Here is a 111,950-nt window from a genome sequence, read left to right as displayed (position 1 = left end):
GGCTCCCAGAATACCAGCCGCCAGGCTGCTACTCCTGGGAGCAGGGAGAGGATTCCTCGGGCAGGAGGAAACAGAACCGCCGAGAGAAAGAATACGCCCAGAAGTACTGCCAGTTGGGTGGCTGGACGGTGAGAAAGCTGGGTCTCCACTCAGTCACCAGCAGCGCAGCCGACCAGCCAACAATCCCTGCACGTGCGGCTCCCAGTAGCTAATGAAAACTAACTAGCATTCTTTATTGCCTTTTTCTGATTTTGAGAGTTATACATACTTGTTTTTAAAAATGAAATAACTTGGAAATGTACAAAGCAGAAGATAAGTTCCCACAACTGCAAAGGCAACTACTGTTAACTTTACGTCGATGCGCTAATAAAAATTTTCTCCATAAGTATCATAGGCCCCAGTTCAATTCCTGAAACGAAGGCCAAAATAATGAAGTTGAAACAAGGTCGATGCCTCTCTCTCTTTCATGCAATGGTGTAGAAACAGCTCAGAGCTAACGCGGTGGTGCCACAGCACAGGGAAGGCAGGCAGCCCCTCTGGTGCCGCTGCTCTGCCATTCTCCACAAACAGTGCCCATCTAATGGTCTCCCAGGCTTGTGCCCGAGGGAGTCACCACACCCACATTCAGCCAGGGAGAAAGGGAGAGGAGGGAAGACAAGCCATTTTCCTTTCCATTTAAGGCCATAACCCCAAAGCCGCCAGCATCACTTCTGCTCACCTCTGGTGGTGGGCACGGCAGGTGCCATGCTGGTTTGAGGGCAGGTGGGCAGTGTGGCCTTTAGCTGGACAAGGATGTGCCCAGGTAAATGTCCTTTTAATAAGGGAACTAGGGGAGAACGAATACTGGGAGGTGACTAGCACTCTCTTCTACAAGATGTATACAAATATATATTTTAAAAACCTTTTTCCCCAGAAACAGGGAATCTATCTAAATTTAGTGTTTGTCCTAAGTACCAATAGAGAAAAGGATCACAGGAGGTTTGAGGAAAGCCTTCAGGTAGAGACCAAAACAAACAAACAGAAAAAAATGAACTCAGACAAAACAGAGACAAGTAAGGAATAGAAGAAAATGTAAACAACCTATTAATTAATGCCCTTGGAGAGAGAAGAGACAATTACATCCATGAAATGAGTAGAGATGTTACTAAAAAACAAAAACAAAAACATCAAGAGAACAGGAAAGGGCTCTTGGAAATGAAAAATATAATGGCAAAAATAAAAGTTCAACCTAAGGGCTGGAAGACAGAGATGAAAAAACTTATCAGGAGATAGAACAACAAAAAGAGAAAGTTGCAGAAAATAGGAAAGACAAAGCAGGAAAATCAGAGCGTAACCTAGGAGACCCATTAAGTGACTAACAGACATTCCTGAAACAGAGCAAAGAAAATGAAGAGGAAAAATGATCATAAAGAGAAAAGCCAATTTCCCACAACTGAAGGGCACAAGTGTCCATCGCCCAGCGCAACCAAGGAAAGCAGCCGCGGCAGGCCACCATAAAGCACTGGACACTCGGCCTGCAGGGCTGGGGAGACAAGCAAACAGCAGCCCCGGCGCCAGCAGCTCGCCCGCGGACGGGTAGACTGTGGGAAGGTGCGCCCCTGCGCAGCACCGGGAGTGGAGAAACCCCGCGGCGAAGCCTGCAAAATTTTAAGTGAAAAGGGTTTCCCACAAAGATGACACTTAGCCAATGCCGGCAACAGAAAACGTCTTCGCACCCCGTCTCAAAGCTTTTACCTCTCTGTGCCCCTTTCCTCAGGAAACTTCCCCGGAACGAAGGGGTCCAGGAGGGCAGCCGCTGGGGCAGCAGGAGGCAGGGGTCAGAGCCAGGGTGCAGGGGTCAGAACCAGGGCGCAGGGGTCAGAACCAGGGTGCAGGGGTCAGAACCAGGATGCAGGGGTCAGAACCAGGGTGCAGGGGTCAGAGCCAGGGCGCAGGGGTCAGAGCCAGGGGCAGGGGTCAGAGCCAGGGGCAGGGGTCAGAACCAGGGCGCAGGGGTCAGAGCCAGGATGCAGGGGTCAGAACCAGGATGCAGGGGTCAGAGCCAGGGCTCAGGGGTCAGAGCCAGGATGTAGGGGTCAGAACCAGGATGCAGGGGTCAGAGCCAGGACTCAGGGGTCAGAGCCAGGATGCAGGGGTCAGAGCCAGGGGCAGGGGTCAGAACCAGGGCGCAGGGGCCAGAGCCAGGGGAAAGGGTCAGAGCCAGGGTGCAGGGGTCAGAACCAGGGCGCAGGGGTCAGAGCCAGGGGCAGGGGTCAGAACCAGGGCGCAGGGGTCAGAGCCAGGGGCAGGGGTCAGAGCCAGGGGCAGGCGTCAGAACCAGGGCGCAGGGGTCAGAGCCAGGATGCAGGGGTCAGAACCAGGATGCAGGGGGCAGAGCCAGGGCGCAGGGGTCAGAGCCAGGATGCAGGGGTCAGAACCAGGATGCAGGGGGCAGAGCCAGGGGCAGGGGTCAGAGCCAGGGGCAGGGGTCAGAACCAGGGCGCAGGGGTCAGAACCAGGGCGCAGGGGCCAGAGCCAGGGGCAAGGGTCAGAGCCAGGGGCAGGGGTCAGAACCAGGGCGCAGGGGTCAGAACCAGGGCGCAGGGGTCAGAACCAGGATGCAGGGGTCAGAACCAGGGCGCAGGGGTCAGAGCCAGGGGCAGGGGTCAGAACCAGGATGCAGGGGTCAGAGCCAGGGCGCAGGGGGCAGAGCCAGGGGACAGGGTGGGTGGGGTTGCGGAGCCCCAGCCGCGGGCAGCAACGGCGCAAAAGGCTCGGGGAAAGACCTTCCCCCGGAGGAGAGGTCAGCGCCGGCAGACGCCGGACGGCTTTGCGGACGCCACGGGAAGGAACGTGCGAGGGGCGCGGGGAGAGCTAAGGCATCCAAAAGGAGGCCCGCACCAGGCCATTTCTAACTCCGAGAAAAAGAAAAGTTGGTACAAAAAGCGAACGACAGTATCTGTGAACACTAAACCTGACGCAACCAGAAGTTATCACAGACTGGGCTGAGGCGCCGAGGGGCGCGGCAGGCCCGGGGTCCGGGGTCCCGGGTGCGCTGGAGGCGGCGGCGCCCGCGGAACAGGCGCGGCTTCTAGAAAGGACGCTCCAGACTTGGCTACTTTTTCCCGGGTGGGCCCAGAAGACCGTCCGGGAACCGCGGCGGGGGCGGGGGTGGGCGCGGGGGTCCAGGCCGCCCCCCACGAGGAAGCCGCGCTTGAGAGGACCGCTCCAGGTTGAGTCGCCCGAGTTCCACGCTATGGTGTAAATGTCGTGATTTGGGGGAGAACTGGGCAAAACTCTGTCCCAAAAGTGAATCCAAAGGCCTGGGGCCCGTCGGTGGGGGCCTTTCTGAGAAACGCGCCCCATCTTCGCCCGCGCGTCGGCGCCTTCCGCTCTGCTCACGGGCCTCTCCGGGGCTCCCCGGTCGGCGGCGGGTCCTCGGGCGGGCTCGAGCGGGCCGGGGCAGCCCTCAGTCCGCGAGCGCGCAGCCGGCGGGGCGGCGGGAGGCCGGGTCGCGGGAGGCCGGGGCGGGCCGCGCCGAGGGCGGGGCCGGGCGCGCGGGGGCGGGGGGGGCGGGACTCGGCGCGCTCCCGGCCGCTCGCTGGCTCTGGGGCCGCGGCGGCTCCTCTGCCCGCGGCGCGGGGGGACGGGCTTCGGGTGGCGGCCTCGGTGGGCTGCGGGCGGACGCGCGGGCCGAGACGCAGGCCCCGCGCGGGCCTCCTGCGCCGTCGCGCTAGCGCGGGCCCCGCCATGGCCGCCTCGCCGGGCTCGGGCAGCGCCAACCCGCGGAAGTTCAGCGAGAAGATCGCGCTGCACACGCAGCGGCAGGCCGAGGAGACGCGGGCCTTCGAGCAGCTCATGACCGACCTCACCCTGTCGCGGGTGAGGGCTGGCGCCGGCGCGGGCGGGGGAGAGGGCGCGGGGCCGGGGTCGGCGGGCGCCCCAGGGAGAGCGGCCTAGGGAGGAGAACCGGGGCCCCGAGAGGAAACCCTAGGCAGCTCGGAGCCAGCGGCGCTGCGCTCAGGGCTCGACCTGCGGGCTGGTCAGCGTGGAGGGCCGCGGGGCCCGGGGCGTCCCCGCCGCGTCGGGGGCCCGCGCACGTGGAAGTCCGGGGCCGCCCGGGTGGCGGCAGGTCCTGGGACCGTGGGGCGGTGACGTTTCGGGGACCTGCGCTCTTGCCTTCCCTCTCGGCGGGGCTTGGTCAGGTCCAGCCTATTCCGTCCACCTCGGGATACTTACGGGGGCCAGCAGGGCGCGCGCGGGGCCGGGAGGGGCGAGCGCCGGCGGGGCCGACCGGCGCGCGGGGCGGTGGAGGCCCCCGCGGAGAGGGGCGTCAGTCGGGGGGGGGGCAGCCTTGAGGCCCCCGGGGGCTGACCTTGAAGGGCAGAGGGGGGTGGGGAGGCTGTGCGGGTCGGGGGTGCGGCGGGGCGCAGCCTCGGGCAGAGCCGGAGCCGAGCGGCAACCCCCTGGGCCTCGGCCGCTGAGCGCAGACGCGGCGGGTTTGGAGACTTTCTCAGTCTGTCCTACCTGTTTTGAGTTGAGAGGTTCCCACGTAAAATCTAGGCTCGGGTACGAAAAGGGGGAGGCCTGGTGGCACCAGGACTGCGTTCCTCTCCGAGCCATCAGCTGTCCCCATCAAACGGAGCACGGACTGTCCAGTTTGCCATCTTGGCGCCCCTACCTGTCCCCGTCCCCACGCCGAGGCTTGGGTGCCAGTGACCACTCAACATGCTCACCATGGCCTTTTATCTTAGTTAAGGGAAGCATGAACTATTTCTTAACTGGCATTACTATCAAAACTGAGAAACAAGTATATAGGTAAAGTTGGGGGTTTCAGGAATTTCTTTTCTCTGCCCTGACCGGCTTTCCTTATTTTTTACCTGCCTGGCATCCATAGGCATTTACATATGTGACCTTGGTTTGAGTCAGGGTCAGCATGACACCCTCAGAGCACACTGAAGAAAATGCGGAGAGTTGGGGCCTGTGTTGTTATGTGCTGTTTAGATACATGCCCTCTCTGAACATGTGCGTGCTCTCCATGTCTGTGTCCCTGGAGTTGACCCCGGCCTCACCCAGTTCAGCAAGCCCCTTTCAAACCCCCTGACAGCTGCGGCCATGCGTAAAGACGGAAATCTCACACAGACTCTCAGTGTTCACTTACTTTGATTATATTACCCAGATATGTTCAGGCATAAAATGTGTATATAAAGTCCTTCGCTTATAGCTGTGATACAACCATAAACCAAAACATAGGTGTGAAATAAATGCAAGCAAAGGTATGAACACAATAAATTAAAATTAACATTAATTTAATGTGACAGATGCTACTTTGTTGACTTCAGTTGGGGCAGTCAATGCAAATATGCTACTAAGCACTATAGCTCAGGTTCTCTTGAGGGTAGCCAGCCTGATCCACTGTGGCCCCTGTGATAACTCCATGCAGACACCACTTTTCTCTGTTCTAATTACTACAAAACTATCATGTCCCTTTGTCCCTCACCTGGAGCAGGCCTTCATTTACATGTGAAATCTGTCTGCATTCTTTTTTCTCCTTGGCCAGTAGCAAGTTAAATAATAGTACTTGGCTCCACTGTGTTCATAAACACAGATGCAAATAAGAATACTGAATTTGCCTAGTAGTATTTGCTTATTTAAAAAATTTGAAGGGTTATTTTCATGACGAAACCACAAAACTGAAACGCTTTTCATAGAGAACTCTTAGACCGCCAAGCACATGTCTGTGAACCTCCAAGGGCCCAAAGAGCCCAGCTGGAGGAGAATCCAAGCACTTCATTATTGGTAGCTGCATCTCCCATTACCAGCCTGGGGCAGACGCTGCTAACTGGTGGGGCAGACTTTCCCCTCTGAGCCTGTGTTGGGCTTCAGGTCCTACATAATCACAGCCGGTCCTTCATATTTGTATTTAAATCCTATTTACTAGGTAAATAGGGATCGACTAAGATAGGGAGAGTTTTTCATTATAGCCTCCAGGTTATGCTTTATCAGGAAGCAGTGGGAAATTTCTGAGAAGGAAATACTATGAGGATTAGACCAGTGGTGATGCCTGGGATGGAAAGAAGATGGAAGAGAGGAGGCAGGTCTGCTGGGGAAGAAATGGTTCTTTAGTTTTTTCTTTAATGTATTCACCTGGTAGTGCTTGAGTGCCCACTCTCTAGTTAATGGGGTGTGGCATGGTACCTCTCTTCAAGTTTATTTATCTTATTTATTTATTAGTTTATTTAACAAATATTTATTGAGTCCCCAGTGTGTGCCAGGGATTCGGATGGACACTGGGGATAGAGTAGTAAGCAAGACACAACTCTTCTTCTCATAGATTTTAGGATTCAGTGAGAAGGACATTCCTTAAAACAGTAAGGACACATTTTGGTTAATGTTATAAGATGGGGAATAGTAGGTCGAGCTGTGGGAGTGTGAGGTAGGGAGACCACCTCTTCTAGTGGTCTACAGGACGATGGAGAGTGGGGAAAGGCGTTTGAGGGCGTATATTTTATGTGGAGGAAGGAAGAGTGTTTTGGGCACAGAGCACAGACTTCAGCGAGGGACCCGGTAGATGGTTTGAGATGAGGCTGGAGAGGCTCACCAAACTCAGGTGGTAGGGACAGGATTTGGGACGTGATCTTAAGGACAATGGAAAATCATTGAAGGGGTTCTGTCCGGGGAGATGTGCATTTTCAGCGGTGCATAGAATAGAGAAGGAGGAGGCGGAAGAACGGTTTCAGGCTGTAACAGTGTGGGATTTGTGATAGTCACACAAACTAGGGGCAGCCCCAGGAGGCAGGGAAGTGACCAGGCTGGAGGCAGAGAGAATGGAGGCGGAGAACCGATGGGGGCCCGAGAGGAAGGGGGAAGACTCAGGGGTGATCTCCAGCTCCCAAGCTTGAACCATCCCGGAGTATCTTCCTTCAAGAAAGGGACACTGGCCAAGGAGCAAGCAGGTTTGCCCTCAGGAGCTGCTGAGCCTGAGATCCAGCAGGCGGTTGTTTATAGCGAGCACAGGAGGGAGGCTGGGCTGATGATATAACTTTGGGAGTCTCTGGCGTGGAGCCGTGGGAGGGGAGTCAGCTGCCTAGGAGTTTCTAAAACAGATACTGCAGGCTGGTGGCTCACATTCTGGATTTGGTTCTCTGATGTTTTTGTTTTTCTTTTGGCCTAAAATGTGTCTGAAAAGAAAATCAGGGCCAACAATAAATATTGGGGTTGTACATTAAAATCTGGACTTCAGCTTCTTTTGAAAAAAATGAGGTCATCTGGTGACACTGGCCCTATATTTCTGCATGGCAGAGATTGCTGGAGCCCCCGTTAGATAGGGCAGGTACGAGCTCTTTGGGGTTCCTCACGGCGAGTCCAGCCTGCTCCACTCCCTTATCTTTCCTGCTTGTTCTCTGGAGGCCCTTGAGTTTGTGTTCCCTGCTACAGGGTGGACACGAAGGGGCTGGGAGGAGCTGAGCAACTCCACCATTTAAAAGGGAGGCGATGAGCAGGAGCCAGCAGAGAGGGCTGAAGAGCCACCAGAAAGGAAGGAGAAAAGTGAGGAGGGTTCCCATGGAGAGGAGAGAGCCCCTGCTGTTGACGGTCGGGGTCTAGAGGGACAGGAACCGGGCCCTGTGACCAAATCAGGCAGAGATCACAGGCAGCCTTGGCGAGAGTCGCTGCATTCGTGGAGCTCTGGAGGGAACGTTGGCTGTGCGGCATAAAGAAGTGAATGGGAGGGAATGGAGACGGTTGGAAACTTGTTCCAGAAGTTTGGCTGTGAGGGGCAGCTTATGGGGTTGAGAAACAAAAGGCTAAATGCAGTACATCAGCCTGGACTGTTAATTTGTCTTGAATATTTGGGAGTGAACCATTGTTTTCATAGTAAGGAGAACAAGCAGTAGATGTGCTGTGGGGTAGTGGACCTCAGAGAGGAATAGAGGGAGCAGTCTGGAAAGATTAGGTTTGGGCTGCATATTGCCAGGCACTGTGTAAAGCCCTTTATCTCGTGTAGTCCTTATAGTGACCCTTTGGGGTATGTGTCTAGTGTTTTCCTCATTTTGGAGAAATGACTGGCAAGTGGCAGGGCTGGAGCTTGAATTCTGGCCGTCACACTGAATGTCTGTATACTCAGCCACTTCGCTTTTTCCTAGGAGGACACCCAGTCATACCGACAACATTTGATGAAAGGAGTTTCCTTTCCCTGTTGAATTCCTGCAGTACCTTTGTCACAAATCAATTAACCAATATATGTTTGGTTCTCTTTTTGGGTACTCTTCTGTTTCATTGATCTTTATATCTTTTTTTTTTAAACAATACCACTCATTTTGATGGCTATAGTAAGTCTTGAAATCATGTAACATATACCCTACAGCTTGCTCTTCTTTTTAAAAATTGCTTTGGATATTGCTTAAGTTGTTTGCACATTCATAGGAATTTTAGAATTATCTTGTCAATTTTAATTAAGAAATCCTGCTGGGATTTTGATTGGGAATGTGTTGAATCTTGAGACACCTTTAAAAAGAAGGAATTAGTGAGGCCAGGATCTTACTGCTTATGGGCACTGAAGAATCTCCTAAGTATGAGCCAGAAAAACCAGAGAGACTGTCCAGTATGAGCCAGAAAAAAGTATGGCTTTAGGACAGAGATTGCTAACTCAAATTACAGGGTCAGGCAGGTAAGGAAAGTGAGTGGAAAATCCAGGAATGAAATGGTCAATGGCAGCTGACCTTGGGCCGTGGAGTTCAGTAAGAACCTGGGCAAAATGGGGCCCTCAGCCTTCCGTAAAGGGGCAGCCACTTCCCAGACCCATCCACAACAGGGGGTTCAGTGTGAATTTGATCTTTCAGTCAAGATAGTTTGGAAATTTATATTTTTGTGCAGTCTCCCAATTTTAAAATTAGAAGTTTCAGCATCGAGGGGGTCATTATCATGTGGCTCCAGCAGAGCAAGCCAGGTTCAATGGGCTCCTGGACTCTCAGTCCACGACCTCAGCTTTAGTCTCATTATTCTTTGCTCATCATTTCCATCATCTGTAAATGTGAAAGTTTTGAAGACAGTCTCTCTGGTTTTTCTGGCTCAATCATTTTATATTTCAAAAGAGAAAAACATTAAAATGCTCAAGGTTTTAAACGGTAACTGAGACTGTCAACGATACTGTACGACTATCTTGAGAAATTTCCCGAGCTTTACGTCTTACACGCCACTGTTCTTTTATTCCTTACATCATCTTTGTGAAATAGAGTTAGAATAATTTGTCCACCCACATGGGAGTCCCAGGTTACACAGCCAGGTGTCCCTTTCCAAATCCAGGCCCTTCGGTGCTACAGTACCCAAGTCTCTGAAGGCTCCGAAAATAAGACTTTGGGAGGGAGAGCAGATGTGAGCGCGGGCTCAGTTGAAGGCAGAGCTCTACTCGATTTAGAACTTAGCTTACTGAAGTGTCAAGGCTTATGGGTGAGAGTTGAAGACTTTGTGGGAACTCCCTGAAGGCAGGAACTTTGGCACATATTCATTTCAACTTGCCAGGGCCTGGCACAGTACCTTACACACAGTTCAAGTTTTTTGTAAAAGTGAATAAATGGATGGTCTGATGGAAGAAGAAGTAAAAGGCTTCGAATCAAGGTGGCGAGGAATTTCGTTGAGAGAATTTCAAGGGTAGAGAGTTCAGTGCTTCAGTCGAGTGCTTTTGGAACGTGAAGATTGAAAACTGAGAGACTGTGTTCATTTCACTCAGTCATCGATAGAAGAAACTTACCATGTCTTCCTCTTGTTTGGCTCTTAGATCTGGCTTTTGATAATGGGTTGTATCTATCTCCCAGTGCAGTTACGTGTGAGAAATCATATACTGTGGGTTTACGGAAGTTAAGTTCTGTATGCTTTTAAAACTTCTAGATATCAATCCTTATCTTTTGGACATGCGTTATGTCTGGGATTTTTTTTTTCTCCAGCACGGAGTAGTAGAGGAGGGTATGGCTAAAACGAGATTGGGCATAAACTGGTAATTGTTGAAATTGGGTGATAGGTAGGAGGTATTTCATTATACTAATTTCTATATTTTGTATATATTTAAACTTTTTCATAATGAAAAGTAAAAACAAAACAAAATCAGAAGCCTCTTAGGCTCAGCAGTGGGCCAACTAAACTTCACTTTTCTCTGAGCTAGTACATGATATGAGAATAAAGGGAGAAACAGAACAAAGGAAAAGAGCATGGCCAAAAGGAGTGGGCTTTGAGTTAGCTGTATTTTGGCCTCCTGCTAGCTGCATGATCTTGGGCAAGTTTCTGAATCTGGATCTCCGGATTAGGAGAGAGAAAACAGTTTCCCTTGCATGGTGGATGAATGCGTGCTAGGGATGAAGCCTGCAAGGCGTTCTAGAACAGCACCTGGCCGAGCTTACGGGCTCAGGTCCGTAGTTTTTATTTTATTAGACAAGAAAGTGAAGCAGACAGTAATGAAAGAATAAAAGTCTGCCTCAGGACACCCATTTAAAACCTCTTTCTTTTTTCTATATGAATTATGAGTGCCAAGGATTATATAACTACAAAGCTAATTTATTATTTTAGAAAGAGAACTCTTAAAGACCAGATGGAACCATTTTGGGGTTTACAAGAACTATAATCAGTTTACTGCCTTTTGAAAAATGAAGTAAGGAATAACTTGCAGAAAAAAACATATTAAAACAGTGGGATACCATTTCATACCTGTTAAACTGGCTTCCTTCCTTACTCCAATTAACATTATTGAGTTTTTGGTGAAACTGTTTTCTTATATTAAAATGGTAAACCCTTTAGGAAAGCGTTTTGGCAGTATGTATCGAGAGCTATCAAAAGGCCCATACTCAGGGACTTAATAATCACTCTTTGGAACATGTTCTAAGGAAATAATTTAGAAGAAGAAATTTTATGTAGTCATTAGAAATGATTATGTAATAACAGAAAAGGCTTATTATGATGTAAGCATGCAGGATTGTATCTGTGTTATGATCATAACCATCAGTTAGTACACTGGAGAAGAGTACTGAGAAAGAAAAACAGTCGATGCATTAAGGTTGTAGATGGTAGCTTAGCTTTTCTTTAAGATGCTTGTTTGTCACTATTAAAGATTGTGCCTGCATGCCCGCACACACACTCAAAGAGGGCACCCCATTATCGCAGCACATGGGACATTTGAACCCTGGGTAAAAAACAGAGTAATCCAAAACCAGAAAACACTGGAAACCTGAAGGTTGTGATTCAGAAATTGAAACCAAGACTTTTCCTCTAGAACCATCGTCACTACGAAGTACCGTACTTTGAGGCTTCTTTCCGAGCTGTGCTGTCATCTCTCAACCTTGTTGAAATGGCTTTGTTTCCAGGTTCAATTTCAGAAGCTTCAACAGCTGCGCCTCACCCAGTACCATGGAGGGTCCTTGCCCAACGTGAGCCAGCTGCGGAGCAGTGCCTCGGAGTTCCAGGTATGTCCACCTCTGCACTCTCTCCAAGCCGAACGGAGCGGGACAAGAGAGGCAGGCACATCAGAAGAAGGCGGGCTTCTCTGGGTTAGATCTTAAGTCCAGTATTCTTCTGAGCAGTCCATCAGCATTCCCTTCCGTAGTTTCTACCGCTTGAGAGAAGGTTATTGCACAAGTGGCCGAAGGCAGCACTGTCCAGTAGAAGTGCAGTGTGAGCCACAGGTGTAATTTAGATTTTTCTAGTAGCCACACTCAAGTAAAAAGAAACAGGTGGATTAATTTTAATGATGTATTTTAATTTAACCCAATATATCCAAAATATTACCATTTCAATAAGTAATCAGTGTGAAAATATCAATGAGATACTTCACATTTTTTTTTTGTACTAATTATTTTTAATCTGGCTTGTGTGTTATACTTCAAGCACATCTCAGTTCGGACTAGACACATTAAAGTGCTCGCAGCCCCATGTGGCTGGTGGCTGCCTTTTGGAAAGTGCACTCTGAGACCTGGGCCGCGGCCTGTCGTGGGTTTGGCTTAGCGCAGTGCCGGAGGTGTTTTGAGAATTCATGTCAGTGACGAGACGCTCAAAGCAGTGTGGAGTTGATGTTTCAGACGATGGTCCGAATTGCACCTACTTAAGATATCCTAGTCTGAAAAATTAGGATCCTGTCATTTTAATCGCGTAATTACGATTTGTGGTTTAAGACTAAATATAAACTTTAAGATAAAGCATAACTGGATTCGTTTGGATGCCTAGCCTTTTTTTAAAAAATTATTTTATCTTTTTTAAATACCAAAAAACACCAAGCTAGCCATTTTTAAGGTATTGTCTGTCTTTGTTCCGCAACTGGGTTTACTTGTTTGATGATGTTGAACAAAGCAAAAGTATTATTTAATTTGGGGACCTCCATTTGAGATGCTAGTAACAGCAATTTGTAAATATAATGGTAGTTAGAAAAAGTTCAGTATGAACATATTTATGTTCTGTTTACAGTGGAGTCTTGTCTTTAATGTAACGATGACTTGGAATCACACCATAACACGGCTCATGTTAGAGTCCGCCTGCACAGCCCAAACTGTGCGCCTTGACCTGTTGGGTCACTCGGTACCCAGGTCCAGCAATGAAGCAGGAACACATTCTTCAGGAAACAGAGCAAGGTCAAGGTTTGCTCTCTTTGAGATGCCAATTTTGTGGTACTTTTCCTCATCTTCAGAGGTGTGGAGATTTTACTGTGATGCCCCTCTCCTGCTCCCTGTTCCCAGACTGCGGTCATTCGGTTGTTGTGGCTCATGAATGTGACAGCTTCTCGACTGTAGTCTGTTCTTGGGGGACGGGGTGAAGTGACTATCCTTGGCCTTTCCAGAATTAAAAAAAAAATGGAAACAATTGCAAATTTATAGAAAAGTTAGAAGAATAGTACAAATAACATTTTTTTTCCTTGAGAAGAGATTGCCCACCTGATACCTTGATACCCCCAAATACTTCACTGTATTTCCTGCAAGCAAAGACGTTGCCCTGCGTAACTAAAATGTAGCCATCAAAATCGGGAAATTAACAGAAATTATTGCCAGACCCCATCAGATGTCATGAACTGTCCTATAATGTACTCTGTAGCAAAGGGATCCGGTTCAGAATCACATGTATTATTTATTTATCTTTTTATTAATTAAAATTTTTTTTAAATACCAAAAAACAGCAAACAAATGCAAACATTCATAACTTTTGATCATTCTGTTCTACATATATAATCAGTAATTCACAATATCATCACATAGTTGCATATTCATCATCATGATCATTTCTTGTAACATTTGCAGCTCTTCAGAAAAAGAAATAAAAAGAAAACAAAAAAATTCAGACATACCATACTCCCCACCCCTCCCTCTTATCAATCACCAGCATTTCAATCTAAATTTATTTTAACATTTGTTCCCCCTATTATTTTTATTCCGTATGTTTTACTCGTCTCTTGACGAGGTGGATAAAAGGAGCATCAGACACAAGGTTTTCACAATCACACAGTCACATTGTGAAAGCTATATCATTATACAATCATCTTCAAGAAACATGGCTACTGGAACACAGCTCTACATCTTCAGGCAGTTCCCTCTAGCCTCTTCATTACTTCTTGAATAACAAGGTGATATCTATTTAATGCGTAAGAATAATCTCCAGGACAACCTCTCGACTCTGTTTGGAATCTCTCAGCCATTGACACTTTATTTTGTCTCATTTCTCTCTTCCCCCTTTTGGTCGAGAAGGTTTTCTCAATCCCTTGATGCTGAGTCTCAGCTCATTCTAGGATCTCTGGCCCATGTTGCCAGGAAGGTCCACACCCCTGGGAGTCATGCCCCACGTAGAGAGGGGGAGGGTGGTGAGTTTGCTTGTTGTGTTGGCTAGAGAGAGAGGCCGCATTTGTGCAACAAAAGAGGTTCTGTTGGGGGTGACTCTTAGGCTTAATTTTAAGTAGCTTGACCTATCCTTTGTGGGGTTAAGTTTCAAAAACAAGCCCCAAGAGTAGGGGCTCAGGGCGGGCCGTGGTGGCTCAGCAGGCAAGAATGCGTGCTGACCATGCCAGAGGACCTGGGTTCGATTCCCGGTACCTGCCCATGTTAAAAAAAAGAAAAAAATGATTGGAAGCTCAGCCTATAGCTTTTGAGAATATCAAGAATTCAATTTGGGGAAGCTGAATTTTCCCCCTTTCTCAACCATTCCCTGAAGGGGACTTGGCAAATAGTTTTTTAGAATCGCATGTATTCAGTTGTCATTCTCTTCAGTGTCCTTCAGTCTGGCACAGTTTTTCAGCCTGTTTATATTTCTTTTGACATTAAAATATCATTTTTGACTTTCATGACCTTGCCCCTTTGGAAGATTACAGGCTAGTTGTTCTGTAAAATGTCCCTCGGTTGGGGTGAGTCTGATGTTTCATTGTGATGATTCAGGTCGTGCATCACTGGGAGGGTAGCCCCTGGGGTGTCCTCTCCGATGGTGCTCACTTGGATAATTAAGGTGGCGTCGGCCAAGCTTCTCCACTCTAAAGTTACTCTTTCCTTTTGTAAAGAATAAATATTTTTTGAGGAGGTACTTTATCCTGTTTCTCATCAAACTTACAATTTCTGCATTCATTTATTTATTTCTGTGTGCATGGTTTTATGGTTTCCTCTTATATTCCGTGAACTGTCATCTGAAACTATCATTGCTATTTTGATCTCACGTTGTCCCTAACTAGACCATAGGAGCCCTCTTCCCAGAATTCTTGAGAAACTGAGAATAAAAGACAATCCCAGAAGCAAAACTTTTTTTTAAGACTAAACTTTGTTGGGATTTAATTTATGTAACAGTAAATGCACCTTTGTTTAGGTGTGCAGTTAATCAAAATGTAGCATAGTTCCATCACCCCCAAGGTTCCCTGTGTCCCTTGGGTATCAACCTCGACCCCCACCTCTGGCCTCTGGAAACCACTCATCTGTAGTTTTGTCTTTTTCAGAGTATCCCATAAATGGAATCATATAGTATGTCATCATCGTCTGTTGAGTTCTTCCACTTAGCATAATGCATTTGAGAGTCGCTCGTGTTGTTGCATTTACCAGTAGTTGGGTCCCTTTTATTGCTGATTAGTATTCCCTTGTGTGGAGATACTGTGGCTTGCTTATCTGTTTGTCAGTTGATGGACATTTGGATTGTTTTCATTTTTGTCAGTTATGAATAAAGCTGTCATAAGCATTCACTTGCAGTTTTGTGTAAATACCCAGGGATGGAATTGCTGGGTCATATACTAGGTATATATTTAACTTTATAAGAAACTGCCAAACTGTTTTCCAAAGTGGCAGTACTCTTTTGCATTCCTGCTAGCAATGTATGGGAGTCCCAGTGGCTCTGCATTCTTGTCAGCGCTTGGTATTTCAGTTTAAGGAATTTTAATGATTCTGGTATGTGAGTGGAAGTATTTCATTGTGGCTTTAATTTGCATTTTCCTGATGACTAATGATATTGAGCATCTTTCTGTATATTTACCATCTTTGTATCTTTAGTGAAGTGTTTCTGAAAATTTTTTACCCAGTTTTGAAATAGTTTTTTTTAGTTTTTTTATTATTGATTTGTGAGTGTTCTTTATATATTTTGGATACCATTCCTTTTTCAGTTATGCAGTTTACAAATATTTTCTCCCTGTCTGTGGCTTGTCTTTTCATTTTCTTAGCAATGTGTTTTGAAGACCAGAAGTTTTTACTTTTGATAAAGTCCAGTTTCAATTTTGTTCTTTTACGATTCATAGTTTTTTCTAAGAATTCTTTGCCTAACACAAGGTCACAAAGATTTCCCTCCTATTTGTTCTTCTAGAAGTTTTATAGTCTTAGGTTTTACACTTAGATAGCGTTGAGTTAAATTTTTATATAGTGCTAAATATGGGTTGAGTTTCTTTTCTTTTTTTTGCATTTGGATGTCTAATTGCTCCAGCACTATTTTTTGAAAATACTTTCCTTTTCCTATTGAATTGCCTTGGCAGCTTTGTTGAAAATCAGTCGACCGTATATTTGTGGATCTGTTTCTGAGCTCTCTCTTCCCTTGATCTGTTTATTTATCATTTTATCAACACCACACTGCTTTGATTACTGCACCTTTATCTGAGGGCTTGAAATCTGGGAGTGAGAGTCCTTCAACTTTGAACTTCTTTTTTAAAGTTGTTTTGACTATTCTAGTTCCTTTGCTTATCCATACAATTTTAGACTCAGTGTGTTGATTTTTACAAAAGTGCATACTGGAATTCTGGTTGAAATGGCATGGAATTGATAGATTAGGTTGGGGAGAATTGACATTTTAATAATACTGTCTTCCAACCCGTGAACATGGTATGAAGCACAAATTCAAGTTAATTTGCGTGTAATCACTTTTGTACAATCCTCCTCCTTTGAGTTTATCAAATGCTTTCATGTTATTTTGCTTGATCTCCACATTGGTAAGCACAGTACTATTTGAATATGGTTAAAGACTAAATTTCTGTTCTAGTGGAGGATGTATAGACAGTGGGCTCATAATACAGAGAACACAGACCTTTCAGAAGGGTAAACAACGGCAGGCCTCAGGCTGCCATCTGATAATCCTCAGGGAGGGGAGGAGGGGCTGGTTGCATTTGTCCAGGGGTGGTTCAGGGCCAGCCCTTCTGTCTCTAGGCGGGGCCTGGCCCTTACACACTGAGGATAGAGGAGGAAGTGGCATCATCTTTTCTGAGGGCTGTGGCTGTCCCTTGTGGTTCGGGGAAGGGTAGCTGTTCCGCTCCAGGGCTCCCAGCATAACAGCCAGCACCTGCTGGTGGTGTGGTCTGATGGCCAGGCGGCCACGGAAAGAGGGACTGGCTCCTCCCTGCGTGGACCTGTCTGAGCTTAGGTGTGGCCTTCACGGCATCCCTGTAACCCACCTGGTCCTGTCAAATTATGTCACTAAAACCTCATTACACTTTTTACGTTTCTGGCCACTGCAGTTTACCAGAATTGCATCATCTTATTTATAACTGAGGGTTTGCAAGTGCTAGCTAATTCAGAGGACAGTCTGGCAGCAGAAGGGAGACAGCCCTGTTGGGGGGGATTTCCTTGAGGCCCAGAGTTTGCATGGTAAGTATGTAGGAGAACCAGAACTTAAAAATCAAGTCTTTAACTCCTGGTCCAATTTTGATGCATTCCTTTGCTGACTTTTCTTTCAGATTTTTATAAGGTTCTTTAAATAACAAAGACTGACAAAAGATATATCAGTTAAGTTCAAACAGATGGAAAATGTAAGTGGCAATATTAACCTCAAAATACTACTACTACTAGCCAGCATTTATTGAGCACTTGCTGTGTCCCAGACACTGAGTCAGGCTTTCTACTAAGTTATTAAGTCTTTACAACAACTCTGGTGTTGGTATAGGTATTTGATAATTGCCAGCATTATTTAAATATTATGGACAATTTCCCATACATTTAAGTGGCGTTCAGAAGCATTACTTCTGGTGTCTACATGCTATTCTGTCACCTGGACATACCACAGTTTATTTAACTCCTCCTTTGTTGTTGGATGTTTGGTTTCACATTCTTTGTTCACAGAATGTGATGTCTGTGTGTGCGTGTGTGTGTATTGAGTATATACTAGGCCAAAGAAATTCTCAATAAATTTAAAAAGTAGAAATTGAATCTTGACAGAATGTGATAAATTGTTGTCAATAATCAAACTTAGATTTTAAAATCTAACCACTTGAAAAAAATTTAAATCCTTAAAAAAAAAAACCAATTAAGTATACTATCAGTGGCCAGTTAGAATGCATAGAGAGAAAAGATTACATTAATACTAGTTTAAAAATCTGTGTACCCACACATATAAAATCTTTGTTTACTCAAGAGATTTGCAAGGACTGTATTAAAAAATATGAAATATGAAAGACAGTAAAGAAACAGAAGCTTGCTGTCACTTTGAAAATCTAATGAAAGCTATGAACCCTTCCTGAGAAAAATGTATACACATGTACATAAACTCTCATTTACTTAAAAAACATTTATTAGAGAAAATTTCGAATATATTCATTTTTGTATATATTTGATCCCACATTAAGAACTCTTGGTCTAGGATGATTTAAGTTTGTAAATTTGTATTAAATAATAAAAAATCATTTCCCTCTTCCTCCCATACCTGCTTTTCTAAATCTGTAAAGTGTATCCCAAGAAAATTGTGGAAAATGTTTCAGTTGCCTGGTACAAGTTAGGTACCAGGCAGGAAAGGAGTTACTTGAAATGCCGCGCCTTTGCTATCTTCCCTTCGTCCTTCAGCGGCCTTTGAAATCTCTTCAGTCCTCATTCTGGAAATCAGTCATGTATGCATGTTTGCATGTCGGACCTTGAGAGCTGCTCCTTAGACTCTCAAATCAATATCATGAGTAGCATTTTAGGTACCACCGTGTACTATCTAAAGCATCTTTACTTTGCACCGTCAGAGCTCGGGCCTCAGAGCTCCCCCGGGCTCCCTCTGCTTCAGGTTTGGGAGGGCCTGGGAGAGGGGAATGAGGAGCAGAGGGTTTGGATGGAGGGAAGAGATCTGTCCATCTCACAGTGCAGTGCATTCCCAGCATCAAGGAGCCGAAGTCCACGTGGGTGAGAAGCTTATCTCGTGTTTGGGATTGAATCACGTCCCCTGGCCCTGTGGATGTGAACAGGACTTGGAAGATGTTAAGTGTTCCTCAATTGAATGAGGATGGGCCTTAATCCAATACGCCTGAGTCCTTATAAGCAAAGGAAGGTGGACACAGAAAGGAAAGCCATGGGGAGTAGCCAGGAAGTCAGCAGAGCCCAGAAGAGAAAGGAGAAGCCCTTGCCGTGTGCATTGCCATGAGACGGACAAGCCAAGGACCAGGGATCGCCGGCCGCCAGCCCAGCCTGCCGCACACTTTGGGGAGAAAACATAGCCTTGATGTTGCCTTGACTTTGGAGTCCTCCCAGACTCAAAATCACTGGTCAATCAAGTCCCATCGTTGAAGCTGACCCATTGTATGGTCTTTGTTTTGGCAGCTGGGAAACTGAAACTTGTAGTGAAGCAGGAGACACTGGTTTTCACTGAGCCTCCTTGCAGACTGGGTAAGCAGAGCTGTGGGATGAGCTAGGAGCTCTCTGCCTTGTACTGCCTTTTCCCGAAAGGCTCCTTGATGCCGTCATTGGAGAGAAAGGACCCAAGGAGCTGCAGCCAATCTCCACTGAATCTCCTTGGACAAATCAGAGAATCCTCTGAATCTTCTTTATAAATACAGTAATGATAATTGCACGAGAGGGTTTTTATCAGGATCTAATGAGTGCAGAAAAAATGCAGAGCTTTGGAAGCTATGAAGTACTAAGCAAACATCATTTATTAACATAAATAATGCTCAGAAACAGCTTTGATGTGGAAAGTTTGTGTTTATCACGTATCTCCTTTTCTTTTGTTATGTATCTCCTTTAGTCTCTTTTCTCTCCACACACGCACCACCCTGACTGATCTGTGTTGTTCAAAATGGAAATCGACAGCTGCATGTATTTAATTTAAATTTAAATAAATTAAGGTTAAATAAAAGTAAAATGCCAGTTCCTCAGTCACCTAAACCACAGTGCCTGTGCCTAGTGTCACCTGTGGCTGGTGGCTCGCTCACTGGCCAGCACCCTTAGCGGTCCTCCATCTCGTGTCATGTTAAGTCCTTACCTTCCCCCTAAAAGCCGCTTTAAGATGGTCTTTCCCTCCCTCTCTTTCATCAGCCAGTCTGATTTCTTATGTCAGCAAAGAGCTCATCTGAATTAATAGAAAAGTAAGCTCATTAATAGGTTGCAATGTCCTATGTTAACTTCCACTTGACTGAAGTATGTACATTTTAAAAGAGGGTGCCTGCTAATCAAACCTCCAGATAACACAATTTCAGACTGTAAGCGGTGGCATTTACTCTGAAAGGTGTACGCATCAGGCCTCCCCCTTAAATTACAGCACCTGCAGAAATTAGGTGGCCCTCTACGCCGCACATTGGCCCTGTGAGGCTTTGCTTCTCCGGTTCCCTTCCTCCCCTGAGAGGAACCGACTGCTGTCCTTCACTTCTCATTAACTGATTGATTAATGATCAATCAGTAAATTCAGCATTTACTCTTAAGCACCTGTTAGGCAGGAGACATAAAAGTGACTGTCGGCCCCTACGCGAAAGATTGTAGCCCATTTAGCCCTTGTTTAACACTGTCAGGTTTGTGTCCAGCATCAGAGTCCTGGGCAGCCACATGTGACCGCTGGCCCTCAGTGAGAAGAGCTGCACTGCCTTAAGCTGTGAATGACTTTGGAATCTTGGAGACTGTCCCAGGATGGTTATGTCTTGAGTCATAGCTCAGGGAGTCTCCATGGAGACCTCAAAGCTTCCTGTGCCATCAAAGGGTCTTCAGAAATTCTTTCTACATCTCTGCCCTCAGTTCCCAGTTCCCTCATCTTTCCTGACCCATTCCTCATCTAGTTCTTTTGTCTCCTGTGGTTTTGGCAGTGACTTGCCCGGTAAACTTGGCCCTAAATCTTTGCTTCCTCCGGATACTGCCCAAGACGAGGCTGTGGTGTGGTGAAAAGAATATGCTCTTGGGAGCCAGAGAGACCTGGGTTTGAGTCCTGTCCTGGCCCCTCCTTTTGATCTGTGACCTTGGGCATTTCCTCAACCTCTCTCAGCCTTTTGTTTCATGTGTAAGACAAGTATCATAATAATTACCCAGAGGATGAGCTGAGATAATGGGAGGCATGGAGGCATTGACCAAGGGGTTTGGGGGGCTGGAGTGAGTTGACAGAATCAGGGTGTAAGATAACTGATTCCTTCCAGGCCTTTAGCTGCATTCCGTTTGTGTATACTCATTTGTCATCGTTTGTGGCTTTTGTGGCATAGCCATCTGCTCTTAACTTAAAAGTGAGAGGGAATTTTGTTCCCCAGGTCATAAACCTTAGCCAGTTCTGCTCTTGGGCATAGTATGCTGTCTGCCAGCCCTGAAACAATACCCTTTTATCCAAATACATTAGATGTAATGAGATAGGGCAGTGATCTTGGGTTTCTGCATGAGATTTAGGAGACCACATTTACAAATTATTTTGGTGTGTTATTTCCAGGAAAAATTTTCACTGATTGCTAATGTCATTTCTTTTATGTGTGTCTCCATTTCTTTTTCAGAGAATGACATTTCTGTCTCTAAGTTCTATTTCGGAGGCCATACCTCCCAAACTACATGCACTTTGCAACTGTAGTTTTTTACTCTCTGTGTTTGATTCGCTTACTGGTTTGCCTTTGATTTTTACTTCCAGCAGCATGTTCTTCTTTTCTGCCTAAGGAATTGTGAGAAGCACAGAAAGCTAGGGGGTTACTTAATAGCTCTGGAATGTGTATCTGACCCAAAATAGGATGTAGTTGTCATACTTTAAATGCAGATTTAAGTAGCACTTTTCCCCTTCCATTTATCCTCCTATCTGTGTTGACAAGAAGACTTCCAGAATGAGAGGAAAGATGAGAACTCGTGACTCTCTAGAAGTTGGTGTAAATGTCTTTTAAATTATAGAAGAGGCAAGGAGACATCGGCCCCACTCACTGGATTTGGAGCATCTGTTTCCATGAGAACTTGAACAAGAGAGCTGGAATAGTGCCACTTTCACTCTTCTTTCCACGATCCATGCATGGAGGGGGAGGAACAGCAGATACGTGAGGTCTCTCAGATAGAACCGCAAAGTGCTTTCAAAGACTGAACTGGATTCCATTAAGGTAAAACTCTTTTGCCAGAAAAGTTGGAAGCAATGGAAACTTCTCACGAGATGTCCATCTACTGGATAACACCAGTGGGCTACTTGAAAAGAAATACCAAGCGGGCCAAGGTGATAGCATGCGGTTTACCCTAAAATAGGGCGCTACAGAGGCATCACACGGAGCACGAGGGCTCAGAGCTCAGCCCGAATCCTAAAGCGGGTCCTGCCTCTCTCTCACCACGTGGTCTTGGCAAATGCGTTAGCATCTCTGCCTCTGTCTCCTCACCTGTAACATGAAGGTGGCAGCAGTGCCTGCGTCAGAGCTGTGCTGTGATGATTGAGTGAGCTGTTATATGAAGTGCCCCCTGGCAGCGCCTGGGACAAGATGAGCTCTTATGATGTCTGCTGCTGTTGTTTCTGTCACCACTCGTACCCTCAGTCCCACCCGGAGGGCCTCTGCCACTTCCGGGGCTGCTCCCGGGCCCAGGCTTTGGGAAGTAGGGGTGTTGGCAGTGCCCATGCCGTGGGATGCGAGGGGAAGGGCAGTGGCATTCATGGAGCAGCCAGCACAGAAGGGGTGGCCTCAATATTCATTTAATTCAAACTATTTAAAAAAATACGTAGAGGTAAACCGAGGTCATTTCCCACCCAGCCCCACCCCCAGCGTCCATTCTTGCTGTTCCCTTCTGGCCCGAGACGCGGGGGGGCAGCTGGAGGAGATGGCCCAGGGGTCGCACCGCTGAATACGACGCCCGCCCGTGAGGCTGAGGGCTTGGGGGAGGGCCCTAACCTTGGGTGCGGTCCTTCCTGCCGTGGAGGGTGCTGTCCCCGTGTGCAGGCCTGCTCCTGCCCAGGCCAGTCCAGCTCCCCAAGCCCAAAGCCCAGTTGTTCTCATCCTGTTCAAACCTATGTGAATAGGTTTACCAGGAAAATATTTTGTTTTGACTTTTAAAACCTCTTTTCTGTTTCATTAAATAGCTCCTGTAAATTGCCAGTGTTCTCATTAAATTAATATGTATCGAGTGCCTGGTATGAGTAAGATGTTATTGAGTTTATGGAGATAATTAGGAGAGGGCCCATTAAACAAGCTTATAATCAAGGGTGATAGATAGGGTGTGTATAAAATAACCGTAGTGGGAAAACATTAGCTCTAGTGTCCTTTATCTTTTTTAGCTTTCATTTTTAAACTTCTACATATAGGAAAGTTAATACTTTGCATTTGTTTGTACCTTGATCCTTAGTTCTTTTTTTCCATTATAAAGAAATACATTCTCATCATATAAAAATTGGAAAGTATATAAAAATTAAAAAGGAGAACGATTGATCATATTTAATTACCATTTTCATGTTTCATTTTAGTAATTTTTCATGCACCTTCTGTACAGGTGATATTGCTTTCCATGCTTCTATCCTGTTTTTTTTTTTTTCATTTCAGCCACTATATAATGATTATTTCTCTATGTTGTTAAAATACTTATAAAATTTCAACATTATGTTTTATAATATACAGTCACCCCAAAATACTGTTGTACATTTTAATTGCTTCTGACTTTTCTTTATTATAAATAACATACTAATAAATACTTTCATATAGTAGTCATCTATGTATTTGATTGTAGATTTCCAAAAGTAGAATTGTTCAGTCAAAGGGTAGAAATACTTACAAGGTTATTAATACATATGACTTCATTGCCTTTTTTCAACTATTTATTTTGAAATACTTTCAAACTTACAGGAGAGTTACAAAAATAATACAAAACTCATACAGAACCCCAACGTACACTCCACCCAGAAACCCAGATCCACACACTTTTTTATTAGAGAATCTGTGGGTTTCAGAGCAATCTGCATAAAATACAGGGTTCCTGTATAACACCCTTTTATTAACACCTTGCATTGATGTGGAACATTTTTTACAATTAATGAAAGCACATTTTAAAATTGTGCTATTAACTATAGTCCAAGGTTTAACTTAAGGTTAAATGTAACATTTTTTGTATCGTGCAGTTCCGTGGATTTTTTCAAAAATTTTTATTCTAGTACTGCATAAGCCTAAAATCTCCCCTTTTAACCACATTCAAATATATACTGCAGTCCTGTTAATTATGTTCACAGTGCTGTGCTACCATCACCTCCATCCATCACCAGAGCATTTCCATCACCCCAAAAGGAAACTCTGTACATGTCAAGCCTTAACTCCTCTTCCCTACCTCCATTCCGCCTCTGGTGACCTGTGTTCTAGATTCTGACTGTCGTATTACATATTCTGATGATTTCTTATCAGTGAGATCACACAAAATGTGTCCTTTTGTGTCTGGCCAATTTCACCCAACATGATATCTTCATGGTTCAGACATGTTGTCTCCTGTATTAAGACTTCATTCCTTTCTATAGCCGAATAATATTCTATTGGGTATAAATACCACCTTTTGTTTACGCATTCATTGGTTGCTGGGCACTTGGGTTGCTTCCATCTTTTGGCAATTGTGAATAATGCTGCTATGAACATTGGTGTGCAAATATCTCATTTGAGTCCTTGCTTTTGGTTGTTTTGGGTATATACCTAGGAGTGGGATTGCTGAGTCATATGGTACTTCTGTACTTAACTTTCTGTGGAACTGCCAAGCTGTCTTACACAGCGGCTGTACCATTTTACATACCCAGCAGCAATGAATGAGTGTTCCTATTTCTCCACATTCTCTTCAACACTTGTTACTTTCCACTTTTTTTTAATAGCAGCCATTCTAATGGGTGTGAAATGGTACCTCATTGTGGTTTTGATTTGCATTTCCCTGATGGCTAGTGATATCGAGCATCTTTTCATGTGTTTATTGGCAATTTGTATATCTGCTTTGGAAAAATGTCTATTTAAGTCTTTCGCCCATTTTTAAATTGGGTTATTTGTCTTTTTGTTGTTGACCTGAAGGATTTTTTTTATCTATTCTGAATATTAAACCCATATTGGATATATGGTATCTAAATTTTTTCTCCCATTATGTAAGCTGACATTTTACTTTCATGATAACGTCCTTTGAGGCACTGTTCTAGTTTGCTAGCTGCTGGAACACAATATACCAGAAACAGAATGGCTTTTAAAAAGGGGAATTTAATGAGTTGCTAGTTTACAGTTCTAAGGCCGAGAAAATGTCCCAATTAAAACAAGTCTAAAGAAATGTCCAATGAAAGGCATCTAAGGAAAGATGCTTTGGTTCAAGAAGGCCAATGAAGTTCAGGGTTTCTCTCTCAAGTGAGAAGGCACATGGCGAACACAGTCAGGGCTTCTCTCTCAGCTGGAAGGGCACATGGCAAACACGGCGTCATCTGCTAGCTTTCTCTCCTGGCTTCCTAGTTCATGAAGCTCCCCGGGAGGCATCTTCCTTCTTCATCTCCAAAGGTCACTGGCTGGTGGACTCTCTGCTTTGTAGTGTTGCTCTCTCTGAATCTCTCATTCTCCAAAATGTTTCCTCTTTTATAGGACTCCAATAAACCAATCAAGACCCACCCAAATGGGTGGAGACATGTTGTCCCTTAATGCAGTTTCACAACCACTCTTGACTAAATCACATCAACCAGGGAGATGATCTCATTACAGTTTCAAATATACAGTATTGAATAGGGATTATTCTACCTTTATGAAATGGGATTTATATTAAAACATGACTTTTCTTAGGGGGCATACTTCCTTTCAAACCAGCACAGGCACAAAAGCTTTTCATTTCAGTGAGGTCCCATTTATCTATTTTTTACTTTGTGGCTTGTGCTTTGCGTGTGAAGTCTAAGAAACCATTGCCTCATACAAGGTCCTGAAGTTGCTTCCCTATGTTTTCTTCTAGTTTTATACCTCTGGCTCTTATATTTAGGTCGTTGATCCATTTTTGCATATGATGTGAGGTAAGTGTCCACTTTCATTCTTCTGCAAATGAAAATCCAGTTTTCGAGCACCATTTGTTGGCGAGACTATCCTTTCCCAGTAGAGTGGTCTTTGCCGTCTTGTCAAAAATCAATTAGCCATATGTAGAACGGAATGATTTCTAAATGTTGTGTTAATTTCTTTTTTTTCTTTAATTAATAAAAAATAAAATAAAAAAATCAATTAGCCAGGGATCAACAATTCCATCCTGACTGAAAGGGGGAAAAGAAGTGTAACTAATAAAGTATCAATGGCAGAGAGAGTTCAGATAGAGTCAGGAGGCTACTCTGGAGGTTGCTCTTAAACAAGCTTCAGGTAGACCTTGCTACCTATCATAACATGCCAACCCCCAACCAGAACCATTCCAGCCAATCCTAAAGAACACCTAGGGCAATATGTAATATTCCAGAAGGGTTCCATGTACTAGAGTAACTTTCCAGAAACCTACAGCCTCCAGATAGGTCCCTGGTCCAGATAAGTTCTGAAACCTAGCCCAGCCTTTCCAGAACATCAGATAGTCCCATCTCCCTACCCCATATTAGTGACAGACTCTTCCAGTATGAAAAATCTAGGATTGCCATAGCACAAACACCCCTAAAGAGAGGAATGGAAAGATCAAAGGTGATGGTGAAGTTATACAGAGAAGATAGGATTTAACAAATGAATATGAATGCTGAATCACTAAATTGATATCTTTTTTAGTCTCCAATATTTCAGAGCAGCTAGAAGCAAAAATCTAAAGTTGTGGAACTGTAACCCATGTCAAACTCTGAAATGTGTTCTATAACTACTTGTGGTGCTGTACTTTGAAATTTATAGCTTTTTTGTATATATGTTATTTTTCACAAAAAAAGGAAAAAAAGTCGATTGTGATGATAAAAAAATATTTATGCCTTCTAGCCTCCTATATTCTGGAGCAACTCGAAGGAAAAATCTGAGAGGATGGTCTGTGTGATGGTCCCACAAACTCTGTGATCTGTCCTGTATCTGTTTGTTGAAGAGTGCTTTGAAAAATGATTGCTTTTTATTTCTTTGCTTTTTATATGTTATACTATATAATGAAAAAAGTTTTAAAAAAAATCAGTTAGCTGGACCATGTACCATCCCCCCAAAAATCAGTTGGCCATAAATGTGAGGGTTGATTTTTGGGCTCCCAGTTCAATTCCATTGGTCCGTGTGTACCTATGCCAGTACCATGCGATTTTGATTACTGTGACTTTGCAATAACTTTTAAGGTAGAGAATGTGAGTCTTTCAACTTTCTTCCTCTTTTTCAAGATGACTTTGGCTACTAGGGGCCCCTCATACTTCCATATAAATTTCATGATTGGCTTTTCCATTTCTATGAAGAAGGTTTTTGGAATTTTAATTGAGATTACCTTGAATATATACATGGCTTTGGGTAGAATTGACATATTAGTATGTAGTCGCTTAATCCGTGAACACAGAATGTCCTTCCATTTGTTTAGGTCTTCTTTGATTTCTTTTAGGAATGTTCTGTTGTTTTCTGTGTAGAAGTCCGTTGTTTTCCTTTGTTAGGTTTATTCCTAGATATTTAATTCTTTTAGTTACTATTGTTAATGAAGTTTTTTCCTTGATTTCTTTTTCTGATTGTTTGTTTGGGTGTAGATCATGTACCCTGCCACTTTGTTGACTTTATTTATTAGCTCTTTGAACTTCATTGTGGATTTTCCGAGATTTTCTTTGCAAATAGGGAAAGTTTTACTCCTTTCTTTCCAATTTGGGTGCTGTGCTGGTTTGAATCTATGGTGTACCCCTAGAAAAGCCATGTCCTTTAATCCTGATCCATCTTGTGGAAGCAGCCATTTATTTTAATCCCTATTCAGTACTGTAGGTTGGAAACTTGGTTAGATTATCTCCACAGAGATGTGATTTGTCCAATTGTGGGTATTAACCTTTGATTAGATGGAGATGTGACTCCACCCGTTCCAGGTGGGTTTTGATTACTGGAATCCTTTAAAAGAGGAACCATTCTGGAAAGAGCCACGAGAGAGCTGACAGAGCCACAAGAACCACAAGAGCCCTCATGACCAGAGACCTTTGGAGATGAAGAAGGAAACATCCCCAAGGGAGCTTCATGAACAAGAAACCTGGAGAGAAAGCTAGCAGACATCACAAGGTGACAGTGGACATGCTTGTTTTGTTTCTAATCCTAGAGGGAAAACTTCAGTCTTTCATCGTTAAGTATGATGTTAGTTGTGGGTTTTTCATATATGCCCTTTATCATGTTGAGGAAGTTTCCTTCTATTCCTGGGTTTGTAAGTGATTTTTTTATTAAGAGGGGGTGATGAATTTTTATCAGATGCTATTTCTGCATCAACTGAGATGATCATTTGTGTTTTTCTCCCTTTGTTCTGTTAATGTGGTGTATTACATTAATTGATTTCCTTACATTGAACCACTCTTGCATTCCAGGGATAAAACCTCCTTGAGCATGGTGTGCAGTTCTTTTAATGTGCTGTTGGATTCAGTTTGCTAGTAGTTTGTTGAGGATTTTTGCATCGTATTCATAGGAAATACTGGTCTGTAGTTTTCTTTTCTTGTGGTATCTTTATCTGGTTTTTGTATGAGGGTGATGTTGTTCTCATAGAACGAATTAGGGACTGTTCCCTCCTCTTCCATTTTTTATAAGAGTTTGAACAGGATTGGTATTAATTCTTCTTGGGATCTTTGGTAAAATTCCCCTGTGAAGCCATCTGAGCCTGTGCGTTTCTTTGTTGGGAGGGTTCCTGTTACTGATTCAATCTCAGTAATTGGTTTGCTGAGATCTTTCATTTCTTCTTGAGTCAGTGTAAGTAGTTTATGTGTTTCTAGGCATTCGTCCAGTTCATCCAGGTTATCTAATTTGTTGGCATGCATTTGTTCATAGTATCATCTTATAGTCCTTTTATTTCTATGGGGTCAGTAGCAATGCCCCCCTTTTCATTTCTGATTTTAGTTATTCATATCCTCTTTCTTTTTTCCTTCATCAGTCTAGCTAAAAGTTTGTCAATTTTATTGACATTTTTGAAGAATCAACCTTTTTTTCCCTAGTTATTCTTTCTTTCATTTATCTCCACACTAATCTTTGTTTTCTTCCTTCAGTCCCTTTAGATTTAGTTTGTTCTTCTTTTTCTCGTTCTTCGGTTTTGAGGTTAGGTCTCTGATTTGAAATTTTTCTTCTTTTTTAATGTAAACATTTAAAGCTATAAGTTTCCCTTTCAGCACTGCCTTTGCTGCATCTCATAACTTTTGGAACATTATATTTTCATTTTTATTAGTCTCAAGATATTTCCTAATTTCCCTTGTGATTTCCTTTTTAATGCGTTTGTTGTTTAATTTCCACATATTTTCCGTATCTCCCTTTTGATTTCTGTTTTGATTTCTAGCTCATTCCATTGTGTTCAGAGAGGAAGCATTATATGATTTCAATATTTTTTAATGATTGAGTCTTGTTTTGTGTCCTAACATATGACCCCTCCTGGAGAACGACCCATGTTCACTTGGAAAGAGTGTGTGTTCTGTTGTTGTTGAGTGAAGCGCTGTGTGTCTGGTAGGTCTTGTTGGTTTAGAGTATCATTCGAGCCGTGTGTTTCCTCGATGAACTTCTGGGTAGGTGTTCTATCCATTATTGAAAGTAGCGTATTAAAGTCTCCTACTATTAAGGTAGAATCGTCAGTGTCTCTCTTCGTATCTGTCAGAATTTGCTTCATATATTTTGGGGCTCTGCTATTAGGTACAAATATATTTATAATTTTTACATCTTTTTGTTGAATTGAGCCCTTTATCAGTATATGATGATCGCCCTTGTCCCTCGTAACTGTTTTTTACTTAGTCTATGGTTATCTATACTATTTTATTAATGTAGCTACCCCAGCTCTCTTTGTTACTAATAACATGATATATATTTTTCTACCCTTTCGGTTTCAACCTACTTATGTTTTTAGATTTAAGCTGAGTCTCTTGCAGGCAGTATGTATTTGGTCATGCTGTTTTATTAATTCTGCCAATCTCTGTCTGTTTACTGGGGAGTTCAATCCATTTACATTTAAAGTCATTACCAATAATGCAAGAGTTACTTCTGCCATTTTGGTATTTCACCTTTGCAAGTCTTATAACTTTCTTGTCCCTCAAGCCTTACGTTAATGCCTACTTCCATATCTATTTGATTTTTTATGTGTGAGTTCCTTCTCATTTCTATCTGGATATATTTTTAAATATTTTCCTTGTGGTTACCGTGGGGTTAAAATTTAACGTCGTAACTATGTGACAGTCATACTTGATTTGCTACCAGCTCGACTTCACTAGCGTACACATATACTGCTGCTTTACCTCCGTCCCCCTACCTTTTTTTGAACTTGTTATAAATTATATCTTTAAACATCGTATGTCCAAAATCATAGCTTTATCACTACTTTTAGTGCATTTGCATTTCAGCACTCTAAGAAGTAAGAAGTGGAGTTACATACCAAAGAATACAGCCCATTAGGAATGGCATGTGCAGTTCCCCAAATGGTCACCTTTGCCTGAGGGCTGGCTTTAGGCCGCTTGGCCTCCCGACTGCTGTCCTTTCCTGTCAGTCTGAACACTCCCTTTAGCCCTGCTTGGGGTGATGAGCTCGCCTCGCTTCTGTTTGCCTGGGAATGTCCTAATCTTACCCTCTTTTGAGGGAACGTCTTGCTGGATGTAAGATTCTTGGTTGGCAGTCGCCTCCTTTCAGCACTTCAAGTGTTTTAACCCATTGCCTTCTTGCTTCTGTGATTTCTGATAAGAAATTGGCGCTTAACCTAGTTGGACTCCCTCATACATAACACATTGCTTTTCTCTTGTAACTTTCAGAACTTTCTCCTTGTTCTTGGCATTGGGCTGTTCGATCAATATGTAATGGGACATGTTCTTCTTGAAGTTTATCCTGTTTGGTATTCACTGGGCTTCTTGGATGTGCATATTCACTTCTTTTGCTAAATTTGGGAATTTCTGAGACATTATTTCTTTGGCTATTCCTTTTACCCCTTTTTCTCTTTCGTTTCCTGGGATTCCCGTAAGCATATTGATATGCCTGATGGTGTTCCTGCCGTCTCAAGCTTTTTTCGCTTTTTAAAATTCTGTTACTTTCTGCCCCTCAGCCTGATTGATTTTCGATTGTCTTGTCTTGAAGTTCACTGAATCTTTCTCCTGCCAGCTGCAATCTGCTGTTAAAGCCCTCCCGACAGTTTTTCATTTCACTTGTTGTGGTCTTCAACCTCAGTTGTTCTTTTCGGTTTCTTTATAAAGGTATCTCTTTATTGAGATTCTCTTATTCATTCATTGTTGTCCTGCTATCCTTTAGTTCTTTTACTGTGTTTTCCTTCATCTCCTTTTGCATATTGAAGATAATTTTGTAAAAGTCTTTGTCCATTATGACCACAGTCTCATCTTCTTTCTTTGGATGAGGCATCATTGTTTCTTTGTTTGTCTTGTAATCTTTTGTTGCACACTATATACATTTTAGTATCTTAGTATGTTAAGTCTGGCATTTATTCCCTGAATGTCAGTTTCTTGAGCTTGTAATCAGCTGGTGGTAGAGATTTTTTTGCGCATCAGCCTCCTAACAGGAGGGTCCGCACAAGGTGAATGCAAAGTGCAGTGTTCTCTGTGCCTTTACTGGGCTCGTATCTTGTCTTGGGCCTCTGCTTACTAGTAACTGAGGGTTCCATTTGTACAGGAGTTTGAGTGCCGGTTCACTTGTGTTGCTAGTGGCTGAGGGGTTCCCTGAGTGTAGGAGTTTGAGGGCTCTGGGCTCTGTGCCTTAGTGGTTTCCTATATGCTTTTATCCTCTTGAGTTGCTTTTGCCTGGAGGACAAATTCTGGGAAGATGCTTTCCCTGGAAGAGTTTCTCAAGTCAGCCTTTCCCAGCCAGAACAAAGCCAGGGACCCACAAAGGATGCCAGCCACCTCTAAACTGTCCTGGAGAAAGGGGCCTGGGAGGGTGCCAGGAGCTTTTCCACACTCCCAAAGCTGTCTTTCTTGACCTGCCCAGCAAAGGCAGCCCTCCAGCCCTCTTCCAGAGCTTTGGGGAAGTCTGCTGTCTTCTGCCCTTTATCCAGGTGGCTTGGAACGACGGCGGCCCTCAGAGCCAGGCTTCCAGAGACCCCAAGTTGCAGTCAAAGCTGTGATGGGCAGTCGGCCCCTAGGCCCCACCAGTCCTGGATCTTGGGCGGTGGATTTTTATATCCCTTTTTGGTATCAGCAGTCAACCCAGGAGCAAGAGCCCGTGGTCTGCCGCCAGCGTGGGGCTGCGGGCCGGTGCTGCCACAGCGAGCGAGCAGTCTACAGTACTCACTGCTGTTTTCTAGCATCTTCCTCCCTTGCTCCCCTGGACATGTACTACTGGACTCTGGGGTTTGAGTCGTTGGTTTGGATGGTTCCTGCCTGTTCAGGAGTAGTTCTGCTGAGGGACCGATTCCAGAGCTTCCTACCCTGCTGTCTTCCCACAGTCCCCCAGATTCGCCAGTTCTGAGCGTTGCCACATTTGCCCTGTCATTCTGTCTGTCTGTTTGTCCATCTGTCCATCTGTCTGTTCATCTGTTTTCTAAATATTTGACAGTAGGTTGTATGCATCTTGCTCCTTCAGCATGTAATACTGCCATGTGTATTTCCAGAGTACAAGGATATTCACGTATGTAGCCACCTTAAGTGCAGTTTCAAGTTCAAGAGATTTTACATTGATATAAAGCTTACAGTCTGTCTTCCATTTTTTTCATATGTCCTGGTGACATTTCTCCTTCATTATTAGATCCAGTCCAGGATCATGTATCGCATTTAATTTTCATTATCTTTTCTCTCTCCTTTTTTTAAATTGTGGAAACACAGACAACACAGCCTTTCCCGTCTCACCCTCTCCCAAGCCTGCCATCCATTCACCATGTTGATTCCCTCGCCACCCCCCCACCACCAAGACTCCCCATCACCCCGACAGAAGCCCTGCATTCGTTGTGCATTAACTCCTGTTCCCCTCCCCTGCTGCTAGTAACTGGTACTCTACTTTCTGACTGTATGAATCTCTAATTCTAGTTGTTTTGTGTAAGTGGAATCATGCAAGTGGAAGCATGCAGTAGCTGTTCCTTTATGTCTGACTTATTCCACACAATGTGATGTCCTCAAGGTTCAGCCATGTAGCAGCTTGCATCAGAATTTCACTCCTCTTCAAGTAATGTTCCATGGTCCATGTAGACCTCAGCTAAACAGTCCGTTCGTCTGCTCATTCGTCTTTGATTTGGGGCAGAGATTTAAGCTAACAACATTTCTGACACTGATTTATTTGGGTACTAATGGCCTTACTATAGGACATCCTCAGCCTTTGCAGAGTTAACATTCTAAGTGTGAACTATTCAAAAATGTTTCCAAAGTTTATGATGTAAATTTGTTTACGTGTTTACTGAAGCACAAAATGTAATTACGTGGGCTTACAGGCTGGTGGAGATGGGATCCCTTGGCTGGTGAGTGACCATAACAGATGTCTGCCTGGGGCTGTGCAATCCCTTGAGTATATCACTGGGAATTGAACCTGGGTCTCTGGCATGGCAGGCGAGAATTCTGCCACTGAGCCACCATTGCACCACCCAAGTATATTGGTTTTTAAAACTATTTCTTTGAATATAGAGAACTTTTGTGAAAGAAGAACTTTGGTTCTTGGAGAAATATGGCTCAAAAAAAAAAAACTGGTTTCTATAAATATGTCCATATTAACAAAATTGAAGATTTGTGAAGGTCTGCTACTTTCTAAGTACATGATAGAATGTATTACCCTATCATTTGTAGAAAATAAATTCAATTTCTTTTTTTAGTATGAACTGAAAGAACTATTCTTTATAATAAATCATGAAATAATTATATATCTTTATAATACAGTACAAAAAAATACATTAGTGAAATCATCAGGCAATGAGCCGTTATAGATGTTTTCTTCCTTCCTTATTTTAACTTTTAAAGGAAGTACTTTGTACTTTAATGGTCTTATACTTTAGCAAGAAAAGAAAGCGTGTGGAAAACAGTTTAATCAGTGCCTGGGAGTCAAAGAACACAATTGGCAAAACAGACATTGCTTATCCCAGTCACGAGTTGGTTTAATGTCTCTGCTTAACTCTGCACTTGTCAGTGGAACGACCCACCCCACCAGCCCCCAGCGTCACAGCCTAGGAACAGCCCCACCCCACCCCCACCCCGTTGGACTGTTCTCCCTTTGGTGACAGGGAGGTGGTGTTCGCTACGGCTGCTCCCCCCGCCCCCGGCCCCCATAAGTTCTGTTGCTTTCATTTCAGAGACCTCTGGCAAGCTGGCATCTCAGCCCTTCCTTTCCTGGGGCCTGCAGTTTCCCCAAATCTCAGACCATACCAGATGGTGACTCCTACTTCCTGCACACCTGGGCCTCCCCGTTTGGTGGTCCAGCCCCCTGACCCTTCCCAGTCCTTTGCGAAGGGCACAGCCTACAGCATGCCGGCTGCTGCCCGAGGCACAGCTGTGTGCAGGGGAACCACGTCTGTCCGGTCTCCCAGGGCCACTCGACTCCTGAATGGCTGGCCTCTCGCCACCCTCTCGGGCCCAGCAGGACAGAGGCAGAGGACCAGGCCGCCTCAGCTCTGTGATGTGGCCTCTCATTACCACGTGGGCCTCGGGTCTCAGTGCTGACACTGGACGCACGTCTTCTTCACGGGGCCGGGATCCAGGGGTGACCTGCCTCTTGTCCCAGAGCCTCTGGGCCTTGTTTCTGTCACCTTTCTCCCAGGGACTGAAGTCCTGCCCTGAGACACGGTGGCCAAGGCCCTTCTCAGGGTCAGCCCTCGCTGGCCTTTCGGACTGTGTTGCAGAGTGCCCCTGACTTCTCGTTGTCGTGCAGCCCTGCGGGTTGGGAGACCGCGCCCTGGGGACTCATCTCAGTGAGCGAAACTCCATTCTTCTCTGGCCCAAAACGTGGGGTCATTCTTAACCCCTCCCATTCGCTCACATCCCACGGCTGATCCGTAAGCAAACTCTGTGGCTCTACCTTAGAAATGTCCAGAACCGACTGCCTGGGTCTGAGCCGCTGCCCGCCTCCCCGCTGACCCTTGCGGCGGCCTCCTGTCTCCTCCCTGTTCTCGCCCCTTCTGTGTGTTCTCAGTCCTGCTGTGAGATGACCTTTTAAAGATGTTAGAGTCTGTCACTCCTCCTCTTCGAAGCCCACAGTGGCTTCCCCTCTCACTCCGTGTAAAGCCGGGCCCCCACGCCGCCCCGGCCGCTTCCTGCCTGCCGTCCTCCCCACCGTCCTCCCCGTACCCGCGCCGCCCGCTCCCCACCCACCTCACTCCGTGCCCGAATCCTCCCTCAGAGCCATCTGAAGGAGTGATTTTCTCTCAGAAAGCTGAATACCCAACTCCCTCACTCCCCTTAGCTCTTTATTCACATGTCAGCCACTAGCCAGGCCTTCCCTCTCCAAAATTGTAACCTCCTCTACCCTTCCACTTCTCTGCTTTATTTTTCTCCTTATTGCTTGTCACTATCCAACATACAATACATTTTTATTTACTCATCTTATTTATATTCCATTTAAGCTCCATGAGGGCAAGGAGCGTTGGTTCTCTGCTGTGCTTCCAGAACCTGGAACCGTGCCTGGCCAGGGTGAATTCAATAAATATTTGCTGAGTGTGTGACTCAGACAGCGGGATGCTTGTCTGGTGTCAGCAGTCTTCTGAGCATTTTGTGTGCATCGTTTCATCTCATTCTCACAGCGACCTCATGTGATGATACTTCTGTGATCTCCATCCTGCAGATGAGAAGACTGAATTGATCAGAGAGGCTGAGTGGTTTGTTCAGGATGGCCTGGCCCACCCCACACAGCTCTGGCTGCGAATATTAAGACACGGTGGTACGTTGGGAAGGATCCAGAGGGCTACTAGGCAGAGCTGCATTCAGGCTCCAGCTCTTACAATTACTGGTTGATTTAAAACTTCTCCAGGCTTTGATTTTCTCAGTTATAAAACTGAAACAATGATTCTACCTCTCAGGCTGTTGAAAGGGATGCATGATATAGCATGGGTATGTTATGTTTACATGCATTTTCCTGATTATTGGCGAGATTGAAAGTTTTTCACATACTTACTGGCCATACAGATTTTCTCTTCTGGGAATTTCCTGTTTGTATCCTTTACCCAGCTTTCCTTTTCTTTTTGGTCTCTTTCTTATCAAATTGTAGGAATTTCTTTGAATCTTAGAAATAAGATAATGATATGTTATGAATAGTTTCCCCAATCATTTATCCTCTGATAATGTTCTTGGAAACTTCTTTTATTTATATAGTTAGAGGTCCAGTGTTAGTGATTGAGCAGGTGAATGAGAATACGAGTTCATTCATTCAACAAGTGTTTACTGAGTGCTCTAACTTTATTAGCAGTTTTGTCTGTCCTTCATGCGTTAGGACAGATCTGAATTCTGACTTCCAGTTTTATGTCCCTGGTGGGTGGCTCTCAGCTTTGGTTTTAGCAGATTCTTGAAAGAGAATGTGTTTTCTTAGAGTCAAGTAGAACCAAACTTTCCCAGACTTGAAATTTCAGGAGAGTTCTGGAATGTGTAAGCTTATCTCCGAGTGATCAGGCATACGTTGTCTTCTCTGTGGGCAGAGTGGCTTTCAGCTTTCTCCACTCTCCCTGCAACTGTGAGGCGTAAGCAGGGCAGCTGAAGGAAACTTCAGATACCCCTGTGGGGTGAGCTCCAGAAGCCGCCCTGGAAACCAGATGCACACTTCTTATGGTCAAAATCTGGGCGGCTCTTTTGAAGTCACGGGACTTCCTATCAGTCACCAGCTTTGCACAGCCTCACACATCTTTGTGCTACCAGCTGCTGCCTGTCTGAGCTACAGGTCCAGTCTGTCCAAATAATCCACCCCTTGAATGAGTCCCAGTGTCTGCTTTTCCCTCCCATTTCAGCCGCAGTTGTGGAGATGTCTTACATGAGAACTCTCTTGTAAGGCACTTGGGGATTCAACAAAATGGGCTTCTTGGATATCTTTAATACCAAAAAGGTCCTTGTTCTGGGAAAACAGCGTCAGTAAATCTCTTCCATAAATCTCTATAATCTGCCATCCAAAGCATCAAAATAAAACTTTCTCTCTTTTTGAGCAAAACCACTACTGCCCAGTGAAATATATTTTTAAATGGTTCTCGCCAATGATTCTATTCCATTTTGTGTTGGTAGTTTTTGGGTTTTTTTTTTAGAAATTACAACATACTTAAAAATTTTTTTACAAACAAATGCTCCCCTACTCACCCCACCCCCTGCTTTCTGTCTCTGTGAACTTGCTGTTTCTGGTCACCGCTTTTAAGTGATCTCTTACAGGGTTTGACCTCATGTGTCCTGCTTGTTTCACTGGGTATAATGTGTTCAAGGTTCTTCATGTTGCAGCAAGTCTCAGAACTTCAATTTTCTTAGAGCTGAATAATATTCTACGAAGTGTCTGTACTACATTTTCTTTATCCACTCATTGGTTGATGGGCATTTGGGTTGTTTTCAGCTTTTGGCTATTATGAATAATGCTGCTATAAACACTGGTGTACAGGTATCTATGACCATTCCTGTTTTCACTTGCTTTGGGTATATACCTGGAAGGGGGATTACCACGTGTTTTAGTTTGTAAGCTGCTGGAATGCAATGTACCAGAAATGGCTTTTAAAAAGTGAAATTTATTAAGTTGCAAGTTTATAATTCTAAGGCTGTGAAAATGTCCAAACTGAGGCATCCAGGGAAAGATAATCTTGGTTCAAGAAAGGCTGGTGGGTCTGGAACACCTGTTTCAGTTGGGAAGGCACATGGTGACATCTGCTAGCTTTCTCTCCTGGCTTCTCATTTCATAAGGATTCCCCAGGGATGTTCTCCTTCTGCATCCCGAAACATCTCTGTCTGGGTGGGCTCTCTCAGCTCTCTAGTTTTTTCCAAAATGGTTCCCTCTTAAAGGGCTCCAATAAGCAACCCCACCTTGAATGAAGCAACCCCACCTTGAATGGGTGGGTCACATCTCCATGGAAACAATAAAAAATATCCCACCCAGCAATATTGAATGCGGATTAAATTACTTGTTTTTTCTAGGGTACACAACAGATTCAAACTGGCACACCAGGTCATATGGTAATTCTGTGTTTAACTTTTTGAGGAACTGCCATATTGCTTTCCACAGTGGCTGTACAATTTTACATTCCCACTAACAATGCATTGTTGGTGGTAATGTAAAATTCTCCACATCCTCTCCAACACTTGTTCTTTTCAGCTTTTTCAATAGCCGTCTGTCTAGTTTGCTAGCTGCCAGAATGCAATATACCAGAAATGGAATGGCTTTTAAAAAGGAGGAATATTCATTATCACCACTATTATTCAACATCGTGTTGGAGGTTCTAGCCAGAGCAATTAGACAAGAAAAAGAAATACAAGGCATCAAAATTGGAAAGGAAGAAGTAAAACTATCACTGTTTGCAGACGATATGATACTATACATCGAAAACCCTGAAAAATCCACAACAAAACTACTAGAGCTAATAAATGAGTACAGCAAAGTAGCAGGTTACAAGATCAACATTCAAAAATCTGTAGTGTTTCTATACACTAGCAATGAACAAGCTGAGGGGGAAATCAAGAAACAAATTCCATTTACAATTGCAATTAAAAGAATAAAATACTTAGGAATAAATTTAACTAAAGAGACAAAAGACCTATACAAAGAAAACTACAAAAAACTGTTAAAAGAAATCACAGAAGACCTAAATAGATGGAAGGGCATACCGTGTTCATGGATTGGAAGACTAAATATAGTTAAGATGTCAATTCTACCTAAACTGATTTACAGATTCAACGCAATACCAATCAAAATCCCAACAACTTATTTTTCAGAAATAGAAAAACCAATAAGCAAATTTATCTGGAAGGGCAGGGTGCCCCGAATTGCTAAAAACATCTTGAGGAAAAAAAACCAAGCTGGAGGTCTCACGCTGCCGGACTTCAAGCCATATTATGAAGCCACAGTGGTCAAAACAGCATGGTACTGGCCTAAAGATAGATATATCGACCAATGGAATCGAATAGAGTGCTCAGATATAGACCCTCTCATCTATGGACATTTGATCTTTGATAAGGCAGTCAAGCCAACTCACCTGGGACAGAACAGTCTCTTCAGTAAATGGTGCCTAGAGAACTGGATATCCATATGCAAAAGAATGAAAGAGGACCCGTATCTCACACCCTATACAAAAGTTAACTCAAAATGGATCAAAGATCTAAACGTTAGGTCTAAGACCATAAAACAGTTAGAGGAAAATGTCGGGAGATATCTTATGAAACTTACAATTGGAGGCGGTTTTATGGACCTTAAACCTAAAGCAAGAGCACTGAAGAAGAAAATAAATAAATGGGAGCTCCTCAAAATTAAACACTTTTGTGCATCAAAGAACTTCATCAAGGAAGTAGAAAGACAGCCTACACAATGGGAGACAATATGTGGAAACGACATATCAGATAAAGGTCTAGTATCCAGAATTTATAAAGAGATTGTTCAACTCAACAACAAAAAGACAGCCAACCCAATTACAAAATGGGAAAAAGACTTGAACAGACACCTCTCAGAAGAGGAAATACAAATGGCCAAAAGGCACATGAAGAGATGCTCAATGTCCCTGGCCATCAGAGAAATGCAAATCAAAACCACAATGAGATATCATTTCACACCTACCAGAATGGCCATTATCAACAAAACAAAAAATGACAAGTGCTGGAGAGGATGTGGAGAAAGAGGCACACTTATCCACTGTTGGTGGGAATGTTAAATGGTGCAACCACTGTGGAAGGCAGTTTGGCGGTTCCTCAAAAAGCTGAATATAGAATTGCCATACAACCCAGCAATACCATTGCTAGGTATTTACTCAGAGGACTTAAGGGCAAAGACACAAACGGACATTTGCACACCAATGTTTATAGCAGCATTATTTACAATTGCAAGGAGATGGAAACAGCCAAAATGTCCATCAACAGACGAGTGGCTAAACAAACTGTGGTATATACATACGATGGAATATTATGCAGCTTTAAGACAGAATAAACTTATGAAGCATGTAATAACATGGATGGACCTAGAGAACATTATGCTGAGTGAGACTAGCCAAAAACTAAAGGACAAATACTGTATGGTCCCACTGATGTGAACCGACATTCGAGAATAAACTTGGAATATGTCATTGGTAACAGAGACATCAGGAGTTAGAAATAGGGTAAGATAATGGGTAATTGGAGCTGAAGGGATACAGACTGTGCATCAGGACTGAATACAAAAACTCAAAAATGGACAGCACAATACTACCTAATTGTAATGTAATTATGTGAAAACACTGAATGAAGCTACATCTGAGCTATAATTTTTTTTGTATGTTTTTTTGTTTTTTTATATATTTTTTGTATTTTGTATTTTTATTTTTTCTCTATATTATCATTTTATTTCTTTTTCTGTTGTCTTGCTATTTCTTTTTCCAAATTGATGAAAATGTACTAAGAAATGATGATCATACATCTATGTGATGATATTAAGAATCACTGATTGCATATGTAGAATGGAATGATTTCTAAATGTTGTGTTAGTTAATTTTTTTTAATAAATAAAAAAAAGTAAAAAAAAATTACATGTTAAGGATTTCCAATTTTACTCTTTCTAGAGTAGAACTAAGAGTTCTAAACTGCAGACGGAGACGGAAGGACATGTGAGAGAAAGGCCATACCTTTTGCTTCAGTGTCAGCTTTGTGAGAATAGGTGGTGAGTTGGAGCGAGGACTTTCGGCTCTTCCTCCTCCTCTCTGCTCTCACTGAAGCCCCTGAGAGCGCTATCGCCATCACTATAGCGACGAAGTCCAGAAGTCCATCATTTCCTTCAGGTCATCTGCACTTCAGAGCCTCAGGGCTTTTCTTTAGCTGTCCTCGCCATAGCTCAGCCCCTTCACTTAGTCGTCTTTTGGGAATGTCTGGCTTCCCATCCTGGTTTGGCTGCTACTGAGAGGCTCCTGGTTGCTCCTCACTTTCAGTGTATCGTTCTTGGGAGGTTTCCAGTTTTTCCTCGCATTCTCCATATTGTTCTGAGGAGCTGATGATGTTTCTTCCAAAAGCAGTTTAGAATCTTTATCACCATAACGGTCCTGGGTTTTTCTGTTCTTCCTCACCCAGCGGCCGTTCCGAGATGGCTGACTATTTGCAGGAAGATTATCACGGGGAAGGGCTTGCTTGTTCAAACGTGCACAAGTGGCTGGAGCTATCACTTCTGGTTTCTTTTCACTTTCTATTGAAGAATAGGAATCTTGTTCTTTGTTCTCCCGAGACACAGACTTACCAATCTGATTTTAGAAAATAAAACAATGTTGGTTAACTCTTCAAAAAAAAAAAAAAAAGAGGAATATATTAAATTGCATGTTTACAGTTCTAAGGCCATGAAAATGTCCCAGTTAAAGCAAGTCTATAAAAATGTCCAAATTAAGGCACCAACAAAAGGTTACCTTCACTCCGGAAAGGCTGATGAAGTTCAGGTTTTTCCTAAGCTGGAAAGAAACATGGCAAACATGGAAACATCTGCTAGCTTTCTCTCCAGGCTTCTTGTTTCATGAAGCTCCCCTGGGGACATATTCCTTCTTCATCTCTACAAGTCTCTGGCTGCGTGGGCTCTCGTGGTTCTCCTGGCTCTCTCTTGGCTCTAAAAGGGACTCTCTCCAAAATACTTCCTCTTTTACAGGATTCCAGTAAACTAATCAAGCCCCGCTGGAATGGTGGAGCCACATCTCTGTGGAGATAATCTAATCAAGTTTCCAAGCTATAGTGCTGAATAGGGATTAAAAAAAACAGCTGCCTCTGCAAAATAGATTAGGATTAAAACATGGCTTTTCTGGAGGTCCATAAACGATTCAAATCAGCACACCATTCTTTTGAGTGTGAAGTCATATCTCATTGTGGTTTTGATTTGCATTTTCCTAATAAAAGATGTTAAACATCTTTTCATGTGTTTATTGGCCATTTTTATACCTTCTTTGGGAAAGTGTCTATTCAAGTCTTTTGCCCATTTTAAAATTGGGTTGTTTGTCTTTTTCTTGTTGCATTGTAAAAGTTCTTCATATATTCTGGATGTTAAGCCCTTGTCTGAAACATAATTTGGAATGATTTTCTGCAGTTCTGTAGGTTGTCTTTTTACTTTCTTAATAATTTCTTTCAGTGCACCCAAGTTTTTAATTTTATGAATGCATTTATTTCTTTTGTTGCACATGCTTTTAGTGTCATATCTCAGAGCTTTTAGTATCGTATCTCAGAATCCATTGCTGATTTGCAACTCATGAAGATTTGCCTGTATGATATGTCCTAAGTGTTTTATAGTTTTAGCTCTTATATTTAGGTCCTTGACCCATTTTGAGTTGACTTTTAAACAAAACTTTGCTGCTCTGCTTTGTTGTCTTTGCATGATGGATAAGAGAGGAGTCCTAGCAGTCAGGCAGTGGAGGTCTGATTATCAGCTTCATCACTGACTAGCAGTGGGGCCTTGACCACTCTGTACTTCAGTTCACCCATCTGTAAGATATGACTACTAATAGTTCCTAACTTAACATTGTGAGGATTAAATTAGTTAATACATGTAAATTGCTTAGAACAATGCCCAACACAGAGTTATTGCTCAGTAAATGTTGCGAAGGTCCTAGTATAAAGTCTCCTGTTGAATGATGCTCCCACTGGAAACTGGGCATTCCAGTCTCTAAACTGACCGGAATAAATTGTTGGTACCTTTTTTTTTCCATCCATCCTTGCAGGTACCTTATCTAGCATAGAGAACTGAACTTTTGCTCTTTATATAAAGCTTCGATTTGTTTTTCAGCTTAAACTTAGGGAATTTATTTGTTCATGGTTTCAGGGCAGGGGAAACGTCCAAACCAAGGCATCATCAGGCCGATGCTTTTGAAGCCTGGCCTTCTGGGGCTGGCTGCCAGTGACCCTTCTTCCTCTGCCGCATGGCAAGGCACACGGCCGGGTCTCTTGGTCTCTTCTCGCTCTGTTTCAGCCTCTTGCTTCCTGTGGCTTTCTCTCTGTGTGAATTTCATTCCTTATAAAGGACTCCTGTAAAAGGATTAAGACCATCCTGACCGAGGTGGGACACATCCCAACTGTTTATAAAGCTTCTTAAATTCCGTGCCGGCTGGTTACGTCCTACTGGTTCCCAGCTGACGGGGTGAAAACGTGGTCTGCTGAATGTCCTCCTGGGCCTCCTCCGAGGTCAGCCAGGCTGCATGCAATGCCCTGGGCAGGGCAGCACTCAGAGAGGGGCCACGGCTGTACGCAGCCAGGACCGGAACGGTTTCAGGGCTCTGGGCTTCCTCGCATTTTGATCCCGGCTTACATTTGGATAACACATTATGAAGCAGTCATTTTACCTCTCTCCTCGAATCCATCCCGTGACTCCCAAGTCACAAAAGAGTGGGAGAAGAGGCGCTGCATTTAAAGCAGCTGTTATCTCTACTGAAGGTTTCAGTCCCCCACATTATTTGGCAGTAGAACCATCCAAAGTTCAGTTCCATTTCTCTATAAAGTTTCACAATAGTCAGGAGGCAGACTTGGTCCCCATGTTATGAAACATCCAGTTTTTATACTTTAAATTTTAAAATGAAGCTTTTGTTGTTTGGCCAGATATTAATACTTTGCAAGTTTTCCAAGAGTCACAGTAACATCTGTGGAAGGTTCTACCCAGACCGCGATGCCAGGCACTGCAGTGGCCCCATGTCAAAGGCTTTAAGGGACTCCCTGGTTTAGAAATGGACTGCCTCAGCAACAGCTGGCTAACATCTTAGCTCTTTACCGCCTTTATCCCGGTGTCTTGGGCATGTGACTTCAGAAAGCCTTCCCAGGCAGTCGTCATCGCCACCTTTTGTGCTGGTTTTCTTCCCTGCGAGTGTTCAGTGGAACGTCAGCGCTGGTGGAGAGAAGGAGGGAGGGCAGCTGTGGAGCACTTGGGCTTTGTTTTGTGAGCCCTGAATGAACCCTCACCGTAGCCTCTGAGGTAGGGGCTGTTCCCCACCTTCGCTGCTGCTTAGCAGTGACGTGCCCAAGGGGGAAATGGCAAAGACAGGATTCAAACCCAGGTTTATCTCGCCCAGGCCTTTGCTCTTATTTTGCAAATTAAATAAGAACAGACACACAAAATCAATTCATTTTTAGTTAGAAAAGCGGGTTTATTCTTTCTTTTTCTGCCTGTTTTTTCCTTTCCTCTTTCTGGTTCTCTAGGGTCCTCAGATACCCAGTTCAGTATAACTTTGGCCTGGCTCCTTCGCTTAGATTGTATTCTGTAAATTCACTCCCCCAGCCGCCTGGGAAGTCTTTTTGCCAGTTTTCATGCAACTCTGGGTCCAAAGCAAACTTTCCTTCCCTTGAGTATCTAAGAAATCTGTCCTTGGGTTAGTCATAATTCTGCTCAGAACTGAATTCTTCACCCTGAACTTGGTCAACACAGGCCGGAACTGCAGCCAGGGCCAAAGAAGGGGGCTCAGCTTGCAAAGGAAGGGCCAGGCAAGACCAGGAAGGCGAGCAGCGTCTGAAAGAACAGAAAGCTGCACCAGCAGGCCTGGCCCGCAACTTGGGACGCCTTCCCCTCACTGTAGCTGCCAAGTGCCGACAGCTGAGCCCCACGGCGCGAACGTGCTGGGGCTCAGCTGTCGGCCGTTGAATTAGAGGCTGTGCTTATCTCTTCCAGTATCTCCCGCTCACCATCTCATCCTTCATAGAATTGCTCAAGAGACGTCTCCCGCTAGCCTGTGCCTGTTATTCCTCTCAGTAATTTGGAGGGCTCATTTAGCATTCACACACTCTCATTAAAAAGTTTTGCAGCAGCTTGTAAGTTTAGTGTAAGTCCAAATGAAACATACTAGAAGGAATAGTAGTTAACAGGAAAACATTTATGGGATACAAAGCATAGCCTCAACTAGGCTTCTCCCAGTAATAGATGACTGAATCGGCAGGCACCTCTCCATTGACCTCGCGGACGTATCAGCGTTCCTCAGACCAGAATGGACCCAGCAGCTATTTCGATGTAACACATTTTACAGATCAGGAAACTGAGAGCAAGAGGACTTAGCTTAATGTCACAATGGCTAAACCCTTCCTTTCTTTACCCAAGACTACTACCTTTAGTGTTAATGCAGCTGCTTCTCCATGCCCATCACCAGCTAAAAGGCCCTGGGTTTTCACCAGGTGCTGACACTGTGGCCAAGGTCCTTGCACCCTGTGAGCCCCACGAGGCAGGTGCTGCTACTTTGCCTGTTTACAACTGGGACAATGGAGGCTAAGAAGAATTAAGCAGCTTCCCTAGGTGACACAGCAGTGCCAGATATGAATTTAGGGTTCTTTGATTCTGGAGTTTATTGCTTGTAGCTACTAGCCATACTTATGGCCATGTTTTGTTCTTTTTTGTTGGATTACTAAAACAGAACTATTTCTCTGAATGCAGAAGTTGAAACCCGTTGAGGAAATTTAACCCAAGTATTGTTTTTTGAAGAAGAAGAAGAAGGAAAAAACCATTTCCTGATTTCTTCATTTGTTAACCATATGGCATCTACAGGGTTGGTGCTCGCTGCTCTCCCCTGCACACACAGCTAAAGGTTAACCAAGGAGTGAAGATGATTCTCTCAGAACTAAGGTTGTTCAGGTGACCCTCTTCTTTTATTTTCTCTGCCCCACATCTGGCCCTGTAAGCCCACGGGACTCGCATCCCAGCCACTGGACAAAGGCATGCTGCAAAGGCACGGAGCCTGGGCCCTGCAGTGACTGCACAAGTTGTTTTCTTGATTCTGATCTACCTTTGCTACACAGGCTGTCTTGGCCCTTGTTGAACCCTCAGCTCTGAAACCCCAAATTTCAAGCTACCTCTGACCCTTTGGACTTGTTCATATTTGTCATAGATAGACAAATCAAGAAATAGAAACTCAACTAGGAAAGAAGCATTTGGGAGAATGTGTGTTCCTATAAACAGCGATATGTGGGTTTAAACCATAACGAGGTGCCGCTGGCAGGAGTGGCTGGAGTACTGGTCAGGAGTTAGGCAGTTGGGGGCACGTCCTGTCTCCACCCTGTCTGAGCTTTGCGTCTAAGAACTTAAGCTTTCTAAGTAAGTCTCAGGTTCTTTATCTATAAAATGGAGATAATAACAGTACTCGCCTCCTAGGGTAGTTGTAAGGATTAAATAAGATGATGTACGTGAAGTGTCTAGCACTGCTGGAACATTGCAAGTAAAGGTCACTTATGTCACAGTAATAATTTAGCCTTCTTTACCCATTTTATGAGGAAGATATTTTTCATATAATTCTAAAGGTTGGTGAAGGAGTAATAAAATTTGATCTTACGTATATTATTACAGGCATTGTAAATGGTATACATCCTTTTGAAAGCAGTTTAGAAATATGTATGACGAGTGTTAAGAATAGTCATCATCTTTGAATTCTACTCTTGGGATGATCCTAAGAAAATAATCCAAGTTACGAGGGGAAAAACACTTTAGGCCTGATAATGTTGTTGTAGTATTATTTATCATAATGAATAATTAATTTAAGTAATATATGCTATATCTGCTGAGTGCAGTTTAAAATTATGATTTTAAAGACCCTGCGGCTACATGGAAAAATAGTTGTGCTTTAAGCAAAAAATTTAAAAGGTAGAACAAAATTGTACGCCTTGATTACTATAGGAGTATATGAAATTCTCACACAGCAGCTAGGAAATAGCTGTTTTTTCTCCCAGGATCTTTTGACATTGTCACTCCGACTCTACCTTTTTGTTTAATGTGCCCCCAAATATTATCAAGTAATGAGCAAAACAGGGAGACCAATCCCATGGCTGAGCTGTAGCCCCGTTGCCCACCGCTGGTCTCAGGAAGAGTTGGAGGGGTCGTGAACGGCAGGGTAGGGTCAGAGAGGCGCGGAGAGCCCCTCGTCACTGGGGTCTGTGGTGGGCTCCATCTCCAGTTCCTGGACTCCTCCTTAGAGACCTTAGTGGAAAGTGGGGAGAAGCGTGTGGGCCTTGGTTTGATTTGTCACTCTTGACTTCACCACTGTTCGAGGTGTCCTCAGTTAAATTCCTGACAGTTTTCCAGCAGTACCTCATTATAGTAACATTCCAAAGCTCCTTATATTCACAGCGGTTGTTTGGGGAAGGAATAGTAGTTCTTTAGACATTAACCAGCAAGCTGTAAACAGAATCGTTGCCGTTTTTGTCATTACTTTAGTAATACATTGTCATAAAAGTTCAGGCAATCCAGTAAAAATGAAGTATGAAGTAAAAATTCTGAGAAATAAGAGATGGGCTAGTGATGAGAAGGGACCTGGGATGTTTGTAGTCAGTTGAACACGTTACTAGGTAGTAAAAGCAGTGATTTTGTACTTTGCCTTATAAAAACCTAAGGTTTTGATGGGGTGCAACAAAATGTTCCTTTTCCAAAATGACTGTGTCAGAGAGGTCTTGTTAAAATATGCAGCTTGGGAATATAGCTATGAGAAACACGCACAGGGACAAAACAAAACAAAACAAAACTGAGCGGAAACAGTGGTTGTAGCTGGATAGTAAGACTATAATTCCACACATATGCACACACACACCTAAATTATCTATAATGTGCTTAAATTTCTTTTGGAATGAAAGTTCAGATTAACAAGATTTATCAAACACTGTCTGTGCACAAGATACAAGAGTGACCCAGACAGCCACGGCCCTGTTGGCAGAACTTGAGTCTGGTGGCGGATGGATGAGTTTCCACGTCTCTTTGAGCCTTGTGGTAAATCCACGATAGAGGAGGTCCTAGCGGGGGGCCGGGGACAGCTGCCTGGGGGACCGATGGCTAAGCCAGGTCTGGGGGATGCATAACCAAGCAAAGCTTCGAGGAGAGAGAAAGCGTGCCCGGCTTGAGGAACTGAAAGTTTGGTGGGACAGGAGCCAGGATGGAGTAAGACCCGGGGCTGGTAAGAAATGAGGCTGGAGGGGGCTCAGGAGCCAGACTCCGAAGGACCTTATTTGCTTATTAAGAAATCTGGGTTTTGTCCTTTGGGCAATGGGAAGCTATTGGAAGAATGTCTGTTTATTTATTTGCCGGCTTGCTTACGTACTCATTCTTCAGATTAATTTGTGTATATGCCATAAAATTCAAATGATATAGAAGCATTAAAAATGAAAAGTAAAAGTCTCCCCTTCTCTGCTTCATCCTTTCAGAAGTTTTCTATATATGTTCAAGAATACACACACACACACACACACACACACACACTCTTTTTTTACCCAGATAATTTCATACCATACTAAATAACTTCTGCCTTAGAAATAGAACGATGCATCCTGGCATATCATTGCATTAAGATGTATATTCTTTTTAATAGCTACATCTTACCCCTTTATATAGCTGTCCCATTATTTACTTGTTGAGGGACTTTTAGACTATATCTAGTGTTTTCCTGTTATAAAGCGTAACTGCAGAAGACATCCCTGTTATATATACCTTGGGCTATTTCTGTAAATGCACTTGAGGGTGCCCCCCTAAAAGCAGAGTAGCTGGGTCAGTGGATTTGTGAATTTAAAATTAAAGGTGGATGTGACCACACTCTCCCCTTCGGAGGCTGTCACAGTTTCCTGCGCTGCTATCACAGGTCCCAGCCATGGGCTGGATGAAACTAGGGAATTCCAGACATCTGCAGCTTTGGAGGTTGGAGGGCCTGCTTCCCTGGGGCGGTGGCTCGTGGGGCTCCTGGGACCCCCAGCCCCGCTGCCGGCCTCTCCTCCCCAACCTGGGCCCCCCACTCCCTGCTTGCCCCCGGCCGTCCGGCGTCTTCTCTTCATGAAGCTTCCAGGAATCCAGATTAAGACGTAACCGCCTTCAGTTGGGCTACATCTTAAAGTAACATCTTCAAGAGCTCCCGCCCACAGGAATGCGGGCTAAGGTTCAGTCCACGTCCACAGCGGGTCGCCTCGGAGGCAGGGCCCGGCGCCTGCCGGCCTCCCCGGGCCTCCGCGGGCTTTCTCCGGCCTCCTCGGGCCTCCGCGGGCCTCCGCCGGCCTTGTCGGGCCTTCTCGGGCCTTCTCGGGCCTCCGCGGGCCTCCCCGGACCTCCCCGGGCCTCCGCAGGCTTTCTCCGGCCTCCTCGGGCCTCCTCGGGCCTCCGCGGGCCTTCTCGGGCCTCCGCCGGCCTTCTCGGGCCTCCTCGGGCCTCCTCGGGCCTCCGCGGGCCTCCTCGGGCCTCCTCGCGCCTCCGCCGGCCTCCTCGGGCCTCCGCGGGCCTCCTCGGGCCTCCTCGGGCCTCCTCGGGCCTCCGCCGGCCTTCTCGGGCCTCCTCGGGCCTTCTCGGGCCTCCTCGGGCCTCCTCGGGCCTCCGCCGGCCTCCTCGGGCCTCCTCGGGCCTCCGCGGGCCTTCTCGGGCCTCCTCGGGCCTCCGCGGGCCTCCGCGGGCCTTCTCGGGCCTCCTCGGGCCTCCTCGGGCCTCCGCCGGCCTTCTCGGGCCTCCTTGGGCCTCCGCGGGCCTCCTCGGGCCTCCGCGGGCTTTCTCTGCGCGGCCTCCCTGCCGGCAGCTCTTTTTGGTCTTCGCCAGTCTATGGGGTGAAATCCGGCGCTGCATTGAGTCGCCATCTCTTCAGTTATGACTGAAATTCATTTATTTATCCAACAAATCAATATCGGGTGGCCCCTGTGTGTCTGGCAGTGTTCTGACTGCCAGGGACGCAGCCCAGCAGGTGGGACGTCTCTGTTTCTTCGGCCGTCGGGATTTCCTGGTCTGTAGACTGTGAATCTATGGGGCTTTGCCCATTTTCCTTTGGATAATTTCTCTTCATTGATTTCTGATAACTGAATCATGAGGAAATTGGCTTTTTGTGTGTTAGTGTAACGCCGTAAAACAACTTAGCACGCGCTTAGTGGCGTCAGACAAGGCACACTTTCGTGCTTCGCAGTTCCCGTGGGCCCCGGCCGGGCCGGCTACCCGGGAGCGGCACCCCAGGTCTCCCCAGGCCGAGACCCCCGTGGTCCGGAGCCGCCTCGGGGCGCTGGCAGAGCCCTGTCCCCGCCTCGGCAGGGGTTCCTGCGGGAGGGCCCCGAGGCCCCACGGCTCCTTGCCCCGAGCCTCTCCGCGCAGCCACGCTCGGGGCAGCCTGCTTGCGAGTCTCGCCAGCGCCTCTGCGGGCGGGCCGGAGCCGTGTAGGGACCGTCCCGTCGCCACCTCCCGTGGGCCGGAAGCGAGTCACGTCCCCGCCCACCCTCGGGGAGAGGGTTTCCCAGGACGCGGGGAGGCCAGCGGCAGCCATCACGGGGGGCGCCTGGGCTCTCCCCACAAACGGCCACCTACCCCCAGAATAGTTCCTCCATCAGTAGTGCTTTCTTTTTCTTTTTTTCAGTTTGGGGGACTTTTCTCTAATTTTTATGACATAAATTTATTGGTATTTTAGTGTCTTTGTATCTTCTGTGTTACGATTTGTGGTGTATTTAGAATGGCCATCACTCCAAAATTCCCTAAACATTCATCCATTTTTAATCCATATGTTATTATAGTACTGTTATTACTACTCTGTGTTCTAGTTTGCTCCCTGCCGGAATGCAACACACCAGAGACAGGTTGGCTTTTAATAAAAGGGGATTTATTTCATTAGTTCTTCAGAGGAAAGGCACCTAACTTTCCACTGAGGTTCTTTCTTATGTGGAAGGCACAGGATGGTCTCTGCTGGTCTTCTCTCCAGGCCTCTGGGTTCCAACAACTTTCCCCGGGGTGATTCCTTTCTGCATCTCCCATGGCCTGGGCTGAGCTGCGAGTGCTGAGATGAGCTGTGCTGAGCTGCTTGGGCTGTGCTACATTGAGTCTCACATTTAAGCACCAGCCAGTTAAGTCAAACCTCATTCATTGCAGCAGACACGCCTCCTAGCCCACTGCAGATGTAATCAGCAAGGGATGAGGTTCACGTACCATCGGCTCATGTCCACAGCAACAGAACTAGGCACCGTCTCCTGGCCATGTTGACACACGAATCTAACTACCGCACTATGTTAGCATTTATTTTGTATTTTCTGTTTTGTTCCATTGATTTGGCTGCTGTTCGTCTGTCCATTTCAGCATCAGTTTCGTTACTGTGGCTATACAGTGTGTTCTTTGATTTTAATTTTAGTTATTTGTGTGTGTGTGTGTATATGTATACATTTTATGGTTAAAACTTGAAGATATACAAAGGGTATGCAATGAAAAGCATCCCTCCCATCTTTGTGTCCCAGCCCCCCAGTTCCCTCCCAACAGGCAACCAATTTTGTCAGGTTTGCTTCGTCTTTCAGGGATATTTTACCCACATATGAACGCATGTGAATCGTTGTCTACCTGCCCCAGCCCTTTCATAAGAAGGCAGCAGACCATAGCATTTCTGCACCTTGCTTTTTCCACTTAACAAAGAGCATACTTATTTTTTATTTATTTATTTTTTTGCATGGGCAGGCACTGGGAATCTTACCCGAGTCTCCGGCATGGGGGGCAAAAATTCTGCCACTGAGCCACTGTCATACTGCACCTTATTTTTTTAATGAGTGCACAATATTATGGATTTACCATAATTTATTTAGCTAGTTCTGTATTTATGAACATTTAAATTATTTATAGACGTTTTAATCAAACAATGCTGTAATGAACAAGCTCATACTCATGTACTTTCATACATACGCAGTATTTCTGCCAGCTCAATTTCTAGAAGTAGAATTTCTAGGGCTAAGAATATATGCATTTGTAGTTTTGATAGATATTGCCAGTTTGCCCTCCATAGAAACCATCCCTCCCTGTTGTGTATGAAGTGCTTGTTTGCCCACATCCTCTCCAACCCACTGCTTATCAAACTTTCTCATCTTTGTCAATCTTACAGATAATCATATCTCTGTAAAGTTTTTTTTTTAAACTTCTTACTTTGAAATACTTACGAACTTGCATCATAGTTAAAAAAAATAATACAACCCCCTTTCAGAGAACTCCAGTGTTCTCTGGATACCCAGATCCATCAATTTTTTTTATATCAGTGAATTTATTGCTTTACATAATAAGAGTCTAAAAATGTCAGTGGTTAGCAGCAGAGAGGGAGAAGGACTCGTAGCACTTCAGCAAAGACAAGTCACATGTGTTGAGGCCTGTGATGAGGGGACGTGTGACATATTCAGACTTAATCCAAATGCACCACCTATAACCAGACAGTACAGACGTTCAGCCAGTTGTGGTGGGCGATTGTATGTGTCTTGCAGAAGTTTCCCATGGCCTTTAAAAACATTTTTATTGGATGCCAACTATGGAGAGGCTTATGGCCACTCATCTAATGCAAGTTTTTGTCCTTGTACAAATAGGTCAACATCTATTAAAAATGAGTTTTAAGATAATTTTCATATTTTTCTCTACTGCTTTCACAGCCATCAATACTTTATTGGCTATTAAATCCATTTTCTGTCATTTAAAAACAGGATAAAAAACTAAAACACAATCAACAATTCCATCTGACCAAAAGGGGAAGTGTAATTATTAAGTATCAGTGGCAGAGAGAGTTCAAATAGAGTCGACAGGCTACTCTGGAGGTTGCTCTTATGCAAGCTTCAGGTAGACCTTGCTACCTATCATAACCTGCCAACCCCCAACCAGGACCGTTCTAGTCAATCCTAAAGAACACCCAGGGCAATATTTAAGATTCTGCAAGAGTTCCATCCACTAGAGTAACTTTCCAGAAACCTAAATCTCCAGATGGGTCCCTGGTACAGATAAGTCCTAAAATCTAGCCCAGCCTCTCCAGAACATCAGCTAGTTCCATCTTGACCCTTCCAATATGAAAAATTTGGAATTGCCATAGCCCAGACAACCCCAAAGAGAGGGATGGAAAGATCAAAGGTGATGATAGAATTATACATAGAAGATTGGACTTAACAAATGAGTATGAATGCTGAATCATTAAATTGATATCTCTTTTAGTCTCCAGTATTTTAGAGCAGCTACACTAAACACCTTAAATTGTGAAATTGTAATCCATGTTTAAGTGGAGATATGTTCTACAACTAAATGTGATGGTGTACTTTGAAATTTATAGTTTTTTTGTATATATGTTATTGTTCACAAAAAAAGGAGAAAAAAGGTCGATTGTGATGATAAGAAGGTATTTAAGTCCCCTAACCTGCTATATTCTGGAGCAGCTAGAAGGAGAAATCTGAGAGGATCATATGGTGGCTCACGACAGACTCTGGGATCTGTCCTGTAACCATTTGTTGAACAGTGCTTTGAAAACTATTGCTTTTTTGTTTCTTTGTTTTGTATATATGTTATACTATACAATAAAAAAAGTTTAAAAAAAAAACCCAAAAACTAAAAAACGAAATAGTCGAGTATGCTTGGGAGTGGTTTAGATGGGAAAGTCTAAGTTGTATATATATTTCCACAATGAAAAAAAAACGAAAGTAACTAAGGAGAAGACAATGGAATGCAATACCTGACCCTAGATAGGATCTAATGATGAAGGCTAAAAGGCTCAAAGGACATTATGAAAATTGGGACATGTGAAAAAAATCGGAATATAGACTATAAGCTTTTTATGTCTGTTAAATTTCTGAACATGGTAACTGCTGAAGATTACGTACTTGAATGTCCTTGTTCTTAGGAAATATATGTGGGAGATTTATGTATTCAAGGAGCCTAATGTATACAGTCTACGCTCAAACGTTCAAAAATTGATTCGTAGATAAGACGGATAGATAAATAGAATGATATCGTAAATGTGACAAAATATTAAATTTGGTGGATCTCGGTGGGGTGGGATTTTGAAGAACTCTCTGTGAGTTTTATTATTTTTGCAATTTTCCTGTAACTTTGAAATTACTTCAAAATAAAAATTGAAAGAAAAAAATGAGGAAGTTCTAAAAATGCTGTGGGCCATTTCCAGGATAAATTGTTATATGAGTAACACAAAGTACAAAAGATTTTCTTTTGTATGCTACGATTTGTGTCAGGAAAAAGGAGAATGAAGAAAATAAACATCAGAACCATTGATTTTAACATTTTGCCACATTTGCTGCATCATTCTTTCTATCCCTCGATTTACCTATCCACATATCTGTCTATTTATCAATCTATTTCCTGAACACATGAGTGTAGGTTGTATATATTGGGTTCCTTGAACAACTTATTACTGCCATGTACATTTCCTGAGAGCTAGGATCTTCGTATGTGTCTACCTTAAATGCAGTTATCATATTTAAGAAATTAAACATAAAGCTTACAGTCCATATTCCAATTTTTTAATATGTCTCAATGTCCTTTTGAGCCTTCTCTTCTCCCTTGTTGGATCTTGTTCAGGATCATGCATTACCTTTCATTGTTATTATCTCTTTCATTTGCTGTAGTTTTTTTTGTATGTTTTTAAATTGTAGGAACATAAATGTTCCATTTCAGTCACTCCCAAGCGTACCATTGAGTGGGATTAATCACATTCACTGTGTTGTGGTCCCCTGATCCCCTTCACCCACTAAAACTGCCCAGTCTCCCCACACAGAAGCCCCACAGCCAGCATCGTTTTGCATTAACTTCCCCTTCTCCTGCCCCCCACCCAGGCAACCTGTACTCTCATTTGTGTCTGTTTGAGCTTGCATGTTCTCTGATATTTTCTCTGTAGTTACCATTGGGACTTAAATTTAACATCTTAAATCTGTAACAATCTCGTTTGCTTTGATACCAATTTAACTTCAACAGGACACATAAACCATGTTCCTGTATCCCTCTGCTCCCCCACTTTTGTGTAGTTCTTGTCACAAATTACATGTTTGTGCATTATGAGTCCAAACCCACTAATTTCTCATCACATTTTATGTATTGCCTTTTAGATCCTGTAAGAAGTAAAAAGTAGAGGTACAAACCAAAAGTACAACAGTACTGGCGTTTGTATTTAGCCATCATTTCCCCTACTGAAGCTCTTTTTTCTTCATGTGGCTTTAATCTACTGTCCTTTCCTTTCAACCTGTAGGACTCTCTGTAGCATCTCTGGGAAGGCAGGTCTAGTGCTGGCCCACACCTTCAACTTGTATTTATCTGGGAATGTCTCATATTCTCCCTCACTTTTACTTTTTGTTTGTTCTCATGGGCAGGCCCTGGGAATCGAACCTGAGTCTCCGGCATGGCAGGTGAGAAGTCTGCCTGCTGAGCCACTGTGGCCCACCCTCTCCCTCACTTTTGAAAGATAGTTTTGCTAGCTATAGAATTCTTGGATGGCAATTTTTTTTTTCTTTCAGCATTTAAGATATGTCGTCCTTCTACCTTCTGGCCTCTCATGATTTCCAATGAGAAACTGGCACTTAATCTTATTGAGGATTCCTTGTACGTGACATGTTGCTCCTCTGACATGTTGCCTCTCTCTTATGGCTTTCAGAATCCTCGGTCTTTGGCGTTTGACAGTATGCCATGGCAAAGTTCTATTTGGGTCTATCCTGTTTGAAGTTTGTTGAACATCTTGAGTGTGTATATTCATATCTTTTGCTAAATTGGGCAAGGTTTTGGCCATTATTTCTTTGAATATTCTCTTTCCCCTTTTATCTCTTTCTTCTCCTAGGATCCCCGTGGTGTATTATTGGCACCCTTGATGGTGTCCAACAAGCCCCTCAAGCTCTGTTCACTCTTCTTCATTCTTTATTTTTTCTGCTCCTCAAACTAGATGATTTCAGTTGTCTTATCTTCAAGCTTACTGATTCTTCTGCCAGCTCTAATCTGCTATTGAACCCCTCTAGGGAATTTAAAATTTCTTCTACTGTGGTCTTCAGCTGTGTTTGGTTCCTTTTCGTAAACCCCATCTCTCTGCTGATATTCTCTTTGTGTTTATTGTTTTCCTGATTTCCTTTAGTCTTTTGTCCATGTTTTCCTTTAGCTTTTTGAGCATATTTAGGGTCATTTTTTAAAAAGCCTTTGTCTGGTGTACCCCAGGTCTGATATTCCTCACTGAGGGTCTCTAACGTCTTAATTTTCCCCTTTGCCTGGACCATCACTTCCTGTTTCTCTATATGTTTTGTATTCTTTTTGGACATTTTGATATTTTAGTGTGTTATCACTGGAATTTAGACTCGGAGACATCTGTTCCTTGAGCTTGTATTCAACTGGTATTACGACAAAGAGATTTCCTTGAATGGCAGAAGGTAAAAACTGTTGAAAAGGGAAAAATAAAACACCTTTCCCAGTCTTTGCGGATGAACTTGTGTGAGTGCTTTCCTTCAGGGCTTCTCTGTCCAATGAGGCCAGAGCTGGAGGCTGCCTTACTCCTTTCTGCCCACGTCCTGCCTTGGGAATTCCCTTGTTTTCATGGTTACAAGTGTCCGCTCTTCCCTAGGACGCAATTTCCTCACAGTCCCGGGCCCTGCACTGTGTGTTCTGGGCACTGCACGGGACGTCCCTTGCCCCAGACAGCCACTGGACTCCTCTCCGTAGCGCTCTGTGGGAGGACTTGGCGAGCTGCCTTCTACAGGCAGGGCCAGTTCTGGGACAGTGAGTCCCGCAGCCCACCCCCAGACAGACGATCAAGTTTCCAGACGTGTGTGAGGCTTACTCTGCTCCCTCGAGTGCTAGGACCAGGGACCTGCCCTGGGAGTGTCGGCGGAGCCTGTGGCTGTAGGTTCGGCTGCCGTCAGTGGCCTTTCTCTTGATTTGGCACTGGCCCTGCCACTGCCATTCTCAGGGCTTGGAGAAGGACATGCCTGCCAGCTCCCGCGGTGGGACAGAGCCCTGGGGCACCTCCCTCGCCATCTTAATCGCGGCCTCTCAGTCTAATTTAATTTGCATTTCTCCTGTTATGAGCGAGTGTAAATTCTCCTATGTTTATGAGTCATTTGTATTATCTTTACTGTGAACAAGTTGTTAATATCCTTTGCCCATATTTCTTTTAGGTGGTTGATCTTTTTCTTGATTTTTCTATATAAATTAGAAAAAATAGCCATTCTCTGTGATCCTGATTACAGATATTTTCCCCTAGCTTACTACCATTTGTCTTTCGGCTCTCCTGTGAGGGGATATTATTTTTTCCATGCAGACATTAACAAATTTTGCATATCAAAATTTAATCAGTTGTTTTAATGGCTTCTAGGTTTTATGCTGTACTTAGAAAGGCCTCTTCTCTTTTTAAGTACTTTATGACTTCATTTTTAAATTAAAAAATCAATGTTCCATTAGGAATTGGTGCTGATGTAAGATATGCAGTGTGGGTCTGACTTAATTTTTTTTTCAGTTAGCTAGCCGGTTGCCCCAACACTCCTTAATAATCATCCTTTCTCCACCAATTTAAAATGCCACTTTTTACCATAAACCAAATTCCTACATGTATTTGATTATATTTTGAGGATTCCTGTTGTCTTTTATTGTGCCATGTATCTATTTGAGCACCAGTATCACACTGTTTTAATTAATTATTATAGCTTTGTAATGCATTTAAAACCTAATAGGGTTAATTCATTCTCAGTATGCTTCTTTTCAGTGATTTTCCAGGTTATTTTTGCATGTTTATTTTTCCAGATGAGTTTCAAAATCAACTTCATAGGGTCTTTTTAAAAAACTCTGGCATTAATGAGTTTTATGCAGCTGGTGATTGGTCAGATTTGTTTTCGGAAGATTACTCTGACTGCAGCATGGAAATAGATGGGAGGAAACAAGACTGCACGCAACTGAAAGGCTGTTTCAGCAGTCCCGGAGAGAGTGGATGCATGGGGGGTTGCGAGTGGCAGTGGCTTTGGGAGGTGTGGAGGGTAAAATGACGGGATTTGGCCGTGAGTGGGCCGTGGGTGTGGGGCAGCCGGGAGGAAGCGCTCGAGGGTGATGCTGCCTTTCCTGAGATGGCTGGGTGGGGAGGAAGGTGACAGATTCACTCCTCAGCGAGTGGAGTTTGAAATGCCTGCGGGCGTTCTGGAAGGTTCCCAGGAGGCGGCTGAGCACCAAGTCTGCAGTTTTCGGGGAGGCCTGGGCGGGAGCTGAGGAGCGGGGTGCAGGGCTCCAAGGCAGCCCGCAGTTAAAGCCTGGGAGTGTGCGCGGGAGGCAGCTTGTGGAGGAGGGAGGAAGAGGAGGCGGCACATGGAGGGAGGAAGAGGAGGCAGCCTGCGGTGGCTGCCTGGACCACAAGAGGACAGCTGCGTACAGGAGGGTGGGTGAAGCCATAGTACAGCTTTTCCTCCCACCCGCCCTCTCCCTCTCCCCTCCCTCCCTCTCCCCCTCCCGCTGGGCCTGTCCCCCTCCCTCCTTCCCTCCCTCCCCTTCTCTCCCTCCCCCTCCCTCTCCCCCTCCCTGCCCGCCCTCCTTCTCCTGTGATAAAACAGTACCACAGTTTTAATTAATTATTATAGGGCCCTCCCTTTCCCCCTCCCCTCCCTCCCTCTCCCCCTCCCACCCTCCCTCTCCCCTTCCCTCGACCCCCTTCCTTTCCTCGGGTCACCCAGAGGGGCTGAGTTTAAACACCGACAGGAGGGAGCCCCTGGAGAGGCCAAGACCTGTGAGCCTGCTCCAAGGGAGCTGGGTGGCCCCAGGAAGGGTGGGCCAAGGTGCTGAGATGCTGAGAAGGGCTGGTAGAAGCTGCCCAGTGGGGACGTCTCAGGAGAGTAGCCCTCTTACAGTGACAGTTTTGACTTTTGTGGTGTTTTCTTATATTTTCTTTTGGTGATTTTTATGTTTTGAAAATTTAGAGAAAGGACCTTTAAGAAATTGGAGCCAGCTTTAGTAATTTAATTGGAGATTAAGTTTAAAAATGAAGGTAAAGAACAGTGGTTCATATGCTACCGTTTGTGTAAAAAGTGAGCAAAAGTAATATATGTTTATGTTTGCTGTACATGCATTATCATTATTTGCAAGGGTCACAAGAAATTAATAATCAGGTCAGTCGTTGGGAGTGGAAACTGGCGGTGCAGATTTTTGCCCTTAGTCCCCCCTTCCCCGCTGGGGACAGCACCCGGGGAGTGGGCAGGCCTGGGCTTGGGCAGGGGTGAAGCCTTGGCCTAAAGCGGCCTGGCCCTGTTGGCTGCAGTCTGTGCTGGCCCCCCAGCTGGTCTTCGGGGGAAGGGAGGCAGAATGGGAATGAAGGGTCATTGTCCTGCCGTTGTCCAGAGCTCTTCCTCCAGGGGTGCAGCCCAGTGACCACTAACCCTGCTACTTCCACCCTTCCATGTGGGGGAGGGCAGCAAGCTCACCTGCCACGTCTGTGCTCAGAGGCCACATCCGAGCAACAGAATACGTCCTCTGGGGGTGACTCTTTGGCCTAATTTTAAGTAGCTTAGCCTACCCGTTGCAGGGATAAGTTTCATAGGGATGAACCCCAAGATCGAGGACTCGGCCTATGGATTTGGTTGTCCCCACTGCTTGTGAGAATATCAGGAAGTCTCCAAATGAGGAAGTTGAATATTTCCTCCTTTCTCCCCAGTCCCCCAGGTGGACTTTGCAAATACTTTTTTATTTACTGTCCAAATTACTCGGGGATATATCAGGGCATCACACTAACACCCTATTCAGGATTCCATGTACTTATGGTGTTCAGCTAAACTGACCATACAAGTTAAATTAGGAAACGCACTACCCAAAATATACATTTCACCCCAAGTAAACATCTCTCCCTTTGGTCTCACACAGAAGTTGAAGTTTTAAAATATGCACCATGTCGTCCTTTACCCTGTGTTCTCTTATTTACGTGCATTTGGAGGTTATTGATTCAAAGCTGAAAACAGCACCTTTAATTTAGAAGTCATAATTTTAACAAAATATTTCAAACTTTATTTGGAAAATATTAAATATGCAAAAGTAAAGGATAGAATAATGAACCCCATATACTCATCACCATTTCAATAATTTTCAACATTTTTCCAGTCTTGTTTCGTCTATCTCCACCTTACCTTTTTTTTAAACTACAAATTCTGTATTTCCCTAAGCTCAGTGAAGTGTCTTGCCAGGTTGAATCACAGTGAGATCCAGAATGTAGTGGGTCTGGAAGGAACAAGGGGAGGGAGGCCAGTCCCGGCAGGTGAGTCTTATGCTGTTCCAAAACTCGGAAAGAGGGGAGTGGGTGCCTGGACTCCTTCCCTGTCAGACAAGGGGCCCGCCTGGCCCTCTGGCCTCCACGTGTTCCTCTGGCTTCATGTGCGGCCAGTAGTCTTCCTGTCACCCAGCCCCCGGCTGCAGTCTGTGTACGTCAGAGCCAGTTCTCCCCTTCCATGGCTCCTTTCCATGGTGCCATCTTCACAGAAAAAAGAGCAAATCAGCTTCTTTGGGGGAGATAAGCAGGCAGACCCAGCTAACTCCAAGCCGCTTTTTCTAGTCACTATATTAACGTCACGGTTAAAAGGGCAACTGCCTCAACAGTTACCTGGCAGGGAGGGGGCTGTGCAAGGGCAATTTAAAAGTCTGCACCTGCCCCTCCTGAGGCTCTGAAGTCAAAATTCTTCATAGAATTTTGAAAATTTTAGATATACACCAAAAAAGAAATAGGCTAATAAATTTCCCTGTTCCCATCCCCATTTTCAGTAATTGTCAACATTTTGCCATTTAAACTTTTGATTGTGCATCCTAAGTAGTAAAAAAGAGTTGTGTCTTCCTAATCTGGCAATTCTATTCTACTGCTATGGTTTTACACAAAAAAGGTAGAAAACTAAATGCAAATAGAAAGTTCTGATGTTTTTCTCACGTCCCATGTACATCTCCTGGAGTATATGCGCTCACTTTGGAGCCTGATTATTTAGAAACATTATAATAACTCACCAGGCATTTCTTAGAACCCAGTATGTCACTGGCACCATGGCTGCCAAGAGGGTCTCCCCTGGGGACAGGATCAGAAGTCTCTGTGCAGCCTGCTCCATCCGCAGAAAGTCCTACAGCCTCTCCAGGTGAGAGGCCGGCGGGCATTAACTTTCTCACCTGCCTCTTCCTGTACAAGCGTTCCCAAGTCTGTGTTGGAATTTGGAATAACTGAGGAATTCCTTACGAGAAGCATGGCTTGGTCAGTCAACGGCCTTGAGGTTTCAGTTGACCATTTGTTAGTGCTCGAGGCCCCTGCTGCCAGACCTCCCTGTCAGGCTGTGGAAGCATCTCTGTGTTACCTCGGGGGCCCCTTCCTCTTTGCTTGCCCATGTCCAGGGCCCAAAAGAGATTATTGCACCTCCCATCCTTATATGCATTTTGTAATAATAACAGCCATCTTAAAAAAAAAAAAAAGTAGAGAAATCCAGTTAAATTCTGATTTTCCCCAAGGTAAGTGCTTTGAATTTTACTGGAAAGTCTTTCAAATCGTTTTCCTGACCTGTGTTGCCCCTGCCTGGCCAGGGCCCTAAGCCGAGCGTGGTCTCCGTGTGGGCCGTCCAGCACAGGCGGACCCCTTCCTCACTTAGCACCTGGGTCCCCTGTTCTGAAACAGGAGCAGTGCCGCGCAGAGCCTGAGCCCGAGGCCCTCCTCAAAATATGTGTGTCCAGTTTGCGAGCTCTTTACTTTACTCGTCCTTTGCTTCTCTTAAAAAAAATGGAACTCTTTATCCCAATGTAGTCTTTCTCTGCTCTTCTATCAGTCAGCTTTGCTGCTATTTGGTCCAATCCAAAAACCCTGGGACTTCCAACAAACCATCATTTTTCTCTTATTTTCCTTGTGAGGGGCTACAGGGCGCCTGCTCTGGCTCTCCTATATATCTTCTGCAACCTAGGCTGAAGGAGTATCCTGTGTTTGGGATATGACATTCTCCTGATAGAAGAAAGGCAGTGAAGCTTTCTGTTTGGATGTCTGTCACACCTGCTCGCAAGCCATTGGCCAAAGCAAATCAGGTGGTCCAGCCCTCATTGCTCAGCCATTCTCCCAGGCTGCAGGTCTCAGAGGCAACATTTGTGGGCAGCGCTTGGCGCCTAACAGGTGGAGGTCCCTTGTGAGGACTTTGAGAGGCTCAGCGTGCGAGCAGGCCCATAACGGATGCCCCGCCTGGCTACTGGACGGCAGGTGCCTCGCCCCTGCCACCTGGCCACCACCTGGAGCCCCACCCCCTGTGGTGCTGAGCCGTCCTGTGTGAAATCTAATTACATTTTCTCAACAAACCCGTGAAGAGGTTAGCGTCGTCATTTCCATTTTCCAGATAAGGAAACAGTCCAGAAAGGTGAGATAACTTGTAATGCGTGGATCCTGGACCCGAACTGTTTCTCTGACTCCAAATCATAGGTGCTTTGAGCTGCAACCTAGCATGTTGGCCTCAGGAACCTTAGAAATGAAATGCTGTGAACTTACTGAATTGATAACTGCAACGAACGTGTAAAATATGGAAGATTGTTTACAAAATAGTGTTAAGTGCAAAACTGAAGACACAAAACCTAGGATAAATCTGTATATGGATAGAACCTGAAAAGGACCAGTAAAAAATGAAATACTTGGCCTTCAGGGTGGCAGCGTTTTATTTCTTTTTATGTTTTAAAATTGTCTTAGCAAATACCTTTTTAAATAACTGAATTTTAACTGTCAGCAAGCAATAGATTGGAAATTGGTGGGAATGAATAAATCATGTGTCCATTTACTACTAGCTTTTTTTGGGGACACAGATTTAGGTCAAATACTTAAAACCATATAATGTTTGACAGGTTCCTTTGCTCTTAAACCCACTTCAGCCCCCAGCCCTGATTGAACAACTGTTCCAATTCATTTGACAAGCAGGCAGGTCCCTACGAAGGGAGGAAACGAAAGCCAAATGTAGTTTGGATTAAGATCTGATACTACAGGGGCAGAGAGATGAGGTTGGGCCAGGGTGAGGTAAAGGTGAAAATATTACGTTTAAGCAGAGATTAGCCCCTCAAACAGTTCAGTGGTCATTTGGGCCGGCAGGTGTTGACGCAGAAGAGTAAATGTAAATAGAAAACATGTGTTTAGGACATTACAGGAGCGTCCTGCGTTTGGCACCCCCTAGAAACCTCCAGCGCCTGCTCTGTGGGCCACCTCGGAAGGCCTGTCCTAGGGCTCCCACAGGAAAATTTTAGGTTTTCAAGTACATTTAACATCACTGTAGTGAATACAGAATTACAGTGGCAGAATTTTCCCTTTTCTTTTATCTTGGAAGGAAGCCATCTGTCTCTTAAAATTATTTCTATCCTGGATAATCAAGTTTCTGTTAATCAAGTGTGCTGCAGGCATGCATCCTCTTGACTGACAAGGCATTTTAGTTCCTGCTCTCCCTAGAACAGTAGGCTGGATTGTCTGAGAGCAGCACAGCACCCCTTACCTGTCACAACGTATATCTGTCCTCCAAGCCCGAAAGTAGTTCTTCACTGAGATCTTGTTATTTTAGGAGAGTAGATTTAGGATCTGAATTATTAAAATAGATTGAAATTGTTAGACTAAATTAGCCCAGCCATTTTTTATCAGCCCCTCGGGAGAAATATCTCTAAATTCCATATGGGAACATCTGGGTCTAACAAAGAAAACCTAGGGGTCAATTCTTAGCTAAAGGAATCTCACCTATAAAAATTCCCGGTCGTAAGATTCCTTTCATAATAAGCTAGCTATTATATATATATGATTCAGTTTACCTTAAAACAAACTGTCTTTGAGGGGTTGGAAGGACCGCTGTGTTGAGGAAGAGGCGAGGTACGGCAGTTTGAGAATTGCTTTGTTGTGTAACTAGTATAATAAAATTATACTGTAAAATTTGTGTTAGACTCTGTGTATGTATATGTACTATATGTATGCACTATATGTATGTTTTATCAAATTTGCATTATGCTGTGGATTTATACAAATGATAACTCAAAAAAATCTGTTTTTATATATTTCATAAATATGTCCACTGTAAATTGTTTTATATGCATTTCCCCATTATGTGAGATTTAGTGGTCCAGCCTAGAATTGGTCTTTGATGACTGGAAAGGTTATTACCCTTTATGACATCAATCTCAAAAATGTTTAGAATTTCCCCCAAACATTCCCACTTGGAGAAGAATCCCACTGATACTTTTCCTCTTTAACAGACTCCAGAGTCTAACACGATGTGTCGGTGAGGACCTAGGTGTAAGGGCTGAAACAGGAGCGCAGGCTCCCATCTGGAGGGCACGGCCACTCTCGCTGCGGTCCGTGCTCCCCAGGTGGGGATATGGGACCAGTGTGGCCAAGAATGGTCTCATTTCTCACTAGAAGCCTCTGGTCTGAGTTTTCCAAGTTGTCCGTTCAATCACATGTTTTCAAAGGACATGTGCAGGACAGATAGTTGACAGTCTGTTGGTCTCCATGGCTTGCCAGTTTATTTCCTCCTTAAATATACCCCTTTTACATTCTAATGTACTCCTAGCGTCTGGAATTTGGAATATGAATCCATAGTGCCTTGATTCTCCACCTCCTAATTTTGACAATTTTTCATTATGCCATTCTTGCATCTTGCAGCTTTACACTAAAGACTGTTTTTAGTTGTCTCATGATTACATAGAAATTGCTCTACGTCTACTATTGTTTTATTTATCCGGACACAAGGCACAGAAATAAACAGCCGTAAAAGTATAAAAATCAGTGTCTTCCTGATTTGGACAGTGAATAAAGAAGTATTTGCAAAATCCCCTTGGGGAAATGGGGAAAAGGGGAAAATTCAACTTCCCCATTTGGAAAATTCCTGACATTCTTGCAAGCAGTGGGGACAACCAAATCAATAGGCCCAGCTCTCAATCTTGGGGTTTGTTCCCATGAAGTTTATCCCTGCAAAGGATAGACTAAGCCTACTTAAATTTAGGCCTGAAGGTCACCCCCAGAGAACCTCTTTTGTTGCTCAGATGTGGGCTCTCTCTTGCAGCCAACACGACAAGCGAACTCACCACCCTCCCCCTCTCTACGTAGGACGACTCCCAGGGGTGTGGACCTTCCTGGCAGTGTGGGACAGAAATCCTAAAATGAACTGAGACTCAGTATCAAGGGATGGAGGAAACCTTCTCAACCAAAAGGGAAAGAGAGAAATGTGACAAAATAAAGTGTCAATGGCTGAGAGAGTCCAAACAGAGTCGAGAGGTTATTCTTGTGCATTATATAGAAATATTTCCTTTTAGTTTTTGTTATATAGTGAGTGGCTACAGTGAAACTAGTAGCCTTGTTTCCTTGTTTCTTGAAGATGAATATATAATGATACAGCTTTCACAATGTGACTGTGACTGTGATTGTGAAACATTGTGTCTGATGCTCCTTTTATCTATGGTGTGGGCAGATGAGTAGGGAAAAATTGACAATAGGGGGAACAAAAGTTAAAATAAATTGAACAGACTGAAAAAAATTCAGAAGGTATATTTTAATACTTAAAGGTTTATGGTCACAGGTATTAAAAATTTGTTAAAATCCCAATATACCCGTACTTTTTAAGGCAGAGATGTGTGACGGGGTAAGGAAAAATACTCCAGTCGTCAAATCGCATCACACGAGGAGAAACTTCCATGGGAGGAGTGAAATAGAAATAATAGTTCAAAGAAACAGAAGAAAAAAAAGTGAATGTTGTACATTTTCTAACTAGGAAAGAAAGCTGTCTCAGGAGTCAGTGTCCTCCCCCGTTTGTCAGTGGTCGCCCTGCGGGCGCGGTGGGCACTGCCCGGTGCCTGTCACAGCGGCCCTTCTCTCCTGTCTCCGCAGCCGTCCTTTCCTCCGGCCGACACCGCGCGGGGGACCCGGCACCACGGGCTAGTGGAGAGGCCGGCCCGCAGCCGCTTCCACCCGCTGCACCGGCGCTCTGCAGACAAGCCCGGGCGCCAGATATCCTTTTCCACCGTCGCGGGGAGGAGGGGCTCGGAAGTGCCTTCAGGCTCTGCGCGGGGCTTCAGCGTCTTCACTTTGCCTGAGGACCGAGGCGGTGAAAGGGAAGGAGTTGGAGGCTGGGCGCGTGTCTGCAGCCCACGCTCGGAAAGCTCCTGGTGGGTGTTCCCTCTGTGCAAGCGTCCGTCACGCTCAGGGCAGTGACAACGTGACAAAGATCATTAATTCAGCCCCGCCGCAAGGCCTTCGTGGCATTTTCTTCAGAAGCTTAGCATCTCCTTCTGAAATCTCCAAAGTCAGAGTTAAACCTGGCTTGGGTCACGTTGAAGAGAGGGTAGGCTATCTTGCCAAAGCAGAAATACAAGTACTGGATTTATTTGGATTTCTGTCCGCCTGCTGACATGCAATTAGAACTGACGGGAAAAAAATTCCGTTTTTCTTTTTATAAATGATTTTTGATTTGTGGCATTTCAAACTTAGTAAATGACAACTGAAATAGAAACTGAAATTTAGGAAATTCTTGGACAGGGATGAGCACTCACCCGGAACCCGCGTTGTGAAGCAGAGGTAAAGGAAAGGGCCCGCACGCTGGTCTCGCGGTTTCAGGTCGCCAGCGCTCCTGAGGGCTGGTCTGTGCAGCCACCGCGTGCCCAGGCCTGGGGGGAGCTGAGCCAGCTTCCCTGAGCGACGGCAGGGAAGTGGCCGCGGAGGCTGGTGTGCTCGCCTCCCTGGGGCTGGGGACCCCTGCAGCAGGCTCAGAGTGGGCTTCAGGGGCCTGGAGACTGGGAAGCCGGGAGGGCTCCGGTGCTTGCTGAGCGCCCGCCCCTGCCAGGCACAGTGCCTGGAGCTTATCACCACTGTGCTATCAGGTCACCCCGCGGCCGGGTTCACCCACATTTCCAAGGAGATTGAGCCCAGCCCAAGCTGGCCCCCAAGCCTGTGCTCCCCGCCCGCCCCCTCCAGGTCTGCTCTTGTGTGCCAGAGCCCCTGGGGGGGAGGGGGTGCACAAAGGAAGCCACTGCTCTTCTTGGCCTCCGGCTGCTTGCAGTTTTTACTCTTTACTTGGAGGGAGGGATGAAATGACCTCAGGGATGTTTATTTCTGCCCTTCGCCTCAGGGACATAGCACACGTGGTCCTGACTTCCGGTTTTGTGTACTATGTGGCTATTCTCAGGGAGAGTGAAGATGATAAATGACTTGAGAATGCTTTTCTGGAATGTGTGGTAACTTTTACATAGACGGCAAAAGGAAAAGGGAAATGATGGCAATTCTTCAGTGACTTGTGTTTGCATGGGGGTTGAGGTCCTGTGTCAGTCGTTGATTAAATTGCTTGAAGTTTCCAAGGAAGTGACTTTCAATGTTTCTTTGCTTGATTCAAAAATGTCTTTTTTTACTTTCTCAATTTCCTCTTTCTTTTGCAGATGCTCCCTCTTGTATATTATATATAACATACATATTTAAGTATATATATATATATATATATATATATAAAATCTAAAGTCCTTTGAAATAAGTGTAGTGTAAATACATACAAATATACACAGCTTTATTAACCAAAGAAATGCATTTTAGATAGGGGAGGGAACTGAATAAAAGAGAAAAGGACAAGAATATTCTTTCACTTAAAAGAGATTTGTTAAGTTTCTTGTAGTGTCAGGCACCATTTTAAACCATGTGCAAGAAAACATGGTGCCTGCTTCGTGGCGTCTCGCAGGAGAGGCCACTACGCACGCAAGTGGCCGCAGCCCAGCGGGCCGAGCTCCTGCTGAGGCGGTGCAGGGGCCATGCGAGCGCTAGGAGGCACCCTGGCCAGGCCCTGCGGCACAGGGAAGGAAGGGCTGAGGCTTGTAGGAGAAGGACGCAGCAAGGGACCATCTGTTCACCTTTCCCTGCCGGGCACTGTTCTAGGCAAGGAGACTAGGTGAGAAATAAGGCAGCCCCTGGTTTGGGGGCGTGCACAGACTAGTGGGAGGGGACAGACGACAGGTAAAAGGTAATTCAGGCAGGTACCTTCAGGTGGTAGTGTTGCGTAGCAGCTGAGGAGGGAGTGTTCCAGGCAGAGGGAACAGCATGTGCAGGAGCCCCAGAAGGGGAGACTGTATTAGATATTCAGAGTGCCCTGACTTCTCAGAATCTGACCCTATTTCTGGATCAACTTGTGAGCACCACAGCAGAGAAGATCAGCTCCTAACGGGGGGAAAGCAACGGCAGATTAATGTGCAGATGAATTAAAGCTGCTCGTGAGGAAATTGAGTGTGACGCCGTGGCCCTGAGATGCTTCTTGGTGGCCTCCTCTGAAGCCCTCCTCGGGGCCCAGGACTGGACACCTGCTGATGCAGGGCACATTTTTAGGTCTCGGCCTGTCCCCGAAGAAGGAGGCAGTTTGTTAGCTAAAGTTCCTTCTGAGGAATCAAGGGGTCGTACTCCACTTGTTAGATATGAGAGTGCGATAACTTTCCATCAAACTTATTAATATACTCAGGAGAACTTGGAGCAGGAGGGTTGTGATTCCATCCCTCCTTCTGTGGCCTGCATTCGGTGGGTTGTTAAATACTAGGCTTAAAATTGTTGACTTTTATGCTTATCTTTTAGCTTCTTAATAAAGTTTTATCATTTGAAAGTATTAAAACTAGTTTGAACCTTCGTTAGAACAAAAAGAATGTATTTGGAATTCTTTTATAACAGCTATGTCTTGGCTTGGATGTTATTTTAGGATGGGAAAACTGTCTTAGATGAGGATTCACCCTATGATACGTGACCTCAAATAAAATGAACCTTGTTTATTAGCACATGTCCAGCTTCCTCCCAGAGTGGGCAGCCCCCACAAGCTCTGGCACAAGGAGATTTCCCTCCACAGGGGGCGGCTGTCACTGCCGAGAAGGCCCGGGCAGCGGGCTGTGCTGTTGGCGTGGTGGCCAGGCCAGGGCTTCAGGGCACCTTAGCCTGGGTCCCCGCTCGGGCAGACGGCAGGTGCTGCCAGGCCTTGGTCCTGGCAGGGAAGGCAGCTCTTCTGGGAAGAGACAGCACTTTGTGCAGCTGCCTTTGTCTTCAGCATTCCTCCTTACTCCTCAAGAGCAGCGAACACGTATCCCAAACACCGCCTTGTTGAATTTCTGAACTGTTAACGTCAATGTACAGCAAAGGCAGTATTTCCTCAGACCTGTGGGTAATACCTTGCAAAGAAGGGGACACGCTAGAGAGTCACAGAACATGCTTTCCTCTAAAAGAAATGTGTGTTTTGAAAGAGAGGAAAAGAAACGTTCAGAGACTTTCTGATTTGTATTTCCGACAAGGTGTGAGGGTCGCTGCAGCCAGGAGAGTGGAGTGAGCAGCCAGGAAGAGCGCCCTTAAAGGACGGCACAGTTAAGAATGACTCTCCTCTCTGGAACAGGCTTCGCTTTGATTCTTTGAATCACAAGTGGAAAATTTTAGGACATTGGTTTATAGAATTTCCTTGAAATGCTTTGCTGGAAAGGATTCCATGGCCCATAAATTTGAGAAACGCTGCACTTTCTGCCCTCTCTGGGAGTTCCCAGTATATATCTGAGCTCTGAAGAGCCCTGCAGTTAAGAAACTTTTTATTTTTAACCCAGATTTTCCAAAACTTACTTAGTTCACAAAACCCAGTTTTTACCTAACTCATCTTGAAGGACTAGAAAATGGTAGTTTTAAGGTAAAAATATTCCTGGCTTCAAAATTTCCCCTCAACAATTAAGAATTACTGATTGTATATGTAGAATGGAATGATATCTAAATGTTTTTGTTTGTTAATTTTTTTTTAATTAATAAAAAAAGTTAAAAAAAATTTCCCCTCAACATATCTGCCACTCATGTGGAGGGCAAGGGGAAGATGTTCTCCTATGTAGGACCTGAGAAAGGCCGTGCTGGTGCTCTGCCTTTAAAAGCTGACTTTAATACGTTTCCTTGCAGGACATAGTTAAAGATGGCGGTAAAGGGAGAACAGGAAACGGAGTGATGAAGATGTGGCAGAGAAATTAGAAAGGAACCAAACTATGATTGTTCTCCATGTTAAATGGGTTCTGTTACTTACCCCACCAGCTACATGGAAGGCCACAGGCTGCCTTCCGGGGTCTGTCCCTGACAAGATGCACAGTTCCAGAGGATAGGATTAAAAATGGCCAATCACCAGGCCCTTGACCTTAAAGCTTGCTCTTGTGAAGTTTATTTCTGTAGCGGCGAAGCTAAGCCTACCTATAATTATGCCAAAGAGTGGCTTCCAGAAAGCCTCTTTTGTTGCTTAGATGTGGCCTCACTCTCTCTAAGTCCATTAACTCCCCCCTACATGGGGCATGACACCTGGGGGTGAAAGTCTCCCTGGCAACATGAGACATGACTCCTAAGGATGAGTCTGGCCCTGGCACCGTGAGATTGACAATGTCTTCGTGACCAAAAGAGGGGAAAGAAATATAACAAAATAAGGTATCAGTGGCTAAGAGAGTTCAAACAGAGTTGAGGGACTGTTGTCTGTCATCTCTCACTCTCAAATAGGCAACTCTTAAATGCAAGCTTCAGCTAGATTTTGCTAATTATCACAGAATGGTTACAACCAAAACCATTCCTGTTAACTGTAAAGGTTCTAAGAACCCTAGGGCTCTATCAGAGATTCTACAAAAGTTTCACATACTGAGATTACTTTCCAGAAATCTACAACCTCTAGATGGGTCCCTGGACCAGATAAGTCCTGAAACCCAGAGGGCCCAGCCTTTCCAGAACATCAGCTGTTCCATCCTCCTTTGCCATAGTATTGACAGCCCCTTCTAACATGAAAAAGTTAGTATGGGCATAGCCCAAATACCCCTAAAGAGTGGGAGAAGGATCAATGGAGAAAGAGGAGTTACAACAGAGAAAATAAGATTTAGCCAATGAGTCTGACTGCTGAATCATAATACTGATATTTCTTTTAGTCTTCAGTGTCTTGGAGCAGCTAGAAGGAAAAACCTAACATTGCAGTACCATAGCCCATGCCCAACTCTGAAATCTGTTCTATAACTACTTGTTACAATGTACTTTGAAATTTTTGCTTTTTTGTATGTATGTTATATTTCACAACAAAAAGTGTTTTTGTTTTTGTTTTTGTTTTTAAAAACCTTCCAGAAGGCAGTTCCTGGGTCCTGCCTGAGGTGGTGCTTACCCCAAGGGGACAGACAACCGCAGAAGAAAGGGGGCTCTGCTCTCCCAGCCATGGTCAGGCAGCTCCAGAAAGAGACAGGGTGAAACTTGTGTTTGGCTTCTGTGGCTCAGCGACCCACCCGCTGGCAGGCACCAACTGATGTGTTCTTTTATCAGCAGGAGAGCTGCTCCCCTTCCTTTGGGGAAGAGTCAGTAAGCGCTGTTCCTCTACCACCCCACCCCCCACCCCGAGTTAAGAAAGAGTAGGAGGCCTCTGGTCACTGAGTTGAGGCAGGAACAGAGGAGCCGAAGGATTTCCGTCCGCAGAACTGCAGGGACTTGGGGAGACAGGGAAGGGGCTGGGTGAGCACTGGGTGGTGGCATGCCCATTAAGTAAGAGGGACCACAGCAAGAGGAGCAGGGAGGGGCCAGGTTATCAGTCAGATTGTAGACAGAGTCTGAGGTGTCTGGGGTACATTTCGGTGGGGAGCCGAGTAGGCAGTTGGAAATGTGGGCTTGGAGAACTACTGGGAGCTGGAGATGTGGACTTCTAAACAGCTGACCTTTGGGGGATCGTTGGAGCCTCAGACCTGGTGGGTCGGCCAGGAGAGCATGTGGGGTGCCCAGCGTGCACCGGGGAGCTCTCCCTGCACTGTCCATTGTCACAGTCCCTACCCTCCCGCCCTGTGCAGCAGCCCCGGTCCCCGGTGGCTCTGAGTGTGCCTCTTCCCCAGCAGGTCCCTTTGAGAATTTCTTCTGTGCAGTGAGCACACCGCAGGCTGGGGGCCTGAGGCCATCGGTTCCCAGGAACATCGGGGGGAAGGCAGAGGAGCCTCAGCTGGAGTGCAGGGGTTACCCACGGGTCGGGCCTATTAAACTTTAGTTCCTGTGTCTACCTGTCCTGGTAACCTCTTCCTTTTCTATCCTTTTCATTATATCTTCTTTTCTGGTATGACAATGTTCCTTGAGCCAAAATCTAGGCTTAACTAACTAAAAAACCAGTGCTGCTTTCGTGCTTTGCTGCCAGCTAGCAGGCTTGCTTATGGTGTTTGCTGGGTTACATTGGTAAATCCAAATTTACGAATAAGTGTTTTCCTTCTTTAGGATACATTGGTGTTGAGTAACGACCACCCAAATGAAGTTTTCTGAAATCTTCAAAAGAACAAGAAAACCTTTTGTAGGTTTTCCCTCTGTTGAGTTACGGGTAACCGCATAGCAGTTGTGGTTCTCTTGATAACAAGAGCCCTTGGGTTTTAAATAGCCGTTAAATTAGATGAGAATGAGAATTCAAGAGAGCTTAGAGGTCACACATCTTTTGACTTTTTATGCTTTGGCAGATTTTACTAAAATTTTCAGGAATTTTACTACATTTTCTTGTTATCTATCAGAAAGGCTAAGATGCTCATTTATATGTCAACATTAAAGTAATCAATATTTGCTCATTACATTCATATCATACCATGGCATTCTAATTTGTATCTTAGTTGGACTTAACGGCCTTTTCTCAGAGCTTGGCAGTGTACTGAGAGGAGGAGTTGGCGTCTGGGTCACGCCCTGACGCTGTCCTGGGTGGGCCTTGATGGGCCTCTGCAGGAGAAGGGCAGAGGGCCAGCGCCTCCCCCTATGGCTGTGCCCCCTAAAACGCTGACGGGCCTCTGCCAGAGGGCCTTCTCTCCTCAGCACCTCTCCTCTTCTGTCTCCTGCTGTGGTGCATTCTAATCTGAACTTCTCAGACACAAAGTCTAACAGCTTAAGAAATGTCTCTTGCATGATTTTTCTGTAAACCTATAGCTTTTCTAATAAAAATAATAGATGAAAGAAACATCTCTTTTTTTAAAATTTTCTCTATTCCATTGTATTGACTCAGATTCAGATTAAGAAATAAGACACGACAAAGAAACTAATCTACAGAAAATAAAACTTGTAATTGTTTTGCTTCTCCTAGCCAAGGATACATTTCAGGCTAATTCATTAAGAGCCCCTTAGTGCCCATTTGTACTAATTCCCGATTCTTTAGTCGCCTGAGCTGCCCAGCTCAGGCCTATGGCTTCCTTCATAGCTGCCGTCCTTCTTCCCAGCACATTCCCAGAGGTAGATTCTATATTTTCTAGTGCCGTGTGTTAGCTCACGCTTCCGAGAGGCAGCACAGTTCATTGCAGAGCTTTAGAGGCAAGTGAGCTGTGGGTTTGACTCCTGATTTGCTTTCTGATCTTGGGTTTCTCAGTTCTTCTAGAATTAAGACCCGTTTATTCAGTGTATGAATGGAGATAATCCCATCTACCTCCCAGGATTGTCTGGAATAAATGTGAGTGTAAACTCGTTCAGCACAGGCCTGACCCAGAGAGGTGCTCTGACATCCATTTTTCAAATATCTGATGTCTTAATGTATATCTTATATCTGCTTTATTATTTCTACCATAAGAAATACAGGTTTTGGGTGAAAAGTATCGGTACTGGCCAAATGTGTATTTCAGCTAATCAATCACTGATCTAGGTGGCAAAATAACGGCGTTGGCTATGGTGAGGGTGATAAGGCAGCAAGCCAGGCTTCGAAGGAGCCTGCCTCCAGGTCAGCAGAGATGGGAACAAACCCTCCAAGGAAGGGCAGCAGCCCTGCAAGGCAGAGAGGCAGGAAAATAGAGTATGTTTTTGTGGAACCCAGACAGCTGGAGTGGAGACAAAGCAGGTAGGTGTGCTGTGACCAAATTGTAGAGCACCTGAAAGGCTGGACAAAAAAAGTGTGACTTTGCTTTTTGGGCCCAAGAGAATTGCAGAAGATATTTGAACCAGAGAATAGTGTGGCAAAAAAATGTTTTAAGAAAACTGTTCTATGGGTACAATTAACTAAATGAACTAAAACAGCTCTACTGCCCTCAGCATCACCTCTGTATCTCCATGCCTCTCTAATACGTTTAAGGCATGCTGGAGCTGCTGCAGGATGCAGGGTTGAGGAAACAGAGCCTCTGCCCACACCTGAAAACTTACAGCTGTCCACAAATCTCCTGCAGCTCTCTTTCGATCGCAGGTGACAGAAACCCTCCTTAACGTGGAAAAAGGACATTTACTGGCTTATGTCACTGGAAGCCCACGGGCTGGATGCAGGGTTTCATACAGTATCACTGAGAGTGTGTCTCTGTGGTCTCTCTTCTGGGCTGGTTTCATGCTTAAACAAGCTTTTTCTTAGGAGAAAAACCCAGGTTCACTGGTCCTCAGGCTCACCATCTCACTTGGGGACACCCCTTTATTTTCCCCTCAGAAAGACTCCTTAGAGCTGCTTCTTTCTGTCATGAGCCCATCCCTGAACCCATCACTTCCCCGGGGAAGGTGTCCTGGAGCAGGAAGCCTGCATGTGACGGCACTCTTAGCAGGTTCCAGGTGAGGGCGGGAGCAGGTCTTAAAAACAGAAGATGCTGGGCAGGCTAAAAAGCAGGGAACGCCCAAGCGAATCCTGCAGAGAAGATGCTGGTGGGAAGGTAGGGAGGGCACTGTCCTAGAGGAAGCTGATAAGAAAAAGCATGGAGGAAGCCCCATGGGGTATAGAGATGAAGAGGAGATCCCCAGACTCAGGCGTTCAGCTCCACAATTCCAGCTGTTTAATTCTGCTTCAACTTTCAATTGATTTTATTTTTCCTTTATTAAAAATTCTACATTGATGGTAATACTTTTGGAACCAATTATTCCTCACCGCCTCTGGATGAGAGTTGGCCAAGGTAAGCAAGCCATATTTTAAAGGATATGATGGGCATATAGTATTGTTGGAAGACTCTACTTTATCCACCTTGAATATTGTCTTAGAAATGTCTAATATGAACTGTAAAGTCTTGCATGAAAGTCTCAGTTGAGAAGCTACTTAAATAAGTCTGCATTTAAAACCAAGTAGAAATGTATTTGAAATATCTACGGAGAGAATACTCTGTATCCTTATGTTTGAGACATGGGAAGATGAAATGCTCTTTCTCTGGGTGTCTTAATAAGCTTTTGAAAGGAACAAAAGACTCCTAAAATGACAGCAGAGATAACTTATAGTCTGAGTACCCAGGTGAGACGGCAGAACACAATTCTGTTCAGATCACCAGGTCACATTAAAGGGGCATTGGAAATGTGTGGACCTGAAAAACTAACTGTGTTAAGGTCCCCCCCTTCCATTCTCTGGGGAACTCTTGACTGGTCCTGTGGATATTTGAGTCCACACTGGGCAATGATAGAAAGATGTATGGCATCTGGGCTCTATCACAAGGTTTTCAACTCCCCTCAAGAACTAACGTGGGATTTAAGATTGCAGGATAAATAAATATTTTAAATCGGAAAAGGACACTTGCAAACTGAGATTCTTCTTATTTATGTCCGAGAAAAATACCTTATCCTCTCCAGAGCACTAGAATTGTTCAGATTAATAGTTTCATAGCCAGGTAGCTGTAGCACCCGTGTTCTCCATGGCTGTCCAGGTGGGAATGCAGAGCTTTTGTGTCCAGGGCTGCCTGGGCATCTGCACTCACACTCGGGGTGTGTGGGAAGGGTTTATACACACCTGGAGTAAGACCCTCAGCCCCTGGAGAGGAGTCATCGTAGATTTCACTCTTTTAGTGGTATTTAAACATACTTGTTTGCTTTTGTTAAAACAAATGAAAAGTCGGCTATGTGCTCAGCTAGCTCATCCTAGACGCATGAACTTGCAGTAGCTTTTACCATGGAGATGGGGAATTATAGGAACCAGAGAGAGGCTTCAGTCTAACCTTGTTTGAACAATGGCAAGCAGGGAGAGACACAGGGCATGCTCGAGTGACTTTCTTCAGTCTGCACAGCTGAGTGAGAAGACCCAGTTCTCAAACCCAGCTCTCATGCCCTTCTTTGCACCCTGTGTTTTGAACTTCTTTTCCTTTTGTGTTGTCCTGGTTCCTAAAGGCAGCAGCCTCTTTGGAAAGAAGAAAAGCATCCTGGATTCAGGCTAACATCTGCACTTAGCAGGTATGTGGGTTTGTTTCCTAGTAGAAATAAATTTTAAAAACAGAGGCCAATTGATTTGATTGTCCTGATGTTCTTTATATATCATCTGTTTACCAGAGACTATTTGTCAGTTGCGTTTGTATGAAATAGTGAAAAACAAAAACAGAATCCCTCCCATTTATCAGACGTGCACAGGGGACAGTATAGCATGACATGAGAACATGAGACCCGGAGCGGACCACCAGGCTTTGCCTTTTACCATGGGGCCTTGAGCAAGTTATTTAACTTCTGTGTGCCTCAGTTTACTCGTCTGAGAAATGAGATGATCACACCTGTGTCATGGGATGGTTGTGAGGAATAAATAATATATGGGCTTCATATGTGTTCAGTGAAATTGGCTATTATTAGTCACTTTGGGCCAGATTCCAGGGGTGTTTGATACATTGTCTTTTGTTTGTTTGTTTGATCCTCTTTACACCCTAGAAGGTGTGCTAGTTTCTGTTTTAAGAGGCTAAGTGACTTGTCCAAGGCCACTCAGCTAAATATGCGATCAAACTGAAAGATTCTTTAAAAAATATATTTTTATAGTGGAAAATTTCAAACATACATAAAAGAGAGAAAAGTGATAACAAGGCCCCTTGTGCCATCCTCGGTTTCAGTCCACATCCCCATTCTGCCAGCCTTGTGTCACCTCTGCCCCCCCCCCCCATTTCCCACTCCCATCCACTGCTGGCTAGATATAATATTTCATCTACAAATATCCCTAGAGGTGTAAGGTCAAAAGAACCTTAAAAAAAAATACACGTAACCATAATGCCGTTATTACACTCACCAAAACAGAATCATTTGGTAGTATTATTTAATACCCAGTCTTATTCAGCCCCAGTTGTTTCTCTGCATTTCGTTGACATTCTCTTGCATCTCTGTGAGCCTGTGGACGGGCTGGGCTCGAACCCAGGTCTCTGATCCCAGAGCTCATGCCGTTCCCACTGTGTTGTGTGGTCTGAGCCGGCAGTGCCCTGCAGCCGGACTTAACCCTGCCCTGGTGCGTGGTGGGCCCCAGGAGCCTGCCCCCCCCCCCCCGGAGTGGGCCACAAAGAGGCATCTTAGGCTAACTTAAATGATCAAGTCCTGCTCACAAGTTCTTTTTATGGCAGAAAGTTCCACCCTTGGATGAAATATATAAATAATCATCCCTTGAAATCAAATTGGAACTGTCTGGAAGAATTTCAGAAATTTGCTATAGATCAGAGGTTCCCAAGTTTTCTGTCTTAGGAACCCCTTTATACTCTTAAAAAAACACTGAGGTCGTCAAAGAGCTATTGTTTACTGGGTACATCCGTCAGTATTAGAAACAATTGAGAGATGTAAAAAACACACTCATTAATTCGTCAGTGTAGTAAACAGCATATTTTTAAAGAAACAATTATATTTTCCGAAACACAAAAATGTACTGGAGAAGAGTGGCGCTGTTGTGCGTTTGACACACGACGGGCGGCTTCTCTGCCGGGGCGCTTGCTCGCCCCGCTCGCTGCAGGAACGCGCCCCTGCGCCCTCGCGGGAGAGGGAGAGCGCAGGAAACACTGTGGATTCTTTTGAAGATAGTCTTGATCATGCATTTCCCCTGAAAGAGTCTGAGAACCACTGCTATAGATGCTGCTGCACGTGGAAAAGCTGCTCTCAGATGGAGAACGGAAAGCTGCAGCCTCAGGAAAGCGTCCTGGTCCCGGCAGGCCTCCGGCGGCGGGGGCGTGGGCGGGGGGCGGGCGGCCACGGGGTCCAGGGCCTGCCGTCCCCAGGGGGCCCCGTGCCGCCCGGTTCCGTGTGCAAGCTCCAGAGTGCAAAGTGAAATCTCTCTGGGTGTGGGGACTCCTCGGAGGCTGCTGCTGACGTCAGGTGCTCCAGGTAGGTCCGAATCTCCTTTTATGGGTGACCAAGTTGATTACTCTTGCCTTCTCTCCTGCTGCTCATGTTCAGCAAAGAATGTTGTATTTTCGCTAAGGAGATGTGGATTTTCAGCCAGCCTCTCTCCTCCCCTCCTCAGGACCAATTCTGATTCTGCGCTTCACAGGAGTGCCCTGAGCACCAAGCCCCAGGACCCCTACGGCGGAGGGGGCCCGGCCGCCTGGCCCGCCCCATGCTTGGGTAAGACTCGCGGGCCGCGCGCAGCTCTGTGCTTCGTCCGCGGACCCAGGGAGCTGAGGACGCGCTCCGCCCTACGCGCTGCACCCTACACTCTCCGCCCTGCGCCCTACATCCTCTGCCCTGCGCCCTACGCTCTACACCCTACACCTTCCGCCCTCCGCCCTATGCTCTCTGCCCTGCACCCTACACCCTCCGCCCTCCATGCTGCGCCTTGGCAGGCCTGGGGATGAAGGCGTGTCAGGGCAAACGGCGTTCAGGGCATTCTGGAGATTGGAAGGGCGCTTCCAGTGTCAGGTCTTTGTTTCCTGCTTCGCCCTTGGTTGCCCCTTCTGCTGATGCTGTCTTTTTACCATGTCTTGGCCCTCGCGCTTTCTCTCCATCCCCCATCATGCTTTCCTTTTTTGGGGGCTCTGTTCTAGTTTGCTAGCTGTGGAAATGCTTTCTGTTTTGGGGCTCTGTTCTAGTTTGCTAGCTGCGGAGATGCAGTATACCAGAAACGGAATGGCTTTTATGAGGGGAATTTAATAAGTTGCTAGTTTACAGTTCTAAGACAGAAAATGTCCCAGTTAAAGCAAATCTATAGAAATGTTCAATCTAAGGCATCCAGGGAAAGATACATTGGTTCAAGAAGTCTGATGAAGTTCAGGGTTCTTCTCTCAAGTGAGAAGGCACATGGTGAACATGGTGTCATCTGCTAGCTTTCTCTCCTGGCTTCTGGTTTCATCAAGCTCCCCAGGAGGCGTTTTCCTTCTTCATCACCAAAGGCTGCTAGCTCATGGACTCTCTGCTTTGTGGTGCTGCAGCATTCTCTGCTCTCTCTGAATCTCTTTCATTCTCCAAAATGTTTCCTCTTTTATAGGACTCCAGTAAACCAATCAAGACCCACCCAAATGGGTGGAGACATGTCATCACCTAATCCAGTTTAACAGTCACTCTTGACTAAATCACATCATCCAGGAAAATGATCTGATTACAATTTCAAACAATACAATATTGAATAGAGATTATTCTACCTTTATGAAATGGGATTTTGATTAAAACATGGCTTTTCTAGGAGGCATACATCCTTCTCAAACCAGCACAGGCCCTCATCATCTTTTTGTTTGTTTGTTTGTATCTTCCTCATCATCTTTTGTAGGGACTCATTGTTTATAATAACTTTGTAACTGGCCTCCTTAATTCCAGCCTTATATCTCTCCAGTTCAATTTTATGTTGCGTTCTCTGATGGTCTCCTCTCTTCCCTCAAAATCTTAACAAACTGAGAAGTAGAACTTAGAAGCGATAGATGGGGGTAAATACCAACTTCCTAACGGATAAGACCGGGGCGGAGGCAGTGGCTTCTCTCTGGAGGGCCAGGGCTTGTGGAGACTGAACCCAGAAAGGGGTCAGCAGTGCTGGCCCGGGGGGCACCCCCAGAGCAGAAACCCCTGGGTAAGACCACAGGGCCGGGGGGGCAGAGGAGAGGCACATCCTCTGAGGGGAAAAAGGGAGCCAAACTGGAGCCCAGAGTTGCCTGTCAGTGGTTCTTCCCCATTTCACTGTCAGATCATTACTGTCTTTTGGGGGGATGTTCTAGTTTGCTGGCTGCTGGAATGCAATACTCCAGAAACAAAATGGCTTTTAAAAGGGGGAATTTATTAAGTTGCAAGTTTGCAGTTCTAAGGCGGTGAAAATGTCCCAGTTAAAGCAAGTGTATGATACCATCCAAATTCACTCCAGAAAGGCCAATGAAGTTCACGGTTTCTCTCTCAACTGGAAAGGCACATGGTGAACATGGTGACGTCTGCTAGCTTTCTCCTCCAGATTTCTTGTTTCATGAAGCTCCCCCAGGGGTGTTTTCCTTCATCTCCAAAGGTCTCTGCCTGCGTGGGCTCTCGTGTTTCTTGTCGCTCTCTGCTTCTGATCACTCTCTCCAAAATGTTTCCTCTTTTAAAGGATTCCAGTAAACTAATCAAGACGCACCTGAAATGGGTGGAGTCACATCTCCCTCTAATCAAAAGCTAATACCCCGACAATTGGGCCAGTCACATCTCTGTGGAGATCATCTAATCGAGTTTCCAACATGCAGTACTGAATAAGGATTAAAAGAAACGGCTGCATCCATGAGATGGGTCAGGGTTACAGCACAGCTTTCCGAGGGCACGTAATCTTTTCAAACCCCCACCCGTGCAGAGTGAATAAAAGAGGTGAGGAGACCAGGAGTGAGCGAGAGTGGGCAGTGGGCTTACTCACGCCATCCCACTTCTGGAGTGAACCCAAATCTGATCCTGTCACTCTCCTGCTTAAAAGCCTCCGTGCCACTTGTTCTCCAGACTCCTATTGGGAATGACACAGAGCTCCAGGTCCTGGCCTCTGCCCACCTCTGTCCCTTCTCGCTCCACTTACCAGCCTCATTCCCTGTGTCAGCCATGGGAGCTACTCTGAGTTCTGCTAACGTGGCATCCTCATCCCATCTTTTCCGCCCTGATCTCATCCCTGGCCCACCTGCCCAGCACCCTTTCAGTTTGTGAGCCTCAGCTTGTGTCCCCCTTCCTGGACAGCAGTCCTCAGCCTTCCTCCCTCTGCTGGCACAGAGCTGCCCACAGCCTCGTCCACCCCCGAGCTCCAGAGCCTGCAGACGGCTCTCTTGGCATCTGTGGCCCGTAACTGCCTTTCTGCATGGACATGTCCCCTGCCCTCCCCCAGCCGTTGGCTTCCTGAAGTCAACATTTGGGTGATGTCATCCTCTCCAGCTCCTAGTGCAGTGCCTGGCCCAGGGGAGCCCTCCGTGATGGAGAGGTGTGGCGAGAGTAAACCTTGGCTCACACGTACAGAACACTTGCTAGAGCACGCTGCAGGTGCCATGTGAGACTTGTGTGGGAAACAGGGCAGACTCGTTCCAGACAGATTCCAGGGGGGTTATAATCCAGAAGAAACAGTAATTGAATTATTTATGCCATACGTAGGCTGCCCCTTTCCACAAACAGTGCTATGTTTGGCCTTGAAATAGGGGAATAAATAAAATCATAGACAGAGATGGTACCAGCTTGTCTGCTTTTCTTTACTTTTTAGACCACATAAAGACTAAAATAGTTTCTTTCCCTTCCGAGGCGCACATTTATTTGTAGCCTTATTTCCTTGCATATAGTAGGAATGAGATTTAATAATCATTGCTGACTTTGTTTCCTTGGTACAATTCCGAGATGGTTACGTTTGCCTGCATGTAATGTGTGAGAACCAGGTAGGAACATTCCACGCATGGGAATCTGAGAGTCCCGTGGGGGTCATGGGGAAAGTGGAGGTGGGTCCACTGCTCACTGCTCAGAGAAGAGCATCTGCATGTTTGGGGAGGTGGAGTAGCTCGGCTTTAGGACGGGTAGAGATGGGAACATATAAACAAAGCCTGGAAAGCTGTGATGAGGATGGATGCCCATGGTTGCAGCAAAGTCTTCATCTCCCTGTACTGGGAGGGAACTGGGCTGATAGATTTCACCCAGGAAGCCTGAGTGAAGAGCTACATTTCTGCCTTTCTGTTCCTTTGTTTGTATTCATCAGAGGCCTCGGAAAGAACAAAGGAACCATAGGTAATTTAAGTAAGGAGTTTCTGAGGCTTGGATGCCAAAGGTGAAGAAAGTGATTAGCGGAATGGGCAGTATTTATATTCAGAGTTCAGACTGTGAACCAAGAGGTCGGAGAGGGCAGAGGGTGTGAGGATGAACGAGGGGTGAAAGAATAAGTAGACTGGGCTGTAAGGAAAGCAGAAAGGAAGAAATGCCGGAGCGGGATTCCTGGATTGTCTTAGAATCATGATGGTCTCTCCTTTTCAAATCAGCAGTAAAGGTTTGTCAGGCCGTATTTCAGTGGCCATGAGAGGGGGCGGCCTCTTGCAGACTGTGAACTCTGTGCCTGCTTCTGCACAGTTGCTTTACAAGTGCAGCAGAACTCAGAAACACATCCAAATATGGATGTGTTTACATGGGAAAGCCAGTTGTGTTTAAAATATTATCCCAGTCTCCAAGGATGGGAATTATTTCTGGAGAATTAGATTTGTTGGTAGGAGTTATTTTAAATGGTTTCATGTATTTTCCCCTGTAATCCATTAAAGTTTTTCATTTTCTTTCCTTTTGGATTTTAAAAATACCATCTTAAGCTTTGCAAAACGGCATTTCTTATTATAGAGCCAGCCAAATAAAGATTCAAAAAGTGATGGGAAAATATAATTGAAGCCCAGAGTTAGACTCTGTAGAAGAAGCAGTAATAACTATTCTTTCCCTGGGAATTTTCCTGAGCATAGTAATGTACCCTCAGTTAATGCCCCCAACTATATATGTGTGTTTTGGTGGTGAGCAGATGATAGCAGGTCATCTGCTCATAGCCTAAGTACATGAGCAGTAAACTATGATACATTCATGAGTGGAGGCTTGTGTCCCAAGAAAATAAAGCCCCTAATCTGGTAGGAGTTCAGTAATTTTCACAGTGGTTATTGCGTTGCATGACAATTAGGCCTAAATGGGAAGCCGTTAATGTAAATGACAGAAATAAAATTCTATATAACCCAACAAGGTTTTTATAATCTCCACCATCTTCTTTTAATTTTCCAGACTCTATAAAGAGAAGTGTCGATCATTTTCCTGGCGGCACGTGCAGTTTGATTATCATTTCACGTGCACACAGGCACACACACGCGGACTCCGTGGCGCTTGCTGGCAGCACTGCCCTGCCCTGTAGCCAGAGACTGTCCCCCAACTCCACTCCTCTCAGCACCGGTGGGGGGCAGGGGCCCGGAGTCCTGCTTCTTTCAGGGACCAGTGTGGGACTAAGGGCAGGAGAGGGCCCTGAGTACTGTCTCGTCCTGGCCCAGAGCTGCAGATGGTTTGGGGCGCACAGCCTCGGCCCCTTCTGGGGGAAGGATGTGTGCCGGGGACCCCAGTGACCCTTCAAGGGGCTATAAGTTTCACTTTACATAGTGAAGGAGAAGATTTAAAGTGCCCACAACCCTGAAAGAAAGAAGTCAGCCTGCTGATGACACTTGCTTGCCTGATAGGAGGGACAGGAAAGGGGTCACAAAAACCCAGGTCTGAAGAGTGGCAGAAAGAGTGTCACTGACCAGGGCCCCGAACGGGCACACTGAAAAGCCAGCGCTTCTTTTGGGAAACACTCTGGCTAAGAGGTCAAATTCTTGCTTTCCCCTCAACTCAGCTAGTGGAGACTGGTGAGTCTGGCCTGCGAGCCCTGGAGGGAGCTTCTCCCTCAGCTAGGAGAGGTCAGCCCTCAGTGTCTGGTGGCTGCAAGGTTCCTGGAACCAGATGCAGCCAGAGCCATGGCTGTCCCGTCTCCTGAGGGACCAATGTGGGTGAATTTCCTGTTCATATATCCATTCGCAGCTTGTTCCTTTTTTATTCTGAAGCTTTATTTATAGCTGTGTCCTATAATATATTTTATTCAGTAATAAAAAACAGACCTGGATGTTTCGGTTGTATGTCAGCTTAAGGCTAACCTGTCAGTTACTGCCACCACGTCCTTCCAGCCCCTCGCACACACCTGGGAGTTGTGCTGACTTTTTCCTTCACCCTCACACCCGTTCTCCGCGGCGCATCTCAGATCTGCCCCTTCCGTTCCATCCTCGCTGTGGATGATGACACTTGTACTTCGTTCCTTCTCACCTGGGCTATTGGGTTTGGTTTTCTACCTGGTCTCCCTACCCTTGGGTGCTCACCTTTCAGTCCATCCCCCAGGCGGCTGCAAGAACTTAGCACTAGTCAAGTCACCTTCTTCCACGTTGTGCCAGGTTGTAAGCAGACTCCTACCTGACCCACCAAGATTTGGAGAAGCCTCCAGTCAGCCTTATTTCCACTCCTCCCAGATCCATTCTCTGCTGCATCCAGCCTGCGCCATTTCCTGCTGTCACGATGATGGTGATAACTCTCCCTCTTGCTCCTCTCCCTCCTCCTCCTCCTCCTCCTCTCCCTCCTCCTCCTCCTCCTCCTCTCCCTCCTCCTCCTCCTCCTCCTCTCCCTCCTCCTCCTCCTCTCCCTCCTCCTCCTCTCCCTCCTCCTCCTCCTCCTCTTCTTCCTCCTCCTATTGTTACACTGGGGCGCACCCTCCACCTCCACCTCCACCTCCAGGCTTCTGAATCCCTCCAGGTGCAGCACGTTGATTAGCGTCATGAGCTCTGAAGACACCCAGACCAGAGTTCTTGTCCCAGGACTTACTAGCAGTGTGGTCCTGAGGATGGTGACAGCGCCTGCCTCTCAGAGTGGCAGTGGGTTAGATGAGATCATCTGTGTGAGGCACTTAGCACTGTGCCTGGCACACAGCACGCGAAAGTACTATTGGCTGTTTTTGTTACTATCACCCTTTGTGGTGAACTCAGATGCCGGGTTCTTTGCCCTTTCCCAGGGTGAAGTTCCCAGGGAAGCCAAAATATGAATCTTAAGCTTCCTTCCTCTCCTTTTGACAGGGCTGAATACATAGCCGCACCTTTTGTCAACCTCGCAGCGTACTTGGGAACTCTCAGCACTGCCCCTGCCCCTGGGCTGTGCTAGAATTTTACGTGTTCTGCCTGTGTTACGGAATTGGCTCTGTGTCCCATCCTCTAACCTACACTGTTTCACTCAGCCGGACTCAGCATTTATTCATTGCAGAACTTAATAAATATATGTTGGATGAGTAATTATTAGACTATTTTGTAGACTGATCATGTTAACTTCTAGATTAAGCTTATCCAGAAGCACATCCAAACCTAAAGTAAGATCTTGAAAAGTTTTTGGTATATTTGATTGCTCCAAGGAGCACAATAACATACTATATTCTTGGCACAATTCTTCGGTTTTAGCTCAGAGCAATAGGAAATATATACTTTGTCATCTACAGTGTATTTAATAGATTAAAAATGCTTTCTTTAGCCAGAATTTATTCCAAGTCAAATTTCAAAAAGTTTGTGAGTAGCTAACAACATATGCCCTGTAAATTGACTTAGACTCCAGATGCATTTTATTTTAAAATAACTTGGTTGTGTATAATAAGTATATGTACGACATATAGTATGGACCCTCAGATGTGTTCCTGTAGACATCCATGGTAAGTGTGAAACAGTGGTGTGTACCTTTGGACTTACCCACCTTTCTCCTGTGATGAAACATTTGGGAGTGAGTTTCAATGTATACTTCCTGACTCTGTGGTTTGATAGAAGTTCTTAGACTTTATAAAAATTGTTCAACTCTCAGGATGTAGACAGCATAAAAAATTCAGAATGAGACAACTTTATAGGAAAAGTAGGTAGGAACTAACTTTAGACTCACATTAGACATACCTGTTTTAATTTTAGTATGAATGCTAAAGCACCTTGAATAAACATCAAGATAACACAATTGCTTTAGAATTTTCAAAATTCTATTTCCAATCAGAAAGGCCTACTAACTTATATGAATAAATAAAAATTAAAATACCAATAAAAGTGTTTCTGTTCTTTCCTGCTAGGTTTCTGTGATGGTGAAAACGATGCCTGTGGGGAAGGTATGAATTGGTTTTGTCTACCTGGAGTGGAGTGGGGTGCTGGCTGTAGGACACTTCACCTTCTTTCAAAGTCTTAATTAATTTATGCTCATGTTTTCAGGACTTCTCAGAATGCTAACAGCTGCTGATGGGCTTATGTTCCGAGGTGCCCTATAAAATTAAAACTAGCCATGATCAAGGCCCCGAGAACCAAAGTGTGTAATTAGATTACAAATTATCCAAGTCCCCACAGCCCAACAGTACCAAAGCTGTATAGGGAAGCAAAAGTGGTGGTCACACAAAACAGAAATGAATTGATCACTTAAACAGAAAGTTATTCAAATGTCCTTCCCTCCCTAACACAGATGTCTGTCTCTGCCCATCTCAAAAGTCTTTGTGAGCAAGTTAATTGACAGATGCTATAAATAAAGATAGCAAAGAGTATGCAAATTGATTGCAAAATGAAATTCAAAACCTTGCAGAAGATGCTGGGTTTCATAAAACCAGTTAAAGTAGTGAGGGGGTTTGGAGCTGTGTACCCCAGAAAAACATGTTCTTAAATGTAATCCATTCCTCTGGGTGTGATCCCATTGTCAGTAGGACCTCCTGAGGTTGCCTCAGTTAAGGGGTGGCCTGGCTCAGTCAGGATGGGTCTGAATCCTATTCCTAGAGTCTTTTACAAGGAGATGTGATTTAGACACATACGAGAGAAAGCCACAGGGAGCAAGGAGCCGAAAGTCAGCGGACCTGGAAGAGAGAGGAGAAAAGACCACCGTGTGCGTTGCCTTGTCACAGAAAAGCCGACATCGTGACCGCGGACACCCAGCCCCGGAACCCTGCCAAAAAGCGTTACCTTGATGACGTCTGAATTTGGAATTCTCCGAGTTTCAAAGCCATGAGCCAATACATTCCTATTGTTTAGGCCAACTCACTGCATGGTATTTGCTTTAGAAAAGAGAAAACTCAAACAGGTGTGTAATATTGGAAATCTGCTGAAATGATGCTCGAAGCCCTTGACAAGTGAGGGTCTGACAGCCTTCGTTTATTCACCCAGCACCATGCACTGTTTTCTTTTTCCTAAGTCTTTGTGACCTGACGGTTAATGCTCATAACCTGGAAATGTACAGCTAAGTTAGGATTGTATGTTGCAGAGAGAAGAATGCATGAGGAATATAATAAATGAGGAGCACCTTGAATTAGAAGCACCATTCTTTTTTTTTTTTTTTTAAGAGAGAGGGAGGAAGGGAAGGAAAGACAGAGAAGGAAGGAAGGAAGGAAGAAAGGGAAACATTTTTAAACATTTTCTTGTTTTATTATATTTTGTTTGTTTGTTTGTTTTTTACATGGGCTGGGGCCGGGAATCGAACCGGGGTCCTCCGGCACGGCAGGCAAGCACTCTTGCCCGCTGAGCCACCGCGGCCCGCCCAGAAGCACCATTCTTTAACATCATCCTACGTGCTCGTTTTCAGGGCATGCCATTTTAGGCCATCAATAAAATCATGAAAAGTTGAAACATCAGAAAACATCCAGCCCATTAGGAAAGAAATAAAAGAAATGGATGTAAGGTTGCTTTCATTCCCCCAGTGAATTCTTTGAGGAATTCCCAACAACCCCTGGTTATGAGAAGAGACTTAAAAACAGTGAACTTGAGAGAACCGTCTTTGAAGCATTGGATCCTGCCCCCTGGCATTCATGTGACCCACCTGTTGGAGGAAGTTCATGTCCTTGAATCTGCCGGGCATCTGCAGTGCCGCCTTCATCCTCAGCTCTTCCGCTGTACTGGTTTACAAGGTCTCTCAAGGTCCTTATTCCTGTCCTCAAGCCTGTTGAAAGTCTGCTTTGGGGCCACTGTACACCAAGCGCTGTTTTAACTGTTGCCCTGCAGTGAAATCAGACAAAGGCCCTGCCCGCGGGGGCTTACATTCCGGAAGCAGTAAATGAGCTGTTAGACCAGGTGGCATTTGAAAAGAAGAAAATCAACAAGGATATCGCGAAATAAGCTCTTCAGAAGAGAGTGATTTGAAGATCAGGATTGAGAGAAATGCCTGGGAAAGTTGATAAAGCCTGGAATGTTTTAGTAGACATGACCATTGCTGCATGAAGGCTGCAGAGGGTGACTGTGAAGGACATTGCGTCACTCTCCTTCACGGTGTTGTCAGAGAAACTATCCCCTCCCCCATCCTTAGTCCATTCTAAGTCCAAAATTACAATTACACCCTAAATTTCATTAAAGACAAGATTTATTTGAGAGTTTTTCATTCCCTTGTTCCAACCTTTTTTTCTCCGAGTTTACCCTGAAATTTCAGTCCCTGTTTTGAGCCACTTCTTTCTGGGATCTGTTGTCCTCGGATAACAAGACCGTCCTGTGGGGGTAGCATGAGCAGTGATGGCCACACCAGAGCGTGCATGGGCCCCCGAACCTAACAGCCCTCACGATTCTGACCCGTCACTTGCGTCTCTAACGGGTTCTCCCCTTCCTGACGCCAGATCCCTTAGCTCCCAAGGCCTGGCCTTCGTCGCCTAGTCTCTCTCTGAGAACAAAAGCTTCTCCCCTGTTTTGTGGCTAAGCGTTCTCTAGTTTTATTTGGCATGACTGAGAATATTAAACAGAGTCCTGGAGTCGTCCCCTTGGTACAGAGCCAGGGTGTTTCACAGCATCAGAGAGCCAGCCTGTGGCCCTTGGGCTGCCCAGGCTCAAATCCTCTCGGTTTCCTTTGCCTCTTCCTTACCCTGCTCCCCCACCCCCGTCCCTCCCCAGGTAGTGTCTTCATCACCATGGCTAGCATTTCATTTTCCTCCTCTCCAGCCCTCACTTTCCTCATTTCTTTCCTAGATTATTGTGGGTCTCTCCTCAGCCCCCTTTTTCCAGTCTCTGCTTTGCCAGGTGTGCAGGGGCCCCTGATCTGGCCTCCACTGCCCAAACCTTATTTCCTGCCACTCCCCTTAATTATCCTACTCTCCATTTGAAGAGAGCTACCATTTCCTTTCTCTGGGCCTTTTAAAAAAATTCTTCCCTTTCCCGGGTCTCAGTACCTCTCCAGAGGCGGTCCTTGGCCTCTGCCCTCTCTGCTCTTCAGCAGCCCTGAACCTTTCGCTCTCTTGGGCTGCAGCTGTTTGATTTTCCATCATAGGTATTTATGTTCCCTTATCCCCCAATAATTTATAAATTCTTTAAGGGCTGAGTCCGTGTCTTGCTCGTCTCTGCAGCCCCCACAGTGATGCTCAAAGGATCTTCTCCAGTAGGAAATCAATAAATGTTTGTTGCATAAGTCAGTTTTTATAGAGATAATTTATTTGGTCAAACTGGGATGGCTGCCTTCTAATGCAGTGAATGTGATTTTTTTTTTTTTCAGTTGCGTCTTTCCCTGGCCCAATGAAAGAAGAGAATCTGTTAAATGTTCCCAAGCTACTGCCAAAACAGCTCTGGGAGACCAAGGAGGTGGGTGAGCAGGACTCAACCATATTGTGGTTACTGTGCGTACTTCAGCGATCACTGTAAAATCCTGCAGAGAAGAAGACGAGAAACAAGGGAGGGGAGGATTTGTCCAGGAACAGAGTTGGGAAGGATGTTTCAAATGCGAGTTATCAGCAGTTGTGTGGGAAACTAGTACCGGAATCTCTTGATTTCCTAATTCTCATGTGAGTTTATCATTCAGAAAAACCTGCTAAGTTCCCCATATCTTATTTGTGTTATTAAAAGCCCTGAAACCTGGTTACAAGCCACAGACAGATTTTTCCATTTTGTAGCCGAGAACTTGTACTGGTCACCAGCTTCTGTCCAGAACTGCTAGTGTGCCAGATATCGCTTTCTTTAATCAAGGGCATTTGACCCAGGTCCTCTGGGAGTGTTGCCGAGCCATCTGGTTCACTACAAGTTCCCTGAGCTCCAGAGAATTTGCATCTGAAATCATGCTCGCTGGCCTCCACCTTCGCCCTCTCTGTAAACTTACCCACGGCAGAAGAGACAGAGGTCCCCGGGTGCCTGACGTGGCCTCTCTTCCCACAGGAAGCCCTGTTGACTTTGGAAGAAAACATTTAACCTATTCCAGCCCTTCACGAAGCTCCTGACCGCCGCTTGTGTTGTCTCTGTGCTCAGTCACCCCTTTCTGATCTGGGTCCCTTTCATCCGGTTCCACTTTTCTGCCAAGTCTGCTACTAAAATCATCCTAGCTGTAGGGTGGTCTTGAAAGGTTTTCTTTGTAGAGGCAAGATGTACTTGAAGTTTAGTCTTTAAAACGCAGATATGTAAATACAGAAGAAGCAGCGTGCTGTGGCTTTTGAGGTGTGAGTGGCACAGGCGGCTCTGGAGGCATTCTCTGATGGCGGCTGCACGCTCTTCAACAGAGGACAGTGGCCCCCACTCCTCCCGCAGGCCCAGGGCCTGCTCTCCGAGAAAGGGGCACCTGCCCGTGGGCTCTGGGGGCTTCATGGTGTTACTTCTGGGAAAGGAGTTGGGGCAGTGGATCCATTCATTTATGTCAGTATGTATTTGTTGAGCACGTGCTGCCGTGTAGTTCTGGGTGCAGGGGTGGGCGGTGAACCCAGTGGAAAGTCCTGCCCTCCTGGAGCTTATAGCTAGTTGAAATATTTATTTCCTGCTGACATATATTTCCTCTCTCTTCTACTCTCTTGTGTTTCTGATTTCTTCTTTTGCTCTCAGGCCACTTTTTGGTTTTCTCATTTTCCTCTTCTTTTCATGTAGAAAGGTAATGCTTGTTTCAAAATATCCTATGCAAAACGCTGATTTTCTTGAAGGAAATAATACTTGTCTAGAAAATAAAATAATAAGGCGTTGAATTAAGAAAATGCATGAATGTTATGCCGCCTTTATATCTGGAAGTTGAAGAGTCTCGTTGAAACGTCAATGCCCGCCATGGGGACTCGTGTTTCCTGTGTGCTGGCCTCACCCACCCCGATCCCACTCCCAAAGCACCTGTAAAGATACTTTTTAAAAATTTTATCTAGCTTGACAGCGAGTAAGCCCTGCTTTGTGTCTCTCCACAGACTCAGTCCCTGTCAGGGCGTCCTCGGTCCTGTGACGTTGGTGATGGCAGGTGAGTGATGTCTTCTGTCCGTGTCCCAGAGGTGTCGGACGGGCCCCAAGAAGGACCCACGTGTCGCAGGGCTCCAAGGAGCTGCGCTGGTTGCATATAAGCTGAAAGTCAACTTAGTTTCCATAAAAGCAACAGCTCTCCTTTGCACTCTTATTTCATTGGTTCAAAGTAATTAAATCACATAGCTGCAAAAACAAATAAAACTGCCATAGTTGTGCTGGAGGATAACAGAGTGACTCTTGGTGGACACACAGCACCATTGGTAGAGGCAGAAGCTTGGAGCCATTCGGGGTGTGCCCCGCAGCCTCGTGCATTTGTCCCCAGCACTGGTTGGTGTGTCTGCCAGGGGGAAGCAGAGCATCAATTAATTAACATGGTTACTTAGAAGTTAATTAGGAGAGATTAACTGAGACTATTCATTCATTAATTGATTAATGAACTTATATAACTTTACTCCCTAAAATAGCTGAGACAGCTTACAAGAATATGCATAGTACCAAAGATTAAAAACAAGTTAGTAAAGGCACTGGGGCCAACAGAAAATCAGGAGATAAAAGAGGCAGTGAAGCCCACACCTTAGCAGAAAGCGCAGAAGGAAGAGTCACAATTCTGCCTGGCCTGTGCCTGGCTGGAAGGACTCTGTCCCACTGGCCTTCACAGACAGGACCCTTGGGACTTGGGGGGCAGAGAGTCCTGGGAGGGCTGGGGGAGCGGCCCTCCACGCACTCCCCCAGCTTGGAATCAAAGCGGCTGCAGAAGCAGCGCGTCCTTCCGGGGCCAGAATGACTTGCTTTAAAAGGCCAGCCCTCAGATGAGCATCCGTCGGCGAACTAAGTGCCCTTCCAGAAGTCTTTAAATATTACTTCCCTAGACCCAGCTCTCCAGAAGTGTTTAACAGCAGTGAGTTTGGGGCACTCCCTGCTGAGTCCCTGGAACGCAGACGTTCTTTTTGGCTGGTTAAATATAAACTGATGAGATTAGCTGATGAGATTAGCAGCCGGCTGAGCTGAGGTCAGGGTTGGTCTCTTCAGGAGGTCCAAGAGCCTGCAAGGACACGGCCCGAGAGAAACCCACCCGCCTGTGGGTGCAGGACGTGCCGCAAATAGGGCCCAGATTTTCCTCCAGAACCGAGACAAATGGGCAGTCCCATACCTTCTGGAATCAGGCTGCTGTACTTTAACCCCAGGGGGTTATAAAGCAGCTGTTTCTAAGATAAAGAGAGTTGCCTTCCTGCCCTTGTGTTCGAGGTAGAATTCCTCAGATGCTCAGGGACTCCTATTCATTCACGTACTCACTGGCCACCTAATTCTAGGTGCCGGCTGGAGGAGTGAACAAAACTTTCAAGAACCTGATACTCCAGTGGGGAGAGAGCTAGGCAAACACAAAGAAGCAAAATCATAACCTATTGTGTGTTGGTAACTGCAGTGAAGAAAAGAAAGCAGAGTCGGAGACAGGCAGTGATGGGCGTCGGCCGTGGCCTTTTGACAACGTGCTGTTGACCAGCTCGGGGAGTGACAAAAGGAAGGGCCAGCGCAGAGCCCCAGAGGCAGAGCCTGGGCAGCCAGGAGGCCCGTGTTCCAGTGGGGCCGGCAAGGGCGGGAGGGTCAGAGAGTTAGTGCGGCCAGGTCCCCACAGGCCTGGGGGCCGTGGTCAGCGGCTGGACTGGGCCGAGTAAGCGGGAAAGTCACCGGAGGGTCTTGAACTGGGGAGGACATCATCTGCCTTCGCTCTGACCGGATACCTGGCGGTGGTGGACAGTGACTGCGGGGCAGCTTCTCAGCTGGGCAGCGGTCGCTGCTTTGTGTGTCACCAGCACCCTTGCTTACGGTGGCCACGGTGTTTCTGGACCCTCGCTCTGCTCCCTCCCGCCGCTACCACCTCCTCCTCACCTGTGGGTCTTGCTTCCCTCAGAGCCCCTGTGGTCTCAGTGGACAGCTCTGGGGGCTCAAACAGACTTTTCTATTCCTTGACTTTCTTTGGGGGGTGGGGGGTCCAGGAATCGAACCCGGGTCTCCCGCACGAAAGGCGAATATTCTACATTGAACCACCCGTGTGCCCTCTATTCTTTGACTTTTAACCCTACAAGCACTTCTGGGTGGCCTCAGGTCTCCCCGCCATCGCAAGGATAAGACATCACATTCCGCTTTTCTACAAAGTGAAATTCTGCCTCACCCATCAAACTGGGCCCTTTCCTGCCTCCCCATTCCTTCTCAAACCTCCACAGTTATCCGAGCCCTTCTGCTTTTACCAAGAGAAGAGGGGCCTCGGGAATGAACGCTCGGCTGCCCGCCCACCTCGTCTGCCCTTGCTTGTAGCCCTTCGCCTTGTCCCTCCCAGCTGAGTGGGGCTGCTCTGCCCCTTTACCCGCACTCTTCTCCACCGGCCTTCTGAGACCTCTCTGCTGCTTCTCCCTCCTCTCCTGCACCAGCATCCTCTCTCTCTCTACTCTATTTTCCCTCTGCATTTAAATATGCTCACGTATTCCACACTGAAAAACCCCTTTCCTGACCTTGCATTCCCTTTTAGTTCCTTCTTTCCCTTTCATTTCCAGAATTCTCAGCCATGCTTCTTTATTCTTCCTTACTGCTCATGCGCTCCTCAGCCCTGTGCTCCAGTGAACTGCCCCCAGGAATGCTGTTACGTCTAGATTCCACTAGAACCCTTCCTATCCTATGGAAACTCACAGCATCTAAAGTGGAATTCACACTCCTTCCTCTCTGCTTCTCCCCAGCCTATCTCCAGTATTCCCTTAGTTGGTGGCCCCACCAGTCCCCGTGTCAGGACACAGGAGTCCTTCTTGAACCCCTCCTTAAGTGGTAATGGAGCATCCTGCCTCAGCCCCCTGCTCACGTGACCTCTCGTCAGACTGTTCAGCGGCGTCATAACCCACCTGTGTGCTTTCAGGGTGCTCCTTGCACCGTTTCTTCCCCACGTCTCTTAGCCACTCTGGTGTAAGACTCGCTCAGCGTCTCCCCTGCCTCAACCGTCCACTCAGCGTCTCCCCTGCCTCGACCGTCCACGGGTCCTTGTCTGCAGCGCGGGATTCCAGGTCCTGCGCCCTCCCCCTCTCCCCCTTCTCTCCAGCCCTGTCTCAGTCACTCCCCAGCCACCTCCCAAATCCGACCCCACCTTGCTCTCTAAGATCTCAGCATGGTGTTGGGTCTCCTCCTTTTGCCTGTGCTGTGAACCTTGCCTGACATGAGTTTCCTGCCCAAGTTGCCTGAAGTATTTAGCCTTCAAACTCAGCTCAGATGTCACCTCCTCCAGGCAGCCCTCCCCCAACCTCCCAGTAGTTCCCTCCACACCCCTGCACTCTGGGATTGTGTTATGTTGTGAGCTGCTTTGTTTATGGCTCTGCCCCCTCCTCACACAAGTCCTTTGAAGGCCCCTGCCCTGCTGATGTCCACTGTGTGGACAAGTCCGCAGTTGAACTCATTGCCTGGCCCCTGCTCCTGGCTCCTGTGCCATTCTCCAGCCATCCTCCCCCTCATCCTCACTGTTCCTTTCCTGGTGCAGACCTGGACCCTGGCGTCTGCTTCCTGCTCCTGTAAGCCTTCCTCCAAGCCGTAACCACGGTGGCATTTCTAAAATATCATTCTCTAGCTCACACCTGGGCCCTACATCCTGCAGTTTCTTTGGAACAGCATGTCGTCTCACCCCATCTGCAGCTACCCTCCTGTCCCACCTCCGCCCCTACCCTGGCACCTCAGCCGTGCCTAGAACTCGCATGAGCATGCTGCCTAGCCATGGGGAGTAGGGGGGCTGAGGGGCCGAAGAGGGACACAGCACGGTGAGCACGTGCTAAGGCTGAGGGTGCCGGGGGGCATGGTGTGGACAGAGCTGGAGCTGTGGGCTGGGGTCCGGGAGCCTGCCCTGCAGTGCAGACCGGAATGGGGGCAGGGTTGGCACCCGTGCATCCTGCCCAAACCCCGAGGAGGCTGGGAATTCCAACTGCGAGCCCAGGCCCCAGGCCATTGGAAGGTTTAACTGGTCAAGATAGAACATATTTCTGTGGACTTAAGGGTTTGTTCATTTGATTTGTAGCTTTTAAAAGTTGAAAGATGGCATGTGGGCTTCTGTGGGTGCCCTTGCCCACACCTCCAGATGCCAGGGGCAGGCTGGGCACACGGCTGGACGCACGGGCCTCACCACCCGCCCTGCAGCCCGGTGCCTGGCACATGGCAGATTTCAGTAAATGAATGACAGCATCTCTGTCTCCCTTAAGAGTCTGTGAAGGCTCTCATTGAAAAATATAGCTTAGAAGAAATCTAATTTCCCAGAGATACTGTTCTTTGTTTTTTGGTTTTTTTGGAAGGAAAGATAATTTAGAAAGCACAAAAGCCTTATAAATATAAAGTAATGGCTCACATTTTATACAGTGCTTTGTAGTGTTTGAAGAACTTTTGTATCCATCATACAATCTGGTCTGGAAAGCACGCCTGTCACGCTGGCAGAGATGACATCATTAGCCCAATTCCCAGTTAAGGAAATGACACTCAGAGCGGGAGAGGCTCCGAGCGTGGCTCTTTACCGCCCGCTGCTTCCGTTTGAGAGGAAAAGGTGTCATATTGTACCGGTCCTACTTCCAACGCCAAATGCATTTTAGAAAGTAATTCCTGACTCTTTTTTTTTTTTCAGTGCCTTTCCGCGTAACGGTCAGAACACAGGTCTCTCCCCCTTCCTGGGGACCCTGAACACAGGAGGGTCCCTGCCCGACCTGACAACCCTGCACTGCTCGGCGCCCCCACCCGCCTCCCTGGGCTCGGGGGACCACCTGTTTGGCAGCATGAGTGTGGGGAGTAGTGTGGGCAGCCTCCCAGCCGCTATGACGCACCTGGGCATCCGGAGCTCCCCCGGTGAGTACCCCGCAGGTAGGGGCCATGGCCCCAGCTGGCCCCCAGCCCCGTGCTGCTGCTCGCCTCGCGGAGTGCGCGCGGCTGGTCTGCGTTAGAGCTGACAGCGTAGCTGCTGTCTCACTCCTGCTCCCTGAAGTCCCGCCTTGGTGGCCTTGTTCTGCTGGATTTGGTGAGCTCTGGGTCACCTCTAGACCTCTTTCTTCGTTGTCTTCACCAGGTGACCGAAGGATAAGATTTGGGAGTCAGGAAATAAGGGTGTCCAGACTGTGCTGGTGGCTCTTAGCAGCATACGGTATTTTATCATTAAAGCCATCTCTCTAGGTCCCTCCAGACTCAATATCCCGTTGAACTTCCAAAAAGAATATTTCACATTTTAGAAAATTTAAAATGGGTGCAATATTTATACTTACTGTATGTACATTAAATAGAAATCTATCACAGCTCAAAAGTATTGGTTCTAACTTTCAGAAGTGCTTAAGAACGTGGCATGTAGCTGTATGAAAATGCTGCTCACCACAGCCCGGGGGTTTGGTCTTGTGTATTTGGCCGCCCTGGCTCAGAGCCCAGGCAGAGACTTGTGCACATCGTCATGAGTACTGACAGATGCCCCTCTCATGCGGTACCCCCTCCCTCCCTGCGGTGCCACAGCCCCCGCCCCGTCCGGGGGGCTTGGGTGGAGTGTCCATTCGGGAAGAGGGTGTCCTCAGTGATGATGGTCAGTGAAGGAAGTGAGAGCACGTGTCCACTCTGGTGCCAGAAGCGTGATGGGAACCATGGGGACTTGTCTACGCGACTTAGGACGCACCCAGCACCCAAACGAGGGCAAGCGGGGAAGCCACAGAAGCTTCTCTGCGGTGACGCTGCTGTTGTGCAAAATGACTCTGGGATTGAGGAATCGATTCCAGGGACCACCTTTTGTTTTGTTTTGTTTGTTGTTTTATTATCCTTACTAGTAATAAGCCCCTGTCCACTGTATGTGTGTTTTGAGCCTTAGAAGTCAAGTCAGGTGTGGCCAGATCTAAGGTGAGAAGTGAGCCATCAGTCCAGGTGGTGGGTTGAGGGTCTGGCGTGACCCCAAGAATGTGCTCTGGGGTCCCGGGACACTCTTAGGGTACAGACCTGTCTCCCTGCCCTGAGTTGATGTGATTTGCTTCATAATAGAAGCTCTCGAAACCTTTAGGACTTCCAGATTCAGAACCTGAGCAGTTCAGCTTTCAGGTGAATTCTGTATGCACAGGGACTCTCAGTGTCGTAGAAGAAAAGCCACCCTGGGACACTTAGCTTCCTGTGCTTGGGGAGGCAGTCATTTTCCAGTAGAGCTTTTGACACTTTGTTCCAGCCTGTCTTAACACACTGGTTATTTTCCCCAGAAAAGCATTATTTTGTCCAGAACAAGTCAAAATAAGTACCAAGTTTTATAGTTTCTTTGTACTCTTCAAAATACTTGGTATTATAAAAGTTCACTTTTTTTAAAAAGATGTTTGAGCTTCCTTTCTAAATGAAATGTTTTTTAAAATCTAAATTTAGATCTTTAGGTGTAATTCTTATTTGAACCACCCAACTCTTACCTTTTCATGGCAAGTGGAGTGGTAGGATGACTGCTGAGGTTTCTTTGTTTGCTTGCTTTGTTACCCTAGGGCTTTTATCATAGCAATCTTTCCTCCCTCCTAGGCAGTTCTGCCAGCTAAAAGTGTCTTATTTCGTCATGACGTCATTTCTATAACTTTCACCATTTTTCATATTTTACATTAAAAATGGATTCAAGCCTCAAATAGATGTTTCTTGGCTCTAATGCATGACTGGACACTGAGCTTTTTGTCGGCGTGCAGCACCCAGTCCAGCTGCTGTGGGAGAGTGCGGGCTGGGCAGGGCTGGGCAGGGCTGGGCAGGGCCCAGGTGCAGGGCCCAGGCGGGCTGTGCCAGGGCCGGGGGTGCGGGTGTAGAGCACGGGCTGGGCCTTTCCCAGCTCTCATGCACGTGCTAAAATTCACACTCCTCCCTGAGAATAAAACAAAGCAGCAGCAAAAACTTCCTTTTCCCTGAATTGGACTGGGCTGCAATGAACAATTTCCCGGCAGCCAGAAACACAAAGAGAGAGGAACTGTGGGGCAGGAGATATGGGGGAGTGTCCCTTCCTATGAGTCGGTGGTGGGTGAAGGTATTTAAAGGGCCCACTGAGGCAGCTTCCCAGAAGCCGTACCTCTCAGTGAAAGGATAGTACCAGGCGACCTGGGAGCCTGCTAGGGACAGAGGCATTTGGGGCCCTCCACGGAATTTGCTTCTCTGGGTTGCAGCTGCGCTCACTGGCCGTCTGCCTCGGCAGCCCAGGGCTTCGTCCTGCCCACCGCATCCTGCTCTCCCAGAGGCCATTTATATGAGCCCATTCCTCTCAGGGAAAAGCACTGTCACCTCTAAGGTGCCTTCTCAGTGTCATCGGCACCTCTGATACATCTCCAGGGCAGTTGCCCAGCAGCCCCTTTACATGCGGAATCCTCAGACAGGGCTAGGAAGAAGTTCAAGTTCGCTTTGATCTTTGTAAAACCAAAGATGTGGTCTGAAAGTGTGGCAGATAACCTGTGAATTTGTTGTCTTCTAGGTCTGCAGAGTTCTCGGAGTAACCCCTCCCTCCAGGCCACGCTCACTAAGGCGGCGCTCTCCTCTTCCCTCACCAGCCCCCCGCTGCCCCCTGCGCCCAGCGCCTCGGCCCTTCACCCTTCGCTCCGCCTCTTCTCCCTCAGCAACCCCTCCCTGCCCACCGCCAGCCCGAGCTGCCCCTCCCGGCGCCGGCAGCCCCCCGTCAGCCCCCTCACGCTCGCTCCCGCCTCCGAAGCACACCAGGGCCTCAGCAGACAGCTCTCTTCAGCCGGCCCGCTCAATCCATATCCTCTGTCCCAGGTAAAGCACCACCTGCATTCAACAGACTGGCGCCTGGAGCATCGCTTTCTTGGCCCGGGTTGTCGTGGACTAGCACCAAGCGTGCATGGGGTCGCAATGCAGTTAGTGCTCCCTTGCAGGTGAAATCGGAGAGAGCCGAGCAGTTCAGGATGCACTCAGGGCCTCCTATTAGCAGATTTGCTGTGTTGGCTACTCTTAAGCAAATATCGAACAGTTTGCAGTCACCTCACGGTCTGGGCTGAGGGGAGGCGGGGTAGAGAGGAAGTAATCCAGGTATGTCCGGGATGACTAAGGGAAACCAAGTGAGGATTTTTAAATTAGCATGGAAAGCCAATAATTGACTCTATAAGAATTTTAAGGCACAGCAAAACCCAAAGAAGACATTAAGGAATTAAAGAAGTCTGTTTAAAAAAAAAAAAAGGAGAGGCATATGTTGAAGTCACGAGCTGTTATAGGAAGTCTGGGGTTGAAATGTCACACTTTGACTTGTTGACTTTTTTTTCTCAACTTTAAACTCCTAGGGTGGTTCTTCTTACACCACCATGAATGGCTGTGTTTTTAACCGATTGGTTGCTCATTAGATACATTATAATGTCATCAACCACTCACCACTTCACTATAAATGAGTAATGATTTACCAGGAGTTGTCAGAGCACTGCAGAGGAGTTGGAGGCGTAGTTCTTAGTCATCCGTTGCCGATTGCCAGCTACAGGGTCTTGATTAGATGAGTAATCTCTCTGGGGGGAGGGTGAGAGGGAGTTTCATAATTGTTTTTTTGAAGGTTTTTTTTTCTGTGTACAGACTTTTTTCTTTATTAACCCAGTTGTGGGCTTATAGAACAATCATGCATAAAGTACAGTTTCCCAAACACACCCTATGATTTCCCCTTGCCTTGGTGTGGTGCAATTAATGAAAGCACATCTTGGTAATTATACCATTAACTAGAGTCCATGGCTTGACCTAGGGTTCACTGTTTGTACAGTGTAATTCCCAAATTCAAAAAATCTTCATTCTGTTACTTTTGTATCCCCTAGTATTTCCCATGTTAACCCCATTCAGAGCCTGTTTCAGTGCTGTTAGCTGCATCCACAGTGTAGTGCTGCCAGCACCACCATCCATCGCCAAAACGTTCCCATCGCCCTGTGCGGTCCAAGTCTAAACTCCCCTTCCAAGCTCCGCCCTGCCCCCTGGTAATGTCTATTCTAGATTCTAGATTAACTGCTGAAGTTTAGACCCATAGTCTTAGTTCTGAATAATTGCTTGTTCTAATTATTTCAAATCAGTGGATTATTCCAGATCGACAATAGCTGTCCTTTTGTGTCCAGCTTATTTGACTCAACATGATAGCTTCAGGGTTCATCCATGTTGTCACGTGTATCAGGGCCTCATTCCTTTTTACAGCTGTGGAATATTCTGTCATGTGTATATACCACATTTTATTTATCAATTCATTGATTGATGGGCACTTGGGTTGCTTCTATCTTCAGGCAATTGTGAATAATGCCGCTATGAACATCGGTGTGCAAATACCGGATTGAGTCCCTGTTTTCAGTTCTTTTGGGTATAGACCTAGTATTAGTGGGATTGCCAGGTCATATGGTAATTCTATACTTGGCTTTCTCAGGAGCCACCAAACTGTCTTCCACAGTGGCTGCACCATTTTACTTTGCCACCAGCCGTTAATGAATGCTCCTCTTCTCATTCTCTCCAGCAGTCATTTTCCGTTTTTTCTAATAGTAGCCATTCTAGCGGGTATGAAATGGTATCACGTTGTGGTTTTGATTTGCGTTTCCCTGATGGCTAGTGTGCGGATTTGAATCTATTATGTACCCCCCAAAAGCCATGTTTTAATCCTGATAAAATCTTTTAGGGCAGCCGTTTCTTTTAATCCTGATTCAGTATCGCAGGGTGGAAACTTTGATTAGATTATCTCCAGAGATGTGGCGTGCCCAATTGTTGGTGTGACCTTTTGATTAGATGGAGATGTGACTCCACCCATTCCTGGTGGGTCTTGATTAGTTTACTGGAATCCTTTAAAAGAGGAAGCATTTTGGAGAGAGCCCAGTAGATATTGCCATGAGATGTTAAGCAAGCCAGAACCCCCACAGGAACAGAGGCTGAAAGTGGAGCCCAGAAGCAAGGGACCAGCAGATGCCGGCCACGTGACCTTGCTGACACATGATAAAGTCCTTTGAGGCACAGAAGTTTTAAATTTTGATGAAGTCCCATTTATCTACTTTTTCTTTTGTTGCTTGTGGTTGAGTGTAAAGTCTAAGAAACCATTGCCTAACACAAGATCCTGAAGATGCTTCCCTATGCTTTTTCCTAGGAGTTTGATAGTTCTGGCTCTTATATTCAGGTCTTGATAATTTTGAGTTGCTATTTTTATAAGGTGTGAGATAGGGGTCCTTTCCTCCTTTTTTTTTTTTGCAAATGAAGATCCAGTTTTTCCAGCACCTTTTGTTGAAGACACCATCCTTTCCCAATTGAGTGGTCTTTGTCACTTTGTCAAAAATCATTTGGCCTTAAATGTGAGGGCTGATTTCTGAGCTCTCAGTTTGATTCCATTCGTCTATATGTCTGTCCTTTTGTCAGTTCCATGCTTTGATTATTGTGGCTTTGTAATAATTTTGAGATCAAGTAGCCTGACCCCTCCAACTTCGTTCTTTTTCAAGATGGCTTTATCTATCCATATCGATTTGATTGGCTTTTCCATGTCTGCAAAGAAGGTTCTTGGAATTTTGATTGGGATTGCTTTGAATGTATAATGCTTTGACTAGGATTGACATCTGTTTCGGTTTGCTAAAGTTGCCATAATGCAGTCTTCACCAGAAATGGATTAGCTTTTACAATGGGGATTTATTAACTTACAATTTACCGTTCTTAGGCCATGAAAACGTCCACCTCAGGGCAGCCGCAGGATGATGCCTGGACTCGGAATTCGGGCCACCGGCATCGGGCACATGGGCAGCAGCTGCTGGTCCTTCTCTCCCAGGTTTTGTTGCTTTCAGCTTCTGACTTCAATGGCTTCCTCTCTGAGCTCCTCCAGGAGCTTTTTCTCTCCAGATTTCTGGATGTTTCTCTCTGAGCAATCTGGGCTTTTTCTGTTTCCTTCATCCTCTTGTAAAGGACTCCAGTAAAAGAATCAAGACCCCCCTACCTTGGATGGGATGAATCACATCTCAATTGAAGTAACCTAATCAAAAGGTCCCACCCATAACAGGTCTGCACCCACAGGAACGGATTAAAAGAACATGGCCTTTTCTGGGGTACAGAACAGCTTCAAACCACCACAATATCTTAATGATATTTAGTTTTCCAGTCCATGAACACGGAATGTCTGAATGTTCTTTTTGTGTTTTTGGGTTACCTTTTATTTTATTTTACAAGATTGTTTTATAGGATGTAAAAATATTGTTCTTGTTCTAGCCACATTTAAGGGGACTGTATGTGTAGAGAGCATCCTCTCAGATGTTTTTATTTTTGTGATTTGTTTAATATTTGGATTTTTAAAAAATTGGTGTTATATATACATGCACATAGTTGAAAGAGTACAAATACTTCTAAAAGATTTGCTATAAAATAACAGCTACCTTTCCCTCTCCTGCTAACCATATTTCTCACTGCCTCTAGATGGCTACTTGTAACCATTTTAGCTAATTGCTTTCATATATTCTCCATGTTAATTCATGCTTATTTTGCATCTTGTAGATTTTTCAGTGCTAGGCATTATGTAACTTAATCCTGCTATGGAAGATTTGGGTTATTTCTTTTTTACCTCTCCCACACATGTTTCCTTCCTGCTCTCACCTTCACAATATAGTTTCTTTCTGGTCATTTTGTTTAGAGCAATACTCCATATTTATTGTTTTCATAGCTAAATAATGTAGTCAGATTCGAACAATCTAGTATGCTATGAAATAACAAAATGAACTTCTTTTTTTCTCCCAGGAGTTAATAATGTCTGACTGTTGTTGTTGGTCTGGTTTTATATGTATCGATACATTACTAATTCAACCCAAGCTCTTAGAGTTGGGTAGATCGACTGTCAACGCACTTGACACAAATTCTCCAGTATCTTCACAAAAAGAAGAGTATGTGACTGAAAACTGTTTATTCTACCTTCCATTTAATGGATAAGCTGGCTGGGTATAGAATTCTAAATTTGATATAAGTTTCCCTTAGATTTTGAAGTTATTGATCCATTGCCTTTTAGTTTTTAGAGTTATAATTGAGAAACCCAGTGCCATTCTGATTCTTGATACTTTGTATGAGGTCTCCTTTTTTTCCTCTAGAAGCTTGTAGGATCTTTTTTTTGCCCCCAGTGTTTTGAAACTCCAAGATGGCTTGGCTTGGCTGCCTGCACCCCTGAGTGCTGGCTCCACTGGCATCCAGAAATGGACCAGTTTTGACAAGACGCAGTGCGACAGCATGCCTGGTGGGATATGTTCAGTCATGGCATCCAAACTTTGTAAGACGATTTCTGTGGCAAGGCTGGAAAAGCATGAGAATTTGTTCTTAAATGACAGGAATCTGCACCATTTCCCACTGGAGTTACTGAAAGCTGAGGGACTGCAGTACTTGGAGAGAGTCTTTATGAAGAGGATCTCCCTTACAACCTTGGTACCTGCATTTGAATAATAGCTGCAGTTCTTGAAACTGTCAGATCCCTTGCAAAACTCCAGTCTGGATCTTTGTGACAATACCTTAGAAATCGTTTGCCCAGAAATCGGTCATCTGAGAGCTTTACATCATCTTCAGTTAGCTAATAACCAACTATAGTTCCTATCTCCAGATAATCAGTCTATAACACATAATAGCTTTTTTTTGTCTATTATATTTTTATTCATGTTTCTCACTGTGTGCCCAGGCAAAGGGCCTTGAGTATATTTATATTTGAATTATCCATTTGTTTGAAGATGAAACTAAGCAGTGTGGATGAAATGTGATAAGTCTTTTCACTGCTGCAGCCATAGGAAGGTGGCATATCTCCACCCACTCAAAGTGGGCTTTGATTCTGCTGGAGTCCTTTAAAAGGTAGTTGCTCTGACAGAGCTGACAGAGACACAGACATTTGGAAATGCAGAAGCCGCAGGAGATGTCAGGAGCTAAGAGAGCCTGCAAAAGCTAGACAGGAACCAGAAGTGACAGACACGGACATTTGGAGATGCTCGGTGTGCTGAAAGTGATGCTCGGAGTGCCAACAGCGAGCAGACACCTAGACACGGACGTGTGGAGATGCAGAGCCCAGCAGACGCTGCCAGGTACCTTTTGATGAGATGCTGAGCAAGCTGGAATCAAGGGCTCACAGGGGCTGTGAGAGCCATTTGAAACCAGAAGCCAGGAGGGGATGCAGGCGCCAACCACGTGCCTTCCCTTGTGACACACGGCCTTTCTTGAGTTCAGGTAGCTTTCTCTGAGTGCCTTAGTTTGGACATTTTTATGACCAGAGAACTGTAAACTTGTAACTTAATAAATTCCCTTTATATAAGCTAAAAAAGAATGCTTGGCTTGAGTCTGTTTTCATCCATTGATCTGTGCATTTGGTAATTTCTGTTGGTCTGGAAACTCAGATCTTTCAGTTCTAGGAAATTTTCTTTAATTATTTCTTCCCTTAAATTTTCTCTCTTCTCACTTTCTAGAACTTCCCTTGTATGAACGTTGGACATCTGCACAGACCCTCTAACTTGCTACTTTTTTTTTCTTCTCCTCCTTTCTCTTTGTCTTTTTGCTGTACTTTCTGAAGCTTGTCAGCTTTATCCTCCAACCCTTCTATTGTGTTTCTCATTTTTGAATTTACCAGAAGTTTCTTTGTTGATGTTGTTCTCTGGATGTTCTTTTTCATTACAGCATCACACTTGTTTTGTGGACACAGTATTGCCCTTTATATCTCTCAGATTTCTAGTAGTAGTTTTTCTCCAGATTTCTTTTGTTTTTACTTTTTACAATGAAATTTTTCCAAATTGCAAGAAAGTAGAGAAAAGAGTATACCCCCTGTACCCATCATCCGGCTTCAACAATACACATACAAACACAGATACATGTTGCAAAATACTTCAAAATGTATCACTAACAGAGAGGGATTTTTTTCAATAGTGTAAATATTGTGTTAGTTTTGTTTTGCTTTTTTTGAAAACTCTCTCTTTCTGCGTGGGTTTCTCCAAGTATCTTTTCTATGAATGTCTGTTTTGGTCTCTGACTTGCATGCCAGATGATTTCTTCATGGCTGTGATCCTTGGCATTCAGTTCTTATTTAAGAAGAGGGCAGTCCAGCCCTCGATCTTGGGGTTCGCCCCCTATGAGACTTACCCCTGCAAAGGAAAGGCTAAGCCTACTTGAATTCGGCTTGAGAGTCACCCCCAGGGAACCTCTTCTCTTGCTCAGATATGGCCTCTCTCTCTGGGCTGACATGACTCCCAAGGGTGTGGACCTCCCTGGCAACGTGGGACAGAAATCCTGGGATGAGATGGGACTTAGCATCAAGGGATTGAGGTGATCTTCTCGACCAAGCAGGAGAGGAGAGAAATGAGACAAGATGGAGTTTCAGTGTTTGAGAGATTTCAGGCAGAGTCGAGAGGTTATCCTGGAGGTTATTCTTACGCATTATATAGATATCCCCTTTTTAGTTTATGATGTATTGGAGTGGCTGGAGGGAACTGCCTGAAACTGTGGAGCTGTGTTCCAGTAGCCTTGATTCTTGAAAATTATTGTATAATGATATGGTTTTTACAGTGTGACTGTGTGATTGTGAAAAACTTGTGTCTGATGCTCCTTGTATCCAGGGTATGGACAGATGAGTAAAGAATATGGATAAAAAAAATAAAATAACAGGGAACAAAGGTTAAAATAAATTGAGTAGATTTGAAATACTAGTGGTCAGTGAGAGGGAGGGGCAAGGGGTATCATATATATGAGTTTTTTTCTTTTTTCTTTTGCTGGAGAGATATAAATATAAAAAAAAAATGATCATGGTGACGAATACACAACTATGTGATGGTATTGTGAGCCACTGATTGTGTACCATGTATGGAATGTTTATATGTCAAGAATGTTTGTATGTTTGTTAAGGTTTACAATAGAAATATTTAAAAAAAAAAAAAAAAGAATAGGGCACTAAAAAGCTGATTAAGTTCGGCAGTTCCTCAAGAAGTTAAACATTTCCCATATGACCCGGCAATTCCACTCAAGTATGTTACTCAAAGGATTAAAAACAGAAACTCAAACAAATAATTGTTCACCAATGTTCATAGCAGCATTATTCACAATGGCCAAAAGGAGGAAACAGGCCGGGTGTGTAACGACCGATGAATGGGTAAACAAAATGTAATATATCCATATGATCAAATATTACTCAGCCATAAAAAGGAATGAAGTTTTGATACATGTGACATTATGCTCAGTGAAATAAACCAACACAAAAGGACAAGTATTGTGTGATCCACTTACATGAAATATCTAGAATAACCAAATTAGTGTAGATGGAAAATAGATGGGAGGTTACCAGGGACTGGGGGAGAGGAAAATTGTTTAGAGTCGTTGCTTAGTGGGTACAGAGTTTCTGTTTTGGCGATGAAAAAGTTTTGGTGATGACAGAAGCACAACATTGTACACATAACTGATGTCACTGAATTGTACACCTAGAAATGGTAAAAATGGTAAATTTTATATATATCTATGTATGTTACCACAGTAAAAATTTTTTAAAATACAGCAAAAAATAAATCCAATTGGAAGTTCTGCATACATGGATAGACTGTCAAGTTTAGTCTTTACTATAGAATGATCTAGCTAAGCCGTTTCCTTGAGGAGTTTCTGATAATGTCATAAATTTTAGGATTTTCTCTCAGGCTGGTCAGATTTCCTAAAGTGTACACTCCACTCTTGCCTGGGATAGGCCAGGATACAAGCATTCTGAGGGCTAAGTTGGGAAAGAAAGGTGAGGGTCTCAAGATTTGGTGAGTGTTTTAGTTTCCCGGCACTAAAGCAGATGCTGTACAATGGGTTGGCTTAATCAACAGGAATTCAGTGGGGGCATCGGCAAGACTGTGGTATTCCAGGGCCGGCTGCTGGCATTCCTTGGGGTTCTTTGGCATTTCCGTCACATGGCAGTGTACAAGGAAGCATCTTCTCCTTCCTCTTCTGAGTTCTGAGTTCTGCAGACTCCCATCTCCTTTCCACCGTAGCTTCTTTGTGTCCGTCTCTGTAAGACCATCCTGACTCGGTTGGGCCACCCCCCAGCTGACTCTTTAAAGGCCCTGTTTGCGATGGGTTTGCTCCACGGGGCTGGGATGAGACTTGAAAGCACCACAGCGAAGCCTGTGACCTCAGTGGCGTGGTCTCACCCTCTCGGGGCTGGTGCACCCTGTGTGGAGACCTCAGCTCTGGCCTGTTCAGAGTATCACCCTCCAGGCCCCTGCCAGGCAGGAGGGAGGCCAGTTCCATGGCAGCACAGCGAGGCCAGGACCTGAAGGTCTGGTCCCATCTGCTTTTCATTTTCCGGATTTTGTTGCCATTTTCTCCTCACCTTTGTCCTTGTGCTATTTGTTATTAGTTTAGTGTTATCATTGATTTAGTGTTGTTTATTTTTGGTTAATGCTGTTTTATTTTTTTTAGTGGTTTAGTAGACTTTCAGGAGTGAGAAAGCTAAATGCCTTGCTCCGTGCCCTCTTTAACCAGAAGTCATGACTTTCTTTTTTTTAAATCATGATTTTCACTTAGGAAACTGATTAAATTGGTTGCTGTTTGGTTTTGTTTGTTTTTAAGACAATAGAAATTGTCCTTGAATGGGGACTGCTTTGTGGGGAAGTGAGATTTGAGATGCATTTGGCAGGAGCTGGACGAGCTTCTTGGAGCAGGCACAAGTCCCAGCAGTGAGGCAAATCTCAGGGCTTTTCCCCACTTCTGACGTGGCCTCACCTTAAAGGACTTACTCTCAGAAACTGTATTTTCCAGATGGCGCCCTCAGATCGAAGCACACTTTCCTTCCTGCCCCCAGAAGCTCAAGCTCAAGTGTCCCCACCACCGCCTTACCCCGCGCAGCACCAGGAACTCCCCCCGCCTCTGCTGGCGCAGCCCCCTGCCCAGCAGCCCCAGGCAGCGGTGTCGCTGTCCCAGCCTGACTTCCAGCTCATCGCGTCCCAGGTGAGTCCCAGCAGGAGCGTCCGCGAGGGGGGACCCTTATTTTGTTCTGAGTGCCAGGCTAAGTGGTGTCCTCTATTCCCCGAAGGGCTCTCCTTTGACCAGCTTCTTCCCAGACGTGGGCTTTGACCAGCAGTCCGGGAGGCCAGGCTTGGCTTTCCCCCAGCAGGTACGTCATACTGGGGCATGACCCGTGTGTGCCCTTAGGCCGTCCCCTCCTCAGCGCATGAACTGCACCACTTAAGGCCTCCCTGCAGAGGACCCACAGCCAGATACTCCAGATACCTGTATCGAGGACCAGGAGTGCTTCGAACCGTCCCTGTTCCTAAAACACTGAAGCCGGCTGCTTTGTTCTGTGTCAGACCTCTTCCAAAGAATGCTTTGAACAAAGCGTGGAAGCACTTTTGCTGATATTGCAGTCATCGAATTGTGGCAGCAGGAGTACTGGAGGGAACCATAGCTATCAACTCCCCGGTGTGTTGGGGAATCTAGGGCAGAGGGAGTGTCTTGTCCCCATGGCGGAGGAGTGGGAGAGCGCCAGTGCTTTGCTGGCAGACCTAGCTGGTGTGCCCCCCACGGTGTGTGCCCAACACTGTGTGTGCCCTTGCACAAGAGCTTGGTCCTGGAGTGGACTGGTAGGGATTTGGGAAGGTGTGTGTGTGGGGGCGCCCTTCCATAGGAAATTTCCTTCCGGCCGTTTTCCTTTGCTTTGTAGTTTTTCCCTGACACTGAATTTTTTTTAGAGCAGTTGTAGCCTTATAGAAAAATCATACAAAAAAATAGAAAGTTCCCACATATCCAACTTACACAGTTTTCTCTATTACTAACATTTTGCATTTATGTGCTATCTTTATTACAACTGAAACAATATTATTATAATTATTTTATTACCTAAACACACTGGCCATTTTTAATATACCTAGATTTATAGCACTTTGTTTTGTTTTCTTTTTTTATTCTTTTGTTGGATTTATAGCATTTTATATTCCTTTATAGCATTTTTTCACCACTGTTTTTTTAAATTAATTTTGAATTAAAAAAAATTTAACAATATATGATCGTTCTGTTCTACATATATAATTAGTAATTCACAATATCATCACATAGTTGCATATTCACCATCATGAGCATTTCTTAGAACATTTGCATCAATTCAGAAAAAGAAATAAAAAGACAACAGAAAAAAAATTCATACATACCATACGCTTTACCCCTACCTTTCATTCCCCTCCCTTTCATTGGTCACTAGCATTTCAGTCTAAATTTAACATTTATTCCCCCTATTATTTATTTTTATTCCATATGTGTTACTCATCTGTTGATAAGGTAGATAAAAGGAGCATCAGACACAAGGTTTTCACAATCACACAGTCACATTGTGAAAGCTATATCATTATGCAATCATCTTCAAGAAACATGGCTACTGGGACAGAGCTGTACATTTTCAGGCAGTTCCCTCCAGCCTCTTCATTACATCTTGGATAACAAGGTGATATCTATTTAATGTGTAAGAATAACCTCCAGGATAACCTCTCTACTCTGTTTGAAATCTCTCAGCCATTGACACTTTATTTTGTCTCATTTCTCTTCCCCCTTTTGGTCGAGAAGGTTTTCTCAATCCCTTGATGCTGAGTCTCAGCTCATTCTAGGATCTCTGGCCCATGTTGCCAGAAAGGTCCACACCCCTGGGAGTCATGTCCCAGGGAGACAGGGGGAGGGTGGTGAGTTTACTTGCTGTGTTGGCTGGAGAGAGAGGCCACATCTGAGCAACAAAAGAGGTTCTCTTGGGGGTGACTCTTAGGGCTAATTTTAAGTAGGCTTGACCTATCTTTGTGAGGTTAAGTTTCATATGAACAAATCCCAAGACCTTTATAGCATTTAGTATTCCTAGATTTAATGCGTATGGATTGGGCCACAGGTGGAGTAAGGAGGGAAGGGAGGGTTGAGCACTTTCACTGGTGGTGGGGATGAAGACAGATGCATAGACTGATGAACAGATGGGTAGGAGAACAGACAGACAGCTGGCTGGCTGTCGTTAGCAGGCATAGGTGAAGCAGAGATTTCCTGAGTGGGCCGTGGTGACGCCTCCTGGGAAGAAATGGCAGACCTTACCTCCGTTTTCTGAAGAGGCCATTTTAGTCTAGGTGAGAGTCAGTATCGTCTTAAAAAATGATGCAAATTCCTTCTCTTGGACATTTTAAGTAATGGTTTGGAAAGTTGACTTCAGAAAAAGCACCTAAAATAGGCCCCAGTTCCGACCCGTCCCCGTGAGTGGGGCTGTGACCCCCAGGCCGCGGTGGGCCCTGGGAAGGAGTCGGAGCTGCTCTCTCTGGTGTGAGAAGGAACGTTCCCACTCTCTCGTCTTGCTAGGAGCCAAAGAGGAAACGAGCCCATCACTTCCTTGGTTACAGGCGAAGCCCTGGCCAGTCTCCTGCCTCTGGAAGGCAGTTGCCGGAAGGCTCGGCGTGGATAAGGAGAGGAAGGCCTGTGACGGCCCTTGGTTCCTCCCGGGATGGTTTGGTGGGGTGTGCAGTGCGGGCATGGGGACAGGCCGGTCCACTGCGGACCTCAGCCCCTCCTCCACCCCAGCGCCTGCCTGCCCATACGTCCTCATGACAGCACAGCATGCTGGCCTCCTAGAAAGAAGGGACTGGGAGTCATTTTCCAGGTCTGATTTCGCTCTGGGAGCACACTGCATGATTCTAATTCCCTCGCTTCTGGGAGACAGGACTTGACCTGACAGTGTGACCTTTGATGCTTCCAGGTGCCCCTGCCGCAACAGGCCAACCGAGAACCGCAGGACTCATTTCACTTAAGACCAACCCTGTATTCCAACTGCGGGAACTTCCCAAACGCCATCCTAACAGGTGAGCGCAGGCTACCCCTCAGCTTCTTACTGTTTCCACTTTGCTGTGATTTTACAGATGCCGTTGTAAGACAGTGTTAGACAACACAGCACATAATGCAAAGGCCGAAGTCCCCTGGCTTGGCTTTGCCTTTTTGAGATGCAGGTGTCATATCCCAAAGACGATAACGCAGTGGGAGAGGGCCTGATGGTAGAAGCCCTGGCTGAAATACTTAGTTCCAGGTGATTGATGACGTTCAGAGATAGATTGCAAAAAATTGAGAGTTGTGGAACTGACTGAAAAGAATGACGATTCCAGGGCAAGAGCTGGAGGTCTGGGAGTAGCCATACACGGCTGGCCATGCCCTGGCTGGGGAGGTGAGAGCGGGAATGGACTTGTTGCTGGCTGCACTCCCTTGGTGGACTGCCTGCCGTTGGTTCTGCAGCGTAGGGCCTCCTGCCCCCTAACCCACACTGTGTTCCCTTCTCGCTGCTCCTTGCAGAAGACTCGAGTGCCAGCCTGTTCAGAGACCTCAGCAGTGCGCTGGCAGGCATGCCTGAGGTCGGCCTGAACGCGGACAACCCATTTCCACTGGAGGATGAGCTTCAGATTGAACCCCTGAGCCTGGATGGACTCAACATGTTAAGCGGCTCCAGTATGGGCCTGCTTGACCCCTCTGTGGAAGAGACATTTCGAGCTGACCGACTGTGAACAGAACGGAGCAGAACAGGAGAATTTCATTTCTGAAACAGCCAAAACAGAACGCTACAGAATGGCGCCTGCTGTATTCCTGGCTTTAGTTATCTCAGGCTTCTGACGTGGAACAAACCAATTCCACGGCTCCAAGCTCTCAGATGAGGTCCCATCATGTCCCCGCGGCTTCTCGGGCCTGCAGCGCGGGTTGTATTGCTGCAGACGGGCTGCTTTGGAGCCTGAGATGAACTTGAACGCGCCTCATCATGACCATTGTATCTTTTTATCGGCCACGCAGCCGCCTAATATGTGGCTATGGGCAACATCATGTAACGAAGGCCTGCGTCGTTTTGTGTAGAACTGAGAGCCACTGATCTCGATCAACACTGAAGAGAGGACGTGAGGTGGGGGCAGAGGGGCCGCGGATGTGCGGGCGGGCTCAGTGTCCAGCAGCGGTACCACAGCACCACAACACCTCTGAGCCCACCGCCACCGACTGGGGACCCACCAGCTGGCCGGAGCAGCGACATTCCAGGGTGCAGGGAGAGCCATGGCGCTCCAACATGCCTTCATTCCAATTTGAAGAAGCATTCTTGCCACAAGTCTAAGACTAGGCTTCAGTTAGGCAAACTGAATGCTGACTTGTCTTCTCCAAGTTTGTAATCTCTTTTCTGCTGCTTCAGTACACCTTTTCCTTACAGACGGAAGGAAAAGGAAGACGATCCTATTTGGTCATTGAGAAAAGTCCCCTTGTACCCAATGAGCCTGAAGAAAAGAGGACTTCTTCCTTGTGGTTGGGGAAGGAAGAGAGGGCCGATGGTATCTCACAGACGCACAACATTCTCCGGACAAGCTTCCTCAGTGCAGGCCGGCCGGAGAAGGCTGGAGGCCTGGTCCCGTCCACCAGCAAGGGAGCGTCCCTCTCATGCCCAGAGCTGTTTCTGTGGATTGGGAGCAGTAGTGTGACCCTCTGGAGAGTAAGCTCCGGGAGGGAGGGAGTGTGCCTTATTTGTCATTAGAATCTTTAGTATCCAACAGGTGCCTGGCATGGGAAAGGTGCTGTGTAAATGCATGTTGAATGAATGAATGAATCTGCCTCGTGGCAAGGCAGGCTAATCTCTGGCTACCCCCCTCCCTGACAGACCTTCTCAGAGCCCTGGCTCTTCTCGCCCTCAGTCCTGTGATGAAGCAAGCACTTTACTATGCTTTTGACACTAGGTGACCAAATGCTCAGCCAGCCTGGGCCCCAGCGCTTCTCGAGGCTGTGCTGCCTGGCACGGGGCTGAAAAGTATCTTCTGAGTGCATCTAAGTGGCTGAGCCACTTGCGCTGCCCACATGCTGGGAGCCGGCAGATGCTGGCCAGGCCCCCACCTCAAAAGAGCGTCTCTCCCGGATCCATGTTTTGCTCTGAATTGTTTAGAGGCTTTTTTTATTTTTTTTGAGGTTGAAGAAATAGCCT

At 45.6% G+C, this 111,950-nt stretch overlaps 1 protein-coding gene across 1 annotated transcript; it reads left to right on the top strand.

Annotated features, from left to right (window-relative positions):
- Nucleotides 1-3,729: 3,729 nt before the first annotated feature.
- Nucleotides 3,730-111,345, top strand: CRTC3 (CREB regulated transcription coactivator 3). The gene is made up of 15 exons (XM_077124275.1): nucleotides 3,730-3,861; nucleotides 11,328-11,426; nucleotides 65,196-65,315; nucleotides 74,094-74,155; nucleotides 75,348-75,410; nucleotides 77,434-77,534; nucleotides 84,994-85,029; nucleotides 88,362-88,447; nucleotides 90,013-90,062; nucleotides 94,701-94,918; nucleotides 97,515-97,813; nucleotides 106,766-106,954; nucleotides 107,040-107,120; nucleotides 109,716-109,818; nucleotides 110,300-111,345. The coding sequence occupies exons 1-15, from the start codon at nucleotides 3,730-3,732 to the stop codon at nucleotides 110,506-110,508; spliced, it is 1,848 nt and encodes a 615-aa protein (XP_076980390.1). The 3' UTR covers nucleotides 110,509-111,345.
- The last annotated feature ends 605 nt before the right edge of the window (nucleotides 111,346-111,950 follow it).

Source organism: Tamandua tetradactyla, chromosome 12 (genome assembly GCF_023851605.1).
Source record: "Tamandua tetradactyla isolate mTamTet1 chromosome 12, mTamTet1.pri, whole genome shotgun sequence".
Classification (NCBI taxonomy): Eukaryota; Metazoa; Chordata; class Mammalia; order Pilosa; family Myrmecophagidae; genus Tamandua; species Tamandua tetradactyla.
This window is presented reverse-complemented; position numbering and strand designations above follow the sequence as displayed.

Excerpts from the sequence above, each read along its gene's own strand:
- CRTC3 (XM_077124275.1), top strand. The coding sequence starts at position 3,730 with ATGGCCGCCTCGCCGGGCTCGGGCAGCGCCAACCCGCGGAAGTTCAGC. Across the intron at positions 106,955-107,039 it reads TCCAGCTCATCGCGTCCCAG|GGCTCTCCTTTGACCAGCTT; the intron begins GTGAGTCCCAGC and ends TATTCCCCGAAG. Across the intron at positions 107,121-109,715 it reads GCTTGGCTTTCCCCCAGCAG|GTGCCCCTGCCGCAACAGGC; the intron begins GTACGTCATACT and ends TGATGCTTCCAG.